At 41.9% G+C, this 129,522-nt stretch overlaps 1 protein-coding gene across 3 annotated transcripts; it reads right to left on the bottom strand.

Moving 5' to 3' along the window:
• Window positions 1-7,365: 7,365 nt before the first annotated feature.
• On the bottom strand, window positions 7,366-99,831 carry LOC124595935 (NADH dehydrogenase (ubiquinone) complex I, assembly factor 6). Of its 3 annotated transcripts, XR_006978263.1 has the most exons (7): window positions 99,433-99,828; window positions 99,112-99,334; window positions 75,020-75,176; window positions 52,076-52,314; window positions 39,158-39,380; window positions 9,259-9,389; window positions 7,366-9,120 (listed from the first exon to the last, which is right to left on the bottom strand). XR_006978263.1 is itself a non-coding variant. In XM_047134854.1 (6 exons), the coding sequence occupies exons 1-5, from the start codon at window positions 99,630-99,632 to the stop codon at window positions 39,195-39,197; spliced, it is 1,005 nt and encodes a 334-aa protein (XP_046990810.1). In that variant the 5' UTR covers window positions 99,633-99,829; the 3' UTR covers window positions 7,366-9,120; window positions 39,158-39,194. The 3 variants fall into 3 exon arrangements, 2 of the variants coding, with proteins under 2 accessions (XP_046990810.1, XP_046990811.1); XM_047134854.1 differs by lacking the exon at window positions 9,259-9,389 and having other exon boundaries at window positions 99,433-99,829; XM_047134855.1 differs by lacking the exons at window positions 7,366-9,120; window positions 9,259-9,389 and having other exon boundaries at window positions 38,679-39,380; window positions 99,112-99,350; window positions 99,433-99,831.
• Window positions 99,832-129,522: the final 29,691 nt, after the last annotated feature.

Raw genomic sequence — 129,522 nt, forward strand, 5'->3', positions numbered from 1 at the left:
ACTGACAGGAGCAATTGTGTCACAGGCCACTGCTTGCCCAATGCTGCACTCTGCCAGCATCACAAAGCAACACCAACAGGGAGGTGCGGAATGCCATGGCCAACCTACTGCTTCCTGTACTGAGCTACGGCGGGGTGCATTTTGAGTTACAGGCTGTTTAATTGGCTGCGTGGCGTTCCCGCACGGCCGGGCTAGTAGCCCCACGTTCTTCTTCCCATCAACATATGGCAGTACTTTTTCCACTCTGGTTTATCAGTTTGCTTCCTCCTTCCCGTCTGCTACTCCATGCTCTGCACTCGTTGGCAGCACACTGCATCTTGTACACATCCATGGTGGCGCTCGGGGTCACAGTACTGTCTGGTGTCAATTTGGCAAAGACTTAGATTTCACAGCACCTAGCCCGACTGGTGGTTTTTTAAATGTTTTTAAATTTTTTTATGGATTTTTGTTTTTGTGTGTATTGCTGTGTATAAAAATTATCTCCCTTCTCTTGCTATTTTCAGTACAACACCCGAAAATGGGTGTATAAGAGCCCGAAACTGGTCGTATGTTAAATAAAAAGAACCCTACAACTGCAGTGGCATTTTCAACCTCTGGCTTGCATTAAATGTTCTTGTTGGCTGGACGCATTCCGCATTTGTGACTTTTAACACAAGCGCTTTTGTATCATGGAACATAGTCTTCTTTAGCTGGCAACAATAAGTGTCCAACATTACTGAAATGGGGGCTCAAGAATCATCTAGCGCTCAGACAGGTCAGCCGTTGATGATAACATCAATGAGAATTCCCGATTTCTTTGCATCTGTGGCAGCTTCAACTTCATAGGTGGTCAGCCCATTTAGTTTTCCTGAAGCTGGCAGCTAGGCAAGCGGCTGGTGTCTCCATATGGCAACAGGGAATGGCTACGGCATGTTGGAGAGGGACCTTGTCCAGGATATGGCGATAGGTTTCATTCCGTATGTCAACTATAAACATCTGCTATTGAGTGGTGTGAACAGAACTGTTGTGACAGTTGATGTCTGACAGTATAATAGTTGTCAAAAAATCGTCCTCTTTCTTTGCAATAGTGTGCAAAATATCCAGGGCATCCAAAGTGGAAGCAAACTGGCATGTTGCCTTCTGTCTTCCAAATGCTCTTCTATGGGGTGTTATAGTTGGATAGAAGTTTGTTGTATCTGCACTGTTTGGGTGCTGGATTGTCTTTTGATGGCTGCTGGTAAGTCGGAATTGACTGGGTCCATTCTTCCTGGCGCATTTAGTTGGTGGTATAGATTGATTCTAAAGATCGATAAACCTCTCCTCGAACATTCTCTATTACCTCCTGAAATACTGGGTAAACATTTATGACTTCTGTGGTGACATCATGGATCGACTTCGATCCTACTGACCACAACGAGTCAGTGATCTTATCGCTGAGTATTAAGAACAGTTTTTACTTCATTCTACGAATGTTGCATAATTCATTTATCTCTCTCTTCACAAGTGTACCTAATGTTCTCCATTGATAACTAACACAGTTATTTATGAGAAAATTATCTGTCTTGAATTTTGCATATTGGTGACACCACAAAAATGAAGAAAAACATTGTGAATGATGCAAGTCAGTGCAATGTACAGCAACACAAACAACTGATTAGTCATTTCAAACAGCAGAAACTATAATTAGGAAGTAGCAGAACTTACCTCTGGACTCAGGATCACCTGCTACAACTATTAATTCACTGCCAAAAGAGCGAAAGAAGTCAACCCACAAGATATGAGTGCACATGCTTGACATAGAAATGTTAAACTTCCCGCATTCTAGCCAATGTGACCATAGCTCTGGTTCACAAAGGGTGAATGAATATTTCAGCAGCATAATGTGTCCACTAGTATTGATAAAACCTGGGCTTAGAAGTTTTAGAAGAAACTATCACGTTACACTATGCTAAAGAAAGCTCTTGTGCAACATCACACATTGCTACCAGAGCTGCAATTACAAAAAAAAATTGCTGGTGAAAATATGGGTGACAAGTTTCCATCCCTAGTGCTCAGATTCTTCCTACATTAGTAGGTCCTGAACTTCTGCCAGAACAATATTTACACGTGTCATGGCTTCGTAAATTCCCAGCCAACATTTGCGTCATCATAGCAGCACAGACGAATTACCATTGCAAATGTTTAGAAAAGAAAAGGCAGCCACCTTTGAAGAAACAGCTTACGTGAAATTACCCCATGTGCAAAAGTTAGCAACAGCCAAGACAGCAGGCCTCGAATGTGTGTGGTTATAGGATCTGACAGCACTGACCCTGGAAGGTGCATGGATCCTTCCTACCAGCAACATGTGTGCAGGGTGGTTTGCCAGACTGATGGGAAAAGTTTATTGGTAATTAAATTTACTTTGTTTTTTCCACTTTTCGTTCTGATGCAACACAACTGTGTTTCGCTGTAAGGATGTGGTCAGACCAGGGCTAGTACACTGGATATTGCCACCTACCCATGCTCAGTCTATTTAAATGACTCTCTCACACTGAGTATCGCTTCGCCAAAGTGCTGCCAACTAGTCAAGCTTTGCAAAGTGTCCTCCATCTGCTAATCATGAGGGCTGTGAAGGATCATGTGGGAGACGCACGGCAGACTAACGAGAATGTGTTGGTGCCACCAGAATGCTCTCTTGCTATCCAGCCCTCAACCCAGTCATGTGTATCTTCCTGCTTCTCTTTATTTGGGCACCGTGCTCTATCAGTCTTGCTCTCAGTGGTCTCCCACTAGCTGTGGTTTTATGCCTGTATCCCTTAGGCTAGATTTACTGGAATAAACCTCCAGTCAGTTTTTTACATTTTTGTTCTTATGTAACAAAGTCTTCTGCCCATCCAAATGTTCACATCCCACCTTCCATACCTCAATGTCAAATCTGCTCCACATGCATGCATCCACTGGACCCACTACAAAGCAGATGGCAGCACAAGTGGTAAAACACAATGTGCAAGTAGCTACACACCAATACCTGCTATCAATACTCAGCTGGAGGAACAGCAATTCAGATGTGAATGAAGACTTGCTGGTACCACAGGCATTCTGGCTACTCTTCCCTTGTCCCAATCCCTGCAACTACCCAAACTTAAAAGACAGGCCTTAAAAGAGTGCTGATATCCATCAGCAGTAGCAGAGGTGTGTAGTACGAAAATGTGCAAACACAGTGCTATCTGCGATCCACTGATCATGCCAACACAACATTTGCTTTCTGCACCCAACTTTCCCACAAACTTTTACTGTGCAGCTACAACCAGCTACGCACTACAAGCTACCATCTGAACAGTGTTGGGATGGGTGGAGCAGTTACAGTGCAGGCTCAAAAATGCCCAAATATGTAGCCCCTCTTTGTAGTCTGAAGCATTGCCTCTGACCCTGCTCAGATTGAGAATGACATTGAAGAAAGGTGTACAATGCTCTCCACACAATTAGTCAACAGTAAGCAGCTGCAGTTCCAGGAGAGGATCTGTCTTACATCCAGTTGTCCCTGATCTATGTACACAGTTCACGCAACAACTCAGTGCCAGAATAAGGAACACCCAGTCTACCAACCCTGTCAGACATGGAGACCAGAAGGTGTTTGTGCACAGAGATCTGAGGAAACTTCCCAGATGCCACTCAGGGATGATGCAATGCAGCCATTGCTCATTTCACAGTGCTCTGGGCCCTACAGGGTAATCTCAAGAGAGAGCCACAATTTTAAGATTGGCAAACAGGAGACAGTTTCAAAAGAGCAACTCAAAGCTATGTACACCTATGAGGGTGCACGCTTTACTTAGCCTGTGACTCTGCACTCCAGGCTTGAGACTGACAACTTCTACACACAATGATTTTTTTTTCTTCACGGGGGACCAGATGTGTACAACTTTTAAAAGAAATGTCTGCTATTTTACTCTAAATTACTACACATTTACTTCACACAATCATGATTTCAGCTTTACAGCCATTCTCATGTGCAAGCTGAAATGTCACAAAATGTCTGACCTCCCTTAATGAAATGTCACCATTAAAATATCTGGTCTTATAATCCAGTTGTCATATCACAGAATTTGAGTAGATATCAAAGACAGATAATATGGCTGGCATTCTGCACAGTGAATAAACACTAAGAAACTGTGGTGTATCTGACAGCCAATACATCTGCTGTGAACATTCAAAGTGTGTCTTTTTGAAGTCTATAAATTTAAAAAAAGTACTTACAAGCATGGTAAGTTAAGATTTGCAGCTGTACTATGATTATGAAATAAAAATCTTCCTTAAGATATCCAATAATATCTGAGGATCTGCAGTTCGATTTTACAGAAATTGTACCAAATCATCAAAATATCTTCTCACATACCTCTGTGCTGCTGCAATGTGCCAGCTATATACACAATGCTAGGACTGCAGTTCTGCAGGATAATAGGGGTGAGATGAAGAAGGGGTTGCCTGGTGGAATGGGAGAGGATAGAAAGGGGAAGCAGGAAGGAGGGTTGGTGAAGGATGGCTGATGGCTTGGAGTGAGACAGCAGGTGTATTAGATAGGAATGCAAGAGGTAGAGGCAACAGGTATATGACAGAGGTACCAGCATTGGTGAGTTGGTGCAGCACACAATAATGATGAGGTGGAGGAGTCGTTTGGGAGTGGACGAGAGAACAGAGGAAGAGGAACTATTTGGGAAGGAAGAGTGTGACATTACAGGATGCATGAAGTTAGGGCCATGAGACAAGTTGGAGGTGGGTTTGGGGCAGGGGGTTAATGGAGATTGACACAAAGAGTATTTGGAGACGGGTGGGGGGGTGGGGGTGGGGGGGGGGGGCAAAGGATGTGTTGGGATGACAATGACCACAAAAATGTAACACACCCAGAAACATTTTCAAACACGAACATTTTGGTAGTCAACGTGTTATGTTGTGGGGAAGACATAATGTTGCATGGGTGTACTGTCCTCAAAATCTCTGTGAACAGAGTACACTAACCAGTCAACATTATTGTGACACTGTACTCATTCCCCACGAGAGTCTTTTCAGGGGTACATTTGGCCCTGACCTAATTTTTATTGCTGATAATCTCTCTCTCTCTCTCTCTCTCTCTCTCTCTCTCTCTCTCTCTCATGTTCAACCCTGAGTTTGGTTGGCAGCTTTCCCCTCTTCCGCCTGACTTCCTCTTCATTTCTGTGTATGTAATGCATCCCACATTGTTCATAATCTGCAGCTTGTACGACATCCTAGGTTGTGCCCCGCGATTCCTTCTCTCAATAGCTCCTTCTGCTATTGTTCCAATGATGATGTATCTTAAAATGTGTCCCATGAGTTCCTCTCTTCTTGTTTGGATGTGCCTCCACAGAGTTCTAGCTTTCTGTACTCTTATCAGCACCTCTTCCCTTGGTAATTCTCTTTAGCTGATGATCAACCTTTTGTAGCAAAACCTCCACAGCTTCTCGTCATCATCTCTCCCTTTTTCCTATTGCCCAAGTTTCACACCCATACAGGGTCACACTCCAAACAAATACTTTCATGATCCATTTACAGATTTGCAGACTGATGTTCTTGATGGTGAGAAAGTTATACCTCAAAATGGCTGCTGCATTCTGCTCACAATTTATTTCCAGTTTCTACCATCTCTTGTGATCCTGCTTCCCAAATACGTAAATTCTGCTGTGACTTCTAACTCCTCTCTTCCAATTCTTTATCTTAAAGGTCCATAATCTTCTTCAGCACTGCATGCCAACACTTTATTCTTTTCCTTGTTTACTCTCATGCAATACTAATAATAAAAACCTGTTCCATCATGCTGAGGGCCACCTCTAGATCTTCTATTGCCTCTGTGCCCACACCAATATCATCTGCATAGTGCAGCATGTCTGTAACCTGACAATTCTCATCCCCACCTCACCAGTTTCACAAACTCTGTCTATAGCTTCCTCGATGTATGCACTGTATATAAGATTACAGTGGATGACCAAACTGAACTGCGCATATGGAGGGGCTATTGGAAAGAAAGGTATTTGACGAATAGACTGGCCTGCCCATTCTTCAAAATTCAACCCCATCTAGCAAGTGTGGGGAAGACGTATTACAGTAACATGCACCCAATGACCACCCAGCTGTTGTCAAACTGTGCTGGTGGAGGAATGGAAGGCCCTGCCAGAAGAATTGGGAGAATGTTGTAGACCATGTGTTGCCATTCATGGTGATCACAAAGCCTATTAAGAACTATGTCCCATTCACCCTTTTGTGATGTCCAGGGGGCCACAATAAATTGTACTGACTTCAGTACATTTGTTGATTTTTATTTAAAAGGTCATTTCTGTTTATCTCATTGTGTATTTCTTTCAGTTACCTTCTGTTGAATGGAATGGAATGGACAGTGTCTTGAAAGGAGGATATAAGATGAACATCAACAAAAGTAAAACAAGGGTAATGGAATGTAGTCAAATTAAATCGGGTGATGCTGAGGGAATTAGATTAGGAAATGAGACACTTAAAGTAGTAAAGGAATTTTGCTATTTAGGGAGTAAAATAACTGATGATGGTCGAAGTAGAGAGGATATAAAATGTAGACTGGCAATGGCAAGGAAATCGTTTCTGAATAAGAGAAATTTGTTAACATCGAGTATAGATTTAAGTGTCAGGAAGTCGTTTCTGAAAATATTTGTATGGAGTGTAGCCATGTATGGAAGTGAAACATGGACGATAACTAGTTTGGACAAGAAGAGAATAGAAGCTTTCGAAATGTGGTGCTACAGAAGAATGCTGAAGATAAGGTGGGTAGATCATGTAACTAATGAGGAGGTATTGAATAGGATTGGGGAGAAGAGAAGTTTGTGGCACAACTTGACTAGAAGAAGGGATCGGTTGGTAGGACATGTTTTGAGGCATCAAGGGATCACAAATTTAGCATTGGAGGGCAGCGTGGAGGGTAAAAATCGTAGAGGGAGACCAAGAGATGAATACACTAAGCAGATTCAGCAGGATGTAGGTTGCAGTAGGTATTGGGAGATGAAGAAGCTTGCACAGGATAGAGTAGCATGGAGAGCTGCATCAAACCAGTCTCAGGACTGAAGACCACAACATCAACAACCTTCTGTATTATACGGTAATAGCTCTTTCTACACACGGTCCAAGTTTCTTTGAGCTATGTTACTTAGAAGTGAAACACATGCAAGAATTACTTTCATCCTTAATTTTTGCACACCAGTGTACTTTGTTAACACACAGGTAGGCATGTGGGGTAGAGGTCCACTTACAGGTGCCTGGGGTCATTTAAGTCCCCATATACAATACATACCTTAGATCCTTTCAGTAACGATAATCTTCGCTGTATGGTCTTTGAAATATTCTTCCAGGATAGGGGAAACAAATAACTCATTAAAAAACAACAAATTTGAACAATTTTATTGAATAAACTTGGAAATAACAGTAACAAAAATGTAGTATGGGGAGTTTGCACTAATACTCCTAATACAGTTCATTCTAAATCATCACACATATTATGTTTGCACGAGTTTTGCAAACAAAGGGTTTGCATCTTGAGCATTTCTGTGAAGATTTTTTTTTTTTTTGCCATCTTTTCGGAGGCACATTTTGCACTTCCCACGAGAAGGTCCAGGATCATCATGGACCACTACTGACAGTTTTATATCCTCTCCCAAATGTAATTTATCTATACACTGTCACATTCTGATGTGCTTTTCAACCAATGTTCCTCCCAAGTCCCTTGGCAATTTTCATCATAGCAGGTAATCATTTTTCGGGTCAATGTTATACAGCAAATGTGCATTTGTATGCATTACATTTAGAAAATGGAAAAATATAGCTGGTGGCCACCTTCTTGTTTGTCTACCAACATTAAAATTCATCCATAACTGATCGCATGTATCGACCTCACCTTTGGTACCATTATATAAGGTGATTATTTTAGACTTCACTTTAACATCAGTTGATGTGTCAATGGCATCATCACGATACATTGTTGATAATACTATTACCGTCTTATTTTTGGCAGTAATGTACGATACTAAAGTCACATCTTTAGTGAATCCAGAAACACAGCTATACTTTGTTTTATACTTACTAGGCTGAAATTCTCGTCGAATTTCATGCTTATTTTTTCATAAGGTACCCACAACTGTTAACGTTCTTGTAAGGAGAAGCTGAGCTAGTTGGTAACTAATATTGTCACAAGTTATATTCCTGTTGGTACCTGCACCATGTTCAGTCGAGCTGTTCACAACTGATAATACAGCACTGTCTTGACGAAACAGTTCCTTCAGTTGTGTGTTTTCATATATTTCAAAGTTGACGAAATAATTCATTCTAGCGTCTATTAGTGCAAAAACCTTTATTCCATACCTTTTGGCTTTTTGCAGTAAATAATGTCTAAATGGATATTATCCCCTGAAAGTAGAAGCTGTTCTACAATTGTACAATATTCACTTGGGCTGAACGCATTTTTACAATTATTATTTATCACAGTGGGAAAGTCCCTCACAGGTGCTAATTTATGTTTTCTTCTAGTTTTAAAGGTGTGAATGTCATCAAATCTTATGACTCTAAGTAAAAACAAAAATCATTTGTATGAAATTGTGAGACAAAAGATTTTTATGTCTTCCCACAAATCCTCATAATTCACATGAGTGGCTTTTTGAAGCCCAGCCAAATAGAGTAGCCCCAAAAATACTAGTAAGTCTTCTCTCGTCATATGTTTGGCATCCCACTCTCTGAAATGTTTATTTTTTACCGACTTTATGTACATCATTGGGCAATTTACAACTGAGGTCACTATACGTTCATTAAACAAAATAGAAAATGAATTGATGACAGACACTACACTTCTGAAGTACTGCCTTTCTTCCAGGTAATGGGTTATGATATGTTTCCAAGTTCTGAGGCTCTGGCCAGGTTTTGCTTTTTCCATTTTATAGACTTGTCTTTGCATACAAAAAATCTACCCTCCGGACACTCAACATCGGATTCACTTTGTTCTTGTTCGCTGTCCGAAGTATGCTCACTGTTCTCCTCGTGATCCTCATCTATATCCGTACCTACTAAATCTTCATCTGCTTCGTCCCTCTCCTGCCAATGAAATTCCTCCCATATTTCTTCAGTCATGTGCTATGCAGCCACCTGAAAATATAATAACTGGAAATGGTACACTGGCAAAAGTGGTAATGAAGCATCCACACTTATTTCATCATACTTCATTAATAATTCTATCATTTATACTATTACTCATGGACGATTACAATTCAAAAAGCAACTTACCTCTATATGAAATGATGCACTTTGAGGCGCATGGGCCGGAAATGTCTTGCAAGGCTCACAACAACTAGATGGTAAGTTGCAGGGCAATGAAAACACACTGATGGCTTACTGCAGGAAAGAGTGGGAAGGCACTGAAAATGTAAACAATGGCAGGTGGTGCATGTCAGGATGCAACAAGTTGAATCATGCACATGGACAGAAATGACCCCTTGCTCCCAGTAAAGGGTTAATGAAGGACATGTTGCCAGGCAACAAAACTTTATTTATTAAGAAACGTCATGGACTGAAGTTTTGTTTCAATAAATGAAAATAATTTTTAAATCTGTGTTTTTTGAGAGAAAATTTATTTGCAAATATATCATCCCTGCCTGTCTTGCTTCCATCAATATGTCTAAGTTTGTCTCTTCTTGTCTGGATGTGCCTCCACAGAGATCTGATTTCCTGTACTCTTATTAGCACCTCTTCATTGGTAACTCTGACTCTTTAGCTACGTTCATTTAGTAAGCGAGTCAGACGGGCCCAGCTCTTGGCTGATACATACTTCCAGAGTGGGAAGTTAAGCGTTTATCTTTTCCTGTGTTTTTCTCACACTATATTTATTAAATTCCATGCGTGATGTAATCTCACATTTTGTAAGTGTAAATTTGGGCAATCTGTAGCACAGTTTTTATTTCTAATGAACAGCCACCTACATACCTCACTGAGGCACCAGTGTCCCTTGGTGACACATCAGGAGGGTAGCAAGTTGCATCTCTAGGGTTTGTCTGCTTTTATAGTTTTCTTTTCCAGTTTGTCTTAGTTTACTTTTTCAGTCTTGCTCGAACTGGTAGGAAGTGTGCATACTGTGTGCTAATGCAGGAGGAGCTGGCTGCAGTATGCGAACAGCTGAATACATTTTGGCTACCGTCAGTCACCTTCAGGCTGCTGCCTCAAGAGTGTAACAGTGGCAGAGAATCTGGTATGTCGCATAGGACACCAAATTTGTTGCTCGTTTTGCTCACGGGCTCTGCTACTAAGTTACCTCCTAGTGTACCTGATGCTGTGGAACTTCCCCCACAGCAGAACGAATGGTGGGTGGAAGCGCATTTATGTCGCGAGGTGGAGGGTCAATGTGGAGACTGAGTGTCTGGCCTCATCCATTCATCCTGTGTGTGGACAGATGACTGCTCCTTCAGCAGTGTCTGAGCAGGCACAAGTGGGGAGGGCTTTACTAATAATACGGAGCTCGAATGTTAAGTGTGTTATGGAGCCCCAAACGCATATAGCATACAGGGATAGAAAGAAAGTCAATGTGCGCTTGGTATGTCTGCAAGGGGGCCTCATCCAAGATGTGGAGGCTGCCTTGCCTGCGACTTTCGAGCATACAGGTGCAGTCATCTGCAGGTTGTGGTTCAGTTTGGCACGAATGACGCCTGTCCAACGGGTTCAGAGGCCATCCTCAATTCATATAGGCAGCTGGCAAAAGTGGTGAAGACTACTGGCCTCACACATGTGGTGCAAGCAGAGCTCACAGTTTGCATTGTTGCCAGAGTTGATAGGGGATCTTTGATTTGGAGCCGACTGGAAGGTCTCAATCACAGGAATCATCAAGCTCTGTGATGGACTTTGGTGCAGCTTTCTAGACCTGTGTTATCAGTTGGGGATTTGTAGGACTCCTCTTGATAGATCAGGGGTGCACTACACAAAGGAAGCAGTTACTCGGGTTGCAGAATACTTGTGGAATGCACACGAGGGTCTTTTACGTGAAGTGGTAGTTTGAGGGACTCCAATGAACAACTGCCAGTTGCTACGCAGCAAGGGAAGTCTGACTATGTCCAGATTAAATATGCTTCAACTGTCAAAAGTTTATCAGTAAACATCGAAGCACTTATAATAAAGTTTCCGAAATTTATTGCCCTCCACAAAAGTTATTGCGCTTGAAATATTTTCGGGACGAGGAGCTGAAACACAAGTGGAAAGCTCCAAGATATTTAGTGAGTCCTGGAAAGTAAATCAGAAAGAACGATTAGAGGCCACAGGAGTGGGAATGTTCATTGGAGTTGACAAAAATACTGTCTCTCTTGAGGTCAAAGTTGAGTGAGACTGTGATACTGGGTCACTTATAACAAGTCTAGATGAAATCAAGGAAACTTATGCATGTTTTTACTGGCCACCCGATTCTGTTGTAACAGCTCTAGAGTCATTCAAAGAACGTCCAGGGTCAGTAGTGAGTAAATACCCAAATCATGCATTGCTAGTTGAAGGCGACTTTAACCTACTGAGTACAGAGTGGTATATTTATGGATTCATTACAGTGGGTGCAGACAGAAAGTCACGCAAAGTACTTGTGAACACTTTCTGAAAACTTGAGCAGCTAGGTCAGCAGCCCTTATACAATGAAAATATTTTAGACCTTGTAGCTACAAATGGCCAGATCTTACCAACAACGTCAGTATAAAAATGGATGGTAGTGACCATGGTGTCATTACAGCAACTATGGTTACGAAAGTTAATAAATCAGTCAAGAAGGCTAGCGGAATATTTGTGCTAGAAACAGCAGATAAGCAGTTATTAGCATCTCACTTAGACAGTGAACAGTAAGATGGACATAGAGACATTATGGGCAAAGTTTAAGGAGATCACATATCGTGGTTTAGAGAACTGTGTGCCTTGGAAGTGGATTACAGATGGAAAAGACCCACCATGGTTTAATAACAAGATTCAGACATTGCTGATGAAGCAGAGGCTGTTGCACTCTTGGTTCAAAAGAGAACACGCAAATGACAAAGCAAAGGCTGGTAGAGATTCATGCTTCTGTGAAAATATCTATGCACAAAGCACACAACGACTACCAACATCATTATCTTAGTATAAGATCTGGCAGAGAACCCAAGAAAATTCTAGTCCTATGCCCAATTGCTAAGTGGGTCTAAGGATTCCAACCTGTCACTTGCTGACCACTCGTGTGGCAGCTGGATAGTGAAACGAAAGCCAAAGTTTTAACTTTCACATTCAAGAAGTCACTGATGCAGCAGAATCATACAAACATATCTTCATTTGACCATCAAACAGACTTCCACATGGACAACATATTAATAAGCATCAATGGCATACAGTTACAACTGAAGGAGTTAAGAACAAATAAGTCACCAGGTCCAGAGCACTCTACATCATTGGCCCCTTACTTAGTTTGCTTTTATCATGAATCTCTCACCCAGCACACACAGCTGTGTACAAGAAGGGCAAAAGCATGTACCTGAAAATTACACACCAATATCCCTAATATCGGTTTGCTGCAAAAACCTTCAACATATTCTCAGTTCAATTATAATAAATGTTCTTAAGACGAATCATCATGGTTTTAGAAAACATCACTCATGCAAAACTCACCCTGCCCTTTTCTCACACAACACATTGCGAACTATGGATGAAGGGCAACAGGCAGATTCCATATTTTTAGATTTCTGGAAAGAGTTTGACATGGTGCTTTATTGCAGGCTGTTAAAGAAGGTACAATTCTATGGAATAGGTTCAAGATATGTGCAGACTTCTTAAGTTATAGAACACAGTATGTTATCCTCAATGCCAAAAGTTCATCAGAGACAAGAGAATCATCAGGACTGCCCCAGAGAAGTGTGATATGACCACTGCCATTCTCTACAGACATAAATGATTTGACAGACATGGTGGCCAGCAATCTGTAGTTATTTGCTGATGATGCTGTGATGTGGATTATGGTATCATCGTCGTCATCGTTTAGTGACTGTAGGAGGATACAAGATGACTTAGACAAACTTTGTAGTTGGTGTGATGAATGGCAGCTAGCTCTAAATGTAAAAAAATGTAAGTTAATGCGTAAGAGTAGGAAAAACAAACCCATAATGTTCAGATACAGCAGTAATAGTGTCTGCTTGACACAGTCACATTGTTTAAATATCTGGGCATAACGTCGCAAAGCCGTATGAAATGGAACGAGCATTTGTTGATTGTCAATCCTTTGGTTTATTGGGAGAATTCTGGGGAAGTGTAGTTCATCTGTAAAGGAGACTGCACATAGGATGCTAGTGCGACGTATTCTTGAGTACAGCTCGAGTGTTTTTATTCACTTTCTTCTTTTCTCTCCTAAAACGGGTCCTGAAAGAACTGCTCTTCATATTCTTGCTTGCATTAGGGTCAAAGTGACATATCATACACTGCATCATGCTTACTTTTATTATGATAATCCTTAGATTGTATTCGCCATAGACAAGTTTGGCTTTCATATGACCTCATCAAGCTGATCATGATTGATCTGTTTCCAAATCACTCGACATGTTACTGGTATGGAACCAAACAGAGAACTCTGGTCTTTGCTTGAACAAGGACGCACAAATCTGATATAATGCTTAAGCACTGATGCTAGCACACGCTCGCATAACTGAAAACTGCCCAAGCCTTAAACTGCTCACGCTTGCAGTAATGTGGGTGGATGTCTTTAACGACTTCTGGTGACCTGTACAGTCTAAGTATCAGATGTGGTGATTGCCTTTCCCTACAAGGGACCTCAATACAGCTTTTGTATGTTCAGCAAGAAAATAGAACATGTTAATTACATTGGGGCAAATGAGACATTGGACTAGGCCATGATCTAATCCTTGTCTGGGGCTCAGAAGAGGAAGCTTCTCAAAAAAGAACAGGAAGGTAAAAAATATAAATGGAGGGAACTAAAAGGTCTTGCACCTAAGACTTCCAAAAAAGACAGCCTCAGAGTGAAGGGGTTGGTTAGACCCCTTCTACCTCTAACACAGGGGCAAGGGAACAAAGGAGGAGTCAGGTACTCCCACTGACACCGAAAAAGCCAAAGCAGGAAACAGGGAAACAGACCTGTAGTACTCCCTTAAAGGAGACCACTCCCTGAAAAGCGGACATGTTGAAAAAGCACACACCAAAGAAACAAAACTTGCTAGCTTTCAGAGTAAAGTAAAACAACACACACACACACACACACACACACAACACACACACACACACACACACACACCTATGCCCCTGTGTGGTATGGTATAGACTAACAGTACAAATTCTATTTTTTGGCTGGTGAGATGTTGTGGTGGGGGTAGTGTCAGGCGTAGTGGGTAAAGGGGGAGGGAGGGAAGAGGCAGGGAGAGGGACTGGGGTTGGGTGGCTAGTGGCTCAGAGAAAGGTGGCTGGTTTGCCTGATTGGAATATGGGAGGCACTGGTCGCAGGTATATGGGCTGGCACAACTGGAGCGGCCGGTGGGAAGCGTGCACTTAAGGTGAATGGGGACATGAACTGGGAGGGGTGACAGAATGGAGAAGGGGAAACTTATGGGTGAAAGGTGCTGGGACAGTGGGTTACCTGAGATTGAAGCCAGAATGTTTAAGGGAGTGGAGGATGTGTTGTAAGGATAACTCTCATCTGCATAGTTCAGAGACGTTGGTCGTGGAGGAAAGGATCCAGATGGCTCAGGATGTGATGCAGCCATTGAAATTGAGCATGTTGTGCTACTGGGTGGTCAACTTTGTTCTTGATAACAATTTGGTGGTGGCCATTCATCCAACTGAAAAACTGGTTAGTAGTCATACCAGCATAAAAGGCTGTGCAGTGTTTGCAGTAGATAGGATATACGACAACGGCTGCTTTCACATGTGGTCCAGCCTCTGATGGGGTAGGATGAGCCTGTGACAGGACTGAACTAAGAAGTGCTGGGTAGTTGGAGTGGGCAGGTCTTGCACCTTTGTCTGCCACAGGTATATGTTAGTCTAGCAGGCACCACGTAGGGGAAGAGACCTTTGAATGCATGTCTACGAGTCAGTGTATTGGTGTTAGTTTTCTTCCTACTGTGTGTGTCTCTCGACAACTCAATGCTTTTGCTTTTCAGTGAGTGGTATCCTTTAATCCTAAAGTATTTACATTCTACAAGAATTTTCCTACAACATTTATAGACTTGCAGTCTTGGTTTTCAGGATGGTGGTTATCCAACAGGGACATCCATTGATCAACATCACTTCACAGCAGATGGTACTTTTTCATATGGCTCTCTTTGAGAAGACTGGGGAAGTGGCGGGGAGGGGGTCACAAGTACAGGACCCATATTCAGGAGGGTCTATCTGGACAAAGATGCTTTTTTCCTTATCTATTGGGGGGATGGGAACAGTGGATTTTCTTAAGGAGAAGGTGTTCAAGGTATCTCTGTGGGAGGAGGGGAAGCTGCTGGCCAAAACACCAGTTGAGCTCTTTAAGACTACAGTGGTATGTATTTGGGTACCCATACTTCTTAAGCATACTCCCTAAAAGAAAATGTTCAAGCACAGAAGGGTGCAGATCCAGAAGGTTGCAACAGATGATTGGAGAGTAATAAACCTAAAGGTCGTACCGGAAAGCCAAACCTTTGCAGATGAGTTGGCAAAAAATCCCTTGTGGCAGTACGAGAGCAGGACCTAAAATTATACTTAGGGTTTTTGCAAGTTGCTGTCAGAATAATCAAAGACATCAAAAGTGATCATGGCGGCAAGCTGGAGGCTTCAATTGTTGCAGATAAACCTGCAACACAGTAAAGAGGCAACAGCTACCCTAAGTCATCTTCTGGGAAGAGAGGAGGTGAATGTGACCCTGACTGAGGAACCGTATCTATAGAAACGGGGCCTTTCAAGTCTCAGAGAAACTGAAGGTAAATTGATCTATGCTAGAAATCTAAAGAAATGCAGAAAATGCAGTCATGTTAAGAACAGAATTCGATTCATGTCGATGGCGGACTTCTGTTCAAAGGACCTAGTGACCATCAGGAAGGACTAATGTGGCGAAGGAAGCACAAGGGAAATTATATAGGCCGCCTCCTTCCCAGGAGGTAAGGAGACAGATTGATAGTAACTCACAACAGAATTAACAACTGCTGAGTGGATGCGAGGCCAATGTTCACAATGTGGTGTGGGGAAACAGTGACACTAAGAGCAAAACTGAGCACCTATTGGAATTTGTACCAGAGAATAATTTGAAAAATCTTGAAACGGTGTAGTGAACCTACCATCAGGAATAGGAAGAGGGAAGAAGTAACTGACATAACTTCTGGGTTACCTCTAATGGGTAGGTACATCAAACAATGGTATGTAGTGATGGAACCATTTTAATCTGACCACATATATTTTAAGTTTGAGGTTGAAATGGGTGTTAAACAGACAATGCCCTACAAGAATCCTAGGAAAACAGATTGAGACTCATTAGGAAACACCTAAACTCCTACTTATTTGAAGCCAGAACTTTGGCAACGAACCCAGTATTTTGAAGAAATGGCAGATGCAGTAACATCTGACATTGCATCATATTTAGCAGAACTGCCCAATCACTAAGAAGTGCATATACAGGAATATAACTTTGTAGAACAACAATATGGAAGTGCAAAGGAAACAACTAAGAAGACTGTTCATCCTTGCAAGAAAGAAAGGATAATGGGCAAAATATCAAGAAGCCCTTGTCAAATACAAACTTACAATCAAGTGAGTGAATCTATCATCCTAGAAGGTATTCTATGAGGAAGCGGAAGATACAGCTACTTGTGCTAGACTTCATAAAATCCTCTCAAGAATACCAACTAATGCAGGAGCTACTTTAAGGAAGGAGAATGGTGGTTGTAGAAGGGCAACAAGTGTGATACAGGATGTGCTCCTCAAGACTTGCTTTGCTCAATGCACTCTGGCAGATAACACAGACCAGGAACCAGTTCCTGAGAGGTACTGCTTTATAGGTAATCACAGGTAAAACTGGAAATCTGCCAGAGAACGTGTTGATCTGGGGAGGAAAAAAAAAAAAAAAAAAAAGTGGGTGCTGGGAATGTTGGTTGGTTGGTTTGGGGTATAAAGGGACCAAACTACAGGGCCATCAGTCCCTTTTTCCTCATGCAAAGAAGTCGCAAGGTAAAACAATTCCCAAAAGGAGTTGGGGAGAGTAAAAGGGTGTAAAACTAATGAGGAACCACAATGAAAGAGAAAATGAAAGAATCAAACCAAAAGGGAAAAACATACACTAAAAGGAAAAGTAGAGAAAGGTATTAAAAGCATATAGCAGATGGCCTGGGCTGGCTGATAACAAGAATAAAAATGGATGAGCCAGCCACTCTGCAACACACTAAAATAAATCTCCAGCCTAAAAGACAAGGCGAGATGAACACACACAGGGAAAGGACAAACACCAAACCTAACGAAATGCAAAGAAAGAGTGACAAAGAGGTAAAATGGAGGGAGGGTGGAGGCCTGAGAGAGAAGGCTGGGCACCCACCCTTAGACTGTATGGTAAAAAAAACCCTAATAAGTAAAACGTAAAACTAAATTAAATGGTGGGGCATTGTCACCCAACACCATTGGTAGGGTGCCGGGAAGGTTAAAAGTCCGCTGCAGAGTGGCTAAAATTGGGCAGTCCAACAAGATGTGGATGACAGTCATATGGGAGCCACAGCAACACTGAGGTGGATCCTTGCGACGGAGGAGGTGACCATGTGTTAGCCAAGTATGGCTGATGTGGAGCCAGGAAAGGACAATAGAGTTCCTGCAAGTGGCTCGCATGGATGACTGCCACACATTCATTGCCTCCTTGATAACACAGATTTTATTTGGTGTACTGAGGGTGCAGGATACAGTATCCCAGATCGCGAAAACTTTACAGCAGAGGACTGACTGGAGATCAGTCTCCAGCAGGCTGATCTGCGGAGTTGGTTTACCAGTAGCCTGTTTGGCCAGGATGTCAGCAAGTTCATTGCCTGGTATCCCGACATGGCTTGAGATCCAAATGAAGGTCGCTGAACGTCCACTGTTGCTGAGGGTGTAAACAGACTCCTAGATAGTCATTACCAAAGGATGTTGAAGGAAGCACTGGTTGAGAGCTTGTAGGCTGCTTAAGGAGTCAGTACAGATGATGAAGGACTCCCTGGTGGAGGAGCAGATATGCGCAACAGTGCGATAGATGATGAGCAGATATGTGCAACAGTGCGATAGGTGGTGACCAACTCTGCAGTGAAAACACTGCAGCCATCAGGCAAGGAGTGCTGTTCAGTATGTCCAACATGACCATATGCGAAGCCAACAAGACTGTCGACCATTGAGCCATTGGTGTAGACTCTCTCTGAGCCCTGGCACTCACTGAGAAGAGAAAAAGTCCCGGCAGAGGTCCTCAGGTGGAAATGAGCCTTTTGGGCCTTGCGATAGGTCCAGACAAAGCTGTGGCCGAGGCACAGACCATGGATGTGTACGTAAGTGGACCCACAGGAAAAGTGGGAGAGGGAAAGTGCTGAATTCAGTAAAAAGTGACTAGACATAAACAGCAAGAGGATTCTCAGTTCTGGGCCACCATTGCGGGATGTGGATTGCCGTGTTAGGGAAAATGAGACAGTAATTTGGATGGCGAGGTGAACTATGAATGTAGGCAGTATAATTACCAAGCAGTAGTTGCCGCCAGGACCACTATGGAGGAATGCCAGCTTTCACGAGGAGGCTGTTTACTGGGCTTGTTCAGAAGGCTCCACAGTGGTGAATAGGGCCCAGCAGATGCACCGCAGAGGGCAATGCTGAACAATACACCAGGCTTCCATAGTCAATACAGGACTGTAGGCTTCCATAGTCAATACAGGACTGTAGGCTTCCATAGTCAATACAGGACTGTACAGGATCTGCAGCAGTGTAGAACTATCAGTACCGTAGTCGGTGTGGCTCAGGCATTGAACAACATTGAGATGCCGCCAGCACTTATCCTTAATCTGATGAAGCCAAGTTAAGTGGGCATCAAAGACCAGTCCCAAAAAGTGGCAAGTCTCCACTACATCAAGTAGTTGGTCATCAAGGTAAAGTTCTGGATGAGTGTGGACAGTACGAAGATGACAGAAGTGCACGAGACAAGTCTTGATGGCCGAAAACTGAAAGTCGTGAGTGAGGGTCCATGACTGTGCCTTCCGCATGGCTCCCTGCAGCCGGCATTCAGCCACACCAATAGAATAGGAGCAGAAGGAAATACAAAAATTGTCAGCATATAGGAGGGGGGATAATGGGGACCCTACTGCTAGTGCAAGACCATTGATGGCAATTAAAAAGAGTGGGACACTCAGAACAGAGCCCTGTGGGACCCCATTCTCTTGTACATGGGGTGCACTGAGGGGAGCACCAATGTGAACTCTGAAAGTGTTCCATATAAAAACTGGGTGTGGGCCACAGAGGCCCTAGTCATGTAGAGTAACAAGGATATTGTGTCACCAAGTGGTATTGTAGGCCTTCGTCAAGTGTTGTCACCGCGAAAAGGCTGATCGAATGGCAGACTCCAGACCAAGTTGTCGATGGTGTAGCGCCCTTGGCGAAAACTGCCCTAGGATGGAGCCAGAAGGCCCTGAGACTCAAGGAGCCAATGCAACCGCCAGCTCACCATACGTTCAAGCAGCTTGCCCAGATTGCTGGTGAGGCTGATAGGGCGAAAGCTGTCCACATCTAGCAGGTTCTTATCAGGCTTTAGCACTGGAACAATGATACTTCCCACCACTGCAATGGGAATTCTCCATCTCTCCAGTTGCAGTTGAAGACTGCAAGAAGGTGGTGCTGGTAATCTGCTGACAAATGTTTAAGCATATGGGAATGGATGTGGTATGGGCCAGGGGACGTATCAGGACAGTCGGCAAGGGCATTTAGAAATTCCCACTTACTAAAGGGAGCATTACGAGGGGCGTTTGAAAAGTCCGTGCAAAGTCCGAGAGATGGCACCACTGGCGCATATCGAGACCATGTTTAGTTAGTAGCATCTTTGGAAAAAACGCACACCAAGTTTCAGCTATATTTGTCAATTTCTTTGTGTTTGGCATTCATGTGAATCAAGGAAGTCAAGTGACTGTCAAAAAATGGATGAAGAGGAATTTTGTGTGGTGATTAAACATTACTTTATGAAAGGCAAAATACCTCAGGAGACTAAAGAGAAGCTTAATAAACATTACGGTGACCCTGCACCTTCGATTAGAACACTTTATAAGTGGTTTCAAAATTTTCAGAGTGGCCATGTGGGCACAAGTGATGCTGAACGTTCTGGATGCCCTGTGGAGGTAACGACTCCAGAAATCATTGATAAAATCCATGATATGGTGATGGATGACAGAAGAGTTAAGGTGCGTGTGATTGCTAGTGCTGTGGGCATCTCGAATGAACAGGTACATAATATTTTGCATAAATGTTTGGACATGAGAAAGCTATCCACAAGATGAGTTCCGCGATTGCTCACACTTGACCAAAAATGGAATTGTGTGAAGTGTTGCAAGGATGGTTTGCAGCTGTTCAGGAAAAATCCACAGGACTTTAGGGGTTGTTTCATCACTGTGGATAAAACATGGATACATTATTGTACTCCTGAGACTGAACAACAATCTAAACAATGGGTTACCAAGGGAGAATCTGTACCAAAAAAGGCGAAGACCAGTCCTTCGGCCAGAAAGGTTATGGCGACTGTCTCTTGGGATTTGCAAAGGGTAGTTCTCATCGACTATCTGGAAAAGGGTAAAACTATTAAAGGTGAATATTATTCATTGTTATTGGACCATTTGAAAACTGGGCTGCAAGAAAAACATCAGCGATTGGACTGCAAAAAAGTCTTTTTCCATCACGACAATACACCAGCACACACCTCAGCAGTTGTGGTCGCAAAATTAATGAAAATAGGATTCCAGCTCGTTTCACATCCCCCATATTCCCAGAAGTGGCTCCCTCGGACTACTATTTGTTCCCCAATTTGAAGAAATGGCTGACGGGACAAAGATTTTATTCAAACAAGGAGGTGACTGCAGCAACCAATAGCTATTTTGCAGACTTTGTCATCGCATGCCAGTCTACAAACACATAATAAGCCTGGACAATAAACTTGGCACAAATGGAACTGCACAAAGTGTTATATTGAATGTCTCGATTTTTTTTCCGTGGATGTCGAGATAATTTCAGTCTTGACGTTGCCTCAGTACTGGAAGTGGATGGTTTACTCTTGCCATCGTCCTATGTGAGAATGCCTCTCTACCTGGACTTTAATCATTCGCCGACCGAGATGTCATCACTTACAAAAATGTCAAATTGAGTTAGTAGGTTCCTGACACCGTTATAACAGCCAGTACCCTTATTTCCACCCCACTAAGGGCTATGGGTATTAAAATCAACTAGAAGTAGAAAACAAGGAGGGAGTAAAAAAATTAGTACAGCCAAAACATTGGATGGCACTTCACCATCAGGAGGATGGTAGATATTACAAATGGTAATTTCCTGCATTATCCTCACCCTGACAGCCACAGCTTAGAAAGGTGTTTGCAGGGGTACAGGTTTGCTACAGACAGAGGTAAGGACATAGATAGAAACTCCACCTAACAGCCAGTCATAGTCAGTACAGTTTTTTAGTACCCCTGATTGCCATGAAGGGCAGGAGTCTGCATTGCGGGAAACCAGTTTTCCTGAAGGGCAATGCAAAAATCAGATGTAATGCTTAAGAGTTACCGTAACTCAGGCAGGTGGGAGAAAAAACTGCTGCAGTTCACTGGAGGATAACATTTTCTGGAACTGGGGAAGGCATGAAGTGATTGAGGAGGCAGGTTATGCCTCAATATCATCTGCTGCCACCAGTTGAGTATTTGTATCCATTGCCATTGTGGGTGAAGTATTGATCAGACACATATCCTCAGGGGATGCTAAAATCTCCACCTCGTCCTTAGACACCAGTAGGGAGTGGTGGTGTTAAGGCCACTGGAGGTTTCTTAGCAGACTTCTGCATTTGCTAGCCCTCTCACTTCTCCAAAGTAGCTTCAGGCATTGAGCAAGACCGTGAAGCCCTTCGCCCAGCAGCCTGTGGCTTCTTCAGCCACGGGTGAGTGTCCACTATGGCATTAGCGAAGACCTTGGAAGGGAGAGTTCCAAGGGACTTCCATGCGAGAGGAGCCAGAGGAGGCTGTGACTTCTCCAGCTTTGGGGAGGGGACCAGTTTCCCTGGTGTTTGGGGGGATATTGCTCCTGAAGTAGGTGCTTTGGAAGCAATGGACGAAGAGGTGCCCCCAACCACCAAGAGGGCAAGAGGGCAGATGTATTCGGGCAGCCTGGAGGGCCCACTGTATGTGGCACAGATTGTGGAACTACCGTCACAAGTGACGGTGATGTTGAAGTAGCTGCAGCATATGTAGATGTCAGGCAAATGGGATGCAACCTGTAACGGGACATCCTCATCTAGCATTACTTTTCCTCAACAGTAGTTGTCAACACCAGTATTATTTTTTGAACTTTGGACAGGTCAATATTATCTCAGCTGCTTTTCTAAAAACTTTCATATAATTTTATACACAGTATGTTGTATTTCAAGCTAAAATTTATGAAAAGGAATTACTTTATAAAATATTTTAGTCCTGATGTTATGATCGATAAGTACTAGTATGAAAGTACTGTTAAAATTATTTTTTACAAACATTTGAAATTATGAATTATTGGCAGACTTAAAATTTCTATTATTAATGACACAATCCTGTACTGTTTACTATTTCTGGATTCATTTATGAAATAACAATTGAAATTAATAATATAACAGAAACTGGTAAAAATTCATTTGTTAAGAAAAATTGCAAACCCTTTGGAATATTGTTATTTCCACAGAGGGCGAGAGTCGTAAGCATGCCTCTGATGTGATCGGACATATTTTTTTATTTTTGTGCAAACAATTTAATTTTAACTTTGTTAATGTGAAAAATGAAAATACTATATGATATACTAAAATGTGAGAAAATATATTTACATAAAAAAATGCTGCAACAACAATCTTTGAATTTATTCAGTTAAAACCAACAGTGAGGACCTGATGTGAGATTTTTGTATAATAGCTTCAAGAATCAGACCCCTACACAAGCAGAACTGTAGCCATCTCAACATGACAAGCTAAGTAAACTGGAAAGTTTATTGTGATCTTTGCTCCTCTCAAATCTTCATAAAAGACTTAAAAGTGGACAATAGATGGAAGTAGGATGGAGGGAGGAGATTACAAACCATTCAAATTTACGTTTAGCCTCTTGGTAAGTCAGCCAGTCCAGGGTCTTTTACTCCATAATTTTCCAATCCTTCTGGATTACTGTGCAGTCTGGTGAGCAGAGGAAGTGGTGCTCTCCACAGTTCACACAAGTGGGAGGAGGTGCACATAGAGTATTTGAATGCAGTGGACGCCCACAGTCTTGACATGTGGTGCTGGAATTGCAGTGGGAAGACATGTGCCCGAATTTTCAGCACTTAAAGCACTGTGGAGGGGGAGGGACATATGGTTTTATGTCACATCAGTAAACCATCACTCTGACCTTTTCAGGCAATAAGTCACCCTCAAAGGTCAAGATGAAGGCACCAATAGCAACCCTATCATCTTTGGGCCCCCAATAAGACACGCTAGTTGAAGTGAACACCCCACTGTTCTAAATTGGTGCAGAGCTCATTGTCAGAATGAAGGGAAGGTCGCGATGGGAAATAACCCCCTGGACCATGTTGAGGCTTTTATGGGGAGTGACAGAGACAGGAATATCACCCAGCTGGTCACAGGCAAGCAAAGCCTGGGACTGGGCTGTGGATGCTGTCTGAAACAACATTGACCATTTCTCATTTTTGACAGTGCTGTCACTTCCCCAAACTTATCCTCCAGATGTTCAACAAAAAATAGAGGCTTCGTAGCTAGAAAGGAGACCCCACCTGTTATACTGCAGATTAAATACCGAAGTGAATACGGCTCTCTTCTTTCTGTAGCCCTATGTTCCTCCCATGATGTAGCGAGGGAGGTGAAGAATTTAGGGCCATACACTAAGCGATCAAAATTATCCAGACACCTGGCTGGAAATGACATACAAGTTCGTGGCACCCTCCATTGGAAATGCTGGAATTCAATATGGTGTTGGTCCACCCTTAGCCTTGATGAAAGCTTGATTCCCACAGGCACACGTTCAATCAGGTGCTGAAGGTTTCTTGGAGAATGGCAGCCCATTCTTCACAGAGTGTTGCATTGAGGAATGCTATTGATGTCAACCTGGCATGAAGTCGGCGTTCCACAACATCCCAAAGGTGTTTCAGGTCAAAACTCTATGCAGACCAGTCCATTACAAGGATGTTGTTGCTGTGTAACCACTCTGCCACAGGCCGTGCATTATGAACAGGTGCTCGATCGTGTTGAAAGATGCAATCGCCGTCCCCAGATTGCTCTTCAACATTGGGAAGGTGCTTAAAACATCAATGTAGGCCTGTGCTGTGGTAGTACCATGCAAAACAACAAGGGGTGCAAGTTTCCTCTCTCTCTCTCTCTCTCTCTCTCTCTCTCTCTCTCTCTCTCTCTCTCTCTCTCTCTCTCTACACGAAAAACACAACCACACCATAACATTACTGGCTCTGAATTTTACTATTGGCACTACACTCGCTGGCAGATGACATTCACCAGGCATTCGCCATACCCACACCCTGCCATCGGATCCTCACACTGTGTACCGTGATTCATCACTCCACACAATGTTTTTCCACTGTTCAATCGTCCATTGCTTACGCTCCTTATAACAAGCGAGGCGTCATTTGGCATTTACCGGCGTGATGTGTGGCTTATGAGCAACCGCTTGACCATGAAATCCAAGTTTCCTCACCTCCCGCCTAACTGTCATACAACATTACAACTCTCTTCAACTGTCTGCGGTCTCTATCAGTCAACAGACGAGGTCGGCCTGTACGCTTTTGTGCTGTATGTGTCCCTTCACATTTCCACTTTACTATCACATCGGAAACAGCGGACCTCGGGATGTTTAGGAGTGCAGAAATCTTGCGTACAGACGTATGACACAAGTGACACCCAATCACCTGTTCACATTCAAAGTCCCTGAGTTCTGCGGAGTGCCCCATTCTGCTCTCTCACGATGTCTAATGACTACTGAGGTCGCTGATATGAAGTACCTGGCAGTAGGTGGCAGCACAATGCACCTAATATGAAAAACATATTTTGGGGGGGGGGGGGGGGGGGGGTCCAGATACTTTTGATCACATAGTGTACCTGTCGGCATTGTATTCTATCTTTCCCTTCCCTTCTTAGAGACTGCTGGCACCATTCTGTTACCAACGAGAGCTGACTTAGTCCACTTTATTGTGGGTCATCTGCCCTGACACCACCCACCCCAATCAGGGGCTCTCCCCATGGGCACCAACCAGCCACAGCAAAGGCCACCTGGCATGATGGCCATTGCCAGGAGTCCTGATGCCCCAAGAATAAGGGCATTTACTCCTTGGGATACCTGTGGAGTTTGCAGTTCAGGCATCAGCAGTGCGATCCCTGTGTTGTCAGGGGGCTACCACCAAATAGGCAGATGATGGCTCACCACAACGGACAGGCTATCGTGCTGGATGTTGGGTGCAGAGAAATTCAGTATTGTCATGGAGGCAAAAGAGGACAGTGAAGAACGGAAGAAGACATTAACCCAGAAGGCGTCCTCACCCAAACAGCTGAACTGCAGATGGAATTGCAGAACCATGATAATAAGAGGTGCAGAAGATCAAACGGCACGATGGATATGCGATGCAGCACATAAGGCATCCTTCCTCAAATGGCCCACACCTCTGTAGAATTCTGAAAGTGTGAGATCACACCCTTAAAGGGGACCAGAACTTAATAGGCCGAGAAGTGGGAGACTCCTTTTAGTCGGCTTACGACAGGCAAGAATACCTCAGGCCTATTCTAACCCCCGAACCTGTAAGGGAGGCGAGGGTTGGGTGTGAGGAGGGAGGGGGATGTTTCAACCACCCAAGTCACCAGGTCCAGATGGTAGCTTTCCAGATCTACAGCAACAAGGAGAAGAGGATTTAATTAGATTCTCACTTAGACTGTTCAGGTCACCCTAGCCATAGGAATAATCACTAATGCTTGGAGGACAGCAATGGCTGTTTTCATTCCAAAGCCAGGGGTTGTCCACAAGGAGGGGTTTTGTCCCCACTACTGTGGAAACTAGTGTTGAATGAACTCACTGAAGCTTTAAATACTAGAGGCTACTTTTGCCAAGGATACACGGACCATTCAGTCATAGTAATACTTGGCAAATTTGTTAATACTGTTAGAACAATGGCACATTGTGCACTAGAGATTGCAGAAGATTGGTGCAGGAACAGGAGCTCAGGGTCAGTCCCAAGAAAACTGCTATGCCATTTACAAGGAAACCAAATCGGGCGCAAATACCAGAATCTCAAGCTCCTCAATGAAACTCGACCAGTAGAAGAGGCAGGGAAGTATCTAGAAATAACCCCAGATGAGAAACTGTCATATGACCCCTCACATACAGAATGTGTATATTCTCATGAGCACTAAAAAGATCTGTAATAAAAATTTGGGTCTAAACTCCTGGAGTACGTATTAGATGTAAAGCACTATAATAAGACCTATAATAATCCATGAGGCTGCAGTGTGGCGGAAGAAAGCAGAACAGAAAGTGGCGGCTAAGGAGATTGGCAAGAAGCAGAGATTGGTCTGTTTAGCTATAACAGGTGGAATTAGCAGCACACTCACTGCTGCAATGGAGACCAGGCTGGACAGACCCCCATTACACCTTCAGGTTACAACGGTGACAGTGACATGGTTGTGCAGGTTAAAAACTGGAAACAACTGGATCCCCTTAGGATATCCAGAACCTCTCACCAATATAGCTTGTGTGGTAATTATGGGAATGGCCAGGAAAATGCCGGCTGACCATACAGTGATTTCCAGCTGCTTCAATAAACCTTTCAGTATAACAAGCGGATGATGAGACCAGTGGAAGAATGAATCACAATACCATTCAGGAGACAATCTGGTTTATTGTTGAGTTGAAAACAGATGAAGGCACTGGAGTCAGAACATACGCAGTACAGCCTAGAGTAGATAGAGCAGTCTCTAGGAAAGCTGACAACAGTATTCTAGGCAGAAGTATTTGTTATCAGAATGTGCGCGGAGGAGAATTTGCTCCAGTTGCAGAAGATTGTGTTGGAAGTGCAGATTATGCTCAGTTGTTGAAACAGACTGAAAAGAAAAATCTTTTTAATATAATTTTTACACTACATATGTGTGGTGCCTGTTCTGCCAGACATGTTACTGCAAGCAAGTAGGTGAATGGACAGTGGGTGCTAAAACTAGCATGCGATAAGTTGAGAATTTGGGTCGGATGGGAAGCATGTCAAGATGGCTGAAGCAATTAAGGTGACTACTCACTTTAAGCGGGAGTCAACTTTCACCATCGAATTATATTGATGACAAATTGTGACTGGAGTCAGTCTCCCTTCTGTCATTTTTGTAAGTTCATAACTAGATTGTGCTAAGATTTTTCCTAGCAATGAAGATATCTGAGAACTGAAAGTTCAAATCAATTCAGATTGGAAATAACACAGAGAAACAGAGTAAACATAAAATGGAACTCCGTTTATTACTAAGTTCATGGAAGTGAGAGGCACTAGCTGAAATCAAGAGTTCCTTTGCCATCATTTTTCACATGTGTGTTTCATGAAGGCCAGGAGTTGCAGTTCATTGGAAATTTAATCTACTGATGGGTTCAAATTTCTACCTGCAGATAAAGTGTCTTTTGCAATATACACACATACTTTCTTCCTCTCATCTTTCACAACTGTAAGAAACTAAAAAACAATAAAAAGAAGAATTTCATCTGTTCTTCAAAATGTCGTAACACACTCAGTATTGAATTCTGGCACAGCATCCCTCAATACATGTACACAGAATAAATGCCATAAACACGTGAATTTTAAGTTTTCCCTCTCTAATGAGTGTTCCAAAATGTTTTCAGATTGCAGCCACTTAATGTCAATTTCTTACCATGATATTTTGACTAACAATGAGGCAGCCATCTTTAGCCAAGTTCTCTAGTGAAAATCTCTAAATTTATACCAAAAATTGGAACAGCTGCACATGCACATATGTCTTGACTGCACAATCACCAGCATTCTTAATTACTGTCCTCTGCCAAATATGGCACCATCTAAGGGGCACATGCAAATGCATACCAGTATTATTACATACACTTCCTGCAACAAGTTTTAGGTTGGTTACATATTTAAGAGTAAAATTTGTCTTTGTGAAAAACTTTAACTACTAATTGGATGCCATGGATGCCACGTCTTAACCATACGAAACCCACCATCACAATTAACAAGATTGTCCGGAAAATGCATTTCTACAGATACCTTAATAATTGAATCTCAGAAGGATCTCAGCATGGCCAAGATTTTCATGGCTGACCAATGTAAGCTTTTCCACACTGACGTGGCAGCCTGTAGACTCCAGCCTTCCACAAACCTTTATGTACTCTATCAAGCCAAGAAGAGCACAGGTCTTTGTAGAAGGGAGAATATTAATTTAACATAATATATCTTTACTGTTCTTCACAAATTAAGACAACATGCTGCCTAAATATGGCAGACATTCCTGGAGTGAAACAACTTTATATTTTCTTTATCGTGGGAGCTGTCATGTTTATTCCTTGTTAAAGCCATGCTAATCTGATGCTGAAAATAACTATTTTCTTTGAACACTCACTGTAAGGGTTCCAGCTCCTTTGCAAGATTGTCTCCACTAGACAACGTGTGCTTGGAGCACCAGCATTTGAAGGCTGCTCATATGTGACGTGTGGTGGCAGCTAAACATCTGTAAACACAAATCTGCATGTGTAGACTTACGGTAAATGGAATGCCCTGATGACCCATCTACTTTCAACTGACAAAAGGACCTAGAAAAGCTAGACATCTCACTATTACAAGAAGGCTTTTAAGTGCCCTCTCTTCAAAGTATAACAGACTTCCATGGAAGATTCTGAGGAGACAGCACTTCAGCTGCTAGAACTTAATCCAAGAAAAAAAAATTACAGCGGAAACTTGGAAGAAAGTGCGCGAGTTAAAACAAGTAGAGCATTAACAATGAGCATCCTTCAAATTCTGGTGAACCCATTTCTGATGGGGACAGCATTGGAAAGGAGTTGCAACCTAAACAATTTGTGCTCAACGAAAATTAATATTCACCACATCAGATTAGCACTGCTTTAGAAAGGAATACATGTGATGTGTCACAAGATAAAGAGGACAAGGAGCTGTTCAACCAGGGCATGCCTCACTTACATGGGAAACACTTTGTCTAAGTTAGGCAGAAACCTTTTTTGAAATAATAATAATTTATGATAAAATAATTTTCTGGCCTTACGGTGATGTATGTTGTTCTTGGCACTATAAAGGATGATCTGAGTTTGTGGATGGCTTGAGACTACAGAATACCTTTGTCAGTGTGGTAAAGCCTATATCCATATCAAATGGACAGTACATGAAAGGTACGTGCAACATTCTCACCGTACTCACCTACCACAGTCCAGTAAGGCAGCCATAGTTGAGCATTGTATCTCTAAGGGACATTGCATGAATTATTTTATCATGAAACTTGGCTATTATGAGATTCTTCTGTGTTTTTCTTATTAATTAAGATCTGTATCAACATATGTTAGGCAGAAGATCTTATTAACTGTGATGGTGTAGGACTTAGTGATTTTTTTTACTTTTTCATAAAGACAATATTTTGTACCTCATACCACACATCTAGCAAGTATTAATTTTTTTAGTTTGACTACTTAATTTTAACTCTAAGGGCTAGCAATTTTATTGAGGGCATACATGCAGTAACACTGTTGTGCATGCACCTGCACACCTCAGATGGAGCAATATTCAACGCAGGGTGCTAAATTTGATAGGAAGGTGGTTATGCAGCCAAGACCTATGGACATGAGCCACCTCACCAATTTTTTGAATAAACTTAGCAAAGTGCACCAGGGCACTCTAATTATTAAACACTCCTGAAGACAGGTGCCTGTTTGTCAACTGAAATACTGCAGCAAAAAGTTAAACACTGTGAGGCTGCAACCCAAAACTTTATGGTAACCAATTTTGAAATTTTATGATGGAAAGTAAGTTCTCAACTCACCATCACTCAATACCAAGAGTGTTGTTTGATAGTGACTTGTTGAATGAAGCTTATATCGGTTACTAAGATTTTATTCTGCTCCAGATCTTGTCATGCAGTTAGCTCAAGAAGGTAATGATACTATCATCACTGTAGGTAGATTAGGATTAGTTGGAACAAAAATGAAGACAGGTAAAATGTGATGCACATGTAATGTAGCAGAAGAAGGATATTCAGTGCCTGGAAGGCATACAGGATCATTTGGAGCACACAAAGAGAATGACATAGCTATGATGAAACCACTTCAAATACCATATTACAATCTTAACAAGCCTGATGATCCTTTAGATCAATGTTTGCAATACAATTTAGTTGAATGCAGAACATTCAAACAGCAAAGGAAGTTTTACATATTGGCTTTACTGTGCAGCAAACCACTAACAGTCACTGACAGCATTAACACACTTGGATCTGAACTCACTGGGGATCACATAAGTCACTACCCTTCTTGCAGTACCTGGAAAATCTTCTCAGAAAGACACATGGTATTAATTAGAGCAATGTGGTGCTGATTTGTGTATAGAACCTTGTTTTAAAATCTACCATGAGAAAAAAATGTATACATAAAACAAAACATCATGATTGCTGCCCACCGTGAGACTGAATGCCACACGGTGGCAGTGCACTTTGGGCATATGACAAGGCAAGGAAAGTACATACATGGAGCAGAGATGAATGAAGAATCATTCTACCAATGATACATGCCACAAATGGGGAATTCTACTGACATAAATGACTTAACATAGGACAGATCATTAGTGCTCAGCACCTGAGAGTGACCATCTTGGAAGGTGAAGCTTGTCAGTTAAGCATGTGCTACTGTCACAACCATCTATGGCAAGTGGCTGAAGGATGGCCCAATCTTGAATAGGCAACAAGGTGTTGGATGTCCATGCCTTATCACTGAATGTGGAGGTCGGAGGCTTACCCTCTCTATAAAGAAGTCTAGGTGACAATCTGTGGCAGATCTCACAAGCAAGCACACTTCTGGTGCAGGCACAAATGTATTGAAATACACCATTCAGTGAACACTGCCGGACAAGGGTCTTCACAGCAGATGACCCCTATTCATTCTCACGTTGACCCAATGAAATAATCAATTACAATTGCAGTGTGCACAGAGACTGGACTGTGGGTCAATGGAAATATGTCGTCTTGTCGGATGAATCACATTTCTTGTTACACCATGTCTATGGTTGTGCCTGGATAGGTTGTCATTTAAATGCCATCATTCAGGTGAACGGCTAAAGATACGCTGTCGTTCAGGGGAACAGCTGTGGATATGCCATCATTCAGGTGAACAGCTGCAGGTACGCAGTGTTGCAGGTGTACAGCAGCTCTAAATATGCTTTGTGGCAACGGCACAGGCTGGTTGGTGCATTCACTTTAGTTTCCGTGGACTTGTGATAGTATTCAAAGGCACCATGAAAGCTGCAGACTACGTGGAAAGTATTGTGGACCACTTTCTTTGTGTCATGCTTGGTGTCTTTCCCAACAGCAATGGCATCTCCCAGCAAGATATGTTTCCATGTCAAAAAGTCAGAATCGTGTAACAGTGGTTTGAGGAACACAATAGCAAACTCATCTTGAGCTCTTGACCGTGGAAGTCACCTGATCTGAACAAGATGGAAAACACATGGAATGCTGTCAGGCACCAGCTCTGCATGTACAAATCACCAGTGCATAATTTACAGGACCTGTGTACATGCATCTGGTGCCACATACATCCAGAAACCTATGAAGGTCTTGTTGGGTCCATGACATACTGAACTGCTGCTGTATTATGCTACAAAGGCAGACCAACATGCTATTACAGAGGTGGTCATAATGTTTTGGTTCATCAGTGTAATGCTATACAAGAATTGACAAAGCATAGTGTGAGTCTGTAGAAGCAAGAAGCTTGTATTTAAAAATATGTTTTCTGAACTTTCTTCTACAATATGAATCCCAGTTTTTTCAAAAACATTGTCATGGATGATTCTCTGAAGGCTCATTTGGCAAAATATGAACAATTGACACACTAAAAAAAATCTCTGAATACTGTTAAAATTGTCCATATTCTACAGCCCAATAAATAGACAGGCCTGGAAATGAGAGAGAAGGACGTTTATATATCTGATCATATTGTTCAGGATGTATAAGGTTAGTGAGTAAAACAACAGTTTGTAACATTTAACACAGACACTACGGAAGGCCTAATCTTCAGTACCTAGCCTACTTTAAATTTCTGAGACTCTAGACAGCTTATCTATATAAATTTCAATGGCCTCATCATCAGCTGGTTGTTCACTAGTATCATCCATATCTAACACACTGCCATTTCCATCCTGAATTATGATCCCAAAAAGAAAAACATCATTGTTACGCAGCTGCCATTTATTGTTTATATGGACACATGCCACTTAATTTTTGCTAAAGAATACTTTAAAAAATAATATTTGCAATATCCATATCTAGAATGAATATTTTCATAATTCGCCACATACAGATCAGAACTTCATCATCGTAAGTCGCTGTGCTCATTGCTGAGTGTCGTGACCCCATGCACCAAGTGTCTCCATCCTGGACGGTTGCCTGCTGAAGAGGTAGACCAGAGATGATCTTGATTTGACCCATCCATCTGCTCGCTGCTCGCTGCTCTTCCTCTTGGTCTCGTGCCCTCGATCTTTCCTTGCAAGATTATTTTCTCTACATTTTCTCCATCTCTTCTCACAATATGGCCAAAGAACTGGAGAATTTTTTTTTGTGACTTGAAAAGAAAGGCGACTGGAGATCTCAAGTTGTTCAATAATGGGCACATTTGTCCTTCTTTTGGTCCATTTTATGTGTAGCATCCTACGACAGCACCAAAGCTCAAACGCTTCAATGCGGTGTTTGTCTCTGGCCTTGAGTGTCCATGTTTCGCAACCATAAAAGAAGACAGAAAACACGAAAGTTTCAACAAGCCGGATCTTTGTGCTATTTGTTATTGCTCTGCTCTGCCAGATCTTGGTGAGCTGCTTCACAGCCACTCACCCTAGCGTGATATGTCTTCTTACCTCATCTTCACAACTTCCCGTGCTACAGATGGTTCACACAAGATAGATGAAGGAATCCACGACTTCCAGTTCCTGTAATCAACCTGTGTGCTGGATCTGTTCTTCTCGATCAGTTGTTACGAGTTAAGACTTGCTGAGGTTGATGTATAATCTATATGCTACACTAATGTCCTTTATTCTTGTTAGTAGCTCAGCAAGTTCATCTCTTCTGTTGACTAAAAGCACAGTGTCATCAGCAAAGTGGAGGTTGTTGATAGTTCTCCCACCAATTAAGATGCCTTTGGTCCATCCATCAAGAGCTTTCCTAATGACATGTTCTGCATAGATGTTGTACAGTTGTGGGGATAGGACACAACCCTGTCTCACACCTTTTGATACTCTGAAGGAATCAGACGTGCAGCACTTGTCTTTACAGCTGTGAAGTGATTATTGTACAGTGAAACCTCTTTATAACGTTCCTCCATATAATGTTTTCCTCTATGTTACGTCTGTTTTTTTCGGTCCCGACTAAAAGCCCATATAAACAATGTTAAATTTTACTCTTTGCTGATTTTCCTCTATATTACAGTTTCCTCCATGTAACGCTCATATTTTTGGAACCCTGGTCAATTATTTACCTCTTTAAGTGACTGGATGTAGACGCATCGTTTTCCGTTCTGTGGATTCACAGTTTGCACCGGCTCGGAAAGCCCGCGCTCAGCGTATCTGACATGTCAGCAGCAGAACCCTGTCACATGACATGTGACGCACATTCTGCTTGTGATCTTTTTGGTGCCATTTCAGTCGATGCTTTCTTGCTTTGTATTCGTAGCGTGTTGTGTGAGCTGAGCAGCAAAAGTTCGTGTGCCTATAGTTCAATTCTTTTATCTTGGCGGTTCGCGCATGCCCGCCCAGACACGGGAGATTGCTGCGTTGCCAGTTGTACGCGCCAAGAGAAGCAGCGCCATAGTATAGTTCGCAAACTTACGTTTAAGGGGGAGCGCGCAATTATGAAGTAAAGCCACCACGGCCGCATTAACCCTTTCGCTGCTACAGAGACGTGCTCCCCGCATTCCGCGATGTGCACGATTTTGTCATCATTGCGTTGCTCGCCTGTGCAGACACATGGTGTTTCGACTGCTTTGACACTCTTTATCATTCGATTTCATAAAAACTATTTGGCCCAAAAATTTGATTTTTACACATCTTCTTGACTGATACCTTCCCCCCATAAATGACTTAATTTTGTTTTGATGTTCAATGCAGTTATTGTGCAGCATTAGATGTAAACCATTGCACGAAATTTTGAAGAGTTTGCAGAGGTAAAAGTCCATAGCGCATACTTTTCATATGGTCGATTTTAGTTGCCACTCTAAATTTCAAAAAATTACATTCAAACGAATAAAATTCATGAAGTAAGACACTTCGATATTGTTTTTAAATAAAGAAGATATTAAGGATCGGGCAAGGTTTGAACCCCGATCCTTTCGCTTTGCAGCCATACACTTTAACCATTACGCTAACGCAGCTCATCATTCATTGCATCTCGTTAAGGACTTTAAAATATCACGCAAAATACCGACAAACAGTGTTGGTATGACTATGAATTACTCTCGTTTCGTCGAAGTACAATAGGAAATAACAATTACCGCTGTTCATTATTGCAGAAAAGTGGTTAGTGAGAATGATACAAACACCTTTCCTTGCTATCGCCTGAATTAGGAGGCTTATTGCTTGTTTGGTTTAATTAATTAATAGAATATGAAGCAATTGGTATAAAGAATGCTTTTTCCAAACTTTCTATAAAAGAAAGTCTGCTATCAAGACATTGCTTTTTTTCAATTAGTTTATTTATGACTGAACGTTTCTAAAACTGAAGACACTCGTCCGTGCTCTGCACTGCAGTCGAGCTCTGGCAATGTCGTTCTCTGTTCATTGGCTGACTGTGTTTTGTGACGTCAGATGCGCAGAACGAACCAAAACCGGCCGCCGTCATAAATGACGTGCACTTTAGTAAGTGTGTGTCTTCGATATAACGTTTTTTTAAAGCTTTCATCAGTGGACATGAGCGAAAAGCGGAAGAATATTTCTCTGGAAGAGAAGGTTTCTATTATTAAAAAAGTGGAGGCATCTCCTGGCGTGAGTCGCGTGGAGCTAGCGAAGCAATTGGGACTGGCCCCTTCAACACTCAACACTATTATGAAAAACAGATCGTCGATAATGGAAGGGTTTGAGAATTGTAGAAATCTGAAACGTATGCGTTTGAAACCATCGACTTACGACGAAATGGAAAAAGTTTTATTAACTTGGTTTCCGCAAGCATGTGCTGCAAACATTCCTATAAACAGAACTATTTTGAAGGAGAAGGCGCTTCAAATATCACTGCAGTTAGGAATGGACAATTTTAAGGCGTCCAATGGATGGATTGATAAATTTCGACAGCGTCATGGTGTTGTGTACAAATCGGAATGTGGAGAAACTAAAAGTGTGGATAAATCAACTGTAGCTCAGTGGATGCAGACTCTCCTTAATCTGATACAGGGCTACAAACTGCGTCACATTTATAACGCTGACGAAACCGGTATGTTTTTCAATTTAATGCCGGATAAGACATTTACTTTTCGTGGGGAAAATTGCCATGGCGGTAAGAAGAGCACGGAACGTCTTACCGTTTTGTTGTGTACAAACTCCGATGGCAGTGAGAAACTGAAACCTTTGGTTATCGGGAAGCCAAAAAATCCGAGGTGCTTCAAAACATTTCCCCGTTTCCGTGCAAATATACAAACAATGCCAAGGCTTGGATGAAGAGTGAAATATTTTTACGTTTTCTCAGAGAATTTGACACCAAAATGGGGAGTGCTGCAAGAAAAGTGCTGCTGTTTGTAGATAGATGTGCGGCACATCCATCAGACGTACCCTTTCTGAGAAAAGGGAAAGTAATTTTCCTGCCACCCAACTGCACCAGCCGCCTGCAACCTTTGGACTTGGGCATAATACACGCCCTTAAGGTTAAATATAGGACAGCCCTTGTAAAAAAGGCCCTGAATTTGATGGACCAAAGAAAACCGGGAAGCCAGCAAAGCTCACAACTGAAGCTGAATATTTTACAGGCAATAAATTTAATTATGTACTCATGGAGGGAAGTCAGTGCTGAAACTATTAAAAACTGTTTCACAAAAACGGGATTCTGTGAGAATGAGATGGCAGCTCCTGTGGAAGAGGGGTTGGGTTGTTTAGGGAAGGAGACCAGACAGTGAGGTCATCGGTCTCATCGGATTATGGAAGGATGGGAAAGGAAGTCGGCCGTGCCCTTTCGAAGGAACCATCCTGGCATTTACCTGGACCGATTTAGGGAAATCACGGAAAACCTAAATCAGGATGGCCGGACACGGGATTGAACCGTCGTCCTCCCGAATGCGAGTCCAATGTCTAACCACTGCGCCACCTCGCTCGGTCCCTGTGGAAGAAGTTGCAAGTGATTTGCAAGAGTTTCATCAATTAATAGGCAGTGATTCTGTCACTTTTGAGGACTTTGTGGCTGTGGATGACAACGTGGCAACCACAGGAGTACAAAGTATTGAGGAGCTGACTGCAGAGAGAGGCTTGGAGAGTAATAGTGGTAGTGAAAGTGACAGTGACAAGGAAGATGACCGTGTGCCCTCATATAATAAGGCAGCTGAAGCCTTTGAAACATTCAGGAGATACATGATGGCCCATAGACTTGAGGACAGAACAGTAGTTCAACTTGCTCATTTGGAGCAAGAAATGATTGCCATAGAGTCTAGAAGAAATAGAAAACAAGCAAGCCTGCTTGAATATTTTTAAAAATCATAGGTATGTTATTTTCAAATTGCTTAGGTTCCTAGAGTTTTGTGGAAATTTAAGTTCCATTTCATAATTTAATTATTGAAGTAATTTTTTTGTAACTAATTCTTTTTTAATCTGTGCCATTTACTGTGTTTTTATGTAATATTTTCAGTATATCATAAACAAAATTTGGCTCATATTCTATAACTGGGTCAACTGAAGAATGGGATACCACCTGTCAGCTTTGGACAATGATGTCAATCTTAAGAATCGTTATAACTTTTTACCGTACAAACTGATCCATTTACTTTCACCCATCCACCTACTGAGCCCCATGTTTTAATTAAAAAAACTAATCAGGTGATACATTGATCATTGGCAATGAATATCATATGTTGTGAAAATTTAAAATGTCATCTGTGGCACTATTTGTCAAAGCTGATTAGTGGTATCCTGATCTTCAGTAATGCCCTACAATTATTATTTGGAAGCCTTCCTCTTTATAGTGTTTTCCTCTACACAGTGTTCAGAATTTGTGGTCCCTTGAAAAACGTTATATAGAGGTTTCACTGTATAGACTTTTGATCAATGCTATCAAGAAGGGTGGGACACCGAACTCTGCAAGCACCTGCCACAACTTTTCCCAGACAACACAGTCAAAGGCTTTCCTATAGCCACGGGAGCAGATGGAAACAGGAACACAGAACTCTCACGATTTTTCTGTTATTTGTTTTATGTTGGGGATCTGTTCACGAGTTCATTGCCCTTCGACAAAAACTGCTTGTTCTGTGGATATGTGAGGCTGAATGTACAGCTTCAAACATTGGTTCAGGATGGAGAGCAAAATTTAACTTGCGTGAGATATGAGGGCAATAGTTTGGTAGTTGGAGCAGTTCCTGATAGATCCTTTCTTGTGTAAGGGGATGAAGAGAGACTTTGACCAGTCATCCGGCCACTCCCCATTTTCCCATATTCTGTTACACAATTAATGCAGCACATCAATACCTTCCTGTCCCACTTCTTTGATCATTTCTCCAGATATACCGTCTACACTAGGGGCTTTATAATTCTTCAAATGTTGAATTGCATTCTATATTTCACTGCGTAAAATTGTAGGTTCCAAAGTAAGTTGCTCAACTGCTTGATCGTCTGTACTGTTGTTAATTCCAGAGTACAGCTTTTCACAGTACTGTTTCCAGCTCTCAACAACATCGTCCTTGTCTCCAATTGGGTTACACTTCTCGTCATCTACCACCCATGTACAAGGATTAAATTCACCGGTGATGCTGCTGATTTTCTTGAAGAGATCATGTACCTGATTGTGATTTTAATGCTGTTCTATTTCATTACAGATACCATTAATGAAATGTGCTTTGTCCTTTTAACAATTCCATTGTATTACTCTGCACAGGTTCTTGTATCTTTCTTGATCCTGTGTAGTGTGGATACCAGTTTTCCTCAGATGGGTTCTCTCTCTTCTCACCTCGAACTTATGATTGTAAAAAAGCATTTACCTACGCCGTAAATCATGGTTCTCTCTTTCATGTTACAGATGTTTGGAAGCTCACATTTATTTTACAGAAACACATTTTGAACTACTCTTGATAATTTATTTTTCAGTTTTCCACTGTACATAAAAGTTACAGATGCACATAAACACAAATTAAACACTATTTTTGTAACTCACAGAATGGTAACACAATTAACAGGTTTTATGAGATAATTTTTTTTATCATTCCAACAATATGTGATAACTTGAGCTAAACAGATATTTCTTGTTTGTGACACATGAGTGACTTCCATAACGGAAGAGCAAGAAAGGGTTGAGTTTGAGCGAGATATCCAGTACATATTTATATACTACATCCTTGTATAATTAATGTTTCCCATTTCCTGTCTACTAAACAAACACTGCACCCCCCCCCCTTTTTTAGCAGCTACTGTACAGAAGTGTGTCTCTAAAGCAGTTGAGTTTCATATTTTTCTTCTCTTGGGAACATTTAACACAGAAATCACTTAGTTCTTTATCACAAATAACTTCCTTTACTCAACGTCTGTAAAACAACGAGACTGATACAACACTTACCAGCAAGTGTTTATGAACTAAAATGATGTCTCACTTTTCAGAACTTCATTCTGAATCTGTTCCAGTACAAGGCAAGCGGAAGGAGACTATTTCTCCTCTGCAATTTGGCATCAAATACATCAAAATGAAGTAGTCTCAATTTCTCTAGGTATTGACCAACAGGTACACCAGGCAAAAATATCCTGAAGGCAGGTTCTGGAAGATTGGTTTTAATAGAACGAGCCTGCAAGAGAAAAAAATGATATTATACAGAAAAAGTTCAAAACAGACAGCTGCTAAAAATGGGTGGAACTGTTGTGCAGTAAATAAAACAGGTAAGTATATAAGGTGGCCAGATACACTAAAACTATAAGGCTGGCTGCAGTGTTACATCACAATTATTGATTCTGATCCTAACAAGTGGCTTGGTTGTGTTTCTGCACCTATGAAAAAACTTTAGATAATAACAGAAATAACTGAATATGCAGAATGCAATATCAATTAAATACTACCAAAAATCATCTGCTCTGTGATCATAATTTATTGACACACAAGACCTCCGTAAATATAGTCTTCATGAGCTAGGTCCTTGTATGACATGTACACACCTTCTTATGGCAGAGAGACCTTTTTTTGCCACCCATTATGGCAACTGTCTCTGACTGTAACCTTAGATCTGCATCTCACCTTCTGCCAGAATATTCTTAAGAGTGTTTTCATCATCATCTGCATTAGAAATTAGCAAATACTTTCCCAATGGTTTTGACTTGGCTCTATTTCCTACATGATTTATGAAAATAATAGAATATCTAAACCAGGCAGCTGGGTGGAGATTTGATGCATAGTCCTCCTGACCGTGACTCCAGTACATTACCCACTGAACACACTATTCAGCTACACTTATGTTGTGCCCTTGAAGATTTCTGTGAAAACTGCATGGCATAGTGTCCAAATCCTAGGTAGCTAAATAACAGTTATTAGTACCATGAATGATCTGATTAACACTTACAGTTTACAGTGGGCTTTTTATTTCTATAAAAAGATCACCCAGGTCTTTAGTGATAAATGCTCTGCTTTTCCAAAAACACTTTAACAATTACAACATTGCATACAATTTATTGAGTCCTCTGTGAGCTTTGTTAAACAACTGAAATGTTCACACAAATGTGTTTCCGTACTTGCAGAAAACTTCACACGAACTATCCTCTTACCATTCAATATGATCCTTGTTTTATAACCTCAGAGCAGCATCTTTACTAAGATTATGAAATACAGATACACAAGAGGATGATAATTGTATGGTCTGTAACTTTATGCTTTGTATTGCTGTGTAATGGATATTCCACATATGTCACAGAGATCTACTGGATAAAAATGCATCAGCTACAGCTACCTATTACCTACACATATAAATCACAAATCACTTTAAATGAATGACAGTGGTTACTACACACTGTACCCCATATTAATGTTTCTTCCTATTCAATTCACAAGTGGTGCATGGGGTAAGGAGCACTTAATCCTTTGACTATCAGAGGCGCACCACCTGCTTGGCGCGCTGAAGCACTGCAGCCCACACGTAATCCAACTACTTGCGCTAAGTACCTGTTTCTCAAGCCGCCGCCGGGGCCGGAGATGCCTGCACTGCCTTACCCAACCTGTGCTGAATATTTATGGAATGATTACGACTCCAGGCGAAGCACTGTGCCCTCTCACGGCTGATACTGGATAAATGCTCTCACTACATAGTTTCTCTGCAGAATCAAACTGAATCTATTTTTCCACCACTATGAATTATATCTTGCTTGTTGTTTATTTTACACGATTTTTGTAGCTTATGCCGAAAGCTACACGATTCGTTAGATTTACCTCAATAGTTTACGTTCTTTCTTCCATACCTGTTTACAACATCTGCATTTCTCTGTGAGTTCCTCACTGTACTAACTCAATAGTGAATAAAATAAGCCATAGATTACAGATGACTGTGCATTGTTTTTGTTGTTCAAAACATCATATTACACTGTTTATAGAAGAAAGCGACATACAGATCATCATTCATATCGCTTTACATCAGAATTTACTGTGAGAAACAGTAAGAACAATTATACTTCACTTCATTAAATTTGTTTTGTGATGTGTTTGGAAATTTCACATGGCCTACTATTTGTTTCTGAGAGCACAACAAATTGAGTGCTTTGTCATCCGCCGTCAGATTCTTTACCTGTATAGGTACACTGTGTAAAGTGTTCCACCCAGGCATAGATGCAGCTGTCCTTTGCAGATGGTAATCAATGGTGTTATGATTTGGAATTTCCAGAAATGATTGACTAACTGCCACAGATATTTCTTCTTGTGCTGTACTTTTAACTGTTGCACATAAGCACTCAATAGATTTTCTGACATTTGAAAGCTGTGAAATCACTGTCTTTTATTAGCACATTAAATTCACTTATAGAGAAGATTGAAAGCTATTAACTGTAAATGTAGGAGTTCCTTTTACACTTTGTGAATATATTTTCCATCCCTCTTTTTGATCTGGACTTTGGACCAGCACTGGCAAACGTAAATTATATTTCTATTTTGTTTTTTGCTTTTCTGTAATTTTTTTTTGTTCTCCAAGATTTTTTCTGGTAGCATTGCTGTATTCGTTCTGTGCTGTGATTAGTAATTCATTTTTGTGTGGCAATTTTCAAAACAGGGTACGACAGACAATGGTACCTTGCAAGTTTTATATTCGTATCTGCTTTCTCAATGCACTTTCTTTTTCCAGCAAATAATGCATCTACAGGTTAGGATACTTTTCTTCGAATGCTCACTTGTTGGAATGTCTACAAAATGCCTTCCCACAAACCTTAGAGAATTATCATCAGAACACCTTCCCTTGCGCTCTGGTGCACACGTTTCCGTAAGTTCCCTTACCAGCGAAACTCTGCTATTGTCATTTTATGACCTGTTAGTGACCTGTGTAGAATATGAGCATTTAAAAATCTCAGTTTGAGAGCATGAAACAAGAACTTCTCACACCACTTCATTGTTTTTTGTATACAATCGGCAGAGCTAAGCAGCATATCAGAACTATCAACTGCTCCCATATTCAAGTTGAAATCTACAACACTTTGTGGTTTCTTAATTTTCTCTCCAATAGTCCTGTCAGGCTTTCCTGTGTCAACCATTTCTGTGGTGTTACATATGATCAACATCTACACCTCCCTTTTGTCACATCACTTCATAGCAAGCATTGTATTAGTGCACATAAATTGAATATTTCCTCATTCAAGTTTCGGCATGTCGCATCTGTTCTTACAGACAGCACCATATGCATTTGTCCCATGACTATGAAGCCAGGAAAATAAGTCTGGGCTTGAGTACCAATTATCGAAGTAGAGGATCTGTCCATATTCTAAACAGTGATTTATTAGTGTAGTCACTACGCACCACTTTCCCCCAAATTGTGGAACTCTCTGTTGATGTCCCTGTAGAAACAATGAAATCTAAGACATAGCCAGTCTCACAATCACATAACACAAATTTTTTTATTACGAATCTACTCTGTTTTGGTGAAATGAATTGTCATTTGGCCGCAGTGTAAGTGAATTATTAGGTCCTGTGACTCTGCCATGACAATAGTAAAACAGCTACACTGCATGCCAAAATGACAGATAGATGTGCTGTTGGTTTACAGGAAAACAGAAATCTGAAAAAGCGCCTATCAATAGTCACTGGCATTTGCGAATGCGCACGGTTTGGTGCAGCGTTGCACAAGTTCCCCGAAACACAGTGGTACCAGCACACATCCTCCTGTGCGTCAGGTGAAGGCGTAGGCATAGGCGAGCAGGGTGCTGACCTGCTGTGGGAGCGTCTTCTGTATCTTGGCCAGCTGCGATGTTCACTGACACTGCAACATGCTACCAGCTGAATAATCTGTTATGTCAGTTGATCAACCTTCACCTCTAATGCATCGTACACAGCTTGCTCTACTGTGGTGGCTGTACTCGTGCACTGCATGGCTGATACTGTAATAGGCATGGGTGAGACAGCATCCAGCACTTTGTCAGCCAATTCCGCCATGGCGTCTAACGATATCTGTGACTGCGTCATGATAATCGCCTTGATAGATGGAGGTAAGCATCTGCTCCAGATTGTACACAGCAGATGATCAGGTATGGTACCAGCATCAGTTTTACTTCTAAGATGCTGCAGATACTGTGACAGTCTTCGGTCTCCAATGTCTTCTTGGGTTAGTACGTAATGGAAATCATGTCGGGGTCACCACTTTAGTTGCAGTGTAAATGAATTAGGCCCTGTGACTCTGCCATGCCATTAGTAAAACAGCTACAATGCACACCAAAATGTCCTGTAGATGTGCTTTCAGCTGACGGGAGAACAGCAGTCTGACGAAGTGCCTATGTTCAACTGCCGCTGGCATTTGGAAATGTACACGGTTTGGTGCAGCTTGCACATGTTCCCTGATGCCTGTGGTACCAGTACACATCCTTCTATGCATCAGGATCCCACTTCTGACACCAGAGTCACAGCATCTAATTCATTTACACTGCAGCTAAAGTGGTGACCCCGACGTGATCTGGCCTGCCTGTGTGTACGTAACACCAGTAAAGAATGAATGAGAATCAAGTGGCTGCTAACCCAGCAGTATCTAGACTAGCTGTGGGGCAACCATCGTTCTGGCCACAAAACCCGATGCTGTGGTTTGCCCAGGTAGAGGCAAATTTTATTTATTCAGGTATTACCGCAGTCACATCTAAATTTGAATTGGTGGTGAGCCAATTGGAGCAGCAATTGTGGCAGAAGTGCGAGATATCATCATTGCACCACCTGAAAGGAGTGTATACAAATGGTTGAAGATGGAACTGATCCGCCGCTTATCTGCATCACAAGAAGAGCGCATCTATCAGGTACTAACTCAAGATGATACTGGTGACCGAAGACTATCACAGTCTCTGTGGCATCTTAGAAGTAAAATTGACACTGGTATCATAGCTGATCATCTGCTGCATACAATCTGGAGCAGTCGCTTACCTCCATGCAGTCAGATATGTCGTTAGACGTTGTGGCAGAATTGGCCGACAAGGTGCTAGATGCTGTCTCACCTGTGCCTATGATGGTATTGGCTGTGCAGTGTGCGAGTATAGCCACTATGATAGTGCGAGCTGCATATGATGCATTAGTGGTGAAGGTTGATCAACTGACGCAACAGATTAGCCAGCTGGTGGCGTCGGGCGCCACATCTAGTGAGAATTCTGGCACATACAGCTGTTTTACTGACGGCATGGCAGAGTTGCAGGTCCTAATTGTGGTTAAAGTCTGAAAGACAACTGTTCTTTGAATAATAATAAACTTTCATCAATGCAGAGTTTCTGATGTGGATTAATGCACAACAGAAAGCTGTTCAAACTTTATTGACAATATTCCTAATTTTGAATTATCTATCTCCTCCAGTATTGGCAGAGTTGTCACTGAAATGTAGCATTCTCATAAGTAACAAAAAGCGATCTCTTGACAACAGTTCACTAACAATTGGAGGATTTAGAAGAACATCTCTGGTCAATTATTCACTAATTTTCATTTTTTTCACACGAGGCATCAGAAGACAAACAGCTATGACACAATACATTTATTCACATCCAGTATCTTTCCACTTTGATATTCGAGAATGCCCTGATTCTGGAGTATTCTCCTTGATGAATAAATAAAACCGATTCGTTTCATCACCTATATATTTCATCACTTCTTCTGTAAAGAATAACATGAAAACTGACGGAATACTTGGCTCATTCCCTATTTGACACATTTCCCAATAGCTTATCATCAAATGGGTGATTAACTGGCTGAAAATCATTTTACTTCCAGTCAAATTTATTGCTATGATGTGATTTCTTCGTAGGTGTTTCGCTATCAATTTCTGAATCTGAAGATTCAGAACAACTAACATCTCTTGTTGAAACACGAGTCTGCATTGACTCCCCTGCTGATGTGGACTGTTTATGAGTACAGGTTTCCAATTCTGTGGTAGAGCTATCACTTTCATCAAAATCAAGTAGTTCGTCCTCACTGTCGCTCCTCGTAAGAATCTCCACAATTTTTTCCTGAGTGCACCCACTATATCTTGCCATTTTCTTGTAAAATACATGATGCGAAGAATACTAAAGCCTAGGCTCACAACAGACAAAGAATCAGATGACAAGCTAGCAGCTAGAACTGCGAGAAGCTACTCGTCAATAGCAGTGAAAGGGTTAAAATGCTCCTTTGCATGCATCTTGTAGGAAAGTTGTGGTAGAACATAAATAATTTAGGAGTAAAGACAACCACTCACCGGAAAGCTTAATTGCTGAGTCATCAACAGGAGCACACAAAACTTGCAGTTCGGTAGGTGGCCTAAGGTGTCAGTTGGGTGAGGGAGAGAGATGGGAGGCAAGAGGACGGATTAAGAATGGGTAATCAGCAGCTCATAAGGAAGCAGGAGGGAGGGGTGGCAGATGCAGGGGGTAGGCATGTGGGGAAAGGTGTCGGAGCCAGTGAGGAGCAGTACACAATGAAGGAGACATTGAGATGTGTGTTGGGAGGCGGTGATAGAACAGTGAAAGGGAAAACTTGGGTGGGGGATATGGTGATAGTGGAGGACATGGTGATGAGGCAAGGAGGGATACAGGAGCGAAAGGTGTGTTACAAGATTATTGCCCACCTGCTTGGTTAAAAAAATAACTGGTGCTGGTGGAAAGGATCCAGATGGTCTGGGTTGTGAAGCAGCCATTGAAACGGAGCATATTGTGCCCAGATGTGCGTTTTGCCACTAGGTGGTCAACTTTGTTCTTGGCCATAGTTTGGTGGTGACCATTCGTTCTGGTGGACACCTTGTTGTTTTTCATACTGGCATAAAAATCTTTGCAGGGATTGCAAAAGAGCTGGCATAAGATTTGAGTGCTTTCACAGATTGCCCTGTCTCTGATGAGGTAGGGTAAGCCTGTGGCACAAAATGGAATAGGGAGTACTGAGTTGATGGATTGGGCATGTTGTCTTGTACCTGGGTCTTCCACGGGGATATGATCCTTGTGGCAATGGGTTGGGATTGGGAATGTCACAGGGATGGACTAGGATATTGTGGAATTTGGATGGGTGATGGAATGCCACTTTAGGATGGGTGAGAAGGATCTTGGGTAGGATGTCCCTAATTTCAGTGTGAAGGATATGATTCAGTTGTTCCATTATAGGGTGATGAGTGGAGCATGTCTTTGTAGCTGATTCTTGGAGGTAGTGATAGGATTAGGCATAACCCCCCTCTCCCCTCCAACCTAGTCTGCGTACAAATTTCCCCTGCCATATCCTCAACCAACCCCAATCCCCACACAACATCAGAGAATTAGGTATAAAGGAGTACCACATCTCTCGTCACCCAGTATCAGCCTGGACTCAAACAACCGTATCCTTTACCAGCACTTTGATTATCTATCACCACGCTCTAAATGAGGGACACATTACCCAATATGCTTCCCACCTCTCCCGGAGTGGTGTTTCATCACCCACCCAACCTAAACGTCCTCGTCCAGCCTTACGTCACTCTCACTGCCAATCACTTACCACAAAGATGATATTACTGTGCAACTGGGAACAATATGCTCAGTTTCAATTGCCTCTTCACACCTCTGGCCTCTGAAGTTTTCTTTCCACCATCAGCTTTTCCATACTATGCAGATGAAAGTTATCTTTGTAACACACCCTTCACTCGTGTAACCCTCCTAGCCTTGATCTCCATTAACCCATTGTCCCCACATCTTCATTCCAACAGTTTCCCCTTCCTCTGTCCTCCCATTTCACATATCCACGTCACCTTCATCTTGAGACACTCCCCACTGGCTCTGACACCCTTGCCCAACATGCCTAGCCCATGCACCTGCCATGCCTCTTTCCAACATTGTTAGCCAACAAACTGGCTGCCTTCCTCTGATCTACTGACTACCCACTCCTAACCCCTCTTCCTGTCTTCTGCCCCTCTTCCCTTTACACATTCTACCCAACAAATTCCCCATCCCATCCTACTGCACCTGCCAAACTGGAATCCTGGCATTTTATGTCCAGCTGGTAGGTAGGGGCACATGTTTTGTGTGTGTGTGTGTGTGTGTGTGTGTGTGTGTGTGTGCGTGTGTGTTGCAGTGGTGGCATCTTATCTTCACACATCTACCAGTTCAGGTTTTTCAACATTTTCTGTCCTCCTTTTCATACATTTGATACAACCTGTTTGTCCTATTTGGTAGGGTCCCACACACTTGAACAATATTCTAGGGTGTGTCACAAGAGTGTTAGGAGAACAATCTCTTTGTAGACTGACAGCTTTTTAAGTATCCTTTCAATGAACTTAAGTCTGCCACCTGCTTTACGCATGACTGAGTCTATGTGATAATTCTAAGTCATATCCATCCACCCCCCCCCCCCCAAAAAAAAAAAAAAAAAAAAAATTATTACACTGAGATAATAGCAGGGGGTATGATTCCAAAGGCAACTCGTTGATATTGTAGTCATGTTTTTCTGTTTTGTGAAATGCGCAATTGTACATTTCTGAAATTTTGGAGCAAGAAGTCATCTTTCCACCATTTTGAGTCCTTATGAAGATTTGAAAATATTGTGTGGCTTTTCACATAATGCTTCTTCACGGATTACTGGATTATCTACAAATAACCTGGGGTTGCTATTAACTTTGTCTTCAGTGTCATTAACTCACAACATGAGTGGCATTGGTCCCAATAGTTCCGTAGGGCATGTCTGAAATTGTATCTGCATTACTGAAGCTTGTCCATCTAAGAACTGTGCTGTGTTGTCTCTACTAAGAAATTCTCAATCCAGAGACATATTTCTTTTGATACCCATTCAATCATATGCTAATTAATAAATGCTGATGGGGTACTAAGAAATCCATGCTGGTTGGCATGGAGAAGGTCATTCTCTTCAATATACTTCAATATATTTGAGCTCAGAATATCTTGTAATATTCTAGCAAAGATTGATGTCAATGATATTGAATGGTAGTACTGTGGACGTATGTCTTGTAGCTGTGTGTAGCTTCTGCCTTGTCAGTCCAGTTCATCCCTGGTCTGGGGGTGACTTCACTCTCTAGCAGTACCAATTTGCTTAAGTTTTTTGTCTGTATGTCTGGTGGATTTACATGAGTCTTTTCTAAACCCTTTTTGACCTGCTGGGTCTAGGGGTATGGTTTTGAGCTGTCGCAATTTTGTGATTGTGTCTTAGGTGTTGGATGTCTGAATACACCCATAAAATTTCAATTTTCTTTTTCTGCTGTTTGCCATGAGATTTGATAATTTTTTGGTTATTTTTCACTGCTGTGGTCCGTGTCCATCTTCTGTTCTTTTGAGGCCAATTATCTTTCTTAGAATTTTGCGTTTTTCTTTTAAAATATCTTCCAGATTACCTTTTCTATGGATAGTAAGCATTTCACTAGCATATACTTTAGACTTGATAACTATGTTATAGTTCCCAATTTTTGTGTCCATGAACATACATTTCTTGTTGTAAATGTTTCGGATTTTACCATATACTCTCCTAAGCTTTTGGATCCAAATTTTCTGTGCTATGTCCTCTCCCCCAGCAGATTTAAGGAGCTCACCTAAATACTTTAATACATGAAATGTATTTGAAGTTGTGAATATGGACATCCATATGGTAAGGTGACTTCTTGCGATAAGTGGGATATCTGGGTCCGAGTTCTAGTCTGGCGCAAATTTTCATTGTTGTCATTCCATTATAGAGCTGATGGTTGTCCATATTCACAACTGCGAACACATTTCATGTATTTCATAATGGATGCAGTCACCACAATGCCTTTTCCTTCGGACAGGCATGCATGTCCGAACAAACATCGAGTCGTACTTCTGAACAACACAGACACTGAAATCACAAATACTTTAAGTATGGAACTCTCATTTTGTCTACATTTTGTGATCCGTTTTTGAGTAGGACTTTTGCACAGATGTACTTAGTTTTTTTTAGAGGATGTTTGGAGGCCAACTCTTTCAGTGCATTCTTTAAGAGAGTCTATCTTTTTAATTGACATTGTCTTGTCATCTTGCTAGTACTGCTAGAGCATCTTTGAAAGCTATACAAGAAATTTAGATATTTTTAGACCTCTAAGTCATTTGGTTTCCAATAGTTTTGGTTTTTAGATTATTTATTCTACTCTTGCACAACTTTATCCAAACTCAGGTTAAAGAGGGTAGGAGACAGATGGTCACCATGCCAAACACTAGTTCTGATCAGAAATGTTTCTGATGCCTCACTGATGAGTTTTACTTTGAAGGTTTTGTTGGAGAGAGTTTGTTTGATGAGATTTGGAGTTTTAGGGTCGGGTCCTTGTTCTTCAAGAATGATAAAAAGGGCCCGTTGAGCAAAGGAAATGCACATCTTCTTGCAGTCCATGAAGGAAAGTGTGATCTGTCTGTTCCCTGAGTGCTTTGTATTTTAGTGTTATTTTTAAAGTGGATATTTGTTCTAAACAACTTTGACCAGTATGGAAGCCGGCTTGGTATTCGCCAATATCTCCATGTTTTATTTCAGATGTACTATGTTACGCTTTCTGTGTAAGTTTCTTTACCGTGCCTTTATACCATGGACAGTACTTCTTACAACCAGCTGTTCTACAATGTTCATATCTGTCCCGTGCCTGGTCAACTACAGTTCTAAAATAGAGCCACAGTTCATCTACATGCTCCTGCCCAAAGCTACATGTTGTTCTCCGAGATATGACACTACTGTCTATTTATCTAGTTTACTGAACATTTAAGTCTTCCTCCTTGATTTAATTGCCCTTTGTACTTTAATAATCTATGCTGCTGTAACTGCCTCATGATCACTGATGCCAGTTTCAACATGGACATCTTCAAAGAGGACAGATCTCTTCGTTCCCATACATCTAATATCTGAACTATCTGTTCTAAATAAATTTCACAGAAAGTACAGTTACTATTTTTCAGAATATTGTGACACACCCACCACTTCTAAAACTGTAATTATTCCATCCCATCAGGTGGATGATTACTGTCTCTTGTAATGAAGACAGTACAATTTATTTTGTTATGGAGCACAAAGGCTCTTCTCGTATTAACCTTCCATTCAGCTTTGTTTGATGTTCACTTTATTTTGTTGGCTGAGGTTTTCTCCAAAGTTATCAGTTACTTGGGGGTGACTGGTGGTCGATACACTGACCCAGTTATATCTTTATGCCCATTCTCAATATTAAATCTCACACAAATGATCTCATTTTATTTACTATGCAATGGATTGAGTTTCTTGTATACTGCAATGAATACACTACCTTCACTTCTCATTCGCCTACCCTTTTGCTATTCACTCATACTTTGATTTACTCAAAAATCTCACAGTTTCAGGCTTTACCTAGTATGATGTGAGCTGTACTAATTTTTAGGACCACTTCAAATTCCGGGACCTTGCTGCCAGTATTTCAGCAGCTGATGACTGGCATTTAAATAGTCTCATTTGGGATAGGGGCATTCCTTTGAGCCTTACAATAATACTTTGAAGGACAATACAGTTATTATCTGGACTAGATGAAGAGTCACCTAATTAAAAAAAAAAAGAAAGAAAGAAAGAAAGAAACCCTTGTGCATACCACCACACACACTAATTAGCTGCCTGGATAGTAGCCTCTGATATAAAGTGCATCCTTTTGCCACTTATCAAGACCCTGTTGTTTTGAACCACATGGTACAAATTTGGCAAGTTACAACCTAGATTGTCACATAATCCTCAAAGTCTCTGGTTCAGGCCTTCTACTACACTAAGAACCAGGGGGATACAAACAATTCGAGGAACAATGTCGCAGATAGTTTTGTTGAAATTCTGTGAGCAAAGCTAGCCTTCTCAACCTTTTTTTGCCACTGGCTGTAAAAATCCAAATATGACCTTGGAGCATCAATAAAATCTCAGTTTAAAAGTCATGTCATTTTGAATAAAACACTTGAGCTTTCAATAACTCTCTCTGCCACTGTCATCAGGAGCTGAAATCACTGACTATATTTCAACTCCTGATGATGATGGCAGAGACAGATATCAAAAGCCCAAGTGTTTTATTCAAAGCGGCAGACTTGTAAAGTGAGATTTTACAGAAGCATACCACCACGAAAGACTTGGAACCCAGATGACAGGCATTGTTTCTTGTGTGCACCACAATATACAGCTAGTTGCACCCTGTTCTCTAAATGGCTTCCACAACAGCATCTTCAAACCTGCTGAATGAGACCTCATGTGAGTGCACTATGTAGTCATTCTTATTCCTTACAGTAATTTCCCTAGTGGGTGCCATTAATTGCCAATCAACAAGCTGTTAACCTCTTGTGGTGACATCCCCTTGACATGGAACACAGCAGGCTTCCCAAACTGTGAAGTGTATCATATCAGCTCAGTTCCAATTTCAATGGGAAAGAGCACCTCAATCTTGTTGATTAGAGAGATATATGTGGATGTATTAGATTTACAACAGCAGTGCCAAATTATTCAACAGAACATGCAGGATGCCTTACAATCAACAACAAGTATGCTTTCTGTAAACTTAAAGGATAATTGTAGGACCATCTAACAAACGATCATAAGTCATAGTACTCTCAAACCACATGCACCTTATCCAGAATATAAATGCATATACGTTATTATTTTTAACTTATGGGGCAACAGGGTACCATTATGATGTAAAAATGAATTTCTGATCACGAGAGGGCATTCAAGCAGCACAGCAAGCTCGCAAGTTTTCTGTAATGCCATACTGTCATTTGTTGGTGTATTAGACTTCTAAAAAGGTATTCCCATTGTGTGTTTCATATGAGCTGCTCCATTATTTTTACAGCTGTTCCTACTACCTTTCTCCTATCTATATTCCTGTATGCTATATGAGAACACACCGACCTTTTCAAGATGTTGTGAGGCTCTGGCAGCTACTGTGAAGATTACATCACGAGTGTTGTCTGAGCTGCTTCCACGGATAATCTCTTCCTGAGAGACACCTTTCTCCATCATAACATCTTGTGGTAATGGTGGTGCTAGTCTTCTCTCAGCACAATGAGGTACCGAACGAACCATGTTGGTAAGACCCTGCGCTTTTCCTAAGTGACTAGCAGCATGATCAGCATGAATGTTTTTAATGCCTGAAGAAAGAAACAAATAGTCAGCAGATTGTTCTAAGTGAAGGATATTTTCATACACATTTGAAAACTGATTCATAAGATGCAACAACATTAAATGACTTTTCCTTTTTAAAAAAGGAACAGCAGCATGCTTTGTGCAGCATAATATGTATTTGTGTTATGCTGGTTATAAGATTTTAAAACTGAATTGTATCCTCACTGTGCACCACACTCTGTCAATGCACTGACTGGTCTTTTTCTCTTCCCTGCTCCGCCACAGCCTCCTGATGCTGCACATGGCAGCCATGTCCTGCCACCATCAGCCACAGCATGCTCAGCCAGGAAGCACTCACTTCTTTCCTCCCAACGACGCCCTACCCCACTCTGGATTGCTGCTTCTGTTCGATTCAGTTGCACTCTGGATGGAGATAGCACTGTGTGCATGAAATGTGCTTGCCTGTTTCTTTGAATGAGTATATGTGTTTTCTTTCTGAATGGGGCTTTGGCTAAAAGCTCAATGTTTAACATCTTTTCACTGTGGCTGTCTGCACCTCACCTTGTCATCTTTATGTCCAGCAGCAATCTATCCTTTTCATAATATTGTTGATAGTCAAACCTGGACTTTCCTATGTTTGATTTTGTCTAATGGCTTTCCTTTCATCCCACAACCCAGTGATGTTTCCCTTTGTTACTATTCTCTAAAGCATTACTCTACTCAAGCGTCCATTCTTCCCTGCAGTTTTTCATCACCTTCCAAATTGCACACACTCTGACATCTGAACCACACTGAATCAACAGTCTCGACTGTGCATGACACTGCTACATGACCGTGCAGATTGTTGGTAAGCATCTCACACTCATTCTTCCACTAATAATTATAATTTTTCCTATTGATCACATTTCCTCCATCATCCTCGCATATTTTCACAAATTATTTTCCACACCTACCTGTGCCACATGCATTTGTGAACCTCGACTTAACCAATACACCCTCCCCCCCACCCTCTCTCTCACTTCCCTTATCGCAACATGTACATACTCCCATATCCCATTGCTTCCATCCTTTCTTCTCCATTTTTTAAACATGTTTGTTCGTATTTGTACATATTTTTATTCGTCTTTTTCTGTTATCCGGCTCAAATCACAATCATTTAACACTTCCATTTGTCCATTTTCTACATCATTTCCCATTTCCCTAATGCCACAGTGGACCCCTGCTCCATCTTTTGGTTCAGGAAAGTATCCCTTTCCCTGTCTAAAATGCAGCAGCACACCCTGTTCTTTAAATCCTGCCTAAAACACAGAATCTGTCCAACAACCTAGCCATAAAAATTTCTTTCTCTGGATCCTTTCACAATGACCTTCACTTTTTCAGATTTCATCAACCCGTCCCTCATAAACCTGGTTCTCTCCATGGTACAGGCATCCTAGAATCACCTCTGCAAGATACGGCTGCTGTGCAATCCCCTACTACACACATCATGTCTCTTGAAATTGAATCCCTTGCACTCTAGCATCTAGAAGAGCTTTCCAGACAATACCACCTTAAGTATCCACCCTGTCAACATCCTACTCCTGCCTTGAGGCACCACTACCTCATATCTTACACACAGTGTTGCTCCTTGCAACCCCCTCAGAGCACCCAGACCCTACCTGGCTGACTTTTCCAACTTGCCACAATCCCAAAACTCCCAACCAACACTCCACTAAATTGAGAGCCAAAACAATCCCAGAACATAGTTGTCAACGTTTCCACCAAAATCCTCAATCTCATAGAAGTTTCAGCTGCATCCAAAGCCCTCACTTTCAGCCAAATTTAACCATGTTGAACTGGTCAAAGACCTACTCTCCTCCCAATCCCAGCAATGGAAACTCTTCTTCATCACTGACCCCTCCCACCAAAGCCAACCTGATCCCAACACTGAAGCACACCTCTCTCATTTTATACTACTCTCCAACTGTGATCCCCCACCTCTCCCACCTAAACACCCCATGGTCACCTTACAGACTTCCTTACCTCCAACTTGGCTCACCATGCTTCCCCACATTCGTCCCTAAGAACACCAACCTTTCAGCACACAAAAGGACAGCCATACACAGCTCCAAAACAGATTCTGATATAATCATCATACCTACAGACAAATGTTCCACTACTGTAGATGTGAATCACAGTGACTTCCAGGTGGAAGGCCTCTGCCAATTGTCTGACTCCTCCACCTACGAAGTCTGTCATAGAGTTCCTACCTCAGAATTTCAATGTAAGCTCCAGTCCCTACTTAAAGCCTTAGGCTCTTCCCAGAACCTCTCTCTTGAGCCCATTTCTCTTCTCACTTTCTGTGACACCCTGCACACCTACCTTCTACACGTTCCCCAAAATCCACAAACCCAACAATCCTGTACACCCCATTGTAGCTGGTTATTGTGCTCCCACTGAAAGAATATGGGCTCTCATTGGCCAACACCTCCAACCAACTGTCCAGAATCTAGCCTCAAACATCAAAGATACCAACCACGTCCTTCAAATTCTCTCCATCATCCCCCACCCCTTGACCCCTGGATCTTTACTCATTGCTGTTGACACAACTTCTCTATACATCAACATCCCACATGCTCATCTCTCTCCTAACATCCTTCAGACTCCAAATCCATTACCTTATTCCTCATACACCTTACCAACTTTATCCTAACATACAACACTTCTCCTTTGGAGAGAAGGTACACACATGAACCCACAGCACAGCCATGGGCACCTGCATGGCACCCTCTCACGCCATTCTGTTTACGGGCCAATGCGAGGAAACCTTCCCAGCCTCCCAAAATCCCAAACACCTTTCTGGTTCATTGATGATATCTTCATGATCTAGACTCAGGGCCAAGACATCCTATCTTCATTCCTTCAAAATTCAACACCTTCTCTCCCATCTGCTTCAGCTGGTCCTTCTCCAACCCAGTATGTCCTCCCTGGGCATTGACTACCTCTTCTCTTATGGCTCCATCACACATCTGTCCAGCTTAAACCCATCAACCACCAACAGTACTTGCATTTTGGCAGTTGCCATCCCTACCTCTCATAAAAACACCTCCCAAATATCCTGGCCAACTGGGGACAGCAAATCTGCAGTGGCAAGAACTCCATTGTCCAGTATGTTGTAGGTCTCACAAAGGCCTTCACAGACTGACACAATCCCCAGACCTAGTCCACAAACAGATTTCCTGTGCCATAACCCCCCCCCCCCCCCAAGAACCACATACAAAAGGGCAGCATCTTTGTCATCTAATATGCAGCCTTGGCGAGGGCTTTAATTATCTATCATCATCACCTGAAATGAGTGACATTCTACCCATGATCCTTTCCACTCCTCCTAAAGTGGTGTTCTGATGCTCACCGAACTACCTTGACATCCCGGTCTATACTATGCCAACCCCTTGCCACACACAGATCATATACCTGTGGAAGACTCGGGTGCAAGACCTGCCCAATCCCCCCCCCCCCCCCCCCCCCTCCTCAGAACCACGTATTACAGTCTTGACACAAGGTTTCCTACCCAATTAGAGGCCAGGCCACCTGGAAAAGGAGTCATGACATGTACCACCTCTACCCCTGCTGCAATCATTTTACAGCTTTTTATATTGGTATGACAACTGACCAGATGTCCACCACGACAAATGACCACTGCCAAACAATGGCCAAGAGCAAAGTGGAAGTCCTGATGGTACAACATGCAGCTGAACATAACATGCTTCATTTCAGTGGCTGCTTCATAACACAGGCCATCTGGATCTTCCCCTCCACCACCAACTTTTCTGAACTGCACAAATGGGACTTATCTTTACAACACATTCTACACTAGTGAAATTATCCCATCCTCAACCTACTGTACCTTACTGCCCCCACACCCTCCACCAAACAGTTTGTCCTCTCTGTCCCACCGCCTTCCAATTCACACCCTCTTACACTCATCGTCCACACCTCTCTATCAATGTACCCACTGATCTTCCCTCTTTTCTGCTCCTCTCCTTTTCTGCTCCTGGTTCTCCTCCCCACCCCCAGAGCATCCTGAAGCTGTGCATGGCAGCCTTGTCCTGCGACCATTTAGTCCCTGCATGAGCTGCCTGGCTGCACTGACATCTCTCCCCCTACCTGTACCCTGCTGCCCCTCCGCCTCCTCCATCCCACTCTGGATTCCTGCTTCCACTTGACACAGTTGCATTCTGGCTGGAGCAGCCAGAGGTAATGCTCACATGTGTGTGAGGTGTGCTTCCTTGTGTGTGTGTGTGTGTGTGTGTGTGTGTGTGTGTGTGTTTCTTTTCTCCTTCTGATGAAGGCTTTGGCCAAAAGTTCTTTTCATTGTTCCTGTCTGCAACTCAACATGTCATCTTAATGGTGAGTAGTGATCTATGCTTTTCACAATATTGTTGCAGTTTAACGTATCCAACAAGATTAAATCTTTTTAGTTATTTTGTTGAAACATATATAATCTCATTTTCAATACTGAGTTGATAGATATTGAAACAGATAATGTGAAATTAACATTTTGTTAACAACATACAGCAAAAATAATCAAATTATGGTATTTAAAGCATACAAAAGCCACAGAAAGAAAGAAAATACAATAAGCTATCCTTTAGTTGATGATTTAATTTGTATACATAAAATTACTTTTAAATTGTATACATGGATAATATTAACACATTTTTATATTTTAACAATGCTGAGGATAAGTTCAAGATGACAAAAACAAATTTAATTGATGATGGGAGTACAACTTAAAAGCTCCCAGGGTGGGCAAGTCTAATTCTCCCCTAGCACCTCGTATAGAATAATGGTGGTGCACGTGTAAACTGACAGACTATTTAATCGTATACTTTTCATCTTTTATTTTTCACTTCGGCCCGATACCACGAATACAGATTGTGTGTCATAACTTATCTGAGTGTAGCATCCCTGTCTAGGCAATAGTAGAACTATTTTCATTTCAAAGTTTATATACATACAATTCAAATTCACAAAAGTATTGGTTACTTTACTGTCTAACTGCTACTGTCACCTAGCTTGTCATATCCATTATGCACTGTTATTTAAATAATAATGTTTGTTGCATCAAAGCATAGAGAAATTACAGCTTACATGTATTACCATTACCATTATAAAAAGAACGAACCTCTATCACTTGCAAATTCAGCAGAGGATAAAATATGTATTAAGTGTGGTGGTCATGCAAAATTTCAGAGTTTCATGGCAAGAGTCAATTTCCATAAAATTCTTCTGGATTGTAGACCATGGCACATAAAATTATGCACCACTGCTGCAAATGTCTTTCATTAGTGTGTGTAGCACTCGACTTCAGTTTAATATACTGTCCCTATCCGGCCTCTGTAATTCCTTAAAAGGAGTGCAAATGAAAATCTGTCATGGAATACAATGTAAGATTATCTGGTGATAACCAAGCAGCAAATATTTCCAATGACAAAGTTTGGAAAGAACAATATTATGAAAAGGACAGATTGCTACTAACTATATACAGGAAGATGTTGAGTCCCAGACATGCACATCAAAAAGACTGCTCTACATTTAAGCTTTCAGCCAAAAGGCCTTCTTCTGAAGTAAAAAATCACACACATATTCTCACAAGCACAACTCCCACACATGACTGGTGTCTCTGGTTGGTGTGATCAGATACAGCAACCAGAGACAGTGGTCACGTTGTCACGGCCAAATTGTGCTTGTGTGAATGGGTGTGTGGGGTTTTTACTTCACAAGAAGGCCTTTTGGGTGAAAACTTAAATATACAGCAGTCTTTTTGTTGTGTATGTTTTCAGCTCAATGTCTCCACTATATGATGTATAGCAATCTATCTTTTTCAGAATATTGTTGTCATTCCACCCTGGACTTTGTTGTTTAAAGAATGCTTAGAACAATATAAGTGTATAATATGAAGTAAAACCTGTGACTAAATTCGAAAAGGAAACTGTAGGAATAAACAATAAATACTCCATTCTCACGAAAAGTGGCTGTAAATGACATTAAGTAAAAACCAAGTCAATGGTTTCATTAAGAAACTGATCATAGTCCTTCCATTTTTAAATTTCACCAGTGTTATTATAATGACTTTCCATTCAGGTATGACCTACCTTGTTGGTCATGTGTTAATAGAAAAATTAGACAAACTAATTATGAACTATAGTACTTTTGCACTAAGTTTGTGAACATTAAGTAGCTGCAAAAGGATATTTTCACCATATGTCATATGTACCTGAATCAGCTCAGCAAGAAGGAACTTGCTACATATGTAAACCAGAGTCTACAGAAAGCATTCCATGAGAAGAAAAAAAGGCAAGTCTGTAATTGCGTTGGGCTCACTTTCATAGGAAATTTGCTAAAATGGGCCAAATAAATTGCAGATGCAGAGCAAATGCACAGAATTTAAACCAAAGGCCTATAGCACTGCAAATACTGGGAGGTTATATTTAAACTTTCTCTATTTAACACATTACAACACAGAAACTAATTACTGTACGAGTACCAAACTTGGTAGCATTAATGTCCAAAGTATGGGGAGCACGATTTCTATGCATCACAGCACCACTGCCCAGTTCAAAGTATGGCTACCAGGTGCTGTGATCATTGTGATCATAGTTTCACACACCTGACCAGTTGCAGTGCCCTTGTTGATGTGTCAATATGACCTTGGACAAAAGGAGCAGGGCATTATTGGTGAAGCTCTATTATCAAACAACATTAATGCTGCAGCTGCACTTTGAGAATACCACCAACTGAAAGGATTACGGAAGGGTCATCTTTCTCCACCTACTGTGAGGAGCATGATGAAGTTCGAATCAACTGGAGAACTGGGCGTTGCTCTGGGAAGAGGCTGATGACCAGTTGCACCACAGGTGGTTGATGAAATTGCTGTTGCTATGGCAGACAACACTGCACGCAATTCCCAATCATCAGACAGTGTGCGTGCTGTGTCAAACAGTTGAACAGTCCATGGTCGAGTGCATAGAATGTGCTTCGAACCCTTCTCAAATGGTATCCATACGAGATCCATATTGTACAGCAGCTTGCACCACAGGACACACAATGGCGTATTGTTGTTTTCGTGCAAGATTGGGCCCCACTTCACATCATTCATTCATGAAGTTCACCTGCTTCTCTGAAACACATTTGGAAATGATCAAATCATCAGCCAATCATTCCCAATTGCTTGGCCGGCACAATCATCTGATCTCACTCCTTGTGATTTCTGGTTTTGGGGCTACCTGAAGAACAGGGATTACCAGAGGATCATTCACAGATGTGCTGCTCTGAAGTGCAGCATATCAAAAGAGGTAGTCAGAATACCTACAGACATGCTTCGTTCTTCTGAGCAGAATGCAATTCCGCACTTGTAGACTCTTCTGGACACTGATGGGCTGCATACTGAGCCCTTTTTGTAGCAGTAATGGTACCAGTACCAGTACGATTTACCGCAGCAGCACATTAGAAGTGTTTCAATTGAATTTATTCTGCATTATTTCTCTTCTGTATGTCCTTGACATTAATGCTACCAAGTTTGGTACTTGTACAGTAATTAGTTTCAGTGTTATTTGTGTTAAATAAGGAAAGTTTACTTATAACCACTTGGTACAACTCTCAGTACAAAGAAAATCAATAGTCCACTCTAAAAACATATCTCAATGTTTAACTTCTACTTAATAAAATAAGCAAATTTAAAATTCTAATGCATAATGAACTCAGAGATAAGCCACCCACTTCCACATCAGAATACTGGCTTACATCAGAGATAATTCAGTAGGTGTCACTACCAAATTTCAAAGTAAATGAACAGTATTCTAAAACTGAGTGCAAACATAGGTGAGTAGCACAACTGTACCTAACCTCAATGAATTAATTGTTGAGAAATGTTTCAAGTTAATTATCATAAATAGTAGCAAATAAAATCCTGTAGTCACCATTATCTATCATTTTCCATGCTGGAATTTTAAGTAGTTCATAAATAAAATGGAGCTGTTCCTAAACAAAACAACAAACTGAAGTATGATATAGTAATCTTCAAGGGACTTCAACATCGATTGCTTCACGAAAAGTGGGAACAGGAGGGCACTTGTAAATCTCAGGAAAACAAACAATTGCCTAAAGAAACTAAACACACTCAGTAGAATAACACGCAACTCAATGGCAGCCTTTGACCACATTATTGCAAATGAGATGAAACACTCCTCAACTATGCAGTTCTGCAATGCAAGATTCAAAGATCATCTAACACAAATAGTAATGATCAATATAAATATGGTATACAGTGCCAAGTTACAGCACAAAAAAAATCATTGATAAGCTTTAAATCAGGAGAAAGTTAACTTTTTCAACAACCTGCTAAGTAGAGACAAGTGGACTAAAATGTATGGAGTATAAGATGTAAATGAAAAAATTACCATATTCATAGATACTTAAAGCCACTACTTCCACATTGCTTTTTCCCCAGAAAAATGTAACTACTAAGAGCAAGGCCAGTATCAATTGCTGTATCACAACAATTACAGAATCTCCTGCCTGTAAAAGAGAGCTTTAACACTTGCTAAAATAATGCACAACAGTGATTATCTAAACAATGCACCAAACAAAGTAAAAGCTATGTGTAAGTTTATAAAAGAGAAAAATGGCAAAAGATACGTTTCATTTTATTTACAGCAGTTTCAGTGGTCAGTTTTTTGGCTCTTATATTACACTACTGGCCATTAAAATTGCTACTCCACGAAGATGACGTGCTATAGACATGAAATTAAACCGACAGGAAGAAGATGCTGTGATGCGCAAATCATTAGCTTTTCAGAGCATTCACACAAGGTTGGCGCCAATGGCAACACCTGCCACGTGCTGACATGAGGAAAGTTTCCAACCGATTTGTCATACACTAACAGCAGTTGATCGGCGTGGCCTGGTGAAACATTGTTGTGATGCCTCATGTAAGGAGGACAAATGCGTACCATCACGTTTCCGACTTTGATAAAGGTCGGACTGTAGCCTATTGCGACATTGCTGCTCGCGTTGGTCAAGATCCAATGACTGTAGCAGAATATGAAATCAGTGGGTTCAGGAGGGTAATACGAAACACCGTGCTGGATCCCAACGGCCTTGTATCACTAGCAGTCGAGATGACAGGCATCTTATCCGCATGGCTGTAAAAGATCGTGCAACCATGTCTCGATCCCTGAGTCAACAGATGGGGACGTTTGCAAGACAACAACCATCTGCACGAACAGTTCAACGATGTTTACAGCAGCATGGACAATCAGCTCGGAGACCATGGCTGCGGTTACCCTTGACGCTGCATCACAGACAGGAGCGCGATGGTGTACTCAACAATGAACCTGGGTGCACGAATGGCAAAACGTCATTTTTTCGGATGAACCCAGGTCCTATTTACAGAATCACGATGGTCGCATCCGTGTTTGGCGACATCGCGGTGAACGCACATTGGAAGCGTGTATTCGTCATCGCCATACTGGCGTATCACCCGGTGTGATGGTATGGGGTGCCATTGGTTACACGTCTCGGTCACCTCTTGTTCGCATTGTCGGCACTTTGAACAGTGGCGTTACATTTCAGATGTGTTGCGACCTGTGTCTCTACCCTTCATTCAATCCCTGCGAAACCCTACATTTCAGCAGGATAATGCATGACCACATGTTGCAGGTCCTGTACGGATCTTTCTGGATACAGAAAATGTTTCACTGCTGCCCTGGCCAGCACATTCTCCAGATCTCTCACCAACTGAAAACGTCTGGTCAATGGTGGCCAAGCAACTGGCTCGTCACAATACACCAGTCACTACTCTTGATGAACTGTGCTTTCGTGTTGAAGCTGTATGGGCAGCTGTACCTGTACATGCCATCCAAGCTCTGTTTGACTCAATGCCCAGTCGTATCAACGCCGTTATTATGGCCAGAGGTGGTTGTTCTGGGTACTGATTTCTCAGGATCTATGCACCCAAATTGCGTGAAAATGTAATAACATGTCAGTTCTAGTATAATATATTTGTCCAATGAAAACCCATTTATCATCTGCATTTCTTCTTGGTGTAGCAATTTTAATGGCCAGTGTTGTAGTTTCTCACATTCTTCTACATACAGGCTTTTGATTTTTAGCACAATGCACTACACTGATACACAATATTTTCTCTTTTCCATGTTTTTATATGTTATATGTATATCCACAAAGTACAATGTGAATGTGGATGTATTAAGGGGGGATGTAATGGATTTTGATCCAAAAAAATTGATTTTTCAAAAATATTAATTTCTTGATTTACACAAATTAATCTATGTTGTGTGTGAATTTCATTGTGATAGCTGCTTTAAAAATGCATTTTAATTGTTAAACTGATTAGCTCTGCACTGACGGCTACTCCCACCTTTTTCAACATTTGGGAAACTGTTTGCTTCAGCAGAATTTTTGTCAGTGTGAAGGCTATTTTCTCTCGATATCTTTGGTTGACATCTACATCTCTGGCTGACATCTATCTACATCTCTGGCTGACATCTATCTACATCTCTGGCTGACATCTATCTACATCTCTGGCTGACATCTATCTACATCTCTGGCTGACATCTATCTACATCTCTGGCTGACATCTATCTACATCTCTGGCTGACATCTATCTACATCTCTGGCTGAAATCTTTCTTGGATATGGTTTATTTACGTTTTGACAATACTAACACACATTGGTAGGAGGAAGGTTGAATTGACAAACCTTTATGTGGAAGTCAAGATTTATGCATAATGGGTGGTGGGAAAACCGTGTTTAGGAAACAGAGGTTTCATGGGAAAATAGTTTACCAACCAAAAAAGAGGAAGCAGCTTGAAATGAAGAACACAATATCTCAGCGTCAGCATCAACACTTGGGACAGGAGAACTGCACAAGTGCGTGAATGATGTTGATATGGACTCCACTGGATTCAGAGTTATTGATTTAGAGCTTCTCTGGCAGGCTATAAAGTTTTCATGTTCATGTGTTAGCACTAAAAATACAGATTGCATGATTGTTGTTGAAGAAAGAAGAGTGCGAATAGCTTGATAATTTGTAATTCATGTGGCTATGAATTTTCATTTTCCTCCTCCATTAAAACTGACACTGGTACCTATGAAAGCAATTTTAGGTTAGCATATACTTCGAGATGCCTTGGATAGAGCAGGGAAGGAGGTAATTAATTGTGTGGTTTTCTGAACAAGCCTCCACCTTGTGCAAAGTTCGAAAAAATAAAGAAATGTCTGATGCTGTATGTGATACTTTAAAAGTTTCTATGAAGGGAGCAGAGGAGGAATTGGTGGAAATAAGAAAATAGATCCTGGAGTAGATATTCATTACAGTGAATCTCCTACAAATGCTACTGACCTGTGGGTGTCTGCAGATGGGACCTAGATGAAAAGGGGTCACACATCTCTGTATGGAGTTGCATCTATTATTGGTATTGACTCAGGTAAAGTTTTGGATGTAGAAATTATGTCTAAATACTGCCATCAGTGCGCAAAAAGGAAAATGTCCAACAGTGAAGACAGTGAGAAACTGTGACAAGAAAAGCATGTAGTAGCATGCTCTAAAAATTGTAATGGCTCAAGTAGGGGCATGGAGGCTGCTGCAGTTGTAAAGAAGTTCTCAGGATATGAGGACCAGTATGGTGTTAGATATACTAAATACCTTGGTCATGTGGGTTCCTCTTCATTCAAAGTTCTAACAGATAAAAATCCGTACAATACAACAATAGAAAAGTTGGAATGTGTTGGCCACACCCAAAAGAGGCTTGGTGGTAGGCTTCATCACTAGCTGAAAGAGAAGGAAGATGAAGTACTTGAGGATGGAAAACCACTAGGAAGAAAAGGCAGACTTACTCTGAAGGAAATTGATTCTCTTCAGTTATTTTATGGGAGAACTATCAGGAAAAACACACATAATTTAGAGGCAAAGAAGCTAATGTGTGGGCAATTTTCTTCCACAAACTATCCACTGACCAAACACCAAAGCACAACCTGTGTCCGAAAGACGATTGGTGTAAGTTCAACAACAGAAATGAGACGTACTCACATAGACACTCATTGCCAGAAGCTGTTATGAATGCAATTAAGCCCACATTCAGATTTATTGCAAACCCTGATTTATTGACGAAGTGCCTTCACGGAAAGACACAAAATGCAAATGAAAGCCTCAATAATTTAATTTGGATTACATGCTCCAAAAGGACATTCTGTGGACTTTAAGTACTGCAAATAAGGCCAGGCAGATTCAAACAGGAGAGAAGAGAAACCTGGAGGATGAGGAGTACCAGTATGGAGGATTTTAAAACTGAGGTAAGCTTATTACATGTAGAAGTATGAGAAGAAAATCTTTGAACCTCATTTTCTCTGTTTTCCATTTTTTACATTATTAGAAACCTTTTCTCAAAAAGTATGTATGTTAATGCTATGAAATTTTCAGGAACTGTTTGCAATGAGTTGCTGTCTCCCTGGAACTAAAAAATAAGAGATCCTGCTGTTACATTCTGATTTTTAGGTGATTTTATGTAGAAAAAAAGTTAATTTTGGATGTGCAAAATTAAATACTCTTTTAGTGATATAATTTTTACCATAAATTAATAACTGTAGTTCAGTGGTGTTATAACCTTCTCAGAACACAACAATTAAATTTTCAGACTAATTGCATGATTAGAATTTGAGTTATGGCTCTTTATAAAAAAAAAGACAATAAAATATTAAAAATTCAAATTTCTGGCAAAATTTTAATCCTGATTATTTTATTATATTTTTCTGTTAAAACACAGCTCTTTTGGTTTCACATGCAAAATTTTAGATCTCCACATTAATAAATATAGGTGTAACGAATTTTTAACTAAATGTTTACATTTTCCATTGCATCCCTCCCTAAAACATGTAAATGAGAAAGTATTGTTTATCAGTGCAGTGCATAGTGCTAAAAATTAAATACCTGTTTGTAGAAGAACACATGGAACTAAAGGTAAGAGCTGAAAAACTGGCCACTGAATGCTTGAAATAAAGCAAAATGCTGTTGGTCCAAATAAGAATTCATACAGTCACAAAAGACTGAATTACTCTCATGTTTCTTTCATACAATCTTAGTTCTGCAGTATCACTGTTTCTACTCAGTAAGTGAATATATCAATATGTATATTACAATGCACACTTTCACATAATTATTTGCTTTATGTGTATCCTATCTTAGTTTATATCACATCTTTAATTCTTGAAGTCTACATTATATACTTCACCATTTGACAAACAAAGAAATTAATACACATGACTTTCCAAGTATCTGTAACACAGCACACTATTGCAGATAAAAGGACCAATAAATAAATTTGACTTATTTATTTCCTTCTGAATGCACTATTGCAGTTTCAATTTTGGCAGCTTTTGTCAACTGATTCATTACTGCCCTTTTGAAATCAACTAATTTTACACAATAGTATTTGCGGAAAATGTTTGAGAACCTACACAATACTTTTTAATTTGGTGCTTTAGCAAACCAGATCTGTAAATGGCATTAATTCAATGATCCTGAATGGTAAAATAATGAATATAATGTTCAAACAATGGAAAATCCAGGATGGATTCCTTCTCTGGTATTGAATATAATGTTCTTTATATTTACAATGAAACTCCTATTATACAGTAACTTGCGGGAATGAATTTCATCAGTTCTTAAAAAATCACAGATGTGCTACAGGAACTATAAACATGTTAAAAATTTGAAATTTGCATCTGGGTACAAGGTGATGAGCCATTTTCTGATATGCTATGACCACAAATTATATGTCAAAACACACATTTTTGAGATCTTTCTTTGTACCCACCCAGAAAAAAGCAAACATTGATGAACATGGTGAATTAAACTGAAAACTGTGACGTATGGCGAAAGGCATTGGAATCTAATATGTGGGGGAGTGCATTTTCCATCTGCAGCCAGTGGCAGTGCAGCATATTTTGGTGAAGCGAAGGCAGTGACCTCTAGTGTATTGTTTGAATACTTTTTCTTGTTCATTGTGCTGTGCAGTTGATGTGGAGCATTCTGCAGTATTGTCAATGCATACTATTTGCACTTTGAACTTGTTGCTTGCTGTAGTGTAAACACAGCAGGTTTTGTAGAGGCATGTATATACACACAAGTTTGCTTCACATGTGGTACTTATTTATACCAATTAATATGAAATAAAATTAATCCTGGTGTGATTTCAGTGTTTCTCTGTCCCAGAAATGTTTTACATTTATAACAATCTGTCTGCTGTTACAACGAATTAAACACCATTGAGGAATGGAACAAAGATGAACAACTGTCCACTGAACACATCCTGTTAATTGTGGTGCTGCACATAGCAAATGGAGTAGCCTGTGTTGGCTGCAGTTGGTAGAGTCATGATACATTCTGGAACTGCTGTAAGTAAAATTAATGCATGGTTGTGAAGTGTGTAAGAGGTTTAACTATATAAATTAAACCTAAGTGGAAGCCATGGTCAGTCCATTTGCTATACACAATTACATCAGCCATTCTTTGGAACAAGTCACCAAGTAATATGTTGTTTCATTCTGTACGCTAGAAGCCACTGATTAGTGCGACATCACCATACAATACAGCTATTGGCTGCAGGTGGAAAACAAACATCCAAGTCATCGTAATCTGGCAGTTTTCACCATATTTCATTTTATGACACAATGTAGGCTGTAGATATTTGCTATTTCCGAGGTGATCATAAAATGAAAGAACCATCAAAACCAAGTGCTTTAAGATATAATTTGTGGCAGCCATGTGCTCAGAAATGGCTCAATTACCTCGTATATCATTAGCAAAAGTGATAGTCTTTTCAATTACATACCCTACAGTATTACAAAAGGCAAAACCCACTTTTTTTCCTAACAGGTCTACAATGTGATGTAAAATTTTGAAATTTCTTTCTTGTTTGTTTGCGACTTTGAGATTTGAATGTTATGAGTGTTGGTAAATTGCTCCCTAGGAGGAGGAGAATGAAATTCTCACACCAAATATTGATTTATAGCTCCTGTGTGTGTTGATACTTTATAATCCAGTGCTTTAGGAATTTCGAGTGTTTCGTAGGCTAAGGTCTGTAAACCTACTACATGTGTTAGTGTGGTGGGCTGACTGTGAGCCAGTAACAGCTAACTAGCTGGAAATAACTGTCTTTTCCTCTATTCTGACTGACTATAACCTTCGACACTCAGTGCCTGAATTTAAAAGGCTGATGATTGATGGTGCTGCCGAGTACAGTACATCAGAAATACACGCAAAAAGATGAGTCCGAGTTATAAGTGGCACAAGGAGAGATACTGGCTCAGTTCACAACACTTCATGTCAATTGACCTGTTTTTCCATTGCAACCTAGCAGTAGTTGTATCATAATTTCGCGATGAAGCTAAACGTTGCGAGTTGTGTTGGCAATGCCGATTGTGGATTATGTCAGCATTTCATCTTTCATGTCTCCCCTCTCCATAAAACTGGGGAATTTTTGGCATTGATCTTTAGGGTTTTAACAGCAGCTATGAATTTATGGTGTAGAATTGTGAAAAATGTAAATCGCAGAACATAAAATCAAAGTTCCATTGTACTACTACAAAATAAAATGAACTAATTTTGAAAGGACAATGATGGCTCACTTGATAATGACAAAGTCTAAACTGCAATAGTGTATCCAGATAACTAAAAGTCAAATGGTGAAAAAATTTTTTTTTTTTATTAACCATCTTATCGACCAACTAGGATCACGCTGACAACTTCAGTTCTTCTTCTTCCTTTGTTGTTGTTTCCTATTTTTCCAGTACTCCCTCATTTTCTCCCCATGAAGTCTCTTCCTTTCTTCTGTCCATGTTGTTCCTGATTTTTTTTATTTCTTCTGCGTTGAAAGCCTTCCAAATTTAGTATTTTATTTTTAAAATGGTTTCTTTCTGCTATTTCTGATTATTTGATGTTGTTTCTTTCTAGGTCTTTCCTTGCTTCTGTAATCCATGTTATTGTCGATTTCTTCTTCCAGAAATATAAGAGTATATACATATCTTGTTGTAAATATTTTTGGTCACACCATATGCTCTTTCCATTTTGTTAATTCTTACATCTATTACAGATTTTTCTAGTCTATTCTGTTGTATATTTTCTCGCAGATATTTAAATTTATATACTCACTCTACTTCACCTATTTGTGTTTCTATGAATTTTGGCACTTTTCTTTGTGTTTGTCATGAATTGTTTTTTCCGCTGAAATTTTGAGACCAGTTCTGTTTGCTATTTTTTCTACAACGTTTATTTGAATAACTGCTTCTGTCACGTTTTCTGAAAGAATTGCAAAATCATCCGCAAAAGCCAAGCAGTTCACCTTAATTCCATTTGTTTTCCTTCCTTGAGTTATTGGTTCAATCTTGTGAGTTTTTAACTCCGAATTCCAGATACTTACAATTTTTTCTAGAACACAATTAAACAGTAAAGGTGATAAACCATCACCTTGTCTAACACCAGTTTTTATTTCAAATGGCTGATGTATTTCTCCCATAAATTTGACTTTAGATGTTGTACTGTTAGTGTTTCAAGAATTATATTTGCTAATTTTGATTTAACACCAAAATCTCTAATGACCTTATCTATTGTTTCTCTGTCTATACAATCAAATGCTTTCTTGAAATCAATAAATGACACTATTATTGGTTTGGTGGTTAACATTCTATGGCAAATTATTGACTTTAACTTAAAAATTTGTTCTGCAAAGGATCTTCTTTTTTGAAAACCACCCTGATATTCTCCCAGTTGTTTGTCTAAAGTGTCTACCACTCTGTTCAGGAGAATGTTTGATAATATTTTGTATGCCACTGCAGAAGTGACACTCCTCTGTAATGATTGACATTTTGTTTGTCTCCCTTTTTATGTAGCAGGTGGATTAATGCTGTTTTTCATTCAACTGGAATCTTTTCAGTTTTCCAAATGTTCTCAAAAAGCAGCTGTAGATCCATTATGATTTTTGGTTCTGACCACTTCAATAATTCTGCTGTAATTCAGTCTTCACCACTTGCTTTATTGTTTTTGAGTGTTTTGATGGCTTCAGGAATTTTTAACTTTGTAGGTGGGAAATCTTCCTCTAGAATTTGAAGTGTCACTGGAAATTCTAATTTATCTGTGGGAACTGGACAGTTTAACAGCTTTTCAAAAAATTTTGCAAAAATTTCATAATTTTGTTATTTAATCCCATTTTGCCAGTTTCATGTTTGAAAAAAATACTCGCTCCCTGAAATCCTTTAAGTATGTGTTTAAAAGTTTGGTAAAAATTTCTAGTATTATTTTTGGTGAAATTTTCTTCTATTTCAATAAGCTGAGAATTTTCAAAGTTTCTTTTGATTTTCCAGATTATTTTTCATGCTTATTTTCTTTGTTGTCTGAATTGTTCAAAGTCTTCCTCTTTTTTCAAACACCTCATTTTCTCCATTTTTGAGCTCTTTGTATTAGTGCTTCTTCACATTCCTCATTCCACCATGTCGTCTTATTATTCTTGGCCAATCCTAAAGTTTTTTCTGCTGCTTGAGTTATATGCATCTGGAGTTCACGCCACTCACCTTCTTTACTTGCTTCAATTTCTTCTCTATATTTTTCTATATTTCTTTTTGTAATATTAGCTTTAGTGGTGTTGTATCTGATCACTTTCTTGGTCGCCTTTCTAGTTTTAGATGGGAGAAATTTTATTTTAATCTTAGGGATATAATGATCTGAATCGAATTCCCCATTTCTGACTGTTTTAACATTCATTATTTCCATGATACAACTTTTCGATATACCTACGTGATCCAGTTGAAATTCTCCTAGGTTCGGATTTGGATGTCTCCGAGTTCTGGCTTTTCTTGGTAGTTTGCAGAAATGTGTGGACACGAGTTTTAACTGAAACATTTTACGCATATTGATCAGTCTTTCACCATTTCTGTTTGTTCTTGAGTGCACTGGATATTCCTACAATAGTCCTAAATTTCTTTTCCCTCCCAATTTGTGCAGTGAAGTCACCAAGAAGTATTTTAATGTTCTTTTTAGGTATGATAAAAATTTCACATTCTGAAAGATCCCAGAACTGATTTACTTTCTCCAGATTTCTTCTGTTGTCAGCATTTATAGGTGCATGTCAGTTTATGAGCGTGCAACTTTTATTGAAAACATTATCATTTAGATGCTTTTTAATCCATGCTGGAACAAGTGAACTCGGCGGCTGTTAGTGATTGGTGATGAATACCCAATCAGCCACAGATACTTTTAAAATGCTTTATATCAATTCCATAAACGGTTTTGGGCTATCATGTCCATCTTCAGATGGACAATGTTTCAGATCACATTAAAATTTTCAACAACGGCATGTTGTCTGCTCCTGCTCTGGACAAGAATATTTGGATATTTAACACCACTTTCTATGTTGTTTCAACAGCAAAAAAGTTGCTAATGATTCTGCATTATTCTAAATCAATGCAAGTTCATTAAATTTACATGCTAATGTAAAATAGTACCTTACATCTTCAGATATTTCTAGGATTCTTTAATTTTGAACAGTAGTCCATACCACAGAAGGTAAAGCGTATTACAAGAACTGTCCAGTTAAGTGTAAGGGTAGTTTGTGGGTAATAGGCTCCTATGTAAAAGATACCAACCATTTCTTCCACCAACTCTCCACAGTTCCTGTTCCTTTACCACATGGTGCCGTCCTCACGACTACTGATGCCACCTCCATATGCACTAACATCCATAATGCCCATGACCTTGCCACTACCGAACGCTACCTTTCCCAGTGCCCAACAGATTCCAGCCTACAACATCACTCCTGGTCACCATGACAAACCATATCCTCACTCACCATTACTTCTCTTTTGAGGGCATCACCTATTAAGAAATCCAGGGCACAGCAATGGGCACCTACATGGCACCATCCTATGCCAACCTATTCATGGGTCATCTAGAGGAATCCTTCCTAACCACCCAGAACCCAAACCCCTCACCTGATTGAGATTTGCTGATGACACCTTTGTGATCTGGATCAAGGGTGAGAAGACTCTATCCACTTTCTTCCAGAACCTCAACACCTTTTGCCCCATTCACCTCACCTGGTCCTCTTCAACCCAAAGAGCCACCTTCCTTGATACTGGGCCCCACCTCAAAGATGGCTACCTCATTACCACTGTCTACATCAAATCTCCCAGCCACCAGCAATGCCTCCACTTTGACAGCTGCCACCCATTCCATACCAAGAAGTCCCTTCCATACAGCTTAGCCACTGTGGCCATCACATCTGTAGTGATGAGCAGTCCCTCTTGAAATATACCAAGGGTCTCATTCAGGCCTCCACAGACCACGATTACCCTCATCACATTGTACAGAAAGATATCTCCTGCACCTTATATTTCCAGTCATCTAACACCTCCCGAAGTCCCATTGTACGGCCACAGAGAAGCATTTCCCTAGTGAACCAGTACCACCCAGGACTGGAGCAACTGAATCACATTCTCCTTCACGGTTTCGGTTACCTCTCAAAGCGCCCTGAAATGAAAAATTTCCTACCCACTATCTTTCCGAGCCCTCCATGCTCCAAACCTACACACTACCCTAGTCAATCTCTACACAAACCCTGCTCCCAACTTCTTACCTCATGGCCCGTATCCCTGCAATAGACCAAGATGCATAGACCGGTCCCATACATCCTTGCACTACCACCTACTCCAGTCACGTCACAAACACATCTATCCCATCAAAGGCAGGGCTGCCTGTGAAACCCGTCATGTGATTTACAAGCTAAGCTGCAACCATTGTGCTGTGTTCTATGTGGGCATGATAACAGACAAGCTTTCTGTCCACACGAATGGTCACCAACAAACTGTGGCCAAAAAAGAACTGGACCACCCAGTTGCTGAGCACCCTGCCCAACACAACATTGTTCATCACAGCCTGTGCCATCTGGATCATTCGTTCCCACACAAGCTCTTCTGAATTGCACAAGTGGGAACTCTCCCTGCAATATATCCTAAGTTCCTATAAGCCTCCTGGCCTCAGCCTTCATTAGTCATTGTCCTACAACCACCTATCCCTTCCCTCTTCCCACTCCAGCACTTCGCAGCACACCCAGTCTTTTTCTTTCTCTCCTTCTCCACAGCACTCCTCCTACCCCTGCTCTCCATCTAACCTCCTAACTGCACCTAGCTGCCCTAACCTATTCTCCACCTTATACTGGCATCCTCCTACAAGCAGCACTTTACCATTCCCCCATCTCTACCCTGCTATCCCTCCCTCACCTCCTCCTTACCCTCCACCACCCAGATTGCTTATCCTATCATGCACTGCTGCCTACAGTACGGCCTCGGCAGCAAGAGACTGTGTTCATGTGTGTGTGAATTGCGTTTGCACAAGTGTTTTTTGTGTATATTATCTAATTCGGACGAAGGCCTTTCTGATCCAAAGCTTATTTGCTTGACCATCTTTTTGTTGTGCCTATCTGTCACTGAACATCTCCGCTATATGGTAAGTAGCAGTCTATCCTTTTCATAATATTTTCGAATTTCAAAATTTTGTTTTTTGGTTTCACTGATCATCCAGTCGCCCCACATTGCCATGCCTCAAACAGTGTAGGAAAGCCATTGGACTCCAAAACAGTCATCTTGGAATGGATAAATACAGGTCCTGTATGGTTTCCAAGGGTATATTCTAACATTTTTCCGTCAAAATAGTGACAAGTTCAGCTAAGGATGTGGAATTGGACAGTGATCACCCGCCCTTCTCTCCAAGAAAGTAGACCACAGAGATTCAATAATCCTGAGATCTGTTGACTGCAGTGGCCAGGGAAGATGCAACAATTCATCCTCATGCTCACAAAACCAGTCCTGGACTATGCAAGCTGTGTGAACAGGGACCCTGTCATCTTGGAATACAGCATCATCATTCGGGAACAAACACTGTACCATGGGATGGACCTGATCAGTCAAAATAGTCGCATAATTCTTGGCAGTAAAGCGACCTCACATAGTGATCAAGAGGCCCATGTAACACCATGATATAGCTGTTGAGATCACTACTAAACCTCCACCACGTTTTACTCTTGGGTCATAAACTCACAGCGTGAAACAAAATTCAGCATAGTCCAGGTCTTATGGAGCTCCCTTTGTGTTGTTTTCCTGCTGATAGGCTTCATGAGTACAACATTCAGTTCTGCAGTGACTTTTTGCAGCTGTAGTCCTCTTATTTTTTGACACAATCCTCTTCAATGACCATCTGTCACAATCACTCAGAATACACTTCTGTCCATGTTGTGACTTAGTGGATGATGTTTTTCCACATTCCCTATATGCGGTATTAATCTTCAATTTTGTGCCTCTTGAAACACCAAACACTTCGGCTACCTTAGTTATGGAAGTGCCCACCATATGAACACTAACAATTTGCACACAGTCAAATTCATTTCAATCCAACATAATGCACTCAGAACACAGAATACTGTTCTGATCAATACTGACACTTGCAACATATTAAGGACATTGACAGGTGCCGTTCATGGTCAAACACAGCAGCACAACCTGCAGGCTTGGATAGCACCTGCATTTATGTTCAAGCTTGCATTTCTCATGGTGTTTCCAATCTTTGTCCAAACCTCTCTCTCTCTCTCTCTCTCTCTCTCTCTCTCTCTCTCTCTCTCTCTCTCTCTCTCTCTCTCTCACACACACACACACACACACACACACACACACACACACACACACACACACACAAATCATAGCATTTCACGTATAGTATGTAGAAGTGACATAATGATGTAAGGCACCATAGACCTATAACGGGAAGTCCTGCTTGGAATGAAAACAATTACTGACAGCACATATCATCACTATCTTAAAGAAAACATGATGAATAAAGGACATAAATATTATGAAGCTGTAACTAGTGCTGAATTTTTGAAGTTTCTTTCTTCATGAATGCAAAGAGTGAATTACAAAAATTTCTACTGAATGTAGACTAGACATTTCAAAAGTAAAAATGGGTGCAAAAAAAATTTATTGCTTGTTCCATAAAATCTTAAGGAACACTAGCTCTAACCTAGTTAACTATAATGGGAACATATTTCTAGTTTTTCTCAATAGCAAGAGAGTTATACATATCTCATTTAGTTAGGTGCAGCTTGATGACAGACACAGAACTGAAATTAGCACATTATAGAGCCTGTGAAAATATCTTACTTAATGTGCTCCTTACACTCAGTGCTTTCCTGCTACTAAATGGCATAGTATCAATGTAACATTATGTGATAGGCTAATATTCTGCCCAGTTAGTAGTTGAATTCAGTGACAAACCTGAGAAGAATACAAAAGTGTCCCCCTTTAAATAACAGAATTTAACTGAAAACATTTGAGACAGAAAAGACATCTAATATGTGCACTACAACCAAATTTCAAATGGGTATTCAGCTCGTGCACTTAATTTATTTAACAGTTCTGAACACAGCAATGAACTTCCACAAACAGTCTGTTACAGGAAATAGGAACTTTCTATTGAATGGACAAGTTTTCAGTGTATTTCAGTGTAACACTAGGCAAATTAATTTGGAAGAAATGAATTTATTTTAATAAGATGAAATTTATCTTCAATGTTGGGTCTCACTCATTGTTGGCATTGAAGTTGAGATAATTTTTTTTAACACACATGCCTACCCAGTGCTTCCAGAAGCATATAGTATACTGGAGATGTTGACTCTTCTGCATATGACTCCATTTCATCAAGACTCAGAAATGAAGTAGAAAAATGGTTGGAGCGTGCCAATATGAGCCGTTTCAGGTGCCTTTTAGATAATGTATGCCTCTTGATAGCCTACAACAAAAGTTTTCCTGAATTAAAATGTTGTACATAAATTTTCTTTCACATTCGCTGTGTAATATAAAGAAAGGAAGATCATAGTTTAATGCCCTGTCAACAACATAGTTATTAGAGATGAAGCCCAAGCTTGCACTGGAATGGATGGGGAAGCAAACTGGCAGTGTTTGTTTCAAAGGAAACATCCCAGAATTTGTCTTCGGCAATTTAAGGGAACCATGTAACCTAAACCTTAAAGGCCAGATAGGTTTTTGAGCCCCTATTCTCTCAAATGTACATACAGTGTCTTACCACATTGCCATCTAGCTTTGCCAAAAAGATATTAACTAAAATGTGAATTATGGACACTAGAATAAAGAACAAAATGTGCCAAAGCATCAATATAAAAATTTGTTAATGAAGTCAGTTGGGCACTTGAAACAGTCTCAGTTTAAATCTAATACCGTTAGAGATTAAAACAGTCTCAAAAAAAATCTGTATTAATCTTTTATGTAAAAGCAGTTACAATGGTTTCAAATACGGTGTCTTTAATCTCACATCTGTCATAGAACTACACGGGTGGAAAAAAGAAATTAAGAATGTCATGGTTTACAAGCAATACAATGAATAAAAATAAGCATTCCCTGTTTCCTATACGTGATCTTTCCAATCTTATATGAAGGTTATGACTTGGAAGATGTATACACAATATGGACAGCATTTACTGTTTGATAAACTGACAATTTCTTTTCAAAATCAAACAGCCTAAACTTTTATCACAGAGTTATTATGGAAACAGAGCAATGAAAGTGTTGGTAGAGGCAGAAAAAGTCAAACTAGGCAGGTTTTTGTGGCCAGTATTTGCATTCTTTGTGATTTTTGTTTGGTGAAACAAGCTCAGAAAGTCTAACTGTTATACATATTATCATAATAGTGCAAAAGGGGAACATGGATAAATATTGGAGGGTGTGTCCGAATCTTCTCTGGGTGTTGTACAAGTTTGTAGATGGTTTAGGGGCAAGTGTGTGGTGTGGAAAAGCTCCAGACAAACCACCAGTGACCATACAACAGTTCTTCATTAACTTATTCAGCTCAAACAGTCTTAAGTGTGCTCTGTTTTCTGCCAAGGTCAGGTACTCCTTCGTAACATTCAGTGTCGTAACTACAGGTGATGGTTTATGGTGAATGGAGTGCATGCCTGCCTGGGAGGCACAGTGCTGAGCTGGTGTTTCAAGTATGCCACCTGAGGTAATATGACACGGCCATGCTTCATTCACAGACAGCCACATTCTTCTCTACTGCAGAAGGTCTCGGTGTCGCAGCAGCATGGTGATGGCATTGCCCAGAGTCAAAGTCTGGACCAATGCTGAAGAGCAGGGATGCCTGTCCAAGCTGGGCCAGATAGTAGTCCCGGTGGCACAGATAAGGCAACGGGTTCAACTGACACAGGCTGGGCATCACATACTGCACCGCTGGTCGAACAATGAAGAGCTGATTCAATTGCAGTTAAATACTGCTGTTTCCTCCTGATTTCACGGTAACATCAGTGTTTTGGGTCATGTAAATTGTTCAGCGCTGGGCAACAACCCTGTTGTTGTAATCAGCTACAATAACTTCTGCAGGCTAGCATGGTGTAGTCTGTCAACACATTGGAATTGTTAAGCTGCTGAGCACGCATTCCACTTGTCAATGCCTGACTTTGTCATGACCAGATTCTGACTTGGCAATGCACTACTGGTTCCAAGTCTCATTTAATAACTTTTAACCTTTACAATAATGTTATCAGACCAATGGCCAAGATCACAGAGTTCACTAATTTGTTTGTGAAGCTTGTGGTGGAGAAGAGTTTATGCTGTTTATTTTATTTAGCATTAAAGCCCACAACTTGTCCAGTTTCAATCCTCCTCCTTTTCTATTACATTATCTTTGTGTTTTCAGATTTCTAAGGTCTCTCTGTACATCCTAGCATAGTAATTAATTTGAACGGGGAAAAATGACCTACGGTTAAATTATTGTTCTATACCTTCCTTTCATGACCCCTTTTAAGTGGATGTGTTTCTAGGACTGTAGTGTTTTTACAACATTCCAGAGCCCTTTGGAATGTTTGTAGTTTTTTAGGAATTCAGTGTACCTGCTTGATTTGCCTAGTTAAACTGTGCGGCCAATCTGTACTTTTGCATCTTACTTTGTAGTGTTTCCCTCTGACTGCTGAACATTTGTCTGGGGATCAATGGCACAAAATGTGGACACAGTTTTCAAATTGCAGAAAATGGCTGTAAAAATATTAACTAAATGCACTAGTCGGGTTCATTGCAAAAAACTGGATATCCTTACCATACCTAGTGAGTACATCTCCCAAGCTACTGTTAAAACATTACTATGTATTTCACTAACAAATCTATAAATAAACTTGTTTCACTAGCAGGTCTATACATAATCAATGAATAAAAGCCAGATTAGATTTACTGTACCAAGGAAAACAAACAAAAAATTCAAAACAGCATTTTGTATCAGGGAATAACACTTTATTACAAATAGCTCAAGGACACGTCCTGGAGTCATCAGCAGGTATCCAGTATGGAATGATGCGGTACAAAAATGTGTTCGATATTGTAAGTTATTTGCAAATCACGTGCAATCAAAAGAATATTGTACAATAGGGACCAACCAAATACAGTGCAGTTGTTAAGACACTGACCTTATATTCAGGTAGATGGAGTTTGGACTGTTGGTTGGTTGATTGCGTGGTTTAAAAGAGGGGGAAGGGACCAAACTAAGAGGTCATTGGTCCCTTGTTCCTAATAAAACAATGCCACAAGTGTGAGAATAAAACGGACGAGACATATAACACAAAACAGAACGAAAGGAAAAACCACAATAACGAAGGAAAGGCAACAAACACTAAAAGGAACAAAAGAGGACAAGAAAACAGCAGAGAGGCACTAAAAACAGAAGACGCAGAAGAAGCAGATTACAGTGGCTGGCCGACAATGAGAATAAAAAGGGAAAGCCAGCCACTCTGCAACATATTACCACTTCCACCCTAAAAGCACTAGGGTTGAGGACACAGAGGGACAAAGGACATGCGCTAAAACCTACAGAGAAGTATAAAACCCACTCTCACAGATAAAACATAAAACTAAAGCTGCTGCTGAGACATCATTGCCCAGCACCAAAGGTAGGGAGCTGGGAAAGTTAAAGGTCCGCCGAAGAGCGGCTAAAAGTGAGCAGTCCAGCAAGAGGTGGACAACTGACATTTGGGAGCCACAGGAACACAGAGGAAGGTCCTCGCGATGGAGTAGGTAACCATGCATTAGCCTTCTATGGCCAATGCGGAGCCAGCAGAGGACAACTGATTCCCTGTGAGAGACCGCATGGAAGACTTCCACACATTTGTCGTCGTCTTAATGACTCGCAGTTTGTTGTGTGTACTGTTACGCCATTCTGTCTCCCAAAGCCTGACAACCCTGCGGTGTAAGACAGAACGCAGATCAGCTTCGGAGATGCCCATCTCCGAAAGCGGTTTCAACGTCACCTGTTTGGCCAGCCTGTCGGCAAGTTCATTGCCTGGGATTCCTGTGTGTCCTGGGGTCCACACAAACGCCACTGAATGATGGGACTGTTCCAGGGCATAGATGGACTCCTGGATGGACGCTACCAGAGGATGCCGAGGGTAGCACTGGTCGATAGTTTGTAGGCTGCTCAATGAGTCAGTAAACAGGAAAAATAACGCGTCAGGGAATGAGAAGATGTGCTCAAGAGCACAAGATATGGCCGCCAGCTCTGCAGTGAAAACACTGTAGCCATCTGCAAGGAGTACAAAATGCAGAAGTCGTCTGCATACAGAGAAGGTGAGGTGGAGGGCCCAACAGCTGCTGCTAGACCATTAATGGCCACTAGAAATAAATAGATACTCAATACAGAGCCCTGCGGGACTCCATTCTCTTGGATATGGATGGAACTATGGGAGGCACCAACTTGGACATGGAAAGTATGGGGCGACAGGAAGTTTTGGATAAAAATTGGGAGCAGGCCCTGGAGACCCCACTCATACAATGTGGCAAGGATTTTATGTCGCCAGGTCATGTCGTATGCTTTACATAAGTCAAAAAAGACAGCAACCAGGTGTTGGCGTCTGGAAAAGGCTGTTCGGATGGCAGACTCGAGGGACACAAGCTTATCAGTGGTAGAACGATCCTGCAGAAGCAGCCCTGACATGGAGCTAGTAGGCCAAGTGACTCCAGGACCCAACCCAACCACCGACACACCATACAGTCGAGCAGCTTACAACGAATGTTGGTGAGGCTGATGGGCCAATAGCTATCCACATCAAGCGGATTTTTACCAGGTTTGAGCACCGGAATGGTGGTGCTCTCCCGCCACTGCGATGGAAAGACACCATCACACTAGATCTGGTTGAAGATGATGAGGATATGTCGCTTGTAGTCAGATGAGAGATGTTTAATCATCTGGCTGTGGATCCAATCAGGCCCAGGAACTGTGTCAGGGCAACGTGCAAGGACACTGAGGAGCTCCCACTCTGTAAATGGCGTGTTATGGGATTCACTGTGGCATGTAGTGAATGAAAGGACTTTCCCTTCCAGCCGTCGTTTAAGAGTGCGAAAGGCTTGAGGTAATTCTCTGACACAGATGCTCGAGCAAAGCCCTCGGCAACCGCGTTTGCGTCGGTAGATAACACGCCATTTATGATAACACCAGGAACACATGTTGGGGTTTGGTACCTGAATAGACGTTTGATCTTTACCCAGACTTGGGAAAGTTACAAATGACACCCTGTGCTTCAGTCATTTGACAAGTTGGCGAACGTTCAAAGGCTATAGGTGCTCCAAGGAAGGGTGCCACTTATGCTGCTATAGAGCTCACTGACGCTCCTTATTTGCTTCAGCAACTTCCGGTGACCACCAAGGGACTGCCTTACACCAGGGGCACCCTAAAGAGCGAGAGATCATGTTTTCTGACACAGAAACAACTGTTGTTGTTACCTGCTCAACCATGATATCGATGTTACCATGTGGAGATTCAATGGTGGCAGCAGAGGCAAAAGTTTCTCAGTCCACCTTGTTTAAAGCCCATGTGAGCAGGTGTCCATGGGCCTGACGCTGGGGCAGTGACAGGAAGATGGCGAAATGGTCACTACCACACAGGTCGTCGTGCTCTCCGGTGAATACATGGGAGAAGTCCTGGACTGTAAATTGATAAATCAATGGCCGAATAGCTACCACGAGCCACACTGAAATGTGTGGTAGCCCAGAATTTAAGAGGCAGAGGTCGAACTGAGACAGTAAAGTTTCGACATCTTTGGCTCGGCCAGTAAGCACGGTGCCACCTCACAAGGGGTTATGGGCATTAAAATCTCCCAAAAGTAGGAAAGGTTTATGGAGTTGATCAATCAGTGCAGCTAATACATTCAGGGGTACTACACCACCTGGAGGAAGATATACATTCAAGGGTACTACACCATCTGGAGGAAGGTATATATTGCGGACAGTTATTTCCTGTGTCATCTTTATTCTGACAGCCCACAGCTTCAAGAGGGGTTTGAAGGGGCACAGTGTCACTATAGACTGAGTTATAACATAAATGCAAACTCCGCCTGACACTCGATTATAGTTGCTATAATTCCTGTAATAGTCGCAGAGGGCAGGGGTCGGCATTGCCGGGAAACAGGTTTCCTGAAGGGCAATGCAGAGAGCAGGTGTAAAGCTTAACAGTTGCTGTAGCTCAGCCAGGTGGTGGAAAAAACCCCTGCAATTCCAGAGGAGTATGATGTCTTCGTGAGACTGGGAAGGCATGGAACATTCAATGAGGCAGTTTACGCCCCAGAGTCACCTGCTGCCACTGACTTTTTTGCCTGAGCAGTTTATATCCATCGTGTCTGAGGGTCTGGTGAGATCTAGGTCCTCAGCGGACACCAGAATCTCCACCCCCATCCTCAGACGCAGAGGTTGTAGGTAGCGGTGGTGTGGGTTCAAAAATGGCTCTGAGCACTATGGAACTTAACTGCCGAGATCATCAGTCCCCTAGAACTTAGAACTACTTAAACCTAACTAACCTAAGAACATCGCACACAACCATGCCCGGGGCAGGATTTGACCTGCGACCGTAGTGGGCGCGCGGTCCCAGACTGTAGCGCCTAGAACCGCTCGGCCACTCCGGCCGGCGGTGGAGTGGGTGCCACTGCAATTTCCTTGGTCTTAGGGGTCTTCTTTTTGGATTTCTCTCGCTGCTCCTTGGGTTTCCCTGGCTGGAAGGACTTCACTGGGTCAGTCTCTGGGACTGAGGATGAGTGTGAAGTCCTGTAACCGGCTGCTTTTGAGTTCTTCAGCCATTGGTGGGCGTCATCTTTCCCACAAGCAGAAACCTGGGAAGGGAGAGACCCAACGAACCCCCTCCTAGCGAGAGAAGCCAAAGAAGACTTATGCTTCTCCAGCTTAGAAGTGGGGATGGACGTCCCCAATGGTTGGGGAGGGGGGGATGTGTTGTTCCTGAAGTAGGTGGTGCAGGAGCAACAGGGAGGGAAATGCCCCCCACCATCAAGGGGGCAGGTGTAGTCTTCCAGCTCAGAGGTCACTGGGGTTGGCGGAGCTAATGGTACCAGAACTGTTGCAGTGGCAGTGTAAGACGATGTCATACATACAGGATGAAGGCATTAAAATTTTCTCTTAGCCTCAGTGTAGCTCAGTTGGTCCAGGTTACTTGTACTCCATGATTTTCCTTTCATTCTGGAGAATTCTGCAGTTTGGCGAGCAAGGCGAATGGTGCTCTCCGCAGTTGACATAAATAGGAGGCAGGGCACATGGAGTATTGGGATGTGATGGGCGTCCACAATCTCGACATGTGATGCTGGAAGTGCAGCGGGAAGACATATGGCCGAACTTCCAGCACTTAAAAGCACTGCAGCGGGGGAGGGATATAGGGCTTTACATCACAGCAGCAGACCATCACCTTGACCTTCTCAGGTAATGTATCACCCCTGAAGGCCAAGATGAAGGCACCGGTGGCAACCTGATTATCCCTCGGACCCCGGTGGACGTGCCGGGCAAAATGAACACCTCGCCGCTCTACACTGGCGTGCAGTTCATTGTCAGACTGCAAAAGAAGGTCCCTGTGAAATATGATACCGTGGACCAAATTTTAACTCTTATGGGGCATGATGGTTACAGAAACATTCCCCTGATGGCACAAATGAGTAACATCCGTGACTGAGCAGAGGATGCTGTTTTGACCAAGACTGATGCAGATCTCATTTTGGACAATCCCTCCAACCTCCCCAAACTTGTTCTCAAAATGTTCAACAAAAACTGAGGCTTCATCGTCATGAAAGATTCCCCATCAGCTCTTGAACATACAAGGTACCGGGGTGAATAAGATCTGCTGCCATCCTTAGCCTGACATTCCTTCCATGGTATGGTCAGGGAGAGGAACGATTTGGGGTCATACTTCTGTGCGGTGAATTGAGCTCGTGAACGCTTAGAGACTGCTGGTGTTTCACCACCTGAAAGAGAAGATGGACTACGCTTCATCGTGTGTCATCTGCCCTGATGCCACCCACTCTGACCACAGGCCCTCCCCACAGGCGCCACGCAGCCGCAGCAAAGGCCACCTGACAGGATGGCCATTGCCAGGAGTCCCGATGCCCCACCAGGGGTATGGGCATCTACCCCTTGGCATACATGGTGAGTTAACGGCACAGGCATCAGCAGAGCGATCCCTGTGTTGTCAGGGGGCTATAATCAACAGGGTACATGGCGGCACCACTACAATGGACTGGCTACCGTGCTGGACATCAGGTGCAAAGAAGTCCACGGTCATTGTCAATGCAAAAAGCGACACTGCATAAGCATGGTGGATTTTTTTTTTTTTTTTTTGGGTAGGGTTTAAGGGCGCTCAACTGCTGAGGCCATTAGCGCCCAGTCACTGGTGTTAGAGCACATGGAATCGGCTAAAACTCACGGGGATGGGGGGACATCAGAAGGACCTGACAAAGATGCAGATAAAATAAGTAAAAAGGTTAAATGTCCTTGGACAAGCCAGTTAAAGTTATAAAACGCAGAATACGAGCAGCTGCTCGAGCGTCATCAGCTAAAACATCCGGTAAAGTAGATGGCAGGGACAGGATAACACGAAATTGACTAAAACGGGGACACGACAATAAAACATGGCGCACTGTTAATGCCTGACCACAAGGGCACTGCGGGGCTGGGTCACCGGAGAGCAGGTAGCGGTGGCTAAGCCGGCAATGCCCAATCCGCAACCTGGTCAGAAGGATCTCCTCGCGCCGAGATGGTCGGGAGGATGTTGTCCAAGCAGTTGGGAGTGGTTTTACTGCCCGGAGCTTGTTTCCTTGGAGGGATGACCAAGCATCCCACCACAACGACACAAGCCTCTTACATACATCCCCACGAACGTCAGATGACGGGACACAATGGGAGGCTGGCCGAGGCAGGAGGACTCCAGCCTTGGCTGCAGCATCCGCAGCCTCATTCCCAGGCACTCCTACATGTCCGGGAACCCACAGAAAGCTGACAGAACCACCATTATCAGCGAAAGAATGGAGGGACTGCTGTATCCGTTGAATCAAGGGATGGACCGGATTGGGAGCTCCAAGGCTCTGAAGAGCACTGAGTGAGTCAGAGCAGAGTACATACGATGAATGGCGGTGGCGGCGGGCATACTGAACGGCCTGATGGAGAGCAAAAAGCTCGGCCGTAAAGCTGGAACATTGGTCGAAGAGCCGGTATTTAAAGGTGGCGGCCTCGACGACAAAGGCACAGCCAACACCGTCGTCAGTTTTGGAGCCATCGGTGTAAATAAAGGTGTGACCGGCAAGTCGAGCACGAAGTTCGACAAACCGTGAGCAATACACTGCAGCCGGAGTACCCTCCTTCGGGAGTGAGCTGAGGTCGAGATAAATAGGAACCGGAGCCTGGAGCCAAGGTGGTGTCGGGCTCTCACCCTCTCTGAAGGTGGTAGGGAGGGCAAAATCCAATTGTCGAAGCAGGCGACGGAAGCGGACTCCGGGGGGCAGCAGGGCAGACACATACAACCCGTACTGACGGTCGAGAGAATCGGCGAAGAAGGACTCGTAAGAGGGGTGGTCGGGCATAGACAACAGCCGGCAGGCATACCGACACAGCAGTACGTCACGCCGGTAGGTCAATGGTAACTCGGCAGCTTCAGCATAAAGACTCTCGACAGGACTAGTGTAGAACGCTCCGGTCGCAAGACGTAACCCCCGATGGTGGATGGAGTTGAGCCGGCGTAAGAGGGATGGCCGAGCGGACGAGTAGACGAAGCTCCCATAATCCAGCTTCGATCGGACTATGGACCGATACAAGCGAAGCAGGACAGTGCGATCCGCTCCCCAAGATGAACCGCCAAGAACTCTGACGACATTAAGGGAACGTGTACAACGGGCCGCCAAATAAGAGACATGTGGAGACCAACACAGTTTCCTGTCCAACGTGAGCCCTAGAAACTTAGTTGTGTCCACGAATGGGAGAACAACGGGACCGAGATGTAAGGATGGCGGAAGGAACGCTTTATATCGCCAAAAGTTGATACAAACCGTCTTCTCTTCAGAGAACCGGAAGCCATTTGCCACGCTCCAAGTAGAGGCTGTCTAGACAATGCTGAAGGCAGCGCTCCAGGAGGCATGTTCTCTGGGCACTGCAGTACATCGCGAAGTCATCGACAAAGAGAGAGCCTGAGACATTAGGTGGAATGCAATCCATAATTGGATTGATCGTGATGGCAAAAAGGGCTACACTCAAGACGGAGCCCTGAGGCACCCCGTTCTCCTGGAGGAAGACGTCGGACAATACGGAACCCACACGTACCCTAAACTTTCGTTCCGTTAAAAAGGAATCAATAAAAAGGGGCAGGCGACCGCGTAGGCCCCACCTGTGCATAGTGCGGAGGATACCTCCTCTCCAACAGGTATCATAAGCCTTCTCCAAGTCGAAGAACACGGCTACCGTTTGGTGCCTTCGCAAAAAGTTGTTCATGATGAATGTCGACAAGGTCACAAGGTGGTCAACAGCGGAGCGGCGGCGACGAAAGCCGCATTGGACATTAGTAAGTAGTCGTCGAGATTCAAGAATCCAGACTAACCGAGCATTAACCATGCGCTCCATCACCTTACAGACACAGCTTGTAAGAGAAATGGGGCGGTAACTAGAAGGAAGGTGTCTATCCTTCCCGGGTTTGGGTATAGGAACAACAACGGCGTCACGCCAACGCATGGGGACTTGACCTTCGATCCAGACGCGATTGTAGGTACGAAGAAGGAAGCTTTTGCCCGCCGGAGAAAGGTGTGCCAGCATCTGAACGTGAATGGCATCTGGCCCCGGAGCAGAGGACCGGGACAGTGCAAGCGCACGTTCGAGTTCCCGCATAGTAAAGGGGGCATTATAAGTTTCCAGATTCAGCGAGTGCAAGGAAGGTCGCCGAGCCTCTTCTGCCTCTTTCCTGGGAAGGAAGGCAGGATGGTAATGGGCGGAGCTTGAAACCTCCGCGAAAAAGCGGCCAAAGGCGTTGGAGACAGCCACAGGATCAACAAGGACCTCATTACCTGAGGTCAGGCCAGGTACTGAGGAGTGGGCCTTAATGCCCGACAGCCGGCGCAGGCTACCCCAAACGACGGAAGAGGGAGTAAAACTGTTAAAGGAGCTGGTGAAAGAGGCCCAACAAGCTTTTTTGCTGTCTTTGATGACTCTACGGCTTTGCGCTCGGAGTCGTTTGTATTCAATACAATTTGCCAACGTAGGATGGCGGCGAAAGGTGCGTGAAGCACGTCGTCGAGCACGGATAGCGTCCCTACAAGCCTCGTTCCACCAGGGGACGAAAACGCGACATGAAGAAGAAGTAGTATGAGGAATGGAACGTTCGGCAGCATTGATGATAACAGCCGTGAGGTATTCGACCTGACTGTCACAACTGGGAAAATCGTGGTCCGGAAAGGTCGCCAGGGAGGAGTAAAGTCCCCAGTCAGCTTTCAGTATGTTCCAGCTCGAAGGACGTGGGGACGGGGTGTGGTGCAGGAGACGAACGACACAGGGGAAGTGGTCGCTCGAATAGGTGTCAGAAAGGACATACCACTCGAACCGACGGGCAAGAGTGGTAGAACAGATCGAGAGATCCAAATGGGAGTAGGTATGAGTAGAGTCCGAGAGGAAAGTCGGGGCGCCGGTATTGAGGCAGACAAGATTGAGATGGTTGAAGACATCCGCCAAGAGTGAGCCTTTTGGACAGGATGCAGGAGAGCCCCAAAGGGGATGATGGGCATTGAAGTCGCCAAACAATAAGAACGGCGGGGGAAGCTGAACGATCAGGTGCATCATGTCAGCCCGACTAACAGCAGATGACGGTGGAGTGTAGATGGTACAAACTGAAAAAGTAAAAGCAGAAAGAGTAATGCGGACAGCTATTGCTTGGAGTGGGTTGGTCAATGGGATGGGATGGTAATAAACATCGTCCCGAACAAGCAACATGATCCCACCATGAGCTGGGATACCGTCCACAGGGGTGAGGTCATACCGCTCCGAGGTATAGTGGGTAAAGGCAATACGGTCAGTCGGGCGCAACTTGGTTTCCTGGAGACCAAGGACGAGCGGACAGTGCAGGCGGAGGAGCAGTTGTAATTCCTCCCGATTAGATCGAATACCTCTTATGTTCCAATGAAACAACGCCATCGCTAGTCTAAAGGTTGGGGGAACGAGACGGGGGAAGAGCTGGTCACCTCGACGGCCGCGGAGGGTCAGGTTGCGAGGGAACAACGCTACAACCGATGGGAGACGGATCCGGTTCCATCGACTCGTCGCCAGCCGCGGCCGCTGTCCCTGGTTGTGTAGGAGGGGCCGCATCATTTGCCGACGAAAGGCCGGCGGAGCGCCTGGCAGCCGAGCGTCCCGGCGAAACTGAGGACGGCCGGGAGCAGTGACTCACGGATGGAGCGTCAGACGAAATGCGCCGGGGTGGAGAGGGGGATAGAGACTTCTTCTTGGAGGCCTTCTTGGAAGGCCGAGGAGGCACAGGGATGGTGGGCTGGACCCGAAGAAGGTCCTCACGCGCGGGGTCCGTTTTGGAACGCCGGACCTCGGAAGCTGGGGTCCGGAACGTTGCCCCGATGGACGCCTGAGAAGAGGATCGCTTCTCAGGTGGCGTGGGGGGAGGAGGAGGAGGAAGGGTGGCCCCTGGGGCAGAGGGGGTGGGGGCCACGGGGGAGGAGGATTTGGAAGGGAGGGATTTGGGAGGCGGAGGCAGAGCCCCCTGATGGGCGGAGGAGGCGGAGGGGGGACAGGATAGGGGTGAGGATACCGCGGAAGGAGTGGACACAACTGAGGCGAACGAAGTGGTCAATGACACGGGATGGAGGTGGTCGTACTTCTTCCGGGCCTCAGAATAAGAGAGCCGATCCAAAGTTTTGATTTCTTGTATCTTCTTCTCCTTCTGATATGCGGGGCAGTCTGAGGATCTAGGCGAGTGGACGCCAAGACAATTAACGCACTGAGGTGGTAGGGTGCATGTATGTCCCTCACGAAGAGGACGTCCACAATCGCCACAAAGGGGCTCAGCCTCACACCGTGATGACATGTGCCCAAAGCGCAAACACCTAAAACAGCGCATAGGAGGCGGGACGTAAGGTCGCACGTCACACCGGTAGCACATCACCTTTACCTTCTCTGGGAGAACGTCCCCCTCGAAGGCGAAGATAAAGGCCCCGGTGTCGATGCGACGGTCTTTGGGGCCGCGCTGGACTCGCCGGACGAAATGCACGCCTCGGCGCTCCAGGTTGGCCCTGAGCTCCTCACCAGATTGTAGCAGGAGGTCACGATGAAAAATAACCCCCTGCGTCCTATTTAGTGCCAGATGTGGGACAATGGATACTGGGATGTCCCCTAGGCGGTCGCACGCCTGGAGCACCGCTGACTGTGTGGCGGAGGTGGTCTTGAGAAGAACGGACCCTGAACGCATCTTGCTGAGAGCCTCGATTTCCCCGAAGACGTCCTCAATGTGCTGAACAAAGAACATGGGCTTGGAGGTGGCGAACGTCCCCCCATCGGTTAGAGAACAGACCAAATAGCGGGGGAAGTACTTCGCCCCAAGCCGGCGGGCCTGTCCCTCCTCCCATGGAGTGGCCAAGGGGGAAAGGGCAGGAGAACCAGAACTAGAAACAGTACCTTTTCTTTTGAAAGACTCGGCCGCAGAGCGACCTGATACATGTTGACGTTTCATCTGCGAAACGTCCGCCCCGATACCACCCACTCCGACCAGGGGCTCTCCCCACGGGCGCCACCCAGCCGCAGCAAGGGCCACCTGGCAGGATGACCATTGCCGGGAGTACGATCCCTGTGTTGTCAGGGGGCTACAACCTAGAGGGTACATGACGACCCCACCACAACGGGCTGGCTACCGTGCTGGATTTCTGGTGCCATGGAAAGTCCATCATGATCGCTGGTGCAGATGGAGATGCACTATGGGCGTAACTTGGACAACCCATCACGCGTTGAGGCCCAATTTGAGGAATAGTGGGTATGGTTACAACGCCAGTGCAATGCTGAGTGCCAAGGTCTTAGTGCACTTAGGACCAGTGGTACACCATGTAAGGTGTCCTTCCCCAAAAGGCTCGTACTTCTGTAGAATTTTGAAAAATGGAGGTCAAACCCCAAGGGGGACCATCACATGGAAGGCCAAAACGGTTGAAACTCCTTTTAGTCGCCTCGTACGACAGGCAGGAATACCTCGGGCCTATTCTAATCCCCGGACCCGCAGGGGGAGGGCATGGTGGAAAACGCACACAGGAAGGTGTCCTCGCCCAAGAGGTGGAGAACGAGTGGGACTGAAATGCGACGATGAGAAAGTGGGCTGAAGATCTCAATGCACGATGGACACGATGCACTATGTAAGGCGCCCTTCTCCAATTGGCTCGCTCTTCGGAAAAATTTTGAAGAATGGAGGTCAAACCCTACAGAGGACCATCACTTAAAGGCCGAAACATGTGAAACTCCTTTTAGTCACTTCGTACGGCAGGTAGGAATACCTCAGGCCTATTCTTACTTCCAGACCAGCTGAGGGTGGAATTTGGTCTGTCATCCGCCAATCGTGGTTTACATTTTCTGTCATTTTCCTAAATCATTTCAGATAAATGCTGCGATAGTTCGATTAACAAGGCCATGAACAACCACTGACCACCTCGCCTACCCTCGTAGAAACATATTTTTGTATTCTATGTGCAGGTGTTTTTGGTTTAACTATTTTCATTGTGTTATTATGATAAATCTTTTATCACTGTGAGATGATCACTGAATGAATGAAGAAATATTGGTGCGTGTGTGTTTTCATTTTTATATTTTTTACTGACAGAGAAATTATCAGCCATCTCTTCCAAAAGTGTGAGTACAGTGCCATAACCACAAGATTGCTTAATGTTTTGTTATGCTGAGAGTTTTGTTCATTAACAAATTTATTGCCTTCAATTAAGAAAACCCAAAGATTTGTATCACCATTACTTGTGTGTAATTTGGAGTAAAGGAGACCATTCACTGAATAGTAGAAGCACTGAGCTGTCTACAGACATGCAAAACAGACAAAGAGAACTTGCTAGCTTTCGGAAGACATCCTTTATTGAGCTACAGCATGTGCACAAATGCCCATGTCCACCCTCACACACGCATGCATGCGCACGCACGCTCACACACTACATTGTGGCTGCTCCACAAAAAATGCCGGAAATGCATGTTGGCAGGTGGATTAGGGTGGGGTGTGGGTTGCGTCTAGTATGTTTGGTAGAGGGAGAGGCAAGAAGCAGGAAGACCAAGTTGCAGGGATGGTAGCTAGTGACTCAGGGAGGTGGCAGGTTTGCTGGCTAGGATTGTGGGAGGGAGAGGTGGTAGATGTATGGGCTAGGCATGTGATCCACACATATCAGAAAGGGTCAAGTGCAGTACACAATGAAGGTGACGTGGAGACATAAATTTGGAGGGGGTGATAGAACAGAGGAAGGAAACGATACTGGGGCCAGGAGGATTAGAGGAGTGAAGGATGTGTTGCAAGGATACCTCCCAGTCATGTAGTTCAGAAAAACTGGTGGTGGAGGAAAAGATCCAGATGGCCTGGGTTGTGATCAAGCAGCCACTGAAATGATCTACCCAGCTGCATGTTGTGCAGCTGGGTGGTCAACTTTGTTCTCGTTCACAGTTTGTGGTGGCCATTTATTTTGGTGGATAGCTTGTTGGTTATCATATCAGTGTAAAATGCAGTGCAGGGATTACAGCAGAGTTAGTATGTGATATGGCTGATTTCACAGGTGATGGCTGATGGGGTAGGATAAAACTGTGGCAGGACTGGAATAGGAAGGGTTGGGTGGGTACATAGGGGAGGTCTTGCACCTGGGTCTTTCATAGGGATACGGACCCTGTGTCAAGGGGTTGGGAGTACAAGTGGCACAGGTATGGACTATGATGATATGTACATTGTGCAGATGAGGTAATAACACTTGGAATGGAAGGAGGAATGGGGGGGCGGGACTTAGGTACGGTGTCTCTCACTTCCAGGCATGATTACATGTATATGCATACTTAAAATGAGTGGGTGAATTGACTGGGATCACTGGTGTATGGGGTATAAGAGACACCTCTCCAGCTGGTGTATCTGTGAAAATAGTAGCTTCAATGACAGTACTTTGCATAGTTTTAATCTTCAAATGGATAGGATTATATAAAGTTTTGGAAAATTGAGATTCCATAGCAGTATTCTAATCATAAACCGATAAGCTACAAATACAAGTTTCCAGTTTTCGTCCCACCTCTATCTGCCTATATCCTCCTCCCCACTCTCTACATCCCCTCCTCATCCTCTCTTTGACCATTTCATCCACCCCTTCTCCCTGACTATATCTTCCACCCCCTCCCTCTGACCATATCCTTCTCCCCATCTCTGCCTCCCCCTCTTCCTTTTCGACCTGCCCACCAACTCTCTACATCTTCTGCTTGCCTCATGCATATATAGTGCCCAGGGGTACCAGCCACTACACACATAATGGCTATAATACATGCCTACAAAACACAATGCTCACATGGTCCAGAGCAACCACGGGGGATTTTCAAAAATGCCCCCAGACAGCCAGGTGGCACACTGAGAGCAAGCCAACAGGAAAAGGCCATTGGCCACATCACAAGACAATCGGGCGTCAGTTACTTGGGGGCAGCAGGTCTCTTCCTGAGCAACAGCTATTTAAGGAAACCCAGGGATCACTGCAGACAATTCCCATCAACAAGAGTTGGGTGACTCGTGCACCAACTGCTTGTAGTCCCTCAATTAAGTTCTCGTCAATGTGTCATTGGCGACAACAGCAAAATGCCAAGAAGTAGGCCTCTGCATTGGAAAAGAGCTTTTTTCAAGTGTTAGTCATTTCAGAGTTTAGTTCCACCTCCAGGAAGTTAGGTGGAGCCAAATCTACAGAATTTTATTTTGTTTGTAACTGCAGAAGAGGCAGAGTTAATTTGTAATTTTAAATTGTGGCATACAGATTTTTGGTTTTCGGAAGGACAATAAAGAAGCTATTGTACTCCTACTGCGACTCTTTCAATTAGGAAAGACAGACAGACTTTGCACCCTCCACCCCTCTTTCTGTCCATTTCCTCCTCTCCCCAGTACATCCTCTCCTGAATCCATCTTAACCTCTCCCCATCCATGCTCACTGGTATGTGTACCCCTGCAATACAGTTCAATAAATCAGGTGGATAATACTCCCAAAACATGCTGGTCATACAGGGCAGGCTACAATCATTTATTTACCCCTGACATACAGACCACTGTGCAAAGGGGGTCTATAAAGCAGTCTTATACTACTACAACATAACATGTCTGTCTGTCAGATTATCCTACACACTGGGATCTGGAAAAGCACTTCTTGCTCTTGTCATGAAAGTTGTTCTGTTAAGTAGGTTGATATGGAAAGCCAGTACTGTTCCCACACAACAAGCCTGCCATACAAGGCAGCCTACAAGCCAAGGGCTGAAAAAAAAAATGTTTCTGCTTGTATCTCCACTCCTACTGAAGCTATGAGGTTATAAATCCAACACTACTGGGGATTTGCAGGGCCTGCTGTTTCTATGCCAAATTTATTTGAAACTTATCCAGTGGCTTGGGAGGAGATACCAGAAAATAAGAAAAACTATCAAAAGCTTTGACTTGTTTGGTAACATTGTTAAACAATGCCTTGTCTTTATATACCAATGTAGATAATCACCCTTGTCCCCTGATATTTTAAAAGATGTTCCCCACTCCGTGAATTGCCTGGTTTTCATATATCACTGTGTAAGAGAGTTTAGCACTAGTTGGGGCATCCTCTTGAGCTGACGTGTGTGCTATTGTGTCAAATTTTACCTGGTGCTTGTTCCTTTCATAAATTTGCTTTAGTGTAGTGGGATAATTTTTTCCACGAGTATGTGCTACATAGTTATTATTAGAAGACATTTATTGGGTTTTGTTGAAGTTTTTGTAGCATTTTTCTTGTTATTCCATCTTTGATTTTCCATTAATTTCTAAAATTTTAGTATTTTAATTGTGTTCAATTGTCTGATTCATTCTGAAGGTAGAGTGAAGTCTGAAAAAGTTATGATCATTTTGCTGAATCAGTTTCAAGAAATAACATTCAGAGGAGAATCTAGTAAAATGAAGGTAAAGTTGGGTTTGAAGTTTATTAATGTTTTCCAATACGTTTCAGACAACATAAGTGACCAGACACTTAAGATCTAATGTTTTTCAAATGATTGTATATATTATACATTCACGTTTACAACTGTTTAATTTCTAAAATTCGAATGTAAGACGGGTTTCATTTTTTGTCTACTAATTTTGATATTTTGTTTTTATGGGATGAATTTTGAAGCTGCAGGTAATTGCAGTGATTTTACCATCTATGAACATTTCTAAACACAAATAATATGGTTTCCTTTCTTGAATGCAATTCAGTTGATTAGAGGGGAATTTTTATAAAGTGTGGGAAAATAACATGTTTTGGCGGGGTGGGGGTGGGGGTGGGGGGGGGGGGGTTGAAACTGACCACACTGAATGTAACTAGAAATTCTCTTTGTTTGGTAGAATTCTATGGTAGTTATATGCACTTAATGTTGTAGTTCCAAGATACAGGAAGTTGTTTACATTGATAATTGTGAAAAATATCAAGAAAGCACGTGCCTATGGACTAAACAAAACTGCAAATATTCTCGTAAAATTTTAGAATTTGAACTGTGAATGGAGCATGAAACAAGCATGTGTAAAGTACGTTGTTTCAAAAGTATGCTTTTCAGCAGGGTTTCTCGGATTGAACAGAATATAATATGGTGGCTCAACAGTCTTTTCTTCTCTTTAGGAAAATACACTGATCAGCCAGAACATCATAACCACCGACCTCCTACTGTATAAACCTATTCAGGCTATAGCAATATCACCAGGTGAGGAATTACTGCTTGTCAGAAACACACACAGAGCATGTAATATCAGTGCATGTGCTGTCCATATGTAGACTGGGGAAGGCGCACAATCTGAGTTTCACCGAGAGCAGATTATGACAGCCCGGGGACTTGGCACAAGCATTTCGGAAACTGCATGGCTTGTTGGGTGTTCGAAAAATGCTGTGGTGACTGTCTTCAAATACATGGTGAAACTACATCCAAACATCGCATGGTTGGGCTGCCACGCCTTGTGACAGATTTAGGATGTCGTAGGTTGAGCAGGGTGGTAAAACATGTGGTGAACTGAGGAGGAACCAACATCAGAATTTAATGCTGGGCAGAGTGCAACTGTGTGTGAACACACAGTGCACTGAACATTGCTAACTATTGGCTCCGCAGCTGACAACCCATGCATGTGCCAATGTTAACACCAAATCAGCAACTACAACAGAAATGGTAATGTGACCACTGGCACTGGACATTGGCACAGTGGCAAAGCATTGCATAGTCTGATGAATCCCGATACCTTCTTCATCATGCCAATAGGAGAGCATGAATCTGTCGTCTTCCAGAGGAACAGCTTTTTGACGCCCGTACTACAGGGCAGAGCAAGTTGGCGGCAGCATCCATAGGTCAGTGGAGCTTGTGCAAGGCACTATAACAGCCAAGGAGTATTGTGTTGGTGCAGATCATGTACAACCTTTCATGACAATCATGTGTCCCGACGGCAGTGGTGTTTTTCAACAAGATAATGCGTCATGTCACAAGGCCAGGCATGCGACGGAGTGGTTTGAGGAACACAGTGGCGAGTTCCAATTGATGTGGTGGCCCAACAACTCACCAAATCTTAATCCAATTGAACACATCAGGGATGTGACAAAGTGGCTTCACAGCTCACTGCCCCCCCCCCCCCCCCCCTGGAATTTACGGGAATTAGATGTGGTGCTAACTCCCTCCAGTGTCCTACCATGCCATGATGCAGCATAGCTGCTGTTATCCATGCAAAAGGAGGGCATACTAGCTATTTTGTGAGTGGTTGTAAATGTTCTGGCTGATCAGTGTATTACACTGTGCATCTTGGGGCTTTCCATTAAATGCTCTCCATGCCACGTTGTTCGTCAAAGGATATCTGGATAGAGTAGAAAGTGAAGAAAAAAAACTGAACAATATGCCTGGAATTGAATGGGGTATGAGCTGCAAGACCAAATGTTAATGAAGATGTATATAGGGGTTATTATAGCAGTCTTTATCACACAATAAAAGGGCAACCAGCTGAAAATTGATCCAATTATGATGAAAGTAACTTGTCGTGATAACACTGTTAAACACACAAAAATCTTTGTACCATTTCTGACGTGTGTCTAAAGTTGGAACTTCTCTACCGCCATATGTAGTATATAAAGCGGCTCATTTATATGACAACTGAAGAGAGGGAGGAGCGACAGGAACTCCATTTTGCACAGAACTGTGTTGCAGTAGAGGAACACCTTACAATGTTTTGATATCGTGACATTTACTGACCGGTTCAAATCGGTGTTTCTAACACAAATCAGTTATCTGTATGGGGCAAAAAATTCCTAACAGGTGACAACTTACCACACTTTACAGACAATGCATTTCAGCTGTATAATAAAAATGATGTTTTTTATCCCTTCCAGCCAATGCTACTCATCTACATCAATCAGTAGATATTCACTTTTTTTAGGCCATAGAAAAAAAAGGGGACGAAATTTTTTTAACAGCAGGAAGAAAGGTCACTCCAAGACATCTGCTGTAGAACAGAGTCTATATCCAAACTGTTACAACATATGCTTAATGTACCACCACAAATGCAACAGATCATCAATGACTTTGAAGCCACAGTAATATTTCCATCAGATATATATAATCTCCGGAAGATAATTCCCAGAAGAGAAGGAACACTACCTTATAGACATCTTGACATGCCCAGGTTGATTAAAGAAACAGTTGTGGAATTTCTAAGCCAAAGGACACAGTTGTCTTGAGCACCTAGCTCAGCGGCCCACATGCAATGGAGATATCTTAGACATTGCAGCTACAAATAAGCTGGATCTTATCAACAATATCAGTACAGAAATGGGGATTAATGATCACAATGCCATTATAGCAATTATGGTTACAAAAGTTAAAAAAACAGTCAAGAAGGCTCGGAGAGTGTTTCTGCTAGATAGAACAGATAAACAGTTGTTAGCATTCCACTTAGAGAATGGACTGACGTCACTTAGTGCTAATAGGAAGGATGTAGAGGGATTATGGGTGAAGTTCAAGCAGAATATAAATCATGGTCTGGAAAGTTATATTCCTAGTTAGTTCATAAAGGATGGAATAAAACCACCATAGTTTAATAAAAAAATATGGAATATGCTGAGGAAGCAAAACCTATTGAATTCTCAGTTCAAAAGAGAACACCCAAATGATGACAGGCAAAAGTTGGTAGATTCATGCACCTTTCAATAGATCTATGCACGAAACACACAACTAACAACCCCCTTAATACCTTAGCAAACCATCTGGCTGAGAACCCAAGAAAATTCTGGTCATATGTAAAATCACTAATAGGCTCTAAGGCTTCTGTTCCGTCTCTTGTTGTCTGGTGAGGAAGTTGAAGTTAGCAAAACGAGAGCCGAAGTTTTCAATTTTGTGTTCAAGAAATCATACACAGGAGTATCATACAAACATACAGTCATTTAACCAATGGACAGACTCCCGTATGCACAACACAATAATAAGCATGCCTGGTGTAGAGAAACAACCGAAAGATTTGAAAGCAAATAATCTCAGTTCGAATGTGATAAATTTTCTTGATACTAAAAAGCTTATGTCCATGAATCAGCGCGGTTTTAGAAAGCATCGCTTATGCTAAACTCATCTTGCCCTTTTCTCGCATGATGTACTGCGAACTATGGATTAACGGCAACAGGCAGGTTCCATATTTCTAGATTTCCAAGAAGCATTTGACACGATGCCCCATTGCAGGCTGTTACTGAAGGTACAAGCACATGGAATAGGTTCCAACATACCTGATTGGCTCAAAGACTTCTTAAGTATTAGAGCCCAGTACACTGTCCTTGACAGCAAGTGTTCATCAAGGACAAGGGTATCATCATGAATGCCCCAGAGAAGTGTGACAGGACAGATGTTGTTCTCTACATATACATAAATGATTTGGCAGATGGGCTGGGCAGCAACCTGTGGTTGTCTGCTGATGACCCTGTGGTGTACAATGAGGTGTTAGGAGGATACAATATGACTTAGACCAAAATTATGAATGGTGTGATGAGTGACAGCAAGCTCTAAATGTGAGAAAATTTAAGTTAATGCAGATAAGTAGGAAAAAATGTGAATGAGTATAAATATCTGGGCATGACGTTTCAAAGCTTTGTGAAATGGAACAAGCATGTGAGGACTGTGGTAGGTGAACGGCTGACTTGAGTTTATTGGGGGAATTTTGGGAAAGTGTGTCTCACCTGTAAAAGGTCTGCATATAGGATGCTGGTGCAACCTATTCTTGATTGAAGCAGGACATCAAAGCAATTCAGAGGTGGGCTGCTTGATTTATTACCAGTAGCTTCAACAAAACATAAGCATTACAAAGATGCTTCGGGAACTCAAATGTAAATCCCTGGATAGATGGCGACGTTCTTTACGAGGAACACTATTGAGAAAATTCAAAGCACCAGTATTTGAAGCGACTCCTGGTCGATTCTACCACCTTGTGCATAAGGTTCATGAAGATAAGGTATGAGAAATTAGGGCTCACACGGAGGCATGTACTGTCCTATTCTTCCCTTGCACTATTTGTGAATGGAAAAGGAAAGGAAATGACTAGTAGTGGTACTGGGCACCCTCCACCATGCATCATACGGTGGCTTGCAGAGTATCTATGTAGGTGTAGCTCTGATAAAGCCTTCACCCATTAACGCAGAGGAAGTCAAAAATACACTATGTTTCAATCCTTGTCAGACAGTTTCAACATAAACACTCTCCTCAAATACAAATTATGGTGCCAGTTCCATAAAATCAAAGTCACCTGTAATACTATTTATTTCTCCGGCAAACAGCGACATTCTACTGACACAAAGAAAACTGTAAAACCCATACTAGAAGAAATTGCACCTGCACAACCTGTAAAGTGGTGGAAGAAAGTGATCGTGCTATGATTTTGACGTTAAATTCATACGCTGTAGAGATAAAATTCCAGATGCATTTTACTTTCTTTGGTCGATACTTCACTCATTGAGATTAGTCAATTAATAAATGTAGTAAGTGATTTCTGTACTCCTGAAATACTAACTTCTCAACAGAAATCTAACTTCATTCAAATTTTGTGTTCAAGAGTACAGCGTTTACTGAAATGCAAAAATAAAATTGATTTTATAGTGCTCATACAGAGTATTCTAGTGTAAGACTGTGGTACAAATAAGTTATTTCTGTTTTATTTTTCTATGTGTTTGAAGCTAATTTCATTCTCATCATTTAAAGAGTGGGATTTCTATAAAAGCTGTGTTTCAAACATTTTCTTTAACATATAATATAATCAATTTTATGTGTGTCTTAGTGTGACAACAAAACACTGTATATAGCTGCCTTGCTACATGTTAACCTTCATGCCATGTCTTTTTCTTTTTTAAAATACTAACGTCCTGTGCATTAAAATGTGTATGTGGTCACCTTTGTTCCTGATGAGAGGAACAAAACTGAACAATTTTTTAAAGTGTTTTTTATAAGACTGAAATTCAGTGTGTTTCAATTCCTCAGATACACATGATCATGTTTTCAGGCGGAATAAAAAGATCTTAAGCGGTACAGTAACATAAAGGTAAGAACCGGGCATCTTCACCTCAGTTTTGGTAGCAATGTGATGACCTCAAAAACATATTAATTCATCGTTAACAAAACACCTATGAAAACAATGTCTCTGCGTAATCTAATTAAATAAATCGTGCCAAATCACTAGCAAAACATTTATGGCACCTAAACAAAATAAGTAATGTCTAACAATTTTAAAATGTTTCAACACTGACATACTGTGCTTCTCCAAGAAGTTTACAAATGGTTCAAATGGCAGAATGAAATTGTTACTGTTGACCTGCAATGGGCAATGTTAACATTACGAAGTATTTGGTGGCAACTCTCCTTCCAGAACGTTGTAAAGGCGATTGTATTGCACAGGACAAGCTGTAGAGTATCTCTTATTTCGATAAAATAAAATCTGCATTGGTGAGAGTAGCCTATTTTGTATATGTTTGTAAGTCAGTATCATACTATTTTCCATTATTCCTTCGATACAATGGAGAACTCATGTTTTGCAAATTAATTATCGCGTCAGCTGTGAAAAAGTGTGCGATAAATAGTCTATCGTGTTTCGCATCCGTGATGGACTGTGGAATATTTACACGCACGGAAAACGACAATACCTGTTTGACAGTGCGTACTAAACAAATAATACTCACACGATAAAGTTCACTAGCAACTGGTTGCTTTGGCACATGTCCATTGTAAATTTTATCAATGGTTTCTTCCCAGAATTTCAGCCTCATTTGACCAATACGTGGATCACTCACGCTATCCTGAACTCTTGCTGTCTCGATGTTAAATGCACGGATTGCAAAAGCAGAAGTCCGAATATCGTTAGGGAGGAGTAACGTACACAAGAAATTCTCGTAGTCGAAGTTTCTGCAAATTAGAAACACTGAAAGTAGTAAGAGAAATTATTCATCACATTTATGGCACTGACGAGTAATCTTTAATAACAGAGGTTATGAACGACTTACTTAACCATATTCACGCAATACCCTGAAGAAGTTTCTTTGGAAGTACTATATTTCATTAATGACTTCTTACATACTTCGCTGCGTGGCACTGCATAACCATAAGTTCTGCGTAAACTACCGAAGCACTTCATTTGAGCGTTTGAGCTCGCCGCCTGTGCACACCCGGTTCCCCCTATCTCCCCAACTGCAACGATCAACATGCGTATTGTACGACGCTGCAGCGTGCTTGCATTACACTGGGTCCCCGAGTTCTCGCGTTTTGAGTTTCATGTAGCCCCTAGGCAATCGAAACTATCGGATAAAATAGCTGGAAAAGCCGTCGAGATGCTCAAGTATTATGCCACGAAGAGAAATATTACTTCTGAGCCGAAGAAAATTATATTTTCCTTCATCGCGCCAATTATAAAACTGCCATTTGATACTTTTTTTGCACACTTCAGCTATTACAGAGAAAGGCGCAAAAAAAGGGAAACCGTATTCTTTCTGTGTGGTGATTATCTTCTTTACCAAATATTAACACAAACGGTTTAACAGCAGAAACTCCAAATCACATTTAGGCTTCTCAAAAAATTGATGTACTGCAATTTATACTTTCCGAATTTGTATACGTAAAGGTAGTTTGCTTACATGAAGGTTGGCTCAAAAAAGAATGCTTAGAGGTTTTAAATAAAATAAATGATTTTAAACAAGCCAGCGGCTTTTGAAGAAATGTCACATTTCCTGGAGTACCAAACTTTATGTCTCCATAAATTATAAAGTGAACAGTTTCAATCAAGAATGTATTTTTGGAACTAGTTGCGGAGAGCTATGTGATTTAAATACTGTCATAATATTATGTTACAGAATTCCTGGACGTTCTGTCACCAAATTTTTCTGAGAAAAACTTAACAACAAAGCAAGAAAAAGATTGTGATTGCAGTAGAGTTCTATCTAAAAACATTACAGCAGTTGAAACCAGTGACACTGTAAAATTTTGTGTTTTAATCCAGAAATCCAGGTTTAAGTTAAATCTCATTGTGTGGACTAGAGACAACTTCCAGCTAACAATCTGCTTCGATAACATTCTTACTAATTATGAGTCTGACAACACAGGGAAGTTTTCCCTAGATTTAGGGATATCTGATCACTCAGCTTTGTTTACAGATCCCTCAAAAACAGAGAAACTAAACTCTGATCTGATATAAGAAGGAATTCCAGTAAAGAAATTTTAGATTTGTTCAGTGATAAGTTAAGCATTATAAACTTGCCTTTAGACCAATATGCTTCCAAGTTACAAAAACTTTGATAAATTTTTAATTTGTTTGTAGATTTATTCAATGAAACATTTCCTCCAAAATCCTATCAAAAGAGAAATTCATGCTAAGCACTATGAGACTTTAATTTAAAAAATTTGTACTGGAAAAAAACTGGCAAGCAGTATTTTCATAAGCAAACAAAGTGAAATCAGAGCAGGGAGTAAATGTTAAATGTCAATGCATTTGGCAGATTAAGATAAAGGATGATATTATTGTAAATCCTGTTAAAGTGTCAAATTGCGTCAATGAAGTCTTTGTTAATGTAGCAAAATATGATGTAGGTTGTAATATCACCAATATTATGAAAAGGATAGATTGTTATTCACTGTAAAGATGTCGTGTTGAGTTGCAAAAATGGAAAAACTGTTACACATTAAGTTTTTGGCCAAAGCCTTCTTCAGAAAGGAAAAACACACACATTCACACAAGTAAGTACTTCTCATGCACACATGGCCACTATCTCCAACTGTTCTGGCTCCAGTCAATGGAAATCCCATCATGGATGATAATATAATTAAAGAAACTTGGCAGCCTTACATTGATGAGCTGTGAAAGATATGCAGCATACATAAGAAGAATTTGCTGTATCATGTAATGGCCATGAAAAGGTAGGACAATCATTGGGACATGGAAAGGAAACAGTTGCAGATAATCCATCATTTGAAACATCTTGACAGTGATGTCTCTGATACTGGTTCTACAGACAAAGAAATCACCCAGAGATCCATGCAGGTAGTAACTTCCATGAAATTGTTAAAGATCTAATGTGGAACGAAGAAGTACTGCTAAAATATAAGACAGCCGTGTATGAAACCTATTGCACTCTCATTCTAACACATGGTTGTGAAACACAGACCATGAGGAATAAAGAATAAAGACATCAGCAGAATTCAGGCAGTTGAGATGAGGTTTTTCCGTAGCAGAATTGGAGAGATATGGAGGGATAGAAACTGTAATGTGGAAATATGAAAACAGGCTCAAGATATAAGGCTACAAGACAAAATAACCTCACAGTGGCTGAGATGGTATGGACATACGTGATGCTTGGATGCCAACAGGCTACAAAGTGTAATTTATAAAATAAAACTCAGAAATAGAAGTCTAAATCTATATCTACGTACATACTCCACAAGCTGCTACACAGTGCATGGCAGAGCGTAGCCTGTATGACCACTAGTCATTCCCTTTTTCATTCTGCTCGCAAACAGAGAGAGAGAAAAATGACTGGTTACACCTTTGTCTGAGTCCTAATTTGTCGTATCTCATCTTTGTCATCCTTATATGAAATGTATGTTGGTGACAGTAGAATCATTCTGCAGAAAAAAAGTCTTCTCTCCAGGGATTCCCACTTGAGTTCCTAAAGCACCTCTGTAATACTGAAGTGTTGTTTGGACCTAGCAGCCTACCTCTGAAATGCTTCGATGTCTTTCTTTAACCCAACCTTATGCAGATCCCAAACACTCAAGCAGTACTCAATAATGAGCTGCAGTAGCTTCCTGCGTGCTGTCTCAGATGAACCACACTTTCCCTAAATTCTCCCAGAAGCTAAAGTCGTCCATTTGCCATCCTTACCACCATCTTCAAACATTGGGTCCATTTCATATCACTTTGCAGCATTATGCCCAGATATTTAAACAATGTGACTGTGTCAAACAGGACACTAATAATGCTGTATCTGAACATTACAGGTTTGTTTTTCCTGCTCATCTGCATTAAATTACATTTTTCCACATTTAGAGCTAGCTCCCATTCATCACGCCATCTATAAATTTTTTCTAAGTCATCTTGTATCTTCCTACTGTCTGTCAACTTTGACACCTTCCCATACACCAAAGTCATCAGCGAATAATCACAGATTGCTGCCCATCCTATCTGCCAGATCACTTATGTATATAGAAAATAATGGTGGTCCTATCACACTTTCCTGGGGTAATTCTGATGATACCCTCGTCTCTGATGAACATTCACCATCAAAGACAACATACTGGGTTCTATTACTTATGAAATCTTTGAGCCACTCACATATCTGTGGGAACTATTCCATGTGCTTGTACCTTCATTGAAAGCCAGCAGTGGGGGAGCATGTTTTTCAGAAATCTAGAAATATGGAATCTGCCTGTTGTCCTTCATACACAGTTTGCAGTATACCATGTGAGAAAAGAGGAAGCTGAACTTTGCACAAGTGATGCTTTCTTCAAAGTGCTGATTTGTGGACAAAACTGTATTGGTCTCAAGCAAATTTGTTATATTCAAACTGAGTATACGTTCAAGAATTTTTCAGCAATCCAATGTTAAGAATATTGGTCTGTAATTTTGTGTGTCTGTTCTTTTACCCTTCTCGTATACAGGAGTCACCTGCACTTTTGTCCAGTCACTTGGGGCATTGGACTGGGTGAGAGAGTTGTGACAAATGCAAAGAAGACCAAGACTCATTTACAAAGACATAATGAAGTCTGATTTTGAGAAAGGAGGACATACCTGGGACAACACCGAAGAGAGAAAGAGAAGTTTAAGGACCATAATTAGCAGAGAAGTCTAATTTGCTGACCCATCAAACAAGATGCAATGATGTAGAGGGATGATGATGACAAACTTAGGAGTTATGGGATCAAAGTATTAATCTAATCCAATCCATTGAATATTGATGCTCACTCAGTCTTATTCACAGATGACACCTCAGTCCTGATAGAAAATGATACAGTACTATAGAAAAAAATTTCGGGTAGTATACAAAATGTTCTAGGAAAAACTGAATACTAGTTCCATAAGAACTGACTAAAATAAAATGTCACAAACACCCAGATAACACAGTTTCTCTCTAAATCAATGACAATGTGTCCTGTAAAAATAGCTCATAACAGTCAATGCTATGAAGATGTAAATGTGTAATGGTATTTTAATTGCAACTTTCTGCAACTCAGTGTGTTGCCTTTATGGTGAATAGCATTCTATCCTTTCCTTATACTGTTGATATTCCAACCTGGAGTTTCCATTCTGTCATAATAACCATCTGAGGACAGAAGTAAGCCATGTGAAATTCTTGAGCCTAAGCCTGGACAAAAGTTTAAACTGAAAGACAAATATAGGCTTTTTGACAAATTAATTTAATACCATAGCTTTTGCACTGTTTATGTTATTTGGTGTCTCTCATACGGACATCATAAATACAATCTAACAGTTATTTTGAATAAATTATTGGGTAGGGGATAATTTTCTGGGGAAATTCTATAAGCAGAACAAGGCTATTAAACCATTATAAAAATGTGTGCTGCCAATAAAAATGAGTCATAAAATCCATTATTATTTAAGAAATTAAAAATACTAACCATTCCTTCATTGTTCATTTTTGGAATTTTGGGTTTTGTACACAATAACCAAGATGAATTTGTAAATTTTCACTTTAAGCAGTAAACATCACAATGCGAACTTCAAACTTCCCTAACATCACTCAAAGCTTTTATTCAGACACCATGCATTTTAATGGAGAAATATTATCATAGCATTGAAAAAGCAACGGAAGACAGTTTGAAACTTTAAGCAAAGGAATTCTTTAGACTATTAATCTGTAATTAATTTTGCAGTGTTGTATGTACGGAACAAAAGAAATCCCTAAACTGTTAACCTATAACAAATATTGCAAATGCCCAACTTCCTTAAAATAATGCAAAGAGATCTTTTGTACATCATTGTACGTAATGAGACTAATACATCACGTTTCACATACATTTATCTAAACACAATTTTAGGAAGTACTTGATTGATGTGCTTCAGTACTTTTTAGATGAACTGTTTAAACAAAGTCAATAAAGTCTATAAATACTTTCCATGTGTAAGGTCTATATAGCAGTGATAAACAAGATTGTTCTGTAGTTATTAAGTTAATTTCTTAGGGTTAAAATGCTCATTGGATGTATCTTTAAATGTTGTTACATAAATGAAACATATGATGTACCAGTATGTCAGTAATTACCCTTATTCTCTTATTTTTTTAATGCTGAGTTTATTACATGGGGCATTCAGTACATAATGCAACAAAGTTCTTTTCTGAAAGCAGGTATGTTTGAGTGTTAATTCCAGTACACCAAATTAGTCCCCACTTTTTTGGCTACAAAACCCTATTTTTTGACATAATCTCCACTCAATGCGATGGCCTTATGCCACCTTACTGGGAGCGCCTGTATGCTCGCAAGGTACCATTCTACTGGTCGATGTCGGAGCCAATACCTAGCTGCATCAATAACCTCCCCATCATCCATGTACTGCTTCCCATAGAGGACATGCCTCATTACGCCAAACAGATGGAAATCAAAAGGTACAAGATCCAGACTGTTGGGTTGGCAAGGAAGAACAGTCCAATGCAGTTTTGTGGTATCTTCTCATGTGTGCAGACTTACGTGAGTCCTTGTGTTGTCATGGAGAAGGGGAAGTTTACTTGTTTCCTCAATTTCCTCACATGTGGGAGACCTGCGTGAGATCATACAGGTTTGCATAATGACAGATGCCTTGCACAATGACTTGACATGATTTTTTTCACTGCTCCGTCTCTGTAGGCATTCTGCTAGTGCCTGTGAATATCTGTGATGCTCTGGTTTTCTGTCAAAAGAAAATCAATGACAGCTCTCTGCTTGAAATGCACTTCCATTACAGGTGTCATTTTGAAGGCTATACATAGAGCCACCATCTATCAGAATTTCATGAAACTATAGGGGCTGAAGTGGAAATTCTGCATTTTTTCAACTGAAATAAGCCAAGAAAAAAATTGTGTTGCGTTACTTGTAGAACACCCCCTTATAGTATTTATGTGGATATGTATGGACTTGTTCAACATCCAAACAACATAGTTGTCCATGGTGTATGTACAGTATACAAAACAAATAAATGAGATTAATGCAATACTTATGTGATCTGCTATTTATAATTTTTTGTCTTTTGTAATATAAGTCTGTAACTTGTACCACCAACCCCTCCAAAAAAATTATGAACTTCTGAATTCAGTAAACTTACTTTTTTGTAGCCTTCTTCCATTAGTAATGACCAGTGTTTGTTTTCTCTCTTGAAGAAAGATAAAGAGAGATATTTTGGTTTCCAGACACAAACTTGGAAGGAGTGGGATTCTAACCACCATGGCAGCTTTAGGTTTTCCTTGATTTTCGGTACTTTCTCCCTCAAATTACAGGATGGTTCCTTTCTCCTCATCCCTTTGATTGATCTAATATCCTGTTACTGATGACAATGGTGTCAACAAAATATTAAACTCTAATCTTCCTTCCTACTAACACATGCAGACATATCACTGCATCAGTGTCACTCTGTAACAGTGTCAGCTCTGTGTGTCTCAACCACCTGACAGCATGGTCCAGTTGTAGTACTGGTGTGCAAATTTCAGCCCTTGTCTCTGATAAATAGCAGTCAGTGTGGGGAAATGAACCAGGCTCCTGCTGCAGAGGCCCTTACACAGCAATGCACAGTAAATGGTCATTGAGGATACACTGTTGGTAGCCCCTTGGTTCATCTGGGCAGTCAGTTTCTCAACCCACAATACACCACAGTTGGTTTTGCATAGCACCATTTTCTCCTGTGCGATATACTTTAACCATAGTGGCATGCAAACAGTTTACACACTTAGCCATTTCAGAAGTGTTTCAACCCTTGGCCCAAAAGCCAATGATCATGCCCTTTCAAACATCTGATAAATTGCTCCATTTCCAAATTGATTGCACTGTTTTCTATGTCACCCTGGACATGCTTCATGTACCTTCCACTGCTAGTGCTGCCACCTGCCACTTGAGAGTGGCTATTGTACATTGACATCGAACATAGGCAGTGGTCACATTAATGTGACTGGACTGTGTATGTTGCATTGTGTGATGACTGTTGAGGTGTTCGTGATGGAGGTTAATGGTCACTGAGATTATCTGAATATTTAGATGCAAAGGGATTGAAAAGTTCTGTTAACTACAAGCAAGTAGTAGTGGTTGTTAGAAAGTTGTGTAATAAGTAATTATGTACTCTAAATAGGACTATTTTGAAAAATAAGATGCTGTTTCCACAGTTTTATTAGACAGCTGCAGTTTGTCTTCTTTGGTTGTCTAATGTTTTTTTTTCATAACACTGGTATTTTTTAAAGAAAATAGTTAACTAAACATGTAAATAAAGAGTCATGTTAACAATACGCAGCTATTTATCACAATGAACACTGCTACTTTCTTTGTAGCTAACAAGAATTTTCATTCCCCGAAACTAGATAATCAGATATTTTGTAGGAGTCACTGATGAGGCATGTTTTTAGTATTCTTTAGAAATGGTTGAGATCCCCAGCTGGTGGCTCATGTTGGATGGGAGCTTGTTCAATACCTCTGCACCAAAGGACATGAGTTCTCTGAACACTAGAAGATGAGGCCTAGTCTACACGAAAATAATTTTCATGTCTTGTATTGTGATGGTGCAAATCACAGTTTAGATGAAACTGATTTTTACCATGGGCAAACAAATCATTAATGAATGCATAATTGTATTGGAAAATGAGTGTATGATTTCCAAGATCCTTAGACACACCTTTGTAAAATGTGCAGTTATCTACGTTCCCCAACTGCTTGCTTCTGCTGAATAAACACTTAGTTTACTTTAAGTGTGCTGACCCAGAAAATAATTCCATAAGGCAACTTGGCATGAAAATAAGCCAACACTCTTCAGGTTACCTTCCATTTGGAAAGTGGATGCACTCAGCAACTGTATGTGACTTATAAATTATAGAGTGCAGCAATCAGTTGTCTTTGAATTCAAAGAATTGTGACTGAAGACTGAACAACAGGGACTTACATGCATTGAGAATAAAAAATAGTGCATTGAGAATGGCTAGCTACTAGCAAAAATCTGGATTTGCATAATAAAATCTATAAAGGATGACTGATTGCTGTACTCTATAATTTATAAGGCAACACTCATCTCTTCTGATCAACACTGTGACAGGTGCTTCTGAGAACAAAATGTGCTTGACTGAGCTCTGTGATTAATTCATCTGTGTGTTGGCTCCATTTTAACTCATTATCCAGTTGGACACCAAGAAATTTTACACAGTGAGTTTCACTTAGTTTACAAGCTCCTTGTCCAGGCCCAAGGGATGTCTATTGGCTGCCATGTCATCCTTTGCCTTGCAGCATCATGTGGATGTGGTATGGAGAGCAGCATGTGTTCAGCACATTCCTCTTCTGGGCATTTTGCAGACTTGTCAGACTGTGGAGTTGCTACTTCTCTGTCAGATAGCTCCTCAATTGGTAATAGTGACACTGGTACTGTTATCAGATCAAGCATACAGACAGAAACAGAAGAAATGGTAAACAGCGTTCTGAAATGAATCATTGGCTGGTTTTCTGGAATGGTCTCACCCTCAATTTTACAGACGCAACATATTTCTATATACTACACCAGTGGTAAGTGTAGCACATGACAAGGAAATATTAAATAGGGTGGAAACATCAAAATCCTTAAGTATCCATATTGATGAGAATTTAAACTGAAGAAATCACATTTTGTAAATCCTAAAATGACTTATTTCAGCCACATTTTCACTTAGAATCATTGCAGATCTTGAAGAGTGACAAATCAGTAAGTTGACAAATTTTGCACATTTTCATTCAATAATGTCATATGGGGTAATGTTCTGGGGTACCTCATCTTTAAGAAAGAAAGTCTTCAATGCTTAAAAATGTGCAGTAAGAATAATATGTGGTGCTCACCCACAATAATCTTTTAGATATCTCTTTAAGGAGTTGGGCATTCTGACTACTGCTTCACAGTATATTTATTTCCTCATCAAGTTTGTTGTAAACGGTCCACTACAGTCCAAAATGAACATACCAGAAGGAAAAATGACAGTCATTTCTCCACATTAACGTTGTCTTTAGCACAAAAAGGTAAGCACAATGGAGGAACAAAAATTTTAGATCACTTACCCAGAGATATAAACTGTCCACAGACAGCAAAGTAAACTTTGAAAACAAACTGAAAAAGTTTCTCTTTGACAAATTCTTCTGTTCCATAAGAAGAATTTCTATTGTTGTTATGTGTAAAAGGTGGTGGGTAGAAATTACTACCTCACATTGTACATTTAAAATAAAATAAAATAAAAAGCATATAAGTGTTCCACACAGTCATATTTACAAATTAATTTGCAATGTGAATGTAAAATGACTTATTCCACATTATTACAATTATCATACAAAGTTACCCATGGAACATGGAAGTAACTAACTAATTTGGCAGTACCAGGAATCAAACCCAGGTCCTCCGCATGGCAGCCATCTAAGCTGACCAAGAAGCTACAGAGGCAGATGAGTCTCATTTAGCACATTACCATTAATACCTACTTCTTCCACTAACAGGTCACTATGCTTGTTTGGAATTACATAATAGGAGTGTTTTTGAGATTAAAACTGAGACTGTTAGCTGTGATAATAACAATGAAATAGGATGGAGGAGGTGTTGAATGTTAGAAACATGTATGGAAAATATGTTAAAAGTAGACTAAGCTATCAGACATAACAAAACAAACACTGTCATACATGCATAATTCACAAACATGGTACTGTCATTGCTGGTCACTCAGCAGCAATTTTGGCTAGTGTAGGTTGTGGGAGTACAGAAGAGGGAGGGGCAGGGTGGGGGGACAGGAAAGGGGGGAAGAACTGTAGCGGTGCCTGTGGGGGTTTTCAGGGACATGGTCAACTCTCAGGTGTAGCACCTGGAAATGAAAAGGGGAGAGGAGAGAAGTAAAAGAAGGGGGTATGGTATGAAAGTACACTGAGGCTATGTGAGGCCAGAGTGAGAGCAGGGGAAGGGATAGAGGCTGGTGTGGAAGGGGCCACAGGGTGCACTCAGCCATTGTGAGACCAAATGAGGACCTACTTGGTTCAGGAGTAGCAACTCCAGGCACAAAAACCGACAATGGCTGCGAGAGCAGTGATCTGACCACATGTCCCTCCACATTTGCATCCGGTGATGCCTATTGGCTCAGGATGACACGGCAGTCGGCTGGTACCATAGGGACTTGCAAGACATGTTTGGACGGGAAGAGGGAGAAGGAGGGAGAGATGGACAGATAGATGTATAGACAGATAGATAGATGGATAGATAGATAGACAGAGAGAGAGAGAGAGAGAGAGAGGAAGGGGACTAGCAAAAGTTGAGATTAGGGGTTATGGGAATGAAGGATACATTGTCAGAAGATTTCCCACGTGTACAATTCACAAAGTCAGGTGTTGTTGGAAGAATACAAATGGCACAGGCTGTGAAGCAATTATTGAAGTCAAGCACACAATGTTCAGCAGCATGCTCCACTGTGGTAGCACTAATTTTTACTTTGTGGTCGTTATGCAACGTGTATGCTGCAAGGTACAATATGTCCAACTCTGGAACATGAGTCCTTGGAATTTTGTTTTCCAGCTGTCTCTTTGCAACACTTTGGTGATCATTCATACAGACAGTCAGTTCATTAGCAGTTACACCCATATAGAACTCACAGTGTTTGTAGCTAAGTTAGTAGGCTACATGGCTACTTTCCTAAGTAGCCCTCCCACTGATGGGTTAGGAGATGCCTGTGACAGGACTGAGGTAGGTGGTAGTGGGAGGATACATGGGACAGGTCTTGCATTTAGGTCTGTTATAGGGACATGGGCCATGACCCATCAGGTTAGCCAAGAGCACTAATGCGCTGCTTGCTGGACTCAGGTAGGCACGCTGGCCCCATATCAAATCCACCCGGCGGATTAACGACGAGGGCTGGTGTGCCGGCCAACCTGGATGTGGTTTTTAGGTGGTTTTCCACATCCCGCTTGGTGAATACTGGTCTGGCCCCCACATTCCACCTCAGTTACACAACTTGCAGACATTTGAAACACATTTGCACTATTTCATGATTTACACTAGATGCAGACAGTTGGGGTACACAGATTCCATGTCTGGGGGGGCAGGGGGGGGGGGGGGGTTACGGGGTGGTGGCAGGAATGGCATCTGGCCACCCATTCAAACTAACCATGCCAAATCCGATTGTAACAATGCCAGTCCTGCCACAACTGCGGGATAAAGGTGCCAGCGAAAGATAGGGATATGGGACGTGGAGCAGTGGGTTGGAAGCAGAGGTGGAAGTGGGACAGACAAGGATATTGCATAAGTAAGTTGGGCAGCAGAATACCGTTGTGTGGGGGGTGGGGGAAGATTGTGAGGAGGGTATTTTTCGTCCCATGACACAATGAGAGGTAGCCGAAATCCTGATAGAGAATATGATTCAGTTGCTACAATTCACAAAGTCAGGTGTTGTTGGAAGAATACAAATGGCACAGGCTGTGAAGCAATTATTGAAGTCAAGCACACAATGTTCAGCAGCATGCTCCACTGTGGTAGCACTAATTTTTACTTTGTGGTCGTTATGCAACGTGTATGCTGCAAGGTACAATATGTCCAACTCTGGAACATGAGTCCTTGGAATTTTGTTTTCCAGCTGTCTCTTTGCCACACTTTGGTGATCATTCATACAGACAGACAGTTCATTAGCAGTTACACCCATATAGAACTCACAGTGTTTGTAGCTAAGTTAGTAGGCTACGTGGCTACTTTCCTAAGTAGCCCTCCCACTGATGGGTTAGGAGACGCCTGTGACAGGACTGAGGTAGGTGGTAGTGGGAGGATACATGGGACAGGTCTTGCATTTAGGTCTGTTATAGGGACATGGGCCATGACCCATCAGGTTAGCCAAGAGCACTAATGCGCTGCTTGCTGGACTCAGGTAGGCACGCTGGCCCCATATCAAATCCACCCGGCGGATTAACGACGAGGGCTGGTGTGCCGGCCAACCTGGATGTGGTTTTTAGGTGGTTTTCCACATCCCGCTTGGTGAATACTGGTCTGGCCCCCACATTCCACCTCAGTTACACAACTTGCAGACATTTGAAACACATTTGCACTATTTCATGATTTACACTAGATGCAGACAGTTGGGGTACACAGATTCCATGTCTGGGGGGGCAGGGGGGGGGGTTACGGGGTGGTGGCAGGAATGGCATCTGGCCACCCATTCAAACTAACCATGCCAAATCCGATTGTAACAATGCCAGTCCTGCCACAACTGCGGGATAAAGGTGCCAGCGAAAGATAGGGATATGGGACATGGAGCAGTGGGTTGGAAGCAGAGGTGGAAGTGGGACAGACAAGGATATTGCATAAGTAAGTTGGGCAGCAGAATACCTTTGTGTGGGGGGTGGGGGAAGATTGTGAGGAGGGTATTTTTCGTCCCATGACACAATGAGAGGTAGCTGAAATCCTGATAGAGAATATGATTCAGTTGCTACAATTCACAAAGTCAGGTGTTGTTGGAAGAATACAAATGGCACAGGCTGTGAAGCAATTATTGAAGTCAAGCACACAATGTTCAGCAGCATGCTCCACTGTGGTAGCACTAATTTTTACTTTGTGGTCGTTATGCAACGTGTATGCTGCAAGGTACAATATGTCCAACTCTGGAACATGAGTCCTTGGAATTTTGTTTTCCAGCTGTCTCTTTGCCACACTTTGGTGATCATTCATACAGACAGACAGTTCATTAGCAGTTACACCCATATAGAACTCACAGTGTTTGTAGCTAAGTTAGTAGGCTACGTGGCTACTTTCCTAAGTAGCCCTCCCACTGATGGGTTAGGAGACGCCTGTGACAGGACTGAGGTAGGTGGTAGTGGGATGATACATGGGACAGGTCTTGCATTTAGGTCTGTTATAGGGACATGGGCCATGACCCATCAGGTTAGCCAAGAGCACTAATGCGCTGCTTGCTGGACTCAGGTAGGCACGCTGGCCCCATATCAAATCCACCCGGCGGATTAACGACGAGGGCTGGTGTGCCGGCCAACCTGGATGTGGTTTTTAGGTGGTTTTCCACATCCCGCTTGGTGAATACTGGTCTGGCCCCCACATTCCACCTCAGTTACACAACTTGCAGACATTTGAAACACATTTGCACTATTTCATGATTTACACTAGATGCAGACAGTTGGGGTACACAGATTCCATGTCTGGGGGGGCAGGGGGGGGGGGTTACGGGGTGGTGGCAGGAATGGCATCTGGCCACCCATTCAAACTAACCATGCCAAATCCGATTGTAACAATGCCAGTCCTGCCACAACTGCGGGATAAAGGTGCCAGCGAAAGATAGGGATATGGGACATGGAGCAGTGGGTTGGAAGCAGAGGTGGAAGTGGGACAGACAAGGATATTGCATAAGTAAGTTGGGCAGCAGAATACCGTTGTGAGGGGGGTGGGGGAAGATTGTGAGGAGGGTATTTTTCGTCCCATGACACAATGAGAGGTAGCTGAAATCCTGATAGAGAATATGATTCAGTTGCTGCAAACCTGAGTAGTTGAGTCATGAGGAGCCGCTCCTTAGTGGCTGTCACTGCATGTGTGGGGAATAGTAGGTGACTGGAGAGATACAGTGCAGGAGATCTGTTTTTGGAGAGGGTGAAGGGGGTAATTCAGTCTCTGAAGGTTTCAGCAAGACCCCCAGCATATTTAGAGAAGAGCCCCTCATCACTGCAAATGCAGCAGCCATGGGTGGCTAGGATTATAGAAGGGCCTTCTTTGTGTGGAATGGATGGCACCCATCAAAATTGAGATATTATTGGTGACATGTTTTTGATGTGGATGGAAGTACTGACATTGCCAGCTGTGAGATGGAGGTCAACTGTGATGAAGGTGGCTTGTTGGGCTGAGGAGGAACAGGTGAAGTGACTGAGGGAGAAAGTGTTGAGGTCCTGGAAGAATGTGAATAGGGTCTCCTCACTCACAGTCCAGATCATGAAAATACTGTCAATAAATCTCAACAGAGACAGGGCTTTGGTATTCTGGGTAGCTAGGACAATTCCTCTAGATAGCCCATGAATAGGCTGATATATGGTGGTGCTATGCAGGTGCCCATGGCTGTACTGTAAGTTTGTTTGTAGGAGATGTCTTCAAAGGAGAAGTAATTATGGGTGAGAATATAGTTGGCCAGGGTGACCAGGAAGGAGACTGTATGTTTGGAATCAGTCAGGCACTGGGAAAAGGATGTTCAAAGGTGGCAATACTATGGGTGCTGGAGATCTGCCAGGGTTCTGTCTACCTCTTTCTGAGCCCTGGAATGAGGAATGCTCTATTGTGTAACCACTTTTAGTTAACTTATCCATTCCTTTATTCACATGGTGTTCTGACAGACTCAGGACATCTATCTTTTCACAGCAATGTTAACATTTTGAAGCTAACCTACATTATTTTTCAATCCCCATGTGTTCTAATGAAATAATCAATTGCCCTACATTTTTAGGAGTCCACCACCTTTGCATTTTTAAGCCTTCCTGAACGCTTACTCTTACCTAAAGAAGATGACAAACTAATGCCAGTAATCATTGCAGCCTGTTTTGTGTGATGATGCTGCCTCTTCCCCTCCCAAACACATTTATGTACAAGAAGTTCAGTTAATCTTTCATTCTATTTCTACTCAGATGTAGAACATATTTAGTGTGTCTCCATCTCCCAACTGCAACAACAGGCACAGTACTAATGTGAGATTATGTTTCATTCAGCAGCAACTTGTTCAGTTGTGTTTCTACATGTCTCAAAGTTGTGTTAACCCAAGGCTGATCATGCCACTGCAGGATCTGCCACTACCCCCGTTGTATATGCATTTGCTACTCCTATTCCATCCAGGTCACCCTTGATGCTGTAGTCTCTTTCTGTAGCCAGACTGCTCTACCTTTTGAGACTACCTATTCCCTGTCACCAAATTCAGCACACAGGAACCTACGTCTTGTGTCACCTTATTTTCACAATACTTGTGACCTGATAAACTGTTCTTAGTTTGTCCTATAGCACCCAACCTAGGCCTTTTCAGTGACTGCTCCCTGTTACTCAGACAGTATCTAACTGAAAGAACAAGTTGTAACCAAGAGTTCCATTACCACAAGTGTTGTAAGAAAAAAATTACAAAACACATATACTATGCAAAAACTATAAATAATCCCTCAAATAAAGCTGAAACAGTTTGGAGTATCATTGAGTAAGTAAATAAAAATAGAGTATCAAATAAAATTGCATCCCTGGATAATAACTGTGACAGAAATGAGATGACTCATTGAAACTATTGGCTTCAGATTTCAATAATTACTTCCTGAGGAAAGAAAAGATTGTACCTGCTTACAGGGAACCAAATACAGAAGCCTTAGATTAACTCCAGGATACTCTGATCGCTCTGCTGGCAAATTTTAGTTTAAAGAGTACAAACTCTGTGGAGACTAGAAAAATTGCAATATTGAAAAAAGGGAAATTCTTCTGGCTATGATAGTTTTTCAAGTGTAATATTAAACTCTTCTGTTGCAATATAATGAAAAGGATAGTTGCTACTCATCATATAGCGGAGATTCTGAGTCGCAGGAAGACACAACAAAATGACTGTCGGAAAGTTAGCTTTTGGCCAACAAGACCTTTGTCAAAAATAGATAACATACACACACTCACGCAAATGCATCTCACACAGATGTGACCACATTCTCTGGCAGCTGGAGCCAGACTGTGAGCAGTGGGGCATTACTGGGGAGGCAACTGGGTGGGAGTAAGGAAGAGGCTAGGGCAGGGAGGGGGAGGGATAGCAGGGTAGGGGTGGGGGACTGTAAAGTGCTGCTGGGAGCTTGAAGGAACAACATGGAGAGTAGGGCAGCTAGGTGCAGTTGGGAGGTTAGACAGACGTTGGGGGAGATTGGGGGGGGGGGGGGGTGTTAGCAGAAAACGAGGTGCATTGGTGGAATAGAGGGCTGTGTAGTGCTGTGCTGGAATGGGAACAGGGAAGGGGCTAAATGTGTAAGGACAATGACTAAATAAGGTTGAGGCCAGGGGGGTTACAAGAACATAGGTTATATTGCAGGGAGAGCTCCCATCTGTACAATTCAGAAAAGCTGGTTTTGGTGGGAAGGATCCAGATGGCACAGGCAGTGATGCAGTCACTGAAATGAAAGACATCTTGTTGGGTAGCATTCTCAGCAACAGGGTGGTCCAGGTGTTTCTTGGCCATAATTTGTTGGTGGCCACTCATGTGGACATCCAGCTTGTTGGTTGTCATGCCCATGTAGAATGCAGCATACTGGTTACAACTTAACTTGTAGATCACATGACTGGTTTCACAGGTAGTCCTGCCATTGATGGGATAGGTGATGTTTGTAATAGGACTGGAGTAGGTGGTGGTGGGAGGATGTACAGGACAGGTCTTGCATATAGGTCTATTACAGGGTATGAGTCATGAGGCAAGGGCTTGGGAGCAGCAGTTGTGTAGGGATGGATGAGGGTATTGTGTAGGTTCATTGGGTGGCAGAATCCCACACTGGGAGGAGTGAGAGGGGTAGTGGGTAGGACATTTCTCATTTCAGGCCACAGTGAGAGGTTATCAAGACACTAGCACAGAATATAATTCAGTTGTTCCAGTCCTGGATGGTGCTGAGTTATTAAGTGGATTACTCCTCTGGCTGGACAGTAGGTTCTGGGAGTTGTTGGGTGACTGGAAAGATAAGGCATCGGAGATCTGTTCTTGTACAGGGTTAGGAGGGTAATTACAATCTGTAAAGGCCTCAGTGAGATGTTCAGTATACTTCAAGAGGGCTGCTTGTCACCACAGATGCGACAGCCACAGGTGGCTAGGCTGTATGGAAGTGACTTCTTGGATGGAATGGGTGGCAGTTGTCAAACTGGAGGTATTGCCAGTGGTTGGTGGGTTTGATATGGACAGAGGTACTGATGTAGCCGTCTTTGAGGTGGAGGTCAGCATCGAGGAAAGTGGCTTGATGGGATGAGTGGGACCAGGTGAAGCGAATGGGGGAGAAGGTGCTGAGATTTTGGAGGAATGTGGAGAGGGTGTCCTCACCCTCGATACAAATCATGAAGATGTCATCTATGAATCTCAACCATCTAGCCCCTTCCCTATTCCCATTCCAGCACTACACAGCTCTCTATTCCACCAACACACCCAGTCTTTTTACTTCTCTCCTTTTCCACTAACCCCTGCTCCCTCCCACCTTGTTCCCCCGCCCTCCGTCTAACCTCCAGACTGCACCTAGCTGCCCCCCTCCCCACCTTGTCCCTGTAAGCTTGCAGCTGCACTTTACCATCCCCCACCCCTACCCTGCTATCCCTCCCCCTTCCTACCCCAGCGTCCTCCTTACCCCCACCAGTCACCTCCCCCGTAATGCCCTGCTGCTCACAATCTGGTTCCAGCTGCCAGAGACTGTGGTTATGTGTGTGTGAGTTGCGTTTGTGTGAGTGTGTGTATGTTGTCTATTTTTGACAAATGCTATGTTGGCCAAAAGCTAACTTTCCAATAGCCTTTTTGTTGTGCCTTTCTGTGACTCAACATCTCTGCTATATGGTGAATAGCAACTATCTTTTTCATTATGTTGGTACATTCCATCCTGGATTTTCCACTGTTTAAACTCTTGTGTTGACTTGACAGGATCAAACTATTTTTGCAATCAGTAACCAATGATTCAGGGGATGTTTGTGGATGGACTTAAAAATGTAGTAGTGACACCCCTCTGTAAACAGATATTAAAAGAACACCACTAATTATAGATTAAGTCCCTCTAGCCAATCATTTAAAAAACTGAAAAGTTGTTACAATACAATACTCACTCATTTTGCACAACATGGTAACTGTCTATCACTCTAGCTTTTGTAGAGGATGCTCTACAGAGATGATCTCACAAATGATGGTACACTTGAACAACAAACGATGATGTTTGTTCTGTGATCTTGCTAACATCTTTGATTGTTTGACCATTAATTTCTACTTGGAAAATGAAAGTGTTAGAACTGATGGCACATCTTTTGTAAGGGTAAGTTTTAGCTTCATAAAGAAGCATACGACCATCAAGGCTAGCTGTGTGACAGGAATAAAAGTAAACTCAGATTTGGGATAGGGGGTTGTAAAACATGGCGTCTCACACATTTTAGGTGTTGGATCTACTCCTGTTCTTAATCTACACAAACAATACTCCAATCTCCTTTAAATATCTGTTCAACGGCTGGTATGATTGGCACAGGACCGATATTCAATGATACCAGACACTTTCTGTTACTGATAAGTCAGGCATATGTACAGCATTTAACAATCATTTTCTGAGCACTGTTGGTGAATTAAATAAAAATTTAGTGTCTTCAGGGAATCATATAAATATCTTGGCAAATGCCAAGATTGCTGTCTGCAATACTCCTCTGTGATAATGACAAGGTGAAGTTAGTCAATAATTAAATCATTGTAGACTAAGGGAATGGTCAGTTTCCTGAATGATTAAGGTACTCAGTAATAAACCCATTGTATAAAAAGGGAGAGAGGGATAATGTAGACAATTTTAGACCTATTTCTATGCCATCAGTATTTGCTAACGTTATTGAAGAAGGTGTGTATGTAAGGATAATTGATCATTTTATATCACATAATCAGCTGTCAAATGTACAGTTCGGCTTTAGAAGAGATGCTATAGTCTCTTTTATCTGTGAGGTATTAGATGGATTAAACTAAATATTTCAAATACCAGGCATATTTTTTTGATTTAACTTAGGTGTTTGATTGTGTTGATCACAAAATATTGCTCCAGAAGTTGGACTATTACAGAATATGGGGAGTAGCTCAAATTGGTTCACCTCTTACTTCAATAACAGACAGCAAAAAGTCATTATTCACAGTATTGAGAATGGCTGTGATGTGGGGTCTGAGTGGGGTACAGTCAAATGTGGGGTGCCCCAGGGATCAGTGTTGGGGCCACATCTGTTCCGTATTTATATAAATGATATGACTTCTAGTATTACGAGTAATTCTAAAATATTTCTGTTAACTGATGACACTAGCTTGGTAGTAAAAGATGTTGTGTGCAACATTGGCTTGGTTTCAAATAGTGCAGTTCAGGACATAAGTTCATGGCTTGTAGAAAATAAACTAATGCTAAATCACAGTAAGACTCAGTTTTTACAGTTTCTAACACACAAGTCAACAAAACTCGACATTTTCTCTTTGTCTTTAAATATGTCTGCTTGTGTCTGTATATGTGTGGATGGATATGTGTGTGTGTGCGAGTGTATACCCGTCTTTTTTCCCCCTAAGGTAAGTCTTTCCGCTCCCGGGATTGGAATGACTCCTTACCCTCTCCCTTAAAACCCACATCCTTTCGTCTTTCCCTCTCCTTCCCTCTTTCCTGATGAGGCAACAGTTTGTTGCGAAAGCTTGAATTTTGTGTGTATGTTTGTGTTTGTTTGTGTGTCTGTCGACCTGCCAGCACTTTTATTTGGTAAGTCACATCATCTTTGTTTTTAGGTAAACTCAACATTTTAATTTCACAGAATGCGCTTATGATTAGTGAAACTGAACAGTTCAAATTTCTAAGTGTTCAGAAAGATAGTAAACCATTGTAGAAAGCTCACGTTCAAGATCTTGTTAAAAGACTTAATGCTGCCATTTTTACTATTCAAATGGTATCTGAAGTAAGTGATTGTTCGACATGAAAATTAGTCTACTTTGCTTATTTTCATTCGCTTATGTCGTTCACTCGGCAGATATCCAATCTGCATTTGGATCGCACTTCCTTAACTCTTGTGTAGAAAGATGTGCAGTATACTGTTCCATTCATTTTCAGTAAACTACCACAAGAATTCAAAAATCTTAGCAATGATCCACATGCTTTCAAATTGAAACTGAAGAGTTTCCTCCTTCTATTCTGTTGAGGATTCCTTGAAAAATTAAGCTGATTCTTATGTTATATTGTTGATTGCATTTACTTAAATTAATGGCTTGACTTTTTTGGGTTTATAAACATTTTATTTTTATCTGTTATTACTTTTATGTTGTAATTTCATGTACTGACACGTTCCACGTCCTTGGAGATTTGCTCCTCAATTTGATCCTATGGAACCAGACATGTAGATAAAAAAATAACTAAGATACCAAGTTCAAAATGGCTCTGAGCACTATGGGACTTAACATCTTAGGTCATCAGTCCCCTAGAACTTAGAACTAGTTAAACCTAACTAACCTAAGGACATCACACACATCCATGCCCGAGGCAGGATTCGAACCTGCGACCGTAGCAGTCGCGCGGTTCCGGACTGCGCGCCTAGAACCTAAGATACCAAGTGTTACTTGAACAGGCCTATGACTAGTTAACAGTTTAAGGCTTAATCTTACAAAACCTATCAGTTTGCAATTTCAGATGAATGAAAATAGTCTGCTGCTACTAAAAATGTAGCTTACTAGTGATGTGCTATTAAAAAATTATGTAAATTCCCATGAGGTCCAGGTGTATAGCAAGATAAAGTGAAAGGAACCAAAAAAGATTCACACAGCTAGAATTTAAGACAGGAAAGTACTATGTATCCTTGCATTTGGGTTCTGTATTCTGGTGCAAAGTTCTTCAACAGTCTCTGAACTGTCATCAAGTGGGAAGTTGGGTAACCCTATAAATTAAAAAGAAAATTATAAACATACTTTATTGGTCTCGGCCACTATAAATTATCTATTTATCTAGATTTTAGGTCTGAATGTCCCTGCTGGCAATACAATAAGTAACCACGATTGTTGTAAACAGGCCTCGATTCTGATAGCTTGCAGATAGATATCTTATTCTCTGGTATCAATATGATAAGTCTGATATTAAGCTACTAATATGGGATAGACAATAGTTGTTTAATGTAATTGTGGAAGCAGCTTTCCTGTTAATTTTCACTTGAGAGTGCACAAATATTTTGTAGCAGTTCAATACTAATGCATCCTGGACAGCTTTTTAGTGTACACCTTGATGTGTTCTCTGTCTGTATAATGTAAACTTGATAATCATACATCTGTAGAACATCATTACTTTTATCCTTTCATCGAGACTTCAGATGATTATTAAAAGTTCTGTTTCCTGAGAGAAAACCTAAAATACATTTTCTGATTCATTTCTTCGTATATATAATCATAAATTGCAAATGGCTGTGTGATATATTCTCTGGAACCTTCTAAACACACAACCAGAGTTCAGTTGGGAGCTATCACTTCTTTGTATTGAAATTGATCTTAATGGTTTTATGTAATGAGGTAACTCCATGAATTTGGAAACTTGTGGTATGACTTATTGTTCATTTTGAGCTCAAAGTCTGAAAGATTGGAAAGTGCTGTGTACATAAATTATTTCTGAAGCATTGTGGCCATTAGATTTCAGAATTGCAATTCTTACTCACCATGGAAATCTGACCATTTAAGACAGCAACATAATGGAGCCCAGAGTTCCACATTAGAGCAATCCATCTGCATGGTGAAGCCAAGTGAGCAACAAGTCATTCCCCATCACTTGTTAACCTTGAGATTCTGCCTCATTCATCTTCCTTAAGGTGAGCACTTACTGAGTGCAAACCAAATAGAAGTGTAGTCTGTATGACCCAGCTAAGAAAATATGGCAGCTAGCTGTGTCATGACACAGCTTGAGGTTTAATGGTGAGTAAAGGAAGCATATTGAGCCTGTGCACACAGCAACTTTGTGACCTATACACATGCAAGTGAAATCCTTGTGGCCATGCAAGCCATGCTGGTGGCTGTGTTGTTAGCTGAGGTGCTATTGTAATCTTTTGCAACTCATACCAAGTTATGCAAAATTTCTTCACCATGTCTCTTGCACACTACATTTACATCTGCCTAGCTGCTCCACAAGCTACCGTACAGTGCATGGCAGACAGTACCCTGTACCACTACTTGTCATTTTCTTTCCTTTTCCACAAGGGAAAAATGACTGTTTATATGCCTCCGTATGAGCCCTAATTTCTCATATTTTATCTTCGTTGTCCTTATGAGGAATGTAAGTTAGCGGCAATAGAATCATTCGGCAGTCAGCTGCAAATGCCGGTTGTCTAAATTTCCTCAATAGTGTCTCTTGAAAAGAATGTCGCCTTCCCTCCAGTGATCCCCATTTGAGTTCCCGAAGTATCTCTGTAACACTTACATGTTGTTCGACACTACCGATAACAAATCTAGCAGCCTGCCTCTGAATTTCTTCTATGTCATTCTTCAATCCAACCTGGTACAGGTTCCAAGCACTCAAGCAGCACTCAAGAATAGGTCACATCAGCGTGCTATATGAGGTTTCCTTTACAGGTGAACCACTCTTTCCAAAACTTCTCACAATAAACGAAAGTTGACCTTTCACCATCCCTATCATAGTTCTTATACGCTCATTCCACCTCATATCTCTTTGCAACATTACGCCCAGACATTTAAACAACTTGACTTTGTCAATCAGTACACTACTAATGCTGTATCTGAACATACAGGCTTGTTTTTTCTACTCATCCATATTAACTTACAGTTTTCCACATTTAGGACTAGCTGCCATACATCACATCAGCTGGAAATTTTGTCTAAGACATCTTGTACCTTCCTACAGTCACCCAACTTCGACACCTTGATGCCCACCCTGTCTGCCAAATCATTTATGTATATAGAGAACAGCAGCAGTCCTATCTCACTTCCCTGGGGCACTCCTGATGATACCCTTGTCTCTGATGAACAATCACTGTCGAGAACAACATACTGGGTTCTATTATCCAATGAGTCTTTGAGTGATTCACATATCTGTGAACTTATTCCATATGCTTGTACCTTCATTAACAGCCTGCAGTGGGACATGGTGTCAAATGCTTTCTGGAAATCTAGAAATATGGAATCTACCTGTTGCCTTTTATCCATAGTTCTCAGAATATCACGTGAGAAAAGGATAAGCTGAGTTTTGCATGAGCGATGCTTTCTCAAACCATGCTGATTCATGAACATAAGCTTTTCAGTCGGAAGAAAGTTAATTATGTTCAAACCGAGTATTTGTTGAAGGATTCTGCAGCATACAGAAGTTAGGGATATTGGTCCATAATTTTATGGGTTCTTTCTTTCTTCCTACAGATACTCAACTTTGATACCTTACCGTACATCACAGGATCAGCAAACAACCGCAGATTGACACCCACCCTGTTCACCAATTTATTTATGTTCACACATCACGAAAGTTTTGCATCACCCCGGTTCCCAGAACTCCTGAAGACAGACTTTTACTGGGCTACAACTGCAGTGGATGACCGCTACCTACAGATTATGGCTCAAAGGAAACCTGCCAGCAACACCACCATGTTGAATATTGCTTTTTGTCCAGCCACAGGAAGTTGTGTTACAACTCACACTGTGCACAATAGGCTGCATGATGCGAAACTTCACTCCCGACGTCCATGGCGAGGTACATCTGTGCAACCACCACACCATGCAGCACGGGTACATATGGGCCCAACAATATGCCAAATGGACCGCTCAGGATTGGCATCATGTTCTCTTCACCGATGAGTGTCACATATACCTTCAACCAGACAATCCTCAGAGATGGGTTTGGAGGCAACCCAGTCAGGCTGAACCCCTTAGACACACTGGCCAGCGAGTGCAGCAAGGTGGAGGTTTGCTGCTGTTTTGGGGTGGCATTATATGGGGCCGACATATGCTGCCGGTGGTCATGTAAGGCGCCATAATAGCTGTACGATACATGAATGCCATCCTCTGACAGATAGTGCAACCATATTGGCGAGGCATTCGTCCTCATGGACGACAATTCACACTCCCCATCGTGCACATCAAGTGAATGACTTCCTTCAGAATAACAATATCACTTGACTGGAGTGGCCAGCATGTTCTCTAGACATGATCCCTATCGAACATGCCTGGGATATATAGAAAAGGGCTGTTTATGGACAATGTGACCCACCAACAACTCTTAGGGATCCACGCCAAATTGCCGTTGAGGAGTGGGACAATCTGGACTTGAATTGATGAACTTGTGGATAGTATGCGACGACGAATACAGCGACCATCAATGCAAGAGGACGTGCTACTGGGTATTACAGGTACTGGTGTGTCCAGCAGTCTGGACCACCACCTCTGGAGGTCTGGCTGTATGGTGGTACAACATGCAACGTGTGGTTTTCATGAGCAATAAAAAGGGCGGAAATGATGTTTATGTTGATCTCTATTCCAATTTTCTGTACAGGTTCCGGAACTCTCAGAACTGAGGTGATGCAAAACTTTTTTTGATGTGTGTGCATAGAGAACAATAGCAGTGCTATCACACTTCCCTGGGGCACTCCTGATGATCCCCTTGTCTCTGATGAACACTTGCCGTTGAGGACAACACTCAACTGCAGGCAAACACAATCCTCTTGAATCGCTCACATACGAACAGTGCTCTACTTCACATCATAGGCCTTACACTGAATGCAACTCTTTGGTTTCACACAGCCCAATATGGTTCTAACAGCCCTATCCTAGGCACAACAAAAATCAGTGTAACAACTTAGTCTTAGAGAATGTCAATAAAGAAAGCGGTATACTGATTAGATTTCTGCAAATTTTGCGGTAAATAATCTTATGTGGTGTGGTTATAGAACCTCATTAGAACATCCTGCATTTAATCACGTTTGTTGGGGGAGAGCATTCAGTATATCTTAATCCAATACACCAGATCCTTTTCCTTACTAGGGCCAGACTAGCTCTTCTTGTGTTTACTGTGTTCCATGTAGATGTGGTAAAGTATACACGAGTAATCTGTGTGGGCAATCAAAGAAAGATACAAGGAAAAAGGAAGACACACCAAACTTAAGCAAACAATAAAATCTGCGGTTGCAGAACTTAGTATGGTCACAGAAAATGCACTGAAGTATGAAGAAACTGAAGTGTCAAGACAGACCACTTCATTTTGGGACAGTGTTCTGAAGGACAATATTTGAATGTGAGTGGCCGATGGGATTATCAGCAAGACAATGTCTATGTTTTAAGAAAAGCATGGGACCCAGCGCTCACCAAAGTAAAATCGACCGAGAGCCGACAGCCTCTTACACAACCAATGGGGCTACCCAAGAGTCTTTAGCGGACCCCCCCCCCCCTCCCCCCTCTCCACCTCCACTCCACTCGGCATGTGACTGAGTAGCAGTGAAACAGTTGGGGAGATGGTTGGTTTGGGGAAGGAGACCAGACAGCGTGGTCATCGGTTTCATCGGATTAGGGAAGGACGGGGAAGGAAGTCGGCCGTGCCCTTTCAGAGGAACCATCCCGGCATTTGCCTGGAGTGATTTAGGGAAATCACGGAAAACCTAAATCAGGATGGCCGGACGCGGGATTGAACAGTCGTCCTTCCGAATGTGAGTTGAGGAGTGATCACAGTGTAACAGAGGAGGCATGTAGCAAAGACGCTCATTCTACAGATACCACCTGAAAATGACAGCAAGATGGCTATCGAAATACCATGTTACAAGAACGACTGTATGCAGCTGGACACTGGAGAACAATTTTAAGGACCAAGCCATCAACTCACATTTTAAAAATTTTCTCTATTCTGGGTAACTGCTTGTGGGTCCCGTATCTCTGTTTGTGCTTGTTGGCTGGGTCTTGATGCGCTGCAGTATGAGGAGGGGGAGGCTAATGATTCTGAGCTTTCTAGTGCAGCTTGGAGAGTGCAATTCAGCGTTGTCAAACATTAAGCTGACAGGGGCTTGGGACGGATATATATAAACTGCACAGAGAGAAATTTGCACCCAGTATGCTACCAAGCGAGATGGCGCAGTGGTTAGCACACAAATGCGAGTTTGGGAGGACGGTGGTTCAAACCCGTGTCTGGCCACCATGATTTGCATTTTCCATGATTTCCCTAAATCGCTTCAGGCAAATTCTGGGATGGTTCCTTTGAAAGGGCATGGCTGACTTCCTTTCCCATCCTTCCCTAATCCGACAGGACCAATGACCTCACTGGTCTCCTCCCCCCAAATCAGCCAACTAAATATGCTCATACACCTTGAAATTACCTGCTCACTACGACACAGCCTACCTAAAATCCGAGTCCTCACTCAGCTACTCCCTACACACGCAGTAGTGTCCTGCGTGGCTGTGTCCATGGCCAGTTGACACCGTGATGCAAATGTGCAATGCAAACACATCTTACCGCTGGAGGAAGAGCTATGGCGCCATCACTTGTATGCATAATGTTCGACGATATTCCACCTTAAATATGCATATGGTATTGGTTTTACCTGTTTTAACGTTTATATCCGGCTTTTCCTTCTTTTGTGACGCATTCTCTGTCCTAATCTAGAAGATTTGGATTGTCACTTCGTGTTTTTTTCCCTTTTTTGGGGGGGGGGGGGTGTTGATAGGAAGGTGAATGGATATCAGGGGCCTTAATTACTCTTTGCTTGAATTAAATCAATTGATGGGCCTTACTTCATTTGGTGTATTTTCATAGGTCTGTTGGTGACATACTGTGTGGGAGAGACACTTGGGACAGCGGAGCCATGTGCAGCTGCCTTTGCTGAGTTGCTACAAGGTTGAGAACAAGTGACAATGGTGGTGGTGGGGTACTGAGCAGCAGGGCACCATGGGCTTACTGTTGGTCGGATGAAAGGCAACAAGGATTGTGTGGGCCGCAAGATCATGTCTTTAATAGGTTTACAACCGGAGGCTGGAGTATAACAGCATGACGCCGTGGCACCTGTGCTTGAGCGGACAGACATTGTATCAGTGCCTTCCTAGAATTGTATCTTGGTAACAATGGATGTCCACCAAGTCAGCACCTCATGTTGGCACAATATTTCACTCTGTTCTTTAATATTCCCATGCCATGGTCTTCCCATGTGCGCTTTGAAAGAGCAAACTGACAGGCAGACAGACACTAACAGTTGCTGACATACAAAGGCAAGTCTTTGGGTGGCAAGCCTCTCAGTTTTTGCAGGGCAACAGTAACATAGTAGTTGCAATCATGTTTTTTTAACAGCTGTTCACTTACAAGATGGTTATGTCTCTTTTCCTAAGACACACTGGTACCAGTCGCAAGAAAAACAATTGATGCATGTTCATCCATCGCAGATTTTCGCTAAGTATTATTTGGTGTCAGAAGCATCCATTTATTGGCAAAGTATTATACTTAGTAGGGGATGTGTGACAGATTCGCTGTGATCAGCGGGCTTATAAAGTGTCTATACTGTGGTCTGTGTTCCGAAGTGCGCAAAGAAAATGACTATATCCTGTAGTAAGGGGAGGTATGTGTTTGATGTGGAAAATTATGATAGCCGTAAGGAGTGTGAAAGATTTTATGTGGAAAATTTTGTCCAGTCATAAGAATGCTACAGATATTCATATTTTCAGAGCGTCAGGAGTGGGTATTTCCAATACTTCACTCACCGTTGAATGTCATTAGATTGAGGCTGCAATTATAAAATGTAATTGAAATTAAAGTGATAAAATATATGTGTCTGGTTTCCTAGGACGATTCTGCCTGAGGTAAGGGGTGCATGGTGGCTGTAGCCTGTGGCCGGAACGATTGATATTTCCGTCTTACAGTGGGATCTGTCCAAAATGGCCAGGCTGGAATACAACATGCAGCCATCCAAGTGTCTGAATAGTGAACTAATGCTCAGTATGTGTTAGGCAGCTTCGTGCTCGCATGTGTTCTCTATGGAAATTTGAGAAGATTAAATATGGGCATGTGTTTGTGCTGGGCAATTATTTCCTCCTACGTGAGTTGCCTGGTTGACTGCTTGTGCTGCCATTCTGCACATTTCCTGTCTTTTTTTGATTGAGAGAACATCGATTGTAATGTGTTTTGTGTGCATCTAGATAGTGAAAACCAGGTGGAAGAGATGTTTACTGGTTCTCTAGACATGAGAAACACCTTAGTGGCCTTTGTAAAGTAGAACGATAATTTGGAATGTTATATTAGTGACATATGTATTCATTAAAAAAATACGAGTGAAACTACCAGTTTCCTCTATTTTTTCAAATTTCTGTGTAAAGATCTTCACAGGCGAAGTAAGTTCCTAATTACTAAGTGGTTTGCAGCATGTTCCACCTCTCACGGAAGTTCCGGGTTTCTAGAGATATAATTTCCACTCTTTATCTTCGGAATAATATATTGGGAACTATAGCGTAATGGTATGATATTCTGGCAAACCATATGAAAATACATATGTTCTTGTAATCACAGAATTTGGAGATGGGTGTAGAAAGCAAGAAAATCCAATACAAATAAATTGAGTAATGAAACTGTAATGAACTGTACTGTTATTGAAGCCAGTCAGATCATTTTAGGAAGCTACTAACTGTATTACATAACAGAAATGAAGCTCAACTACAATGTCATAAATTTAAGAGGTTGTGATCAAAGAACTTCATAAATATGAGTTGTATTAAAGCAACTTATATTATTCTGTAACTTGATATGCAAGTTCTAATAAAAACAGCATTATAAGGAGAGAGTGGCTAGCCAGTATTTACATTTAGGAGGTGTAATTCCAGTACTGCTGATAGAGGTAAAAGTTACCTCGCTTTTGGAGCTATCAATTTCTTCTCCAGGGGCCTAAGAGAGATAGATCTGGGAGAGGGGCCAACACCAGGTTGAGAACCCCCCTCCAGTTATGATGAGGGGGAAACAAAGCTGAAGGGGGAGGTGTAAGGGGAATAGCAGATTGTAATATGTTTCACAGAACTGGGTCAGCTTCAGTCCAAAGATAATAGGATGGAGTGAGATGTATTAAGGGAAAAGAGAATTGGAATGAATAGTGCAAATGACTAAATGGGAAGTAAGAAAGGAGATGGAAAAAGACCAATACAAGAGAGAGAGAGAGGCAAATATGAAGGCAAAAAAAAGAGAGTGAATAATGAAATATTATCAATCAAAAAATACTACAGTTGAAGAAGAGTTTAATGGAGGTTAAATCCAAGAGGATGACAGGATGCAAAAAAAGTTTGAAAAGCAAGTTACCATCTTTGGAGTACTAATACCAGATAACAGAATCCAAAATGCTCCCGCAATATAGTAGGCATGAAGGTGCCCCGTGAGTTATGCTGTAAAGTATGTTAAGGATGTAGGTACTGGACTGTTCTTCTGTGTCCATATGCTCAGTCAGTTAAGTGCCAGTCACTCCAGCTTAAAAAGCTATGGAAGATAATACACGTTAGTAAACAACAAGCTTGGTTTTTTAAGTTGTTCTGTCTTTGATGGTGTAGGATCTGCCTTGGACAAGCAGTTAATGACAACATAGTCTTGCATGGATCTAATATATGAGTTCGACAAAGATATGACCATTGGGGAAACTTTCTAAATAAAGTGTTTACGGCAAAGTAGAAAGTGTGAACAGGAAAGACATCATACATATTTTAGCATTAAATAATGTGCCAGATGAAAGACTAATACTAACGACATTCAACAGTAGACAAAGAAACTGACCTACGTATTGGAAGAAAACGGAATGCAAAACTAGGAAAGCATTAAAAGAAATTACAGTAATGACAAAAGTCAGAGGAATAATAATATTTCAATAGCAATATTAAAATAAGCTGATCACAAACTGAAACAAAAAGGATGGCAGGAAAGGAATAGTGAATGTCAAGTTTGGGGTGAAAGATGGAGCACGTAACAAATACTCACCTTCTGAGATTGCAACAGAAAGGTCTTCATGGCTTTGAACTTCAAGTTTAAGAATGTTTCTTATTAACAATTACCAGTTAGATTTCAGTTCTGCAGCACTCTGCACACCACACCGAGTCACATTTGCTGCAATGTAATGTTCTGTACTTTAGACTTGTTATTCACGTATTTTTTTATATTTGTGTGTGGTGTATGAAAAAATTCCTGTGTTGTCTACTTAATATTCAGCTGATTACCAACATGTAAGAGATCTTTCTTTACAATACACC

The sequence above is a fragment of the Schistocerca americana genome, chromosome 2 (genome assembly GCF_021461395.2).
Source record: "Schistocerca americana isolate TAMUIC-IGC-003095 chromosome 2, iqSchAmer2.1, whole genome shotgun sequence".
Classification (NCBI taxonomy): Eukaryota; Metazoa; Arthropoda; class Insecta; order Orthoptera; family Acrididae; genus Schistocerca; species Schistocerca americana.

Coding starts and splice junctions, on each gene's coding strand:
- LOC124595935 (XM_047134854.1), bottom strand. CDS start 99,632: ATGTTGATCGTTGCAGTTGGGGAGATAGGGGGAACCGGGTGTGCACAG. Junction 75,177..99,111: donor TTGCTAGTGAACTTTATCGT/GTGAGTATTATT, acceptor CTTTTGTTGTAG/GCTATCAAGAGGCATACATT. Junction 39,381..52,075: donor CCTCACAACATCTTGAAAAG/GTCGGTGTGTTC, acceptor TTTCTCTTGCAG/GCTCGTTCTATTAAAACCAA.